The 126,034-nt window shown below is 43.5% G+C and overlaps 13 protein-coding genes and 1 non-coding gene across 23 annotated transcripts in view; 9 read left to right on the forward strand and 5 right to left on the reverse strand.

The window, feature by feature from the left end:
- The first annotated feature begins 30,222 nt into the window (after nucleotides 1-30,222).
- Nucleotides 30,223-36,388, forward strand: mbpa (myelin basic protein a). Of its 4 annotated transcripts, none has more exons than XM_053861344.1 (6): nucleotides 30,225-30,532; nucleotides 31,436-31,567; nucleotides 31,802-31,828; nucleotides 31,955-31,975; nucleotides 33,937-34,020; nucleotides 35,629-36,388. In XM_053861344.1, the coding sequence occupies exons 1-6, from the start codon at nucleotides 30,401-30,403 to the stop codon at nucleotides 35,677-35,679; spliced, it is 447 nt and encodes a 148-aa protein (XP_053717319.1). In that variant the 5' UTR covers nucleotides 30,225-30,400; the 3' UTR covers nucleotides 35,680-36,388. The 4 variants fall into 4 exon arrangements, with proteins under 4 accessions (XP_053717320.1, XP_053717319.1, XP_053717322.1 ...); XM_053861346.1 differs by having other exon boundaries at nucleotides 30,249-30,532; nucleotides 31,472-31,567; XM_053861345.1 differs by lacking the exon at nucleotides 31,955-31,975 and having other exon boundaries at nucleotides 30,223-30,532.
- Nucleotides 36,389-36,466: 78 nt separating this feature from the next.
- zbtb22a (zinc finger and BTB domain containing 22a) lies at nucleotides 36,467-42,711 on the reverse strand. Of its 3 annotated transcripts, none has more exons than XM_053861335.1 (4): nucleotides 42,669-42,711; nucleotides 40,348-40,575; nucleotides 39,515-40,244; nucleotides 36,467-38,909 (listed from the first exon to the last, which is right to left on the reverse strand). In XM_053861335.1, the coding sequence occupies exons 2-4, from the start codon at nucleotides 40,552-40,554 to the stop codon at nucleotides 37,849-37,851; spliced, it is 1,998 nt and encodes a 665-aa protein (XP_053717310.1). In that variant the 5' UTR covers nucleotides 40,555-40,575; nucleotides 42,669-42,711; the 3' UTR covers nucleotides 36,467-37,848. The 3 variants fall into 3 exon arrangements, with proteins under 3 accessions (XP_053717310.1, XP_053717309.1, XP_053717307.1); XM_053861334.1 differs by lacking the exon at nucleotides 42,669-42,711 and adding an exon at nucleotides 40,949-41,222; XM_053861332.1 differs by lacking the exon at nucleotides 42,669-42,711 and adding an exon at nucleotides 40,882-41,222.
- Nucleotides 40,791-47,841, forward strand: scn1bb (sodium channel, voltage-gated, type I, beta b). The gene is made up of 7 exons (XM_053861343.1): nucleotides 40,791-41,075; nucleotides 43,528-43,635; nucleotides 44,962-45,128; nucleotides 45,203-45,440; nucleotides 45,515-45,656; nucleotides 46,403-46,477; nucleotides 47,388-47,841. Exons 2-6 carry the CDS (start codon nucleotides 43,587-43,589, stop codon nucleotides 46,470-46,472), a joined length of 666 nt encoding a protein of 221 aa, XP_053717318.1. The 5' UTR covers nucleotides 40,791-41,075; nucleotides 43,528-43,586; the 3' UTR covers nucleotides 46,473-46,477; nucleotides 47,388-47,841.
- On the reverse strand, nucleotides 42,006-42,078 carry trnaf-gaa (transfer RNA phenylalanine (anticodon GAA)). Its single transcript has one exon. It is a non-coding gene; the product is annotated as a tRNA-Phe (tRNA).
- Nucleotides 47,827-51,388, reverse strand: naxe (NAD(P)HX epimerase). Its single transcript, XM_053861342.1, has 8 exons — nucleotides 51,291-51,388; nucleotides 51,121-51,168; nucleotides 50,325-50,505; nucleotides 50,160-50,268; nucleotides 49,981-50,091; nucleotides 49,688-49,798; nucleotides 49,483-49,630; nucleotides 47,827-48,077 (listed from the first exon to the last, which is right to left on the reverse strand). The coding sequence occupies exons 3-8, from the start codon at nucleotides 50,486-50,488 to the stop codon at nucleotides 47,878-47,880; spliced, it is 843 nt and encodes a 280-aa protein (XP_053717317.1). The 5' UTR covers nucleotides 50,489-50,505; nucleotides 51,121-51,168; nucleotides 51,291-51,388; the 3' UTR covers nucleotides 47,827-47,877.
- Nucleotides 51,389-51,975: 587 nt separating this feature from the next.
- On the reverse strand, nucleotides 51,976-58,540 carry LOC128756743 (lamin-A-like). Of its 3 annotated transcripts, none has more exons than XM_053861336.1 (13): nucleotides 58,279-58,540; nucleotides 57,281-57,623; nucleotides 55,917-56,073; nucleotides 55,360-55,485; nucleotides 55,118-55,288; nucleotides 54,767-54,892; nucleotides 53,696-53,916; nucleotides 53,364-53,625; nucleotides 53,194-53,301; nucleotides 53,009-53,128; nucleotides 52,642-52,698; nucleotides 52,377-52,574; nucleotides 51,976-52,305 (listed from the first exon to the last, which is right to left on the reverse strand). In XM_053861336.1, exons 2-13 carry the CDS (start codon nucleotides 57,616-57,618, stop codon nucleotides 52,270-52,272), a joined length of 1,920 nt encoding a protein of 639 aa, XP_053717311.1. In that variant the 5' UTR covers nucleotides 57,619-57,623; nucleotides 58,279-58,540; the 3' UTR covers nucleotides 51,976-52,269. The 3 variants fall into 3 exon arrangements, with proteins under 3 accessions (XP_053717311.1, XP_053717312.1, XP_053717313.1); XM_053861337.1 differs by lacking the exon at nucleotides 58,279-58,540 and adding an exon at nucleotides 57,794-57,844; XM_053861338.1 differs by lacking the exon at nucleotides 58,279-58,540 and having other exon boundaries at nucleotides 52,377-52,571; nucleotides 57,281-57,868.
- A 1,743-nt stretch (nucleotides 58,541-60,283) lies between these two features.
- Nucleotides 60,284-69,112, forward strand: usf2 (upstream transcription factor 2, c-fos interacting). Of its 2 annotated transcripts, XM_053861340.1 has the most exons (11): nucleotides 60,284-60,724; nucleotides 62,685-62,728; nucleotides 62,795-62,904; nucleotides 63,202-63,312; nucleotides 63,827-63,983; nucleotides 64,057-64,144; nucleotides 65,161-65,205; nucleotides 65,617-65,675; nucleotides 65,956-66,047; nucleotides 66,121-66,249; nucleotides 67,325-69,112. In XM_053861340.1, the coding sequence occupies exons 1-11, from the start codon at nucleotides 60,687-60,689 to the stop codon at nucleotides 67,409-67,411; spliced, it is 960 nt and encodes a 319-aa protein (XP_053717315.1). In that variant the 5' UTR covers nucleotides 60,284-60,686; the 3' UTR covers nucleotides 67,412-69,112. The 2 variants fall into 2 exon arrangements, with proteins under 2 accessions (XP_053717315.1, XP_053717316.1); XM_053861341.1 differs by lacking the exon at nucleotides 65,161-65,205.
- Nucleotides 69,113-69,545: 433 nt separating this feature from the next.
- On the forward strand, nucleotides 69,546-74,374 carry tekt2 (tektin 2 (testicular)). Its single transcript, XM_053862696.1, has 10 exons — nucleotides 69,546-69,777; nucleotides 70,374-70,539; nucleotides 70,606-70,731; nucleotides 70,919-71,124; nucleotides 71,194-71,337; nucleotides 71,535-71,649; nucleotides 72,281-72,388; nucleotides 72,459-72,602; nucleotides 72,675-72,754; nucleotides 73,038-74,374. Exons 2-10 carry the CDS (start codon nucleotides 70,384-70,386, stop codon nucleotides 73,240-73,242), a joined length of 1,284 nt encoding a protein of 427 aa, XP_053718671.1. The 5' UTR covers nucleotides 69,546-69,777; nucleotides 70,374-70,383; the 3' UTR covers nucleotides 73,243-74,374.
- A 370-nt stretch (nucleotides 74,375-74,744) lies between these two features.
- On the forward strand, nucleotides 74,745-78,255 carry si:dkey-211g8.9 (free fatty acid receptor 3). Its single transcript, XM_053862697.1, has one exon. It carries the CDS (start codon nucleotides 75,274-75,276, stop codon nucleotides 76,255-76,257), a length of 984 nt encoding a protein of 327 aa, XP_053718672.1. The 5' UTR covers nucleotides 74,745-75,273; the 3' UTR covers nucleotides 76,258-78,255.
- A 219-nt stretch (nucleotides 78,256-78,474) lies between these two features.
- LOC128756801 (free fatty acid receptor 3-like) lies at nucleotides 78,475-80,210 on the forward strand. The gene is made up of 2 exons (XM_053861486.1): nucleotides 78,475-78,611; nucleotides 79,287-80,210. Exon 2 carries the CDS (start codon nucleotides 79,317-79,319, stop codon nucleotides 80,208-80,210), a length of 894 nt encoding a protein of 297 aa, XP_053717461.1. The 5' UTR covers nucleotides 78,475-78,611; nucleotides 79,287-79,316.
- A 1,340-nt stretch (nucleotides 80,211-81,550) lies between these two features.
- olah (oleoyl-ACP hydrolase) lies at nucleotides 81,551-83,784 on the forward strand. The gene is made up of 6 exons (XM_053863365.1): nucleotides 81,551-81,989; nucleotides 82,238-82,376; nucleotides 82,446-82,545; nucleotides 82,673-82,842; nucleotides 82,912-82,994; nucleotides 83,501-83,784. Exons 1-6 carry the CDS (start codon nucleotides 81,860-81,862, stop codon nucleotides 83,641-83,643), a joined length of 765 nt encoding a protein of 254 aa, XP_053719340.1. The 5' UTR covers nucleotides 81,551-81,859; the 3' UTR covers nucleotides 83,644-83,784.
- Nucleotides 83,785-86,281: 2,497 nt separating this feature from the next.
- On the reverse strand, nucleotides 86,282-102,861 carry LOC128758047 (sodium/hydrogen exchanger 3-like). The gene is made up of 16 exons (XM_053863815.1): nucleotides 102,436-102,861; nucleotides 92,160-92,462; nucleotides 91,914-92,074; nucleotides 91,769-91,847; nucleotides 91,518-91,695; nucleotides 91,016-91,236; nucleotides 90,719-90,921; nucleotides 90,052-90,141; nucleotides 89,921-89,991; nucleotides 89,717-89,846; nucleotides 89,472-89,614; nucleotides 88,995-89,118; nucleotides 88,748-88,921; nucleotides 88,596-88,629; nucleotides 88,444-88,530; nucleotides 86,282-88,372 (listed from the first exon to the last, which is right to left on the reverse strand). The coding sequence occupies exons 1-16, from the start codon at nucleotides 102,764-102,766 to the stop codon at nucleotides 88,062-88,064; spliced, it is 2,640 nt and encodes an 879-aa protein (XP_053719790.1). The 5' UTR covers nucleotides 102,767-102,861; the 3' UTR covers nucleotides 86,282-88,061.
- A 7,409-nt stretch (nucleotides 102,862-110,270) lies between these two features.
- lipea (lipase, hormone-sensitive a) lies at nucleotides 110,271-118,823 on the forward strand. 2 transcript variants are annotated; one of them, XM_053862125.1, is made up of 11 exons: nucleotides 110,271-110,318; nucleotides 111,678-111,974; nucleotides 112,419-112,703; nucleotides 112,840-112,930; nucleotides 113,800-113,945; nucleotides 114,031-114,216; nucleotides 115,110-115,262; nucleotides 115,326-115,470; nucleotides 115,578-115,805; nucleotides 116,018-116,400; nucleotides 117,921-118,823. In XM_053862125.1, exons 2-11 carry the CDS (start codon nucleotides 111,732-111,734, stop codon nucleotides 118,140-118,142), a joined length of 2,082 nt encoding a protein of 693 aa, XP_053718100.1. In that variant the 5' UTR covers nucleotides 110,271-110,318; nucleotides 111,678-111,731; the 3' UTR covers nucleotides 118,143-118,823. The 2 variants fall into 2 exon arrangements, with proteins under 2 accessions (XP_053718100.1, XP_053718099.1); XM_053862124.1 differs by having other exon boundaries at nucleotides 110,300-111,974.
- Nucleotides 118,824-119,523: 700 nt separating this feature from the next.
- Nucleotides 119,524-126,034, forward strand: part of LOC128757791 (probable ATP-dependent RNA helicase ddx6) — a 9,028-nt gene continuing 2,517 nt past the window's right edge. Inside the window, exons 1-13 of the mRNA XM_053863321.1 lie at nucleotides 119,524-119,693; nucleotides 121,370-122,162; nucleotides 122,595-122,699; nucleotides 123,195-123,324; nucleotides 123,405-123,551; nucleotides 123,635-123,729; nucleotides 123,797-123,919; nucleotides 124,102-124,230; nucleotides 124,412-124,528; nucleotides 124,594-124,657; nucleotides 124,729-124,830; nucleotides 125,608-125,814; nucleotides 125,895-126,034. The exon at nucleotides 125,895-126,034 is cut by the window's right edge and continues 2,517 nt beyond it. Coding sequence (XP_053719296.1) covers nucleotides 121,935-122,162; nucleotides 122,595-122,699; nucleotides 123,195-123,324; nucleotides 123,405-123,551; nucleotides 123,635-123,729; nucleotides 123,797-123,919; nucleotides 124,102-124,230; nucleotides 124,412-124,528; nucleotides 124,594-124,657; nucleotides 124,729-124,830; nucleotides 125,608-125,814; nucleotides 125,895-125,905 — 1,458 coding nt within the window. The 5' untranslated portion in view covers nucleotides 119,524-119,693; nucleotides 121,370-121,934 and the 3' untranslated portion in view covers nucleotides 125,906-126,034. The remainder of the gene's footprint in view (nucleotides 119,694-121,369; nucleotides 122,163-122,594; nucleotides 122,700-123,194; nucleotides 123,325-123,404; nucleotides 123,552-123,634; nucleotides 123,730-123,796; nucleotides 123,920-124,101; nucleotides 124,231-124,411; nucleotides 124,529-124,593; nucleotides 124,658-124,728; nucleotides 124,831-125,607; nucleotides 125,815-125,894) is intronic.

Here is a 126,034-nt window from a genome sequence, read left to right on the forward strand (position 1 = left end):
GTGACAAAACCAGTACTTAGCAACTGAAAGCAAATACTATTTCACTTTTAAACAAAAACGAACCGTGTTTTTCTCAGAATGAAAACAAACAAAACAATATAGAAGGAGAAATACACTTAAGTTCAACTGCTATACTGCTAAAGGGTCCCTTTTGTTTGTTTGTTTTTTGTTTTTTGAGTGCTCGAAATCAAATGTCTTGACTGTTCACTGATGCAACTTCCCCTTTAGTAAATATTAACTTGTCAACTGTGGGGTAGTAGTGATCAAAATCAAAGAATAAAACTTGAACTTTACTATTTAAAGCTGTGTTTGTGACAATGGTTGTCATACATACTGTATATCCAGGAAGATACTCAAACCGATTGTCTGTTTAAAAATGACTCAAAAAAACATAACATAAAATAATTTAGAAAATAAATTGTTTTTTTATTGACATGAAAACAGATGAACATATAAATAAAATGATATAAAAAAAATCTTAAACTTTTAAAATAGCAAAGCAGTAACGTACAAGACAAAGATATCTAATGCAAGTAAATGCAAAAATAATATAACTCAAATATTGGGTAATTTTCTAGACTTGAGATCATATTTTGTTGGTTCTGAAACAACAGTTCAGTCTGCGTCTCTTGCTGTGTTCCAGTTACCTCTGAATTAAGTCACAGTGAAGATCACTGTGTTCCGGTTATCGAAGTTGGAAAAGAAGATAGTGACATCCATCAAAGATATTTTTCACACGTATATGCAACGTCTCGATGAATATGCTCCGTTTGCAGCCGGTTGAAACAAATTTATAGAATATGTTTGTTTCTGTCTGGGTGTTACAATGATTAAAAACTTCTACTTCCAGTTTGCGTTTGGGGAAGCCATCTTGTATTACGTACCCGGGGTGGTGAGAATTCTCCCACAACTGGAAGAAGTAGCGAGCTAAATGCTGCTAGCCGCAGCTAATGACTAAAAGCTAGCTAAACACAGCTAGCGCAGACAACAGCTCAACATGTTGTTACGAACTCATGTGTTTTCAGGTGGATTTGTTTCACGGGAAGCTCCAGGTTTAGCGGTTTAATGACAGAGTAATGATGTAGTGTAGCGCCCCTTCACCAGAGCTGTGACCCTCTCCTCCCCACACGGGTCCCAAAACTTGTAATTACGTGCCACTAAAAGATGCTGTGGGGGTGGAGACAAAATCAGCTGTTGATAATAGCGAGTCCACAGCTATTGATCACGGGCTCTCCTCTGCTGTGAGGAGATAAGCCGACCCCTCTGCTGCCCGAATATCATTTCTATCAGGTTTCCACACTCTTATGATGAATAGCCACCGCCGCTTATCTAGAAACACAACCCTCCTTGATGTGTTATTGATTCTTCCGAACCAGTGTCGGCTCACAGAATCAAACCAGGATCTGACTCGAAGCACCACTTGAATTTAATCATCCGTCCGTGGAGGAACTGCTGAATGAACAGGCTGGTTAATTGTGTTTTATAGACCATTGCTCTCGTCCACCTTAATAACATCTGCTACACGATATTGTTTGACATGGCTGGTCTTCAATTCTTATCAATTTCAATAACGTTTCATGATTTATGATACAAAAGTGAGCAGGATTATTTCATCATCAAGTTCTGAGTATCAATATTTCAATTTGCTATGACTCCATTTAAACCTGGTCAACTGAATGCACCTTTTTTTTTGTATTATTTTGCAACCCACGATTCAACAGGACCTTTTATCTTTGGCTCTGCTTTGTTGACATAAACCATGGGTGCGTTTACACCTCAGCTGACTGATTTATTGAAGGATCTGAAGGAGAGCAGAGTGGACACAAGTAGTTCACACTGTGATGAATCATCACAGTTTACCCCACTGTGAGGTAAATTTGTTGATGTGTTATACACACAAACTGAATCCAGAGTTAAGGCACTAAAAACAAGAGCTAGACTCTCCTTTCTGAAGTCTACCCCCCCTCTGCTTTCACATATCATCATGAGTTCAGGAGGTCAAGGAGACAGGAGAGTGAGGGATCCAAAAGATTTCCTCCTAACCCAAGCTGTCCCTTCAAAACTTCCTCTCACCTACTTTTCCTAAAAAGAGCAGGCGCAAAGACTTAAGATGCTCAGTCTACCCTCAGCAGTGGTCACTGAATTCGACACTTGCTCATGCAGTGGCTACTTGGCCGTCATGTCTATATCGTATATAAGAAAATGCATGGGAATATGTGAGTAAAGGCTCCCCAAAGCAACTTCATCCTAAAGGGTCAAGATTGGACAACGACTCTGAAGTACTTACTGAGGTCACAATGTTTTACTTTCTATATCTTTCACTGCTGTGAGAAATGTAGTTCACATGCCAAGCCAGTGCGTAGTATTGTAGTGCTCTCTAAAATGACCTAAAGTGTTCCTCCCAAGATGGATTGCGAGAGTCCAGGAACTGTGGTGCGCATGTATCAATGCATGTAAAGTTCTTGTTTGATTCTGTATTAGAAAATAATTTTCTATTGTAAACTTGTGCTTTGCGAGTCTCTCTTGTGCTTCTGAATTGGTCTCTTTCTGGTGCATGGTTGGAAACTGAGGGTATCCCAAGCGCTTTAGCAGCATGAAGATTTTGATCCCCATGACTGAGATTTTTCCAGTTTAGGGGGAGATTTCTGATGTTTTTTTTACTCCAGATGACAGTGCTATTTCGTCATCAATTCAGGAGGACTGCTGAAATATTGCGATGCACTCATCTGACGCGTTTGCAGGTTCCTTGTCGCCTGTCCTCACCTACGTCTCTGTTTGCATTTTCAGGTTGTTTAGCTAACGTAACATGGCATGCATGCCCTGTTGATGGTTAGCATGTACTGTGTACTGTGTACATGAAGCGCATGCACTGAAGTCATCATCAAAAGCGATATTTTGTGTCAACCATGTCAGCATTGAAGCGCAGAAGTAACAAACGCAGGGGGGATATCAACCCATTCTCAGGCCCATCACATAATGTATCATTGTTTGCAAGTGGATTTTTTTGTCCTATCCAACTTTCCGTGTTGCATGTTGACACAGGAGTTTCAATGTAGTTAAACCGTTTCCAGCCACCAGCGGGAGGGAAGCTCTCCTCACTAAACTGCTTTGGAAGCCACTATATAGACTCTAATATGGCTCCTTACTAAGTTAGTTACGTCACCGTGACTGCAGTCTCCTTGCTCTGTGTGTAAATTGAGAGGCTTCATAGTGACACAATAAATGATACAGAATGAAAGGAGCACCATCCCTTGGCTTGCCCGAACCCTGACTTTCTTTTATGCCACACACTGCCCATGGCATCAGAATCAGCAGTGGAAGGTAGAACTTTCGCTTCAATTGAAAGCCTAACACGCCTTCGATGTTTGGTAACATCTATGCATTACGTCATGAGAATGTGTCAGTGTTATCGGTTTGATTTTCGAGCCAGTTTAAGGAGAAAACAGGAGAGTTGTGTTTCTTTCAGTCGCTGGTCAGCTGCCTTCGCAGGTGATGCCCCCACTTTTTGTTAGCAGAGGACCAGACGGCTGGAGGGGCTGCAGAAGGGGAGGGCACTGAGAAAAAAAAGTACTGGGGAGAATTCCAGCACTGCTTTTGTAGTTGTTGTTTTTAAAAAGTTGCTAGAAGATATGAAAGCACTGTGTACCCAGTTGCTACGTTTTGTGGGGTCAGAAGGCATATCTGACGATACAACTAGCTACTGCGACTTATGGATTTGTCCAGGAGACTCATTGATCTCTGTCATGCTGTCAAGTCCTCGAGTAACCCAAGGACATGATCTGTAAACAAATCCCCCTTTGTTTGGCTATTGGGAGTCAGTTGGAGGCTGAAATACATGTGAACCTCAAATGTTCCCTCTGATCACAAGACACACTGAACACCTGACCATTTAAAAAGTGATGCCCACACCATCAGCCACGAACCAAACCAGTCCATGCAGGTGAATTTCGGACTAACTTTCTGAAGGTGTAATGCTGTGTTGCATAATGTCGGCTCTTTGATGTCGGCAGCTAGTATTGGCCCTAGGGGGGCCACACGTCTGGTCAAATCCCACGTCAAAAAAAGGCGAGTTCAGGTGTCAAAATGAACAGTGGGGGTCAACAGCCGCAGCAGTGGAAGGTTGAAAGCCACAAGATGAGAGGGAGCCTCTTCGTGTATTTGATGGATGATTCCACGGGATCATAACAGCTGAAAATATGACTCCAGCGGGGGCCTCCAGGGTGGTGGTCCGTTAGCCCCCCAGCTCTGCTACACAATAGATCTAAAAGAATTACGCTCACGCCGCTCTGTTTCCTCATATAATCACACAAAGGGATTTTCCCTGGAAATGATCGTAAATCAGAGGCCGGATCAATACTCCGGCTGCTGGCTGCGCTGGCCTGATAACACAATCGATACCTGCTATTTGGATTTTAATTAATACGTGACGACACCCCGGTCATGAAAGGGTGAAATATGTCCATGACCTCTTTTGAAATATATCTAGCAGGGCCTCACGCGCCGCCTGGGTTTTCAGCACCAGCCTGATGTTGCTGAGATTTGGAGAGCATCCGGAGATAGAGAGGCAGAATCGCTGTCAAGCCTTCGGTTTTCATTCACGACCAAGGGCTTCGTGGCTCATTGTCACATTGGTTTTTATTTCTGGGTAAAAAGGAAGACATACATGTGCTCCTGAGTTCATCCATTTGTTGTAACATTTGGTACACTTCACTTGTAGATAGTTAAAGTTGACTAGCAATACCAATATGGGAGATGGCTCTTGCTCATATTTCTGTGCTCATGTCAGTCATTCACACACACACAGTGACGGCAGTAGACTGCGATGTAGCGCGTCAGCTGAACCAAGTTAGTGTCGGGAACAAATCGACACAAACATATCGAGCGGACGACCTTTCAGTCGCAGGGCATCTGAGCTACTATTAGAAAGTTTAAACATAAATGGATTTAAAACATTAGTAGTCAAATGACAAAAAAATGGGTAAAAATAGGGAATAAAATCAGAAAAGTGACACTTTTTGTGAGGTATTTGTGATAAAATGTCGAGAAAAATATCCTTTTAAAATATACAGGAAAATGTCATACAATACATGGAATGTAACGTATCTGTGCCACAGAAAGGTCAGTGGTGCACCCACCTTAAATATGCATGAGGATCACTTCTAAACTTAGACAGCATGGAGACTGACTCATGAAGCAATGTTCTGAACTTGAATCATGAACTCCTCACATCTTTTATTGACTTTTAAGCGCTCAAAATGCGCTGTTTTCGCCTGTGTGGCCGACACCACAGCTGGTCTCAGCTGCTGCTTCTCATCTCTGGTCCTCCAGGAGAACAGAGCATTTTGATTTAAGGTGAATAAAATATGTATATATATATATATATATATATATATATATATATATATATATATATATATATATATATATATATATATATATATATATATATATATATATAAAGTTGGTTGGTTGTTCTGGAATTTCAAGTGAATCGGATGCTTCATATGGACAAAGAAACCTGAGCTACAGGTGTCCTTCATGAGGTGATGACCACTCAAATGTCTGAAGAGAGCTCAATCAAGAACACCATTATTCTTGAGTAAAAAATAAATATCTCCCACAAAGAAGTTGTTTCTATACCGAAGAGGCTGATCCCAGATGAGTATTTACAATAACCTGTGATTGGCTGAAGCTGTTCCAGTCTGTGGTTACAGCACCTGAATGGAGCCGGGCTCTTCATCCCAAAACACAAAGCCGACAGAGAATGGACCTAAAAGAAATCGAAGGGGAACAAAGCGGAGTGCGCGGGTTGATGGATGGCGTGGAGACGGGAGTGTTGGGTTATGTAGACCGGGGTGCTGAGGGGTCCTGAAATTTCTGATCGCTTTAATTCACTACACCAAACTGGCCGAGTGGCTTTTATCTCGCGCCACGTTTCTGTATTGATTTTTCTCTTTATCTTCCAGTCTGGGTAACAGAGAGTGAATGGAGAACTTTTCTCCAGATTATTACCTCACGTCCTTGAAGGGTTGGTGTCCGAGTGTCAGATTAAATCCAGGCTGGGAGTGGAGGAGGAAATGCTACACCTTGGGTCAAGATTATAGAAATATATTTGGTTAAAAAGAGAGCATGGCGGCAGACAAGCAGTGTCCTACCGAAGGAGTTGTCATTTCTGACTGGTGGCCAAACACAGCAGAGGAGATGTGACGCTTTTATACCACCACAAATCAGAGCTTTTCTACCCTGTCAGGCAGATTGACTCGTCTTCCTCCTGCTTTTGTGTGGAGGTCATCTTGTTTAGCTATTGAGTCATATTGAGATTTGTTAGTGTTCATCTGCACCACTGTGAAAACGACCGACCATAAGATTTAGGTTATTGTCATCTGACAAATTTCATGTTTTAAAAAGTATGACTCACATTACAGCAAGTATATCTGGATTAGATTGATGGATGGATGGATGGACAGATGACGGATAGATAGATGGATAGATAGATAGACGAACGGACGGACGGACGGACAGAGACAGACAGACAGACAGACAGACAGACAGACAGACAGACAGATAGATAGATAGATAGATAGATAGATAGATAGATAGATGGATAGATAGATAGATTGAAGGATGGATGGATGGATGGATGATAGATAGATAGATAGATAGATAGATAGATAGATAGATAGATAGACCTGTAGATAGATAGATAGATAGATAGATAGATAGATAGATAGACCTGTAGATAGATAGATAGATAGATAGATGGATGGATGGATGGATAGATAGATAGATTGAAGGATGGATGGATGGATGACAGATAGATAGATAGATAGCACTGTGGGACTCTGTCATCTATGACTCACTGGTTGGATAATACACACTTGCCTTCAATCTGCTAGAATTCATGTTGAAAAATGAAAACCAAAAAATGTCAAATGAAAGAAACACGTCTCATGAATGTCAACAAAAAACAAAATGGAGAGTTCCACTGGTAAAACTGAGTCTAGTTTTTATTGTTTTTCATATTGGTATGATTTGCACGTTTGATTGGAATGAAGTGATTCAAGATTTTATTTTGTCAATGCCACACGTCATGGAAATGATGTTTCCCTCTCACCTGCAGTGCAGGTTATATAATAGTGAAAGTGTAAAAATGAAGAAAAAAAATGCAGTAAAAATATGAAATGAATGAGTGAAAGTCAAAAATAACGACAGAAATGACAGAAACATTTTTTAGAAAATTATATTTGTTTTCAAATAAGGCATTTACCTCACACTAAAGATGAAAAAAAAAAAAAAAGCATTCTCATGGTATAATAAAAAAGGGACAGCTTTCTCCCACAAGCCAGTGTTTACAAAATAGTGCTTATTGGAAAGTACTATAAAAAATAGATTTGATCACTGGGTTGAAAATAATAATTATTGTTGTAATCATTTAAATTATTATGAATTATTAAAAATGAAGATACATTGTTAGAATGAAATAATGAGTATAATAAGGAGTGTTTCCTTTAAGGAACAGATGAAATAATTCTCTAAAATCGCATAAGTGCATAAATCCAATTTGGACTGAAAATAGATTATTATTATGATATTAATAACAGACACTCAGTTATGAATCTTGTGTAAATCAAAAGGCACACTGAGCAGACTGCCTGATGACGGCTGGCTGTGTCGGTCTGTGACTCAGACGAAGGGTTTACACAGCTTCCCATAAAAGTCAGTCCTTTCTCTCTTCCCCCTCATCTTTGTCGCCAGTGTTTGTGTAGCGTTGGAGATTTACGGCCGTGAAAACAACAGGTTTATTTGTGGAGGATCACTGCGAAAGCTTTAACTTTCACAAGGATCTGCAACTTCCTGCCGACATAAAAAGTCTGAGCTCAGCCATCAGATTTTACGGCCCAACTGTCTGCATCGCAACAGCGTGGCTCTGGCCTAGTTAAATAGAGGACGTTTTCTTAAGGAGGAGCCTGTTGTGGTTATTCTGTTCATATCAGAGATGAGTGACGAGTCATGGCTTGTGCTTTTCATTTTGTGTCATCTCCAGCTTCTCGCTGAACGTGGGAGGAAAAGACCTTGAACATCATCAGAAAACAGCATTTCCATGTCAGAGTTGTATCTTGAGTCAATATTATCACGTGTTTAACCAGGAAAACATTATTGACTGAGTCAATAGATGGTTCAGTTCATGGCAAAATTATTGATTTATTTTAGTGCCTCATTTGTATGTTGTGTTTTATAATGTCAAGTTTTTAGCTAGTTGTGAAGAGCGGGTCAGCAGCAGCGGTGAGAAGCCATAAAACTTAAAGAGGAATTCCTCTGTACTCCACATGGAACCAGAGAGCTCCACCAAAATCCAACAATTCATGAAATCATGAATTGTTCATGTAATCCATGAGTCATCCAGTTGACACTAATTTACTAGCAAACACTCCAAGCAAACTAGTACATTCTCTGTGGCTGCGATAAGACGTATCAATGCTTGGTTATAACGTTCTTCCTGGGTTCATGTCACTTTTCACCGATTTCCTGTCTCTATGATCCTCTCCAGTCCAGCTGGGGACAGAAAAAAAAAATGAAACCGTCACCGCAATGAAGTGTAGCTTTAGCGCCTATGACTAGCCTCATTTGCGTGAGAGTTGGCAGCCTTGTAAAAATCCGCGATACACTGACTCTGCCGAAAGTGGACCGCGAAATAGTGAGGGATCACTGTAGTACATTTTTTCCCGATTCTGTTTTCAAGCATATGACGGAAGCATGTAGGGCTCGCACATTTAACTACTGAAATGTACGCAGTACATATGCCAAGCCTGTATGTGGCGTTGCAATGCTCGCACAAAAAGAAAACTGGCGGAAGTTGGTCCATACACATAAAAGATTGTGCTGTGTACAACCCTGAGAACTACACACGAAATGATAACTACGTATGAGCACAAGGATTTTTCTGTTAATTTTGCAGTTAGTGCAGTTAGTTAACCCTATCCTCAAGGCCGCCATTTTTGTTGACAAAAGCGGGAAAACAGTTTTTTCAAATCTGTCCACTTTGGGTTCCACAAAGATTCATTTGCAGTGACTGTGACAACAATGGTGTGGACAACAGGCTAAACACGGAACTGGCGCTAAATTAAAAAAATGTAACAACAGGTCACATAGCGAGCTGTTACATTCCTCACATGAGGCCTACCAGGAATTAATGATGCAACTCAACATCGGAGCATGAGCAGAAAGTCATGCCCAATTGAAGGGTCACGGTCTGTTGACGCGCCGGGTTTATTTGATTAACCCAAGGTCCGACGCTGAGAACGTGCTGCTGAGCCATGATGACGGTTGTTGATGGCCTGGTGAAGGAAAATCAATGAGTTTGAAGCGCTCCCAGACATCGCGTGATTTCAAGGATGTGCTCTTTTGTTACCATGATCTGCACCGGTTTCCTTGTTGTCAGGTTAAAGTCCCACCTCATGAGAGGCTTTTGAGAAATCCCTGAGCAACTCAGTGTCGCTACTGAACCTGCTGATGCGTTCATGGAAAAGAAGGGCCTTTTGATAAAGAGGTTTTTGTCCATTTAACTGTCCGTATTCCAAGTTAAACCCAAGCCCAAAGGGTTTACGTTCAACACATACAGCAAAATATCACGTAGGTGTAGCTCTCGTTTGTGTTGTTTTCTGTCTGTTTTCTATTAATGTCAGTGAGCTAAAGTCGTCAAACAGATGATTATTGATCAACTGCAACCACTTGAGAAATAATCCATAGCTGCAGCCGCAGCTAAAACAGGTCCAGGACGAGCCCTGAAAGATATCAGGGTTCATCAGACCAACAAGTCTCATGAAGCGTCGCACTATCGATCGGTGACAGCCGAAAGTCCGTCAGGTCATAACTGCATCGACAAAAGAGTTAGGCGGATAATTGCCCCTTTTGTCATGTGAGATGTTGCACCTCTCAGAGTGAGGTGCCTTGAAACACTCTTTATTGGAGATGAAGCCATAAACAACAGCTACAGATCAGGTCATCGGTCCATCACAGGACACAGACGAACAAAACAGACAGATCTTTTCGAACCCATGGTTTATCACAGCAACCACGAAAAATAAAAAGCCTTCACTTCACAAGAGCAGGTGTTGAGCTTGTTAGAAATATTGACCAAAATCTTTTTTGTTTGCACCCCTCACACACTCCTCCTCCCAATGAGACTGTTCACGATGTTCCAAACACAATACGATTCTAACGTTCTAACCCTAACCCTAACCGCGAAGTTGGAAGCTAGTGAGCACGGTTACATGACGACTCAGAAACCTGAATTATTGCGTTAGTCCAGCTACGTTCGGACTTTTAAAATGCATGTAAACAGCTCAGTCAGACTATTGGAGGGAAATTAAAAATTCTCTTAGTCAGGGCACACGACTTGGATAATGCAGTTAATAGCTCGAGTAAGCTAGCTTGTAGCGGAGTAGCTTCAGATACGCAGTAGAAGTAAACTGCTTCTCAGATGTGAACATGGTCAAATAACATTATATACCCTTGAAAAGTGTAACTGTGTGTGTGCCCTCAGTCGATGCCCTCTGTGACTATAAAACAAACCTAACAACAGCTGTCTTGCAACATGTAACAATGCTGATCTCTAAATGTGCGTACTTCTTCAACATCCTTTTCGCGGGACGTTTTGACTGTCAGTTCTCATAAGGAGATTCGAAGACTTGATATATGGAGATGTGTTGGTTACCTCCATGTTAGCAACCGTTAGCATGGTTGCTAAGTTAGTCAGTGCTCACTCCGGTGATCCAAATCGCGTCTCTCTTCTTGAGATACTCGACATCCATCATTCTTGTGATTGCGTTTCAGTTAAACTAGCTGATCAGTTGGCTACTTGCTAGCAGTCAGCTTCGCGTTCTCATCCTCTGCTGTCACTGGAACCGGAATGACTCAAGAGCTTACAGCGCCACCCCTCTTCAGAGAGCTGTCATTCCTCTATCGTCGCCTTTTTCTCCACTGCATATAAACCAAGAGAACATGACGCAATTGGACTTGGCGGCTTAATCGGGCAGTCTCTGCATGTAATCGCAGTCATTGTCATGAAGCGTTACAACAAATACTGAGATTTGACTCGGGAGTCTTCAGTCAGGTCTCATGAAAAGGGAAGAGTCAATGACTGAAGCCTTTACCATTGTAAAGGCTTGAAATATCTTTAAAAATGGCTCCATGTCTACTGCTTTCTGTGTTTTCCAGAGAGATAAAAGAAAGCTAGCTCAAACCTGGCCAGATGAAACCAGGGTTGGGAGCCAACTTGAGTCCTCCATGTTCTATTCCTGACCCTTGTGCCATGTGTTCAGATTGTGTGTCAGTGTGAATGTGACCGGTTGTCTGGTAACGCTAGCATTTATCAAGGATTAGCACGCTAAGACGTAACGTGCTGTTTTATTTACTTTAAAGCTCAAGAATCCACCAATCTAGGACGCTTGCGAGAAAGTTCTGGTGCGGGTTATTAATGAGGGTCCACTCAGGAAGTGTTCCGTTGTGGTGATTCATGTGAGTCGGGGGGGTGCGGCGAGTTTGTACATCTGTGAATTTGGAAAACAAAGCTTTGTTTGTGAGTCTCCATCACTTGCGCTCATGAAAGCAGACACTTACATGAAAAAGTTTCTTTTCCTCCTCGGGGGAAGGGAGGGCGGGAGGAGGAGTGGGGGGGACAACTCTAGACCTACATCCTGGTATAAATTTGCAAAACGCAATACAGGCCTGATTGTGTGTGGAGCCGACGCAGGACGCATACAAATAGAATCCCCTCTGAAATGTCCCCTTCCTTGCATGGCTCAGTGGCTGATGGACAATATATCAACAATAGGGGTCTTTAATAGCAGCGGCGGGATACTGTCATTTTATCTTTTTACAGTATTTAATTGGAAGTTTTCCCTGAAACGCTACACCCAGCTTTCAAATGGCTTCGCTCAAATCTAAGAGGAGATTGATAAGAATTTCTCTCCCTCCCTCCGCTCCGCGCCGCTCTTTCTTAAAGTTTTTTTTTCTCCCAACCCTTCGCCTTTCAGGAGTTTTTGCCGAAGGGAGACTAAAGTTACAAGTGTGTGGCATTTTGTGGAGGGGGAATGAAATCGGAGGCGCGGAGGAACGGATAAGGACCGGCTGGGAAAAAGGGAAGTTGGCAGTGTTGGCGGGTCACTGGTGCGCCTCTGAGCTTCACCCACTGCACCAGGTGTCCACTTAATTCAAATGATACTATTATTCATAGACAGAGGAAGAGCATTGAAACGACCCCCACCACCACCGAATGATTTGCAACTGAATACAGATATAATCCTGGAAATATAAGTCTCCATTAAGGCTATCCTGTTTAGCAAACAAGGCGGCTATTGTTTGCATGTTGTTTGTATAAATCAGAGACACGGTGAGAAAAAAATAAAGACGTCCACGTTGTGCTTTGGAAAGTCACGGAGTTCAGCTCTCTGCTTGTTTTGATCTGTTTTTGTAAGCGACCACTAGTGAATTCAGTGATTACTCACTAATACAAAAACGTATTTATACATGAACTTACGTACGTTACTGTATGTGTTTCCAGTCAGTCTCCTCCACTTCACTTGGTACTTCAGATAAACACATACAAATCCAGTCGTTTTCTATTTCTAAATCACTTTATTACAGCTGACTTGTAGTATTATTGAAGTATTTAAAACCCTCCCCAGACATGTTCACCTTTCTCTTATAGACAAAGCAGCAAACTCACAATTTTACAGACAAAACATTCAACTTTCTGCATTGTTTTGCATTAAAAATAGTAGAATTCATGAAACTAATGGTCATATTGTATCATTATCTGCTATGAATATTGAGATAAATATTGTATCCATAGCTTTCAGCCAGACAGAACAGCCTGGTCTGACTGCATCTCATCCATCAGCCCGTATTAGGCCAGTACAGTATGTACATAAACTAGAGAGAAAAACGTGAGTCAGAAAAAATGCAAGTGCATAATTTGCTGAGGCAATACTGTGACTCCAATTTAATACTGTAATATACAATTTCAGAAACCACAGTTAGGCAATCTGAAGATTTGGTCTGGTTATCATTCGTGAGACACACTGTATGACATGGTTGAAGAAGTAGAAGTAGAGTACAAACGTCAGTGTCTGTGGCAGGACAGGCATTTTTGTCACTTGGTGTCCCAATTTTTTGTATTTGGTGACCATATATGGCATGTTAGTGGCCGAACGCTGAAGTTGCAAGCCCCCTAGGGGCGTATGGCGGCGTGCTCGACTGGGAAGTTATAAAATTTCAACCCCCTGAAACTCTATTTCTAACATTTTGAGGGGCAAATTTTGACAACAGCACTCTTTCATTCCATGACAAAAGCGACCAATCGCCTTCGAAATGTGGATAACTTTGAGGTCTCTCCCAAAATAAAATATGGCACGAGACCACTGAGGCATGAGAACTTCAATATAATTCAGTGAAATTACAGGGAGACACCAGTATGATGCCATTATGTTTAGGGTACTATATAGGCACAAATAAGCAGAAATTTGGGGCGTCCGGCTGAAAAATCAAGGCGTCCAATTTCTCATGTTTTTCAATTTCAGGGCATCCAAAAGGCTGAAACCCTGGTCAGGATGAATGAGATCAGTTGAAGGGGATTCATCTTTAAAAGCAATAATAAACACCCACCACACTACAAGCCCCATAACGCAACACAACAGTACAATGCTCAGAGGAAGGGTAGTTTACACTGACAACAGACGGCTGGTTGGTCAAATTGTGATGTTTATCGAGTCCCTTCCGTGAGCCTCGATCTCCTGAGATACGGCCAAAGCATCCAAACACAACTGTAACGGGGTCGTGCTTCCTGCTCGCGAGTCAGTGGAGCAGCTCGAGGAGCGAGTGGTTCAGTCATTAATTTCATATACACTCGGGGTTCCCACCCAGCGCGGGCAGCCACCCACGCACACACTTTCACTTTCCAAATTTCAACAAACGCCTCAAGTAATGATTCTTAGAAATATAAAAAAGTGTGTCCCCTGGCTCACATGCAGCAACTCCACAAACAAGTTTACCGGGTATTTATGTTGCGATGCGATACATGTTCACTCCCGTCATATTCAACAGCCACCTAAAATGCTGTTTCAACACAGCGAATCTCATCCCTTTCTCGTCTCCTGGTCGCTCCTGGACTCCTCAGGGTGGCAGTCGCCAGTTCCCATGACCCGTCACAATACAGTGATGATGTATTCAAGCAGCGATGTATGAAATTTGGGCAAATACAAACCTTTGTCCTCCCACACTGGCTAATTATTTGACAGATTGGAAGCCTGTTGTGTGTGGACACTGTGAGGAGCCCCTCCCCCTCACAATAAAGAGGCCTCCTGCGGAAGAAAAAAAAATTCCTCCGTAGCCTCCCCCTTTCTATTCTTTGTTCAAAGATTACATTTTTTTTCAGCAGATTTTGGAATGACTAAATGGGGAAGAGCAGTGTTTTTTTAAATGGTGGGGGACCCCGAGTGCTCCAGCAGTGACAGAGGGGGCCGGGACAGCAGTCAGTGGCGCTTTAAAAAGATTTTCTCATGCAGAAATATTTAATCTTCTCAGGGAAATAAAACAGAGAGGACAAAAAGAAGCTAATCATCCACAGGTCCCCCCGCCCTCTGGCTCTCCCTCGCCCCCTATACTTATCTGTAAAAAAACAAAACAGATTATATAGCGCTGATAGAATAAATCTGCATGTATAATTATGACTGTTCCCACATTTGGCTGCTGTTCCTCCATTCATGGGGCCAATCGTCTCTCTTGGGTGTGTTGAGCTCCCAAACATGCGACACCTGGTGTGATTGTCGCAGAATATACATTACAAATCTGAGCACACTCACCAGCAATATTTGTTTCACGCCACACAAACCCCTTTAAAGAATTCACTCCAAATGCTTTGGACTTCAAAATTGAGAGACGTGAAGTCAACCTTTCCCTTTAACTCCAGCGCCTCAACCAAAGTCCGCTGTACCGTGATGTGTTTTGTGGATTTGAAGGCAGCATTTGATCTTATTCAAGGAAGTCGTAGGACTCATGAAGGTATTTCACTCAGGTCCTGTAGTAAAATATAGTGAAGGCTATTGGGCCTTTACAATTATCCTGTCTCAGTCGCCCAGTTCGACGCTCAACATTAAGATGAGCGCCGACAAATCTGAGGCCATGGATGTCAGCAGGTCACAGACGCCGTAGGTGACGTGGTTTTGTGAGTGAGGAGGCATGTGACTGAGCAGAGGGGCACTTTTACAATGTAAAAAAGTGAAATCTCTCCTCTTCACTTCCAGCCTATCGCACCATTCTGGTTGGATATTTCATCAAGGGATGTGAGGTAGTATCACTTAACCAATGATTAAAGGACAATTCACACTGAATCTGAAATGTTAGATAAGCAACGTGGGAGACGGAGTCCCCTCAAAATAAGAAGGCCCCCGGTGTGACCCAGAAAAAATAGTTTTGTAGAGTTAGAATAGAATTCACACAAAGCAAAGGTGTGGAAGCACAGCTGCCCCGAGGTCACGTGACTTTATTTTATATCAAATTCCATCAAACTAAATAACTAGGCCATTTACTAATCCAAAAGGATCCTAATAAAACATATCCATTTCTCTCACGATCGGGCAAGTTAACAGCCTGCATCCTACCTTCGATACCTGGTCTTCCTCCTTCTGCCGCTGGAGCAACTTTACACGCATCGCCTGCCTTCTTGAATCCAAAGTTCTCTGATGCTTCCTTTTCATTTTGTATTAATTAAGTCAGCAAAACAACAGCTCCGTCCTGGGGAGCTCAAAGACACCACAGTTCAATGTATGAAGGGGGGATACAGCTGTTGGGAAGCACAGAAGAAGAGTGATTCCATACATTTAAAAATTAAACAAAATTCAATTCAATTAAAAAAATAAAATTTACATTTTCCCTGGAAAGGTTTGGCAGCTGCTGCACCATGCCATACTCAATTTGACCCCTATAAATGGCCCCAGTTTAACATTCATTTCATGCAGTTCATTTATGTGAAAACAGTAACATGCAATGTACGAGGGACAAATTAAGGAGATGGAATCTATGCTTTAAATAAAACACTGCTAATAAAGACCAGAGAATAAGTGGCCGTCAAGCAAACACCTACAAATTTCCCTCCTTTCAATATTTGTTTTTCACAATTCAGAGTGATCATTTTAATCATTCCATAATTTATATTTGTGTTTTACTGTGTGAGAAAATTTTCACTCCAGTGGAGCTGCTTCTGCGGAGGGTGGCAGAGTCTGATGGAGATTCGAACTCCGACAGTGTTCCCGCTCAGTTTCAGAGTCCTGGTTTAGTAGCGCAGGCAGATTGAGGGGAAGACAGGTTTCCAATACAGGTCAACGCTGTGGTTCATGACCACAACACTGGTCAAGAAGAATACTAAATGAACACAGACTTTCCATGTCAATCTATTCTCAGTGAATAGGTGATATCTGTGGTCATTCTCCCAGACCTTTTTCTGCCCGACGCAGTGGATTAAAGTTTCACTCTGCGTCCTCAGGTAAAACGGATCCTGTCCCACTAGCGCTCTTGTCCCTCCCCTCGGCCATTACCACGATCACCAGATTGAGGCTGCTGGGCTGGTTAGTTTCCTTAGAGATAGTGAGGAGTTCAGACCTCTGCCAGAGTTGGGCCCGCATTTCCCGGCACAAAAAGGGGGTCGTCAAAGGATGAGGTCATCTCTGATGTTGCCAAGTTGGCCCCATTTTCAAGTTTTGTCTTCCAAATGTCTCAATCTTTTAATTCTCTGGAAACATGCTCTAACTGCAAATCGTTGTTGTTGACCCTGCGTGTTGTCTGTTTCTGCCTCGGAGTTTGCGCCAGTGGAACCCGCACCCTCTCCATGACTGATGTCACCTGCTCCAGATTTGGACACAACCTTGGTGCTGCGCTCCCGCAGCGACCAGATTCGGTGCTACTGACATCTGGCTGTGAGGCTGAGGGGACAAGGAGAGGAGAGTAGCATCTGTGGGGTCTTGTCCCGCCTCTCTCCTGAAGGAAAGTCTTGGCAGCGTCCCAGTAATGAGGTAGCCGGAGGATTAACAGCACAACTTCCCCGCAAAGGAGGCTTGAAGCCCCTCCCCACTTTGGCAACTGCACACAAAAACAAAAAGCCTAAATAAGCACATGGTGGCTGGACACATGTATGCCACCTATTTTAGGTCAAGTCTCCAAATTGGACTGGGAAAACATCCAAAAGCAGACGGGTATCTTTCAAGCACTCGACTCCTGCGCTGTCACCAAAGGAGGCACCGATGGATTTAGAATTTAAACAAACTAAACTGAAATAATATGAGGCCTATGAGAACTGACAGTGGCAAGATGTATAAGTGTGAGCGGCTAATGTGTCACCTCCTGGTTTGTGGTGTTGGGATGTCAGCAAGCCCATAGAAATTAGGCCTATTCACCATGCTCGGAGAGAAAACCTAACCCCCCCTTATTGGCATATGGCTCGGTGTTGTCCTCGGCCACTGAGCCAGAAGTGATGCAATTTGTTGGCATGTCTTGTCATTTCACAAACTAGCCATCCCATTGAGGCCTCACCAAAACAACAACACAAGACATGAGAGGGCAGCCAAATGCACCGGGAGGGAAAATGAAAGAAAAATAACTTGGGTTCAAACGCCCCGGTGTCACCTGACTTCTCACACAGATGCAGTCGAGGTTCAAACCTTGATCGATTTAGATGCAAAGACCATTTGTCCTGTCAAAAGTCAGCAATGGTGATTCTGTTGGGAAGTCTATCATGAGATCAACTCAAGGATACCGCAAAAGTATCCATCATCAAGTGAAAACTGTGATTCAGGAGGAGAAGTGTGGTTCAGGTCCACTGTTCCCAGGTCGTTCTTCACCAGCTGATGAATCTTGGAAGGTTTGTGTGAGTTTGCTGAAAAGGTTTACAAGTGCTTTGTGGACTTGTGGAAGGGATACAACTGTGTTAGGACAAGTAGGGCTGTGTATTGGCTACGACACACATCCCATGACAGGAGTGGTGGTACAATATATTATGATACTGAAACTTCTGCAATACATTGTAATATTTGTTGTCAAGAGCCTTGACTTTAAGAGGGAAATATCATATACAAGTAACATCCGACTTACGCCCTTCTCGACTTACGTCCACCCGTACTTACGACCACGGCCAGCATATGCTTTTTTTTTTTTTATTAGTCAATGTCTGGCACTGCAGCACGTAGACAGTTACAGCAGCACAGTATCCCAGCATCTCACTCTCACACAGCCATCTACCACTACACTAACCCTTGTGTCGGCTATTTTGAATGGCATTTGACTTACGTCCAATCTGACTTACGACCGGTTGGTCGGAAGTCGGATGTTACTTTTAATGCAGTAGAATATCACATGCATGAAACATTTCAGTTACATTTTATGAAATCAACTCTTGTGTACAGCATTAAACACATGTCACAGATGCAGCAGTATTTCCGAGTGTCTATGTATGGAATATCGATATTGAAATATCCAGACAACATCACATATCATATTGCAATATTTCAGCCAAAAATCGATACCATCAAGTATTGCGATATTTGCGTATATCTGTATGCAGTCATGTCAGATGCGATGTGGCCAGCAAGCCTTGGTAGGATATCTGACCGAGTGAAAACGTCGCTTTAAGCGAGTGAGTGCGAACTACTCAAGGATATCCTCTTCCTCTAGACAAACTAGAGTACAAAAGTGCTTGTTATTGGCTTTATTTCCCTGAATTATTGTCCACAAATCATCCAGAACTGGAAACAATCTCACACCCTTTTGTGACGCTGGGACTTATTCCACTTTGAACCAAAGCCTGACCCCAAGCTGTCCAATGTTTAATTAACTCTCACAGACTCGACCGAGCGAGGAGGATAAATCTTCAAAGAATATGACCAGTGCTTTGTGACACATCAAATCCAGCTCTGGATCCTATTGAGCAGAGTTTGCTCATAGTTGACCTCACCTTCTGTTTGCATATCCTGTTGAAAGACACAGGCGATGCAGACAAAGAGGATTTCCCTGCAGGGGAACTCTGAGCCGACAGTGGGAGATGCTGCTGCTGCCGCTTCTGTCACTGCTGACCTGCAGATTATTGTGTTCCCCTGTTTGTGAGATCTGAAATGTGTTTGTTCTTGTAGCATTTCCAAGCAATTATCAAGCACTCAGACCTTATTAGTCTGTGGCAGGGAAACTAGACTGTTAAAAGCCGGAGCATCAATGTGATCTCCAGGGCCCCCTAGAGTTAATAGCAGCATATTGAGGGCTATATAGTGGAAACGGGCAAATACTAGGTTTGAACTGAGAGGTTTTTCTTCATGGATTACACTTGACTCGACAACAACCTGCAGCTTTTGATCGACGTCATGCCACTAAGTTTCTTCTGAGGACAGCCCGAGTTAACACCAAACACGACTTGGCATCTTCCACCCCACCTCTGAAGCTGTGTTAAAAAAAAGTTGGTCAGTCTGCTGCAGGCCTGAAGTGGCGGATCCGAGTTGTTGAGTTTGTTAAAAGCTAAAAAAGGTGTGCCGTGAGAGAGTGTCAGGGGTGTCGTGGGAAAATGATCCAGTTTCACCTCATGTGTCTGGAGATAGAGGTGGGCGATATGATGACATCAAATCATGACAATGAGAAGGTGTTGAGGAGCAACCAAGGTGAGGCGATCACATGGATCTGCTGACATTCTTTCTCTCCACTCTACTGTAGAGCTCCAGTGTGTTGATGCGCTGATCTGTCCGTCAGTCAGAGCAGCGCTGCTGTGGTGCGCGGTGCTCCTCTTCCCACACACTCACAGCCAAGAAGCCACTCACAAGCGCAACTTCCAGCTGTTTTTAAACCTGATGCGCCTCTAACTTGACCACACACTTTCACCACGGAACCCTGGAGGGAGGGATCCTTGTCGGTGCCGCAACGCCAAAGACTGTCTGCACCGCAGAGCTAACAGAGCTAACGTGACGTATCACTTCAAAATATTATTGATACTCATGGACTGTCAAAGTTTGCTTTGAGGTTTAAAAATTGGCAAAAAACGAAATGCACAACAAAATAAATGCGCTCCAAAATGTGAAGAACTCAAAACTACAATAAAATCTTGCAAAAGAGAAGTGATAAAATCGAAAAACAGTTATTTAAAGTAAGTAAATAAATAAATCCTGGTATGTTTTGCCATATTGCCCGCATCTTTCTGGACACATTTCAAACAAATACATTTTCTGCAATTTGTTTCTGCAAATATCCTGGCAAAATACAACCGAGGGTCAGTAGCTACAGTTTCTCACAAATGAATTGGGATTTTCTATAGGACTTTCAGCACAAGTGCACCCTGGCCGAGGTTCCTTCGGTGGTGTGCCCCGAGATTTTTTCAGTGACCCAAGGGTGCCGTGGCTACAGAAAGGTAGAAAAACACTGCTGTAAACGACCATTTGTAGCTCAGAATTGTGGCGCTGTGTCGACTGGAATCAGTTGGTTTTGTCACTGAAATCGCAATTGATGTGAATGTACAGTAAAGACCTATTTATGTGCAACGTCCCATCCAAATATGTGCGGAGCCTTCATTTCATCTTGTATTTCTGCTCCTTTTCACAAAGGGGGGCAGTGTTGCTGTTACCACCCGATACGTAGCTGAGACACAAAGAAGACATAACAATGGGGGAAATTCTCCGTCCTCCAGTTGCGATATATTTAAAAGCCTCATCGACCACCGCCTCCTGCAACACTGCCTCCGTTTTCCTCTTTTGTGCGAGAGCTACATTTTCAATACTTCTTCCACAGTCGCCATGTTTGTTATGGATTTTATCGTCATAAACTTTTGACTCTGGGCTGCTCCCCCTTGTGGATATATTGGTGAACCGCAATACCAACATAAAGAACGTACGGAAACATGTGATCAGTGCCAGTATACAGTTCATACAACACAAGGCACAGCCCTTGGACTGAAAATATGTTGTAGACCATTTTGACTACAACTATACGGTAAAATAAGGATCAAATTACTCCTAAGTTGGTCGACAGAGGGTCAAATTATCGTTCAAATGCGATGGCAACCGTACAGGGTTTCAGTGTTGATGTCGACCAGGCGCCTGAAGGTGGACCGAGGTTGACTCCATGATGGATGTGTGGGGATTAACCCGAGGTGTCAAAAGTGTAAACAATGAATTTAGACTCCGAGGCAACAAGAAGGCGGCGATGCCCGAGCCACCCGGACAGTATTTCTCCATCAATTAGGAAATGTGTTGGCATCAAAAAAGCAAACCTTGAGTAATGGTGATGATGTCATGGACGCCACCCGCCGTTTACAAATCACATCAAAAGAATAAATCACGTCCCAGCTGTCCGCCTCATTTGATCAACGCCGCGCCCATATGGTCCACCGCCGTATATCCATCAACAGAATATGGCAGCGGCTTCACCTCGACAGACGTGTTAATGAAGAAGCAGCGGGTTTCTCAGAATGTCTGTTGATACTGTCAACCTGCCAACGCTGTTCCGACTGTCATCTTTTATTTGTTTATCACGCCACACTCTCCTTGTTTTCGTCTGATATTTTATCTTTTACGAGAATCCAATTTGCAGATGCAGTCATTTGCATTTCCTGTAAAGCGGAGCCCTCTGCGAACGCATCCCATCCTCTACACTACACGCTAATGGTCGCAGGTTATGATAATTCCATACACAATACGGCTGATAAAACCTCTCTGCACTTCAAAAACGTTTGTGAGCTCTGGGTCCAAACTTTCATGTGAAGATGGTCGGCTATTACGCTTCTGAAAAAGGTCTCAGGTATCTGGCGGGAATAATGAAGGGATATCACGCCGCGAATATGAGCTCTGTGTTCTAATTATGAATGTGTTTCAAGTTCTATTTGCAGGTCGCTGCCTCTTAATAACATTTCTTTCATGTGCCTCGGTCTCATTTCCATAAGTGTATAAATGACAAAGACCTTTGATGTCAGCGGATATTCACGTTTGAGCTGAGCGTTTAGACCAGCAAGACTCGGGACCGGTCTTGCTGGTTTAAACGCAAGACCGGTCACTTGCTACAATGCTTTTTAAAATTGGTATTCGTGCTCGAAAAGTTTTGTCAACCAAGATACGGACGTGTTTTTTTTTCGTCTGCTGCAGCCAAGTACTGTTTGGTGGTTGGTGGTGGAGGTGTAATGGTTAACTCCACTGTTGGGTGATCTACCACGGGGTTTTGATCTCGTCAATATAAATGTCAGAAAATATTTTCTTTTTCATAAATAAACTCTAAAGATGAGGAGTAAAGTGTAAATGATATTTTATAATCTATTTTAATTTTGAAAACACTCCAAGGTGCTTTCATGAACCGTGTTTACTGTTTTGGGCGCCATCATTTTCTTTATCATTTTTTCTTTTCAAGAAGTTGTTAACTATCACAGATTTGCAGCTGTCAAGTCAATTCAATGCCACACTACTGCCACCATATGTGGCAAGTGTATTGAAACTGAGCATCAGAGGTATCAAAAAAAACTTTAAGGGGCCTTCTAGGGGGGCGGTCGCGGCCCAGCCATGGGCCTCGGTTAAGACTCACTGATCTACCGGTCGCAAGCTGCTACACCACCAAGCAAATCATCTCCTTCTTCTTCATCTTTCTCTTTGGGCTTCTCCCTTCAGTGGTGGCCACAGCGGATCATCTTCCTCCACGTCACCCTGTCCTCTGCTTCCTCTTCTCTCAAACCTACAAACCTCATGTCCTCCTTCACCACCTCCATCAATCTTCTCTTTGGCCTTCCTCTCCACCTTCTGCCTGGCAGTTCCAACCTCAACATCTTCATCTACCAATGTACTGTCTCTCTCTCTCTCCTCTGTACATGTCCAAACCATCTCCATCCAGCCTCTCTGACTTGGTCTCCTAAACACCTGAGCACATGTGCTGTCCCTCTGATCCTATCATCATCCTGCTGACTCCCAGAGAGAAGCTCAGCATCTTCATCTCTGCTACCTCCAGCTCTGCCTCCTGTCTTTTCCTCAGTGCCACTGTTTCCAAACCATACAACATTGCTGGCCTCACCACCCTTTTGGACACTTTCCCTTTCATCCTTGCAGACACCCTTTTGTCACACATCACACCTGACACTTTTCTCCAATGATTCCATCCTGCCTGCACCCGCTTCTTCACCTCTTTCTCACACTCTCCTTGGCCCTGGACAGTTCAGCCTCAGTACTAAGCAAATCATCTCCATTTAAAGCCAGTAAATACAACACAGCATCATCTGCAAACGTATGAAACTGTGAAGTATTAATCGAAAAATGTGCGCCGTAATTCAAAGTGCAAGGCAGAATGAGAATTCAGGAGCAGTTGGTTGACTAACTAGCGCTTCATTTCGGGCCGATTGTCGCCTGGTGTGTACTTAAAAGTGCATTAACCCACAAACTGGGCGAATAAAGCAGAGCGGTCTTGAACCAGCGAAGCCATTAGCAGGGCCTGATGGCAGCGTTTACGAGGCTCTCCACTTCATCCTAATGCAGCTTTTAGATGAAGCTCATAGATTACAGGCCAAATAGGTAATGGACCTTTGTCGCAGCTGCTGAGTGAGGCTCCAGGGCCGCGCACACACACACACACACACACTGGCCTAATTAGTAACGATCAGTCTTCCCTCAAACACTCACAAAATGGAACAATAAATAGTTTCACAAGTGAACTGAGACAATCTCAGCGAATCATTCGCAAACAGCGTCGATTCATGGTTAGTGCGCCGTGATGCGCGGACGAACCATCCAAGGTCGCTTCTTTCAGGTCACTTGTTCAGTGCCTTTAAACCCAAACTTCAATTTATCGGTTCTGTCGTAATCGCATCAGTTTTCACTGAAATATCTACTGTACCTCAAGTGCAGAGATCTATAGCTCTCTAGCGCCACCTGTGATGGTAAAATCAATACTGAACACTTGTTCTTGAAACTTTTTACTTCAGCTTTTCTTTCATTGTTTATTTTATTATCAATATATTTTTTTCAGTATCAACCTCTGCTATATTTTTCAATCAATGTTTGACTTATTCCTGCTTATTACTGAGAATCCCTGAAACCCATCACTTTTTCTTTATATCAGATTGTTTTTAAGTGTGTTATCTTTTCTTTTTATTCATTTTATATATAAGTGCATTTTAATACAATCAATTTCCCAGGCTTGTTTCCATGCAGTTTTTTTTAGGAGCCCCTATCGATATATCCATAAAATTACAAGAAGAAGAAGAACTCAAACTCAAACTCCTCAATCTCTTTGCTATATGACTTTTTAAAAATAGATTTTTTTTAAAATATATGTAGAAATATTCAGCTGGTGTTTCATAATCAGTGATGGCACAATCCCATCTAAAGTCACAGCAAGGAATCATGTCAAACTATTACAATAACAAAAGACTTTGACCTAACTTTGATTTAAATTCTATTATATTGAATTCATGAAATTATATCGAAAGCATAATTCTTGCTCACTTTGTATACATTAGAACATTTAATGTCAAAATCTTTCAACTCCTCTCACTTTTGAACTTGACTTTTTTACTTTGATTATTTCACCAAAACATATGAAGCTTTATTTCACTGTATAAATGACACCCTTCATATTTGGAGTCTGTGAACAGCAATGTTTTTTGAGCTCACATTCTACTTTCCCTGCTCAACATTTGAAATTTCTCCACTATATTTGCATAAGTCCTGGTTCTCTCTTTTGCCCCAAAGTCAGATGCATCCATTCATGTGAGCATCCACAGTCACTGAGCTGCTGGTGTGTTGCACCTGTGCCTCACTGCTCACCAACTTCATCGTAGCCTCCAAAAAAACTTGCCGTAATACATGAGAAACTAGAAGCTGGTTAGTTAGTTTCGTTTCAGTTAGTTCAAAAGTTCTTTTGTAAGTTGTCTGTGTTGCTGAGGAGTTATCTTTCAAGTTCAGATCTAGTTTTAACAGTTAAATTCTTTAATCCTTAATTTTATTTTATTTGTGTTGCATTTTATTATGGTTATTTTTAATTTGTCATATTAAAGACGAGTAAAGCACTGTTTTTTCCTTTGTTTTTTACATCTAATAATATATAGTAAATAAAACGTGAATATATATTGAAATATTCATGTGATCTTTCTTCTCCCTAATATTAATATTATAAGTGTCGTTGACATAAACAACATAGGAACATAAAAGAGTCGCCTGTGTGGCACTGTGTATTGCTCAAGAGCAGCAGCTTAACGGGGGGCTCCTGATAATGATTGGTCTCCTATGTAAATGGCGATCAAAGGACACTGAGTGCTGCAGGCGGTGACCTTCCTCTCACCAGAGCGAACACACAGCTGCTCGTTTGTCAGCGAGGAAAGATCCGGATCAATGAGGAGTGATGGAGCAGGTGATACACTCATGTGGACTGCGCTCCTGTGGCGCTGAAATCCAAGTCATTCGTTTTCATCCCTCGCGTCGCTCGAGCAGCCATTTACTAGGAAACACTGCTATCTAGTGGCGAGGCGGAAAAAAACATTATTACATTATTATTATTATAATAATAATTATTATTATTATTATTAAGAAGAAGAGGGGAAATAAAAACAGTCATTCATACTCGAACTGTTGAATCTCTTTGACGCATGACTTTTTATTTTCATTTTTTTCTTACTTGCATTTGAAAGTATTTCCGTACATATAAAACCACTTTCATTTCCATTTATAATTTCCGAATTTTGGCACTGCAAGGACTCCATATCATCCCTGCTGCAGTTCCATTTAAAGTCTTGGATTAAAAAAAGGGCAGATTCTGTCGCAATATTTTGGGTGGAGCTGACACTGTGACTCATGGACAGCAGCTTCTGACGGGAAATGATGGTTGAAGAAGAAACGTCTGACCTTTGATTCATGAAAAAAAAAAAAAAAAAAAAAACATTAAAAAGCAAGGTTTATTTGAGAAGAGACCCCCATCTACAGAGCTTGCTCATCCATTGTTTATTTTATTTTATTTTATTTTATTTTATTTTATTTTATTTTATTTTATTTTATTTTTTCTGTCAGCGCTTTATTCCAAAACACTTTCCTAGTTGGTGGGCTCCCCACTGACCATGGCAATACATTTGACTCCTCATAAGGAAGCAGTATGGTGGACCTTCTTGGTGGTCCTCAAGGAGGCAACCCAAGACAAGCAGACGTTTCTCCACTCCAGCTTGGGAACATCTCAGTCTCACTAACAAAAGCGGCTGGTGAACGTTTCCTGAGAGCGAGTGAATGAAGCTCCACTTCAACTCTGGTCTTCATCGTCATGTCATCGGGTCAAACATCTCGGTGGCACTGATGACACAGCGCTGATGTCAGCAGAACATGGGACCGAATCCCATTTCATCCTCTGATGAGATCTGAGATCTGATCCGAGGAAGACAATCACCGCTAAGTGAGCGAAGATCTCACCGCCACATGGCTGGAGTAATCTCCGCCGTGTGACTGGCACTTCATTTCGCAGATCAATATTTACAATTTACTCCTTTCAAAGTTCATTCTGGGACAGCGGCCCGGTTCTATTCCCCTCCTTAAATAAGCTGATCATATCTGAGCCGCCGTGGAATGAGCTTCTCCTCGTCTCCTGCTCTTCACTGAAATCAATGTCTGGGCTTCACTCCGATGACAGTAAATCTTTATCTGGTTCTGGGTGAACTCTGACACCATTTCCCATCGGAACAAAAGAGTCGGGCCTGAGTGGACTCAGACGTGGGGAGCGCCTCCGTGGATGGACATGGTCCTGCTGGTCATAAATCACAGCCAGTGACAGCTGGACCTTTTCATGTGGACCACAGAGATCAAACGTCAGGCTCTGCTGACGTCCACTGAGCTTTCTATTTCAACTTCACGGTGAACAGGAGTCAAAAATCCTGCGGCCCATTACTTAGAATGGAGAACAGCTCCGTTTAATTTTGATGTCATAGAATTGTGGTTTGACCTCTGACCTTTTGTGGAGACCAGAACCTTTTGACCTGCTAAAGCAGCACCTTAGTAGCTCAACAGTTTTCCTACAGAGAGACTTTGTTTGGTCTGTTTCTTTTTCAGGCCCATCCAGGGGTTGGAAACCAGAGGAGCGGTTTCGATCAGTTCAATGTGTGGTTCTGGCCGGTGATGTGACTCCACTCTCGCTCATATTATCATGATTTGAACAGTTGCTGCCTCACGATGATGAAGCGTCAGAATGCTCTGATGGCAGAGGGAGATCAGCAACATGAACTGGCAGGCACCAGTCACAGCAGTAGCTGTAGACGATGGTTGTCAGTAGCACGATGTCATGACCACAAACTTAAACATGTTTTTGATTGAGTCTTTTCATCGCTTTTTCTTCTGGACCCATTTCAAATTCTGGGCTTTTATCCTCAGAAGTGTCAAGCGTTAATTCTACACGTTTTTGTTCTCTTTTTTGTTCGTTTGTCTCTTTCTTATAATAACAATATTTTTAAAAATAGGTTTTCCTGAGTACATCCCACCGTAGTGTACCTAACTTACCCTGTGGGGGACGCTGTGGGAGCGAAGTTGAACGTCAGCTATGGTCCATGGGCCCCGACCATTTGCACCAATAAATTGAGAGGCTTTCTCAAACATAATAATTTAACACGTAATTCCAACTCTAAATGTAATAAAAATGTTTTTAATTCATGCAAAGAGAAGCTGAATTTTAAGTTAATACAGTGCCTGTCTCTGAGAGAACAAAAATACATCCTAGTGTCTCATGAACATCATTTCATGCTTAAGATATTCAGGCGCGAGCTCCGCCATCCAGGAGAGACTCAGGTGTGAACATCGGTATGACCCATAATTCACTGTCTGTCTGCCATGTAGCACCCTGGAGAGTAACTTTAGTGACACCATGTTTAGAGCATAAATGCAACGCCGTCTCAAAAGTATCCAATAGTATCTAATATTAACAGTATCTAAAACTGCAAAAGCTCTCTCCTACATTGCTGCTTCAGAGGTACAACTGAACTAGATGATACAGCTAGGGCTGTCAAATCATTTCATCCACAGTCCCTCAGGCTGATCGTGGTAAACACCTCCATGCAAATGTGTTGTAAGCTGGTGATTCCACCCTCAGTTGGCAGCAGCGCTGCCTCGCGTACCAAGACTCGGTTTGCTTTCTTTCTTCACCATATCTTACATTCTTCGCAACACTACTATGAAACCGAGTCCTACTACGTACAGTACATGAATATATATATATATATATATATATATATATATATATATATATATATATATATATATATATATATATATATATATATATATATATATATATATATAGCAGAGTCTGAGATTTTTATTGTTGCTCTTGACCCTTACTCCACACCCTTGTGCATCGGTTGCACTTGAGCAGATGTTTCCAACTGAAAAAAACATGTCTCAACAGGAAAAAAAAGTACAAGCTTCAACTGTTGACATGAGGGGGGGCATCTCCCGGCAGACCAGGGTCTGATGTGGCCCACTAAGAACAAGGAGATATTTTCTGGCAGGTTTGACAGTCAGTGAAATTCAACACTATTTTAATACACAAATACAATCTTTTTTTGTTCGATCACAACATTTGTGTTGAAGTGGCGATTTCCTGATTGAGCCGATGAAGGACTTCATTCTTTGTCCGGAGGCAGATATTCAGCTGGCGCTCTGGGTGGGTGTCATGGTTTGGACCAACATTCCTTTAAGGGTTCAAAGATATCTCCAGTGTTTGTGTCCCACAGCTCTCTTCCATGGCGGCCATTGTTCCATCGGCTCCCTGCCTTCGCCCCGCAGACTTCGGGAACAAATCCAAGACTCTTCTGGACGCGAGGACAACGGCAGTGCGGTCAGCCCACCATGCACATTCCAGCGCAGTACTTCTGTAGGACCCGTGGGTGCTGCACGAAGGCTCGACCGCTCCCGGGGAACAGAGATCTCACTGTGTGCCTATCAGTGGACAAACATCCAACACTATATATGCTGCACACTGTTTGGCTCCCTAGACCTCCGTGATGTCCCCCCACATGAAGATTCTAATCCCTCTTAGAATACATCGTCCGCCCTTCAGTAGCTGCAGGACAGAATTCACCTTTCCCCCTTTTAATCTAAAGGGATGTCACATGCACCCCACAAGCAACATGGAGCAGGCTGTGCACGCTGGGCTGAGGACCACGTCCACATGAGAATGCGTCTTTTCCTGGCTGATCTTCTTCTCTGCCGCCTTCAAAAAAAGACATTTCAGGTGTCCACTAGACCCCACAGACAACCACGGTGCACCAATGCTGGGCCACACTATGTGGCAAAACAACTGGGTGCTTGCTGCGTAGAAGAGTTGCGACAGCATGTTGCTTGTGTTGCATTAGAATGAAAAAGTAGCTGAAGATTTGGGGCGAATATTTCCAAAAAGCACAATCACTGCTGACAAATGAGAACAAATCTGGAGTCCAGCACTGTTTTTAAGTGACAATTTGTGGGAGGAAAGACTGAAGTGAGCATCTCCAAAGTGCTGCCTAAGCATCAAAGGAACATTTTAGCTTAGATGGGTCACATCCTTCTGTGGGAATCTCAACCATACGATGAGGGAGTTTATAGTACTCTTCAACCAAAGTATGGGTTGACTTTGTGGTAGGGAAGAGACAAGGTTGGACGAAGACTGTTGGAGATGACGGGTAAAGGGAGAGGAGGAAGCAAACCAATGGGATTCATGGATATGGTATATGAGTACATTAAGGTGTGACTAGAGGATGGTCAAGATTGGTGAAGGTGGAGGAGTTTTGGAGAGTTTCCCTGGGACGACTTTGCACCTACTGCGATATGAGGATGGGAGATTGCACTGGACTGGTGTGGCAGTTCGAGGGAAGGTTTAGCCTTCCAAAGAGTCCAGACACAGTCTGAGTGGAGAGCAAATGAGGCAACTTTTTAATCCCCAAAGTAAAGGAGTGGTGCTGCTACCGCGTGATGCAGTCTGACCATAAAGAGATTGCAGACCTCCTATACCCGAATACCCGAACTCAGAATGTCGCTTTTGCTCTGCATCCCTTCATGTTCATTGAGAACATCAACAGAGCAGAACCAACAATAGGCCCACAGATAACAGGGCGTGTTCGCCACTAGCTCTGAGTTCAGACTCATAGATAACCCTTGTTGTCCCGCGATCAGAGTGAGGCAGATGTGAGGAAGAACAAAGGCCGGGTCCATTTAGAGGGCGGCAGAGACTGACACAATCACGTATATGACAAAGAGCTCTTGGAGAGCAGCCAAAGACCTCAGCTACCCTCCCTCTTGACCCGGCTCGAGGCCTCTGTTGCCCTGGAGGTTGAAAACCTTCAGAGACGGCCCACAGAGGTCCAGAAGTGGTCTGAAGGAGGAGCTGAGGTCTCAGATTACATCGTGGCATGACTAGTGGCATGGCTACAGCGGGCACCTCTGGCCAGAGTAGCTCTGGGCTTGGTAGGAAAAAGAAGAACCCGGGAGTCATGGATTCTCTAACCAAGATCTTCGGAGGCGAGAAAAAGAAACGGAGTAAGGTAAGAGTCCTGGATTTTTGTACTTTTACAAAAAAAGTCATCGAGATGGTTAAGTTGAGATCTCTTAAAAATATAACATTTTAAATCAGGATCAGCTTTATTGCTATGGTCAGTGGGGATTCCACCAACTGGGAAAGTGCTTTGGAATAAAATGCTGGCATGAACAAAAAATAAAATAAAATAAAATAAAATATTCCTGACCATGTCTCTATAGGGGAATCATGGCGGCTTTCCTCCAGTCAGCAATAACAAATGAACAGAAAGTTCAAAGTGGAGTGATTTTCAATGCATTTTTAATGCTATTAGCAACAGGTGCATTTACAAGAAAACTATGCACAAAAAGTTTTGCTGTTTTAATGAAAAAAATATATTTTAAGATACCGTAAATGCTGAAGCAAAAAAAGCAGGAAAAAAGTTTGGTATTCAGGCATCAACAAGGCTGACTTTTAGCTCAAAATCATATCCAAATAGATATTAGACTTCAGGAAAGTGTCCCTGAGAAAGACCTCATCACCCCTGGAGGTTCATCCTCCGGTCATAATACACTTCATTTCGAGGCTCTCAAGCTCACATGACACACAAATTAAAAAGTGACAAAATAAAAAGCAGTGAGACACAATAAAACCAGTCAGATACAACAATAAAAATAAATAAAAAATAAATAAATTAGATTAAAAAAAGAGCTTGAAAATGTGAATTTTAACATGTGATTTAAGGATGGATATATTTTTGTTCTGATATCTGGGGGAAGTGCATTTCATTTGGGGCACTGGACAGTGAAAGAAAAAAAGAATTGTTATGAAACTGATCTTGTGTTAATGATTCTTGAGCAAGACGTCCATCTTTTCAACGTATATTTCAGTAGTAATTCTGTGTGGAAATGATGAACGTTGTTCGCTATAGTTCAAAGCCATCTCAGTCGGTGTTTCCCCCTGGCAGGGCTCCTTCCGGGGTCACCACTCCACCTCCCCCCAGCAGTCCTCCGCTCGCCGTCGTACCAATGAAAACGCTGTGGTGCAGTTCTTCAGGAGCATCGTGAGTAAACTGACTGAAGCTATGTTTCACACACAAGCGAGGCCCTTCGACTGTTCAGGGGTGGACGTCAACTCAGTGACAGAATAGGCTCCCAGTCTCAATGAACAGCTTGAAGACTGTGGAACCCATTTTAATGGTCATTTATGACGCATGTAGCAACAGCGGCAGGCGAAGAAACCTTCCATCTGTCCCTTTGGTGTTTGATAGTCACGTGATTGTCTTTCTGTTGCCTAGGTTTCGTCTCCTCCTCCAAAATCCAGGGTGAGTCCAAATGTAATGACTTTTCATCCTAATAATTCTCTTTCTAATCTTCCATTGGATTCATCGCCACCCACCATCCCTCACAACTCATCATGTTTTTTGTTTTTGTTTTTTTTCCATGTCCAGTGGAGGGAAGTCTTTGGTTTGGTACGTCACACAACATGCTCACAACTGCCTGGAGACATGCACACACGCACACTCCCGAGCCACTTCAGCACTTATTTCCTGTTTGAAACAGGTGTCCATCAAACCACAGATGGTTATCCAAAGCCTATCATGCTTCATGAGGATGCTGCGGCTTCAGGGCTTCCACCGTTGCAGTGCAATACGGGAGAAATATGAGAGGATTTTTTAATGAGAGATGCAATGTGTAATACTTCTTTTTGCGCTTAAAATGTTGACGTAGAAGTAGCAGGAAGGAAGAAGACGCTCTCACAAAATGCCAGCTTCATCTGCAGACAGGCAGGAGTACACAAGAAAGAATGAAGAGAGTTTCTGGAACATGTTGTTTAGCTAGATATGGTTTGGAATGGGTTAAATTCCTTGATGCAAAACATTATTCTAGATGGCAGATTTTCACTGTTTGCAGGGAGGTTTTGGAGCACAACCCCACAATAATACGCCGAGAAGGAAGCATTACAGAACATGGGTACGGCCTTCAGCTTGACCCATCTCTCTGCTTGGAGAAACCCCTCTTATTTTTTCATCGTGTGCCAAAGCTCATGAGAGAATCTGGATCCATGTGGAGACACGGAGTCGGAAGTGTCAGCCGAGTGGCATGTTCTCACATGAGGCTCTCAATTGAACGAAACGTTGTTGAAATTTGTTGCTCATCCAAAAGACTGGTTGGGGTTAGGACGAGGACGATCGCGAGCTCTCATTGTTACCAAGGGATGCACCGATATCAGGTATCGGGCTTGAGTACTCGTACTCATAGAATGGCCACCGATACCAGAAACTTCTGACCGTCACCAATGTTCAAGAAAAACATACTGAGGAATACATACACACATGTTCAGTTAACCAGCACTTAGTCCTGCTCGGGGTTGCGGGGAGTGCTGGGGCCTATCCCGGCGGTTGTTGGGTGAAAGGCAGGAATGTTGTTCGGACATGTATCGGTATCGGTGAGTACTCAAATGCAAGTGCACTACTCATTTTGGAGAAGAAAAATTGTATTGTTGCGTCCCAATTGTTACCTTAATGAAACGTTGCCTGGTACAGTACCTTATGTGCCGAAAACATGGCACTGTGAGTGAAACCACATGAGGTACTATGTATACCTACCAAGTGACATCGAGAGAGTTGAACTTAAAGGAGTGCCACCCCATGGTTTAGCCTTCACCCAATCTGTCCTGATGTTTTAAGATGTAACATAACATAACATTTGGTTCCATTGAAAGCCTGATGCATCTACATGCAATGTAGGAGGGCAGCTGTAGTTCAGGTGGAGCAGAAGCAGTCAGGGAGGTGGGTCAGGTCAATAGATCAGGAACAGAAACCCACAGTAAAGCAGAAGATTCAGTGGCCTTCATAGAAGAACCTGAGACTTACTGAACAGTCACTATTTGCAACACTATTTCGTAGCGTGACTTGGTGAAGTGGCTCTGGGGTGTGTAACTGCCAAACATGTTCTGTCTTTGCAACTCTCTCACTGCTGCATGTTCCTCTGAAATGTTCATGTCTCGACTCACAGGACCATTTTCTTACGTTTCTTTGCTTTAATCCAGAGCGACACTCTGCTCCTGGATGACTTTGAAACTGCTCGGCTATTTATGAGCCACACTCGGTAAACATTTTCTCTCAGGACTTTCAGTTTCGCCTCTTTGTTTCAGCTGCCCCTGCTCCTTCTTTAACAGTTTTTCTTCCTTCAAGTCAGGCCTTAGATGAAGAAGTGGGCACTGACTACATTTGCCTTCCACTACGTTCACATTCGATGTTCCTTTCAATGAAGGATTGACTATGGGCTGAAATGTCCACGGCTGCATTTGCATTCAAAATGCCCTCCTGGCTTGCCAAGTGTCACCAGTACACATCGGATATTTGGCATTGCATCGGGAGTCAGAAACCAAATTTCACGTTTGAATATTCAGACCAGGGTCTGCTCCTAGGTTTCATCGCCACGTGCCGACGGCGCCAAATCTCCGGTCAGACGACGCAGAGAGCAGAGCACGCTGTCCAGACTCTTCAACCTGGTGAGCCCCTCCCATCACGTCTTCACTGTCAACCTCACTTTCAAACGCTGACTTTGCCATCCATGTTTAACGCTACAGTGATTCCGACCTCAGATATCAGTGAGTGAAGAACCAACCTGAACAACCACGTCATTTCATCATAATTTCGTGAAGAGATTTAAATCAGTCTCTCCAGGACGGCTTCACCCAAGTACTGATATACAGCACTACAACGCTGTCTGCGGCACTTGACCACCAACTGTTCTGAATGTTCCGCCGTGTTCTGTGCGTCCAACAATCAGCAGTGCGACTGAGGGTTTGAGACAATGATGGATCTTTCAAATTAATAGCCATGAAATCTTAAAAAGTACATGACCATGAAACATACAGAGGCGTCAAGAGATCGAAACTGAGGCGGAGGTGTGAAGTATCGAGTGCTGTTAAGTTAAATGGTCGAAACACGTGAGGGACTGATTTAGACTGGACAGAAACCACAAATTTCTGTTTTGCAGACAAGAACAGAAAAACAAAATCACATAGTTTTGATTTGTTTCTACGTTTTGGCCATTGCTGCGACTGACCCGGAAAGGCGAGCCTGAATAATGCAACATTATGGCGGCCACACTGCATCTATACTATGAGCTGATAAACAATCTTTTTAAAAAGGGAAAACTCCCACTAAACACAATGTACGTTTCCATGGTAGACTGGACTAGACCACACTCCAGTTTGTTCCAATGAGAAGCTAACTGATTCCACTTAAATCACGGAACGCTGCAGGAGTTCCTGGATTGTGTTTACGGATCTATTCATGAGCAAAGTATTACCGGAAATAATTGAGCTTTTTTTCAACTTGTAAACATAATTTTTTTTGTTATGTTTACAAGTTGATTTTTGTGTGTTTTGTTTCAAAACAGAAGAAAAAAAAATGAATGAACAAAAGGTACACGGATTGTTGATGAGGTTTCATAAAACAGTGTCGTGATTTCAGAGGCCAACAGATGGTAAAATGCTTGGACCTGAACAACTAATTCAATGAAACCTCACATCATTTCTAAGAGTGCCATCTAGTGGTCTCTGACGATCAGGACACTGTTTCATGACACCTCATCTACCCATCACTGGTGTGAACTCATTTGTTGGGCTGGACCACTTGTGAAAAATCCTTCAGCAAAGTAACTTTTTTTTTGTCTCTTTTAGGCTTAAAGGGGGGAAAAAGACGAAATATAGATGATGAAAAGACTCATCAAAAGAAAGAGAAATTCATTTGCTTCAAAATAAAAGTTTGCAGAAGCACAGACCAGTTCATTAATAACTTTGATCATTAAAAAAAACTTCAACATCAAATATTTAAAAACTGGGCCAAAATATTCGAGAGGCACTGCTCAATGAAGGACGTCAGGTTCTCAGCTCAAATATTATTTTTGTTGACAGTGCAGTGAACGCACTGGAGTTCGAGACTGACTTCACAACTTCCAACAAACTAGACCAATCTTCTACATCTAGTCCTGTTGAACCAGTCACTACACCTCCTGTGTCTAGTTAGCAGTTAGAATTAGCTCACGCTGGTTTCACTACACAGAGGTGACCAACAACATTTCACCACTGACTGCGATGTCGTCTATCCAGGGAGAAACCAAGTCCCGCCCACCTCCCAAGCGCTGGAGCACCATCTTCTGAGCACCGCACCGAGGACCCTCCACCAGATACGACCCAACAGGAAGCAGCAGATTCGGACTCACAACCTCCAGAAATGTTAACCAACTAACACTTGTGAACATTTGGCCTGAAGGTGCTTGTCAGTCCGTCTTTTAATCTGTGAATCTTGTGTATCTGTGAATCTTGTGAATATCTTAATTTAAAACTTGACAGAGTCTGTTGCTCCTCCCTGTTTGGTGTTATATATTTATATATATATATATATATTTATATATGTCGGGACTCACCCAACATCCACTGAGAAATGCATGTTTGATGCCAACATACAAGTCAGATTAACTCATGTATTCAACAGATTGTTTTGACATGTGGTGAGCGAAGAGCAGAGCGCCCTTGGATTGCACTGTACCGAGATATTGAAGACTAATGTGTGAAGAGTTTTATACATATTTTAAATGAAGAGAGGAAGATGAAAGCTGTGAGAGACGAAGGAGGGATAGAAAGTAGAAGGCAGGTAAGAAAGATGGACGACGATTCGTAGTGCTGAAAGGCAGAAGGACCAGCGGGATGGACTTCTCTTCTCATCATTCCTTTAACAAGAAGCCAGAAACTTAGTGGCGTTTTCATGTGTCGTGCACTGACCAAGAGATGTCTGATCTTTAATGTGTTTTCCTGGGACAGTCTAACTGGAAATAAACTTTTTGGTAGCCAATTCTCTCTCTTCTCGCTTTAGTTTTCCTGGATTGGTTTGAAAGTCTGCCTCACTCATGGGTGATGGCAGAACCAGGTGGGTACCAGAAAAAAAGCAGTGGACGTCTGAGGTTACTGTAAACTACAATGTAAAGCAGAGCTGAATAAAGGCAGAATAAATCCATCAACCTGATCCAGCCAATCGGAAAGTGTCCGGAGACGATCCAAGATTCAGTCCATATTTAGAGAATCCCAGACTGATCTGGCTAACTGGCAACCAAAGTTTCCCACAGACGTCTGACAACAAGCCTGCACGACAGACAACGAAGCACAAAAATACACAGTTGTACACACAGATCCTTTAATATCACAAAACACTGATGTGCAAAGTGCAGGTTTATACATTCATGGCACTTCCACACCACCACTGGACCAAATCTTGGACTGGCGCAAATGAAAGTGGGATTAATCTCTTCACAAACTAAACACATGAAAATGTAAAAATAAAAAAAAGTGCCTGAAATACACAACGTGCTTGAGAGCAAAACTATAACATGACTCAACATATCAAAGGGTTAGAAGAGTGCAGCTTGCATTTTGGAATCAACTCAGTGAAACTCAAGAACGTGGAGGGATGAAACCACTCATACTGTTCAGACATATGAACTTCTTTGTGCCATATTTAGCAACGCAAAAATGACACCGGCCCGAGCCATTTTCATGGCACACAGTGCAGCCTTTTCGTCTCCAATGAGACACACCCAGTATTTTTCAACAAGAATCTTCAGTCTTATAAATGCAATCTTATTTCTCCCACGAGTACCTTTCATCTTGCTCTTTCATACAATACACCTGTGAGCTTCTGCCACTGTGCAAGCTTTTTGTTGTCACTAGCAAACAAGAGGCCTAGTCATGCTAGTCTTCTGAAAGCATTGACCCGGGACTTGAGTTGGGTGAGCGTGCGATGGAGGAAATAACAGTTTGAAATAAGTAGTCAGGTCCCAGTGTTTGGGGAAAAAAGCAGCTCTATGGAAGAACACTGTACCGTTTTTTGCTGCATCAGCGAGTGTTAGATGGCGCCCTGTGGGTCTCGCTCAGGCATTTGTTTTAGCTCTTACTCGACTGATAAACATCTGCATGATGTTCACTATTCTGTCAATGGAGGAGGCTGGTCATAACAACATATATACAGTATGTCTCCATTGAGCCACGGCCATTATGTCACCGTATGAAAGGTATAACTTGTGTCCGCCGTCTTCCTTTTTGTAACATGAGTGGATCACAAAACAACAACTCTGCCGAGAGGCGTTGTGTGACTGTTGAAAAATTGGGAAACAGTCCAGAGAGCAGCAAGGAAAGTGGCACCTGAGCCCTTAGCGTGAGCGCCTCCTAGTCCTAGAAAATGGATCAGCATCACTCATGTTTCATTCCAAACTCAATGAAAATGAAGGTGAGATCAGACTTGTAGCTTCAGACTCCTGTAACTTCTGCTGTGATGTTTCAATTTGTGCAGAAGCTCTCGTTGGCTTCCTCTTTGAAAACATGAGGCCCCACGTTCTGCGACTGAGTTCTGAGCTCGTCCACGATCCCCGACACGCCTGACAGCAGCCCGCCCATCGCCTCCTCCATCTCGCCTTGAAAGTCCACCTCTTCCACTTTCACTTGCCCCCCCATGGCGAGGAACGCTCCTTCGTCCTCGAAGCCGTAGCCGTAGCCACTCTCCTCCTCGGTGGGCGCGGAGGCCGCGTGGCTGCTGTTGGGCCCAGCGGCTTGTCGCTGGCATCTGGCCTGGTGCCTGAGGAAACTGTCCCTCCAGATGACCTTCTTTCCACACAGGCCGCACTCGTAGGGCCGCAGCCCCCCGTGTGTCTTCAGGTGCTTGGTGAGGTGGTGCTTCATCTTGAAGGACTTGGTGCACACAGGGCAGACAAACGGTCTGAGATTGAGGTGCTGCATCTTCACATGACGGTCCCGCATGCTCTTCAGGGTGTACGCCTTCCCGCAGTGGCAGAAGTGGACCTTGCCTGAGTAGGCGGGGCCGGCCAAGTTGACCGAGGATGAGGAGGATGGAGTCGGAGGTGAAGATGATGGCGGGAAGGCAGCAGAGGCGGGGGACAAATGGCGGCTGTGCGTGGGTGTGAGTGACCCTCCTGGTGTGCTGCTGTTAGAGGGCCAGTTCCCCTCTGAGCCGCCGATGACCACATCAGGTGACTCTGGCACCAGAGGCCTCTGGGAGACTTGTCCAGTTCCATCTTCTATCTCATCATATGTGTCTCCGCTAAAAGTCTCGTCCGGGAAACATTCAAAGTCCTCCTCATTGTCCTCATCATCATCATCCTTTCCTGCTTCTCCCTCCCGTGTCCTGGGGTCCTGCTGAGGCCAGGGGACACTGTGCCACTGGCCCCGTGCTGAGGCTGGACTCTGGGCTCCGTCACTTTTCTGTCCATCCACAGGAGGTTTGTTTCCAGGCAAGTTTCTCTGAAACTTCTCTTTGCCCTCCTCCACATTGCTCTTGTTTGCAGCGTGACGCTCAACATTGTTGGTCACCATGGTGTGGAGGTCTGCAGCAGACAACACACATAGATACATAACATGGTGGATCGGGGAGTCATATCAATCAGCAGAAATGGATGAAAGGAGGTAAAGAGGAGAGTGCAGGCAGGGTGAAGCAGATGGAGAACAAATGGGAAATCTGCAAAAGTGAAAGGGATGTTGTATGGGACCATGGTGGTGTCTTCTATGATGGATTGTTCAGAGACTCAGGAGACAGAGATGAAGCTACTGAGGTTCTCAATGGGAGTGAAGACAAGAAGAAGACAAGATCAAAGGTGAGTGTGAACATCAGACCCAGGTTTTCTGACGCTACTATTAGATGCTGATCTACCTTTTCAGCAACTCTGTTGAAAAGTTACGCTTGTCCTGAGGTTTTGCAAAATAATGATCATTACATTTACTCATCCATGAACAATCCAGGGAGCCTCTACCAACTGGTGCTGTCCACAGAAGGACCACATGTAGGTTACCACATGTAGCACCAGTGGTCAGTGGCGATAGATGACATGACTTCACACAACCTAAAGACAAATCTTTCTAAAACAACAATTTGATGGCCTGATGACTTCATTTGTCTATTGTGTTCTGTAAAATGAAGCTTTTGTTGACTCACCACAATGACTTGTCTGTGACAAGGCACCCTTCTTCTCGGCCACCTCCTCTCCGACGCCCTCATCAGCCTCGATCTCTCTTCTCTCATTCCTCCTCTTCTCTTCACTTCCTCTGTTCTTCTCTGTGCTCTGTGGCGCCCCCCGCTGCTGCAGCTTTAAATTCTGCTTAACTGCCTCGCTGGTATGAAAGTCACTGTGCTGCCCAGCTCCATCTAGAGGGCCATTTTTGGTGTGTTTTGGGACCCATGACTCTTCACAGCTGCTGTAGTCAGCCTCTTGGTAGCCAGGGAGCGGGTCCAACTGAGAGTCAGCCGAGTGCAGGGCTGAAGAGGGTCGCTGACGCTCCCACCGGGGAAACTGTTGTGGGCGTCTCCAAGTCGCTAATGGAGGCAACACATCCGGCTTCTTCTCCTTCTTCCGTCCCTCTCTTTCCAAGTATAAGCAGTCGGTGCTGCTGGGGGACTGTTGCCGGGAGGCGCTGCCAGTGTGGTTTGCTGCGGCAGCGGCTTCCATGGGAGCCCCTTCTGTCGAGGGCCGGGCCCTTTTCAAGATGTCGGTGCATTTGTCCACTATGTGCCACATCTGGAGGAAACTGGCCACAGTGACATAGTTCACAATGTCATCCTGCACGATGCTCAGCTGGCCAGTGTAGGCCGAGCTGAGGACGCTCTCAAAGGCCACAGGGTCCAGCACAGAGGGGAGGGAGACTGTGGTCACATTTTTTAGCAGCACCTACGTGAAAACAAGACAATAAACGGTTAGAGCAAGAGTGACACGTTAACTATGTTGTGGTGATATGATTTTGGGCAGAATTATCATGCATTTATTTACTCACCTGGTCATGAAAATAAGGAGAGGAGGCAGCGAGCACACAGCGGTGAGCCCGGAACACTTGACCTTGCACCTGAATAGACAGGTCACAGAGCTTTCCTTCTTCACGCTGTCGGTTCAGGTTGTCCAAGACGGAGGCACGAGCAGCTGGGAAACACACTTGGACGGTCAACCCAGCAGGGGTCACAGGAACACTGCAGCTTGACTCCATGACTCATGCACACCTATACACCTATGGGGAAAAAATAGACATGAAAATGGAAATGATAACGATGAAAACGAAATAAGTATGCATGATAAGACAGTGTATAATAATAGAAAAGTAATGTTCCTCATCAGAACATCTGGAACTGTACTTCACAGTTCAAAGAGAACAACAAACATGACGTGTCATTCATTGAAGTTTGCACTAACACATTACATTACATTCATATTAGCTTCCTCGGCCGGAGATTTAGAACCAGAATGTCGTTATTCGCATGAGTTATCGTCACACTAGGTAGCATTAGCTCGATAACAATTAGCTTAGCTTCGTAACCTTGATGACGTTCTGTTGCTCTTCAGTCGTGTGTAGCCACTTGTGCTCGCGGACACATGTTACCGACCTAAGTCCTTAAACAGCCCTTTTTTGTAGCCTCTAGAAAAACGAAGTTAGCGAACACGGCTAACTGCAGCTAGCTCTTCCCTCCCGACGCTGCTCCCGCGACATCTGCGTAAAGAAACAGCGTGCAGGTAATTTTACCACCATGTGTTGTTAAGGACAAAAACGGAATATCGGTCTGCGCGACCTTAATGTATTTGAGGCAACAAATAATGCATATGTTTTATTTATTTGTTTAATATGACAGGCGCTTCTTCTTTTGCAAGTTATCAGGGTGCATGCAACGCGGCACGACGGTGCATACTGCCACCTACCGTACGACACGAGGTTTTTGTTTATTTATTTTTTCTTCTGGAATTATGTGAAACTTTCTTCGCCCTTCATCAAACTCGCAAGTCGTTGGGCTTTTCTTGACCCGTGAATAACTTTATCTTATAGGCATTAAACGTCTTGGATGACGATTTCAGCTCGCAAATACGATGTAGTTCCACAAACTGTTGTTTTTCTCACAAAGCTTTGCATCTTCAAACCGCAGAAACAACTGTGGCTTTCACCACATTTCTCCCAAGCTGCAAAAAATATTCTTACAATTATTCAAAAAAATGAAAATACACTGAATAACTGATAATTGATTGCTCAATGTTTATTTTATAGCACCTTTATTATAGCTTTTTAAAAGGCCACCCAAGTCACTTCACTGTGAAAATGAAACATATAATTTATATATTTACGTAAAACAGAATTTCCGGTAAGGCAGGAATTCATCCCAAAAAACTTCCCTAAACACACTGATGGAACATAGAAATTCCTGGTACGCTGATATTTCACTCATTTTACCGATTGACTCCGGAGTAAATACGCTGATACAGAAAATACTCGCAGAAGACTCAGGCTATGCATAAACAAAGAACTAAATGGAGAGAATTAGCAGAATAAAATGCAGAACAATTATCGAAAATAGGGATCAAGTGGAGGCAAAAATAACTAGAAGAGCAGCGCGAGCCCTTTAGTAATAAGCAAACACCTAATACGGAGCGGATTCCAAAAAATACCCACGTGACTGCCGAAACCCGGGATCGAACCAGGGACCTTTAGATCTTCAGTCTAACGCTCTCCCAACTGAGCTATTTCGGCACGCGCCCTTCAGTAACCGCTCGTGAAGTTGGTGAACTACATCACTAGACCCTCCAAGTCCGCTCTAATTTACAATTGACTATTTGCTTATTTTAAATATAGCAGCTGATGTCAGGGGTGTTTCAACATCCGTTCAAGTCGACAAAGAGTCGGTTGTCGAGTTTAAATGCCTTGATTTCTGGCTTGGCACCTCTGGCTCCGGTCGGTTGCAGAGCTTGTCTCGATTCTACAAAGCTCTCGTCCAGCCAACAACTAACCCTGAAACCGGACTGGTGTTGAGTTCCACGGGGGCGAGTCAGCGTCAACACACACGCACTTGTACTTCTATCATAGTGAGGACACTCAAAAACAAAAAAAAAAACTTCTTGATCCTGAAACTGAGGCTAAAAGTGATGTCCTCACAAGTGGGCGAGTTTCCAAAATGTATCCTCGCAAGTACAGATAAACCAGGTGCACACACGCACAACAAACATAATATGACCAACAAAAACATGTGAACAGGATCAATCTGTGATCAACATGGAAGCAAATATAATACAAATAAAGACGATTAAATATATGTTTAAGTCATAAAAATAACAATAACGCACTATTGTTTGTGTGTAATGCCAGCAACTATCACATTTGGCTGTGTGACTCCAGTTCGTGATCGTCTGAAATAAACAAAAACAAAGCATCAGAGAGCATCGCTGCGTCACCACGGTTCTTAAAGGGCCCGCTCACCTTTAATATCGGTTATTTCCGTGACAAATGACCGCAAATCCCTGACATCGGAAGCAGGAAGTATCAGATGAAGCGTAGCGGAGTCTGACTCATTCTTTTTTGGGGGGTTTTGCGCCATCAACACACAGGCAGAGTCACACGCGCGCACGCTCGCTCGCGCGCGCTCACACGCGCAGGTCATTTTACCGCAGTGCAGCCGCAGCATCCCCAGCTACAGCGGCGCTGCTGTGGCGCAGCAGAAACGCGGACCTGCCTCCCACATCTGTCCTCGCTGGCGCGGATTATATGTCTCTCTGCGTCTTATGCAATGACACCGCGGCCGGATCTGGAGCCATCAAATAGCTCAGAACATTCCGGTCCAGAGGGGAAGGTTGCGGGAAGGCGGAGGCCTGTGACCGCGTCTGATGTGGTGTAGCCCGTGAACAGGTAGCCTTTGACTCCATGCTCCTATATGCAAAAGTGGGATGTAGTCAGTAGCTGTCATGTCGCAAATCATCTCGTCGAGGTGGCTGTGAAGCGCTCATCGTAGTCTCAGGGAAACCATCGTCTCAGGCTCATTCAAAACAAAGAGGCTCTTCTCGCATCAGCGCTCATTCATGGCAATAAACCACAGGAAGCTGCTGTGAAGCCAAAGACTCCAGGGTTGTTTGGAAGCAGATCTCCTTGATGTCTGCTCGGTGTGTAGCTGCCAGCTGACGGTGGAAGGCCACACCTTTGACTTTTCAGAGACATTATTGAGGAGCAACTAGAAGCATCTTCCAGCCAGGACCAACAATCTTGAAGACATGACACCGGTTCATCTGCTGCTCCTCTGCTTCAGCTGTGGCCTGCTGGGTGAGTTCTGAAGCTTCTCCTCAGTGATAAATGAATGAGTCCAAACATGAGTCAGCGTGATGGGGACCGTCGCGTGGCCCCCGGCGAGGTCAGTCTACCTCCTGCGGTTCTGGATTCATATTATATATATATCTCTCCTGTCGTTATCAGTTTATTTATTGATTTATTGCTCCGGTTTACGGCGTGTTTATATTGTTTTTGTTAGTCACAGATCAACTGTCAAGTTTCTCTAAGTCAGTTTTTACTAATGGAAAAAAAAAGACATATTACTGCATAAATTGGAGGATAAAATATATATCTGCATCATGTGAAACATTTATAAAACTGGGTGAACACCGATTGGGAAAACCACATTTAATCCAATTTTTAGTTATGATTATTAAGACATTTTGAAAAAAAAAACACTTGCCACTAACTATTCCCAGTTGTCAGGGTGTTATATCGTAGATAATTCAAATGCATTGATCAGATGTATTAATAAATAGCCAGTTGTATATTTATTAAGTTTTTTTTAAATAAAGACAAATACAGCTAGAAAAATAACTATTGTTTGAGCACACATGATTATAGATGTATTTTATCTTTTTTTTTAATTATATTAATCACAATTTTGTTATATTTTCTCTATTCATTTGTTTAGATATCACAGCAGTTTTAAATCTGGGATATTATTATTATTACTATTATAACTGGTAGTAGCATTGTATACATTTTTTATTTTTCAAAGATTAAAAACAAAAAAAAAATTAGTGGTGGAGACACTTGTTTAAATTGCTTCGTAGTTTGCAGCAGCGCTAGCCTGAAGAGACAACGGAAAACCTGGTACCATAAACCTTCACACACGACGAGAAGCACTTCAAAAGCAGAATTGTTGACCAATAGCAGAAGTTAAATACAAAAAACACGGCTATGACGTGGCGCTTTCTTTAATCACTCACACCTGAAAGTTGTGTACTTTGTTGACAGAGAAACATTTAAAATGAAGTTGTGATAGTTTTTTAGCATTAGCATGTGTTTTAGTACATGCTAATCTAGCTTTTAGCTAGCAGAAAAGCGGCCTGTCCTTTAACTGAAAATGGGACGCCCTTATTTTAGGCAGGACACTGAAGGAACAGCCTATTTTTCCTCCACTGTTTTCCATGGTAACGCTGCAGAATGGAATAATAAAAAAAAACTGCTGACTCACGGCCTGCTAGCAGTCACTTTGCCGCCCGTCGCCGTGTTGTTTTGCCGATCAAATCACAAGAGCTGCATGTTATTGGTTAGAAACCTGTCTATGAAAACTTCCGAGCTATGTCCGGTCATCTAATGGTTCCCTGTGGTCAGTGACCCGGAGCGATGGGGCGTGTGCAGAGGTGGACTCTGACACGGAGGCGGTCGCCGGGAAAGGCTTTAAGATGGGCTGCATCTCCTGCAAGAAGAGGAGCGAGGTGAAGGCAACCGCCACAGTGGAGTGGTACTTCAAGGCCAAAGGAGAAGTGGACTTTGTTCAGGTGAGGGGAACTGGGAACTTGTTTAGCCAGTCTGCTGCTAGCTAACTAGCTAACCCCTGTGCTGGTGCCGTCAGATCTACACCTACATCGAGGGCCGTCCCTCTATCGAGCACGACCAGTTCATAGACCGCCTGGACTGGAACGGCAGCAAGAGGAGCAACGACATCCAGGACGCGTCCATCTACCTAAGCAACGTCACCTTCAACGACTCAGGCACATACCGCTGCTTCTTCCACCGCAACCTGGTCTACGAAAACTACGAGTACAACACGGAGGTCAGCAAGGTGGTCCACCTCCACGTGGTGGGCAAAGGTACGAAGGATGTTCAGAGGGGAAGTGGAGCGGCGATAAATCCTGAGCTGATTCGAGTCTCTCTGTCGCCTCAGCCACCAGAGGAACGGCGTCCATCGTGTCCGAGGTGATGATGTACGTGTCCATCATCGGCCTCCAGGTCTGGCTCCTCATCGAGATGATCTACTGCTACAGGAAGATCGCAGCCGCCGGAGAAGAAGCTCTACGAGAAGCCGCGTAAATACACACACATTAGCAGCGTTCTGTGTTGACCCTCGAGGTCAGTCAGGAAGCGGTTCCTAGTCATTCATATTAGTTTAGAGTGGTCATAAAGTGACCCTGCTATTACACCAGTGTGTATGTGTTTTTGAGTTGATCTTCCTGTGCACACACTAGTGCCAGAAACCACACAACAGGTACAGGTCTAGACTCTTAAATGAAGACCAGGAGAGTTTCCAAGTGGAGCTGCTGATCTGGGATCTAGTCAGGACTATCTAAATGCCTCCCTACTGAGATGTTCTGGGCGACTAGGAGTGGACCTGGGGCTGAGCCAAGGCCAGATCTGACCTCTACTTTTTTGTCAAAATACACTTCCTAGATGAGAGAAACTCAGGGCTCATACTCCTCCTTCATTCGGGCCCCTCCATCAATCCAAAGTCCAAGGCTGTTTGGCCCCGGAACAGGAGTCAATACGGAGCAATAACATATTTCATTCAAGCGAAACCTCCACTGACGCACTTCAAACATGTCTCCTCTGTCTCTCCCTCCACCCTCCTTCCTGTCTCCATTTGTGTGTCACTTTTCATGTATCTGTGGTGATTTCACGCCGTGTGTCTTGTCATCCTTCCTTTCAGTAAAAACCAAAACCTTCCACCTGTAAGTCCAAAAACACCTATCCTGACCTCTCATCCTCAAACATCCACCTTGAGACGAGCATCCGAATGTCTCCTCGTGACCTTTGTTTTGCTCTTCTCCTCCTGCAGAAATGCTGAATATTTAGCGATCGCCTCAGAAAGTAAAGACAACTGTGCGGGAGTGCAGGTCGGCGAATAGTCAAGGTGTGTCACCATTTCCACTTTCCTTCCTGTCATTGGATTTGCTTAATTTAAAATCTGTTTTGTTTATAAAATATTTATCTATGTCATGTGAGACACTTCACAATGATAAACTGGGAGAACATGCATTGGGAAATTTTGTGTTATGATTATTTGATACTGGAACATACTTGAAACTTGAACAAGTGATCTTGCAAGAAAAAAAAATCCCAGTTGTCAGGGTGTTATGATATCGAAGCTAATTCATGTCATATATATATATTTTTTTTTTTTGGATGAAGATATTGTTTGAGATGTCTTGAGATGATTATTGTGTTTGGTCAATGTAAAAAATAAATAAATAATAAATTAATTCATTAATAAAATAAAAAAATTAAAATGTTTTGGAGGAACAAACATAAATAATATGAGCTAAAATGAGGCAATGATGTATCCTATATTTTCAATTTTATTTTTCAATATTTTCAATATTTCAATATTTATTTTCATGCACAATAAAGCTCATTTAGATTCATTGTTTGAGATGTAAAAAAAAACATTTTTTATTTAAATTACCTAAAAAATTGACATGATTTTCATTGATGCCAATTTTATTTAACAAAAATGATCTTGAATGTTGATCTTTAAAATTCATCAGTTTTTCTATGTAACATATTGAATCCCAGGGAGCATTTCACCCGTCCTTCAATCATAGGCTCAAATAATCTTCAAAACCACAATATGAGTCGGTTGTGTGACTCATGAAGGTTTCACCTGTCTGAGAAGGCAGCAGCAGCAGGAGAGTCACCAGACTGAACCCGATGAGGCTACTATTGGTTTTAACTCTCCCAGTCTGTCCAATAAATACTGCGATTTCAAGTTCAATGTCCTTAAAATTAAACCTCAAAAATCATATTTTCTGTCCATTTGCCAGGCCTTTTCTACGGAGCCCCCATTTCTCTTCGAACTGCATGAAACCAACTTTGGAGACCAACGTCTTGAAGTCAGTACTTTCCTTCCCCGCTGACGGGTGTCTCCAGTATGAACCAGTATGAAGCCAGCGCATGGAACCAGCTGTACATAGTTCCTGTGTGCAAACGATCAGCATGTTCTGCACTCACTCGATATGCATTGATGAGCCACATTGTCACGAGCACCAACTGTACATACACTCCTTGTTTTGGACGGTCAGTCATAAGCTCACCCGCAGAAGAGAGATTTTTAATAAGACATCAGCACCTCCTGTACAAATCATCACGCACAGGCACACTGTTTATACCATAGACTGTGGTGATAGAGCGGAGCAGAGGTTTCCTGTTACCCAGGTAGAGTTATGGAGAATGTGCAATTTTAAAAAATAAAAACTCAAACACTGACGGTGATGTTTGCTTTATTGGACCCAGGAGGGGCCTAGGGTTGGGTTGCTACAGCTGCAAGACGCAGTCGGTGCCGGGATACTGGGGCAGGTTGAGACTGTACTTCCTCTCTAGGCTGGGGGGAACAAAACGGCCGCCCAGGAAGTGGTACCGTCCACGGAAGAGAGAGGCTGACTTCTTGGGGGCAGTCAGAGAGATGAGCATGTCAGGCTGGAGTCCATCTGAGCTGCCTTGCTCCACATCCCAACCTTCACACACCAGTGAGAAAAGCAAAGGTTGGTAGGTAGTCAACAACATCGTCTTTGTCCTTTCAATTTCCTCCTCTACTTTTCAGATTGTGTTCAGGGTACTACAGTGAATTACCCTCTGTAGGTTTTTGGACTGTGGGAGGAAACCTGAGTAACAATGAAAAGGTTCTCAGTTGCCACAAACATGAAAAATGAACACTGCAGTTGATCATGAGCGATACTTCTGACAACCCAAATCACAATGACCTTCAGCCAGTTGCCACAAATAGAAAGAAGCCAAAACTCACTCTGACCAAATCATGGACTGAAGAGAAGTCTTTCAGTAGAGATGCACTTTTAGTGGCACACACGCGTGATGGTCCACAATTCATGAAGGAATTATGAGTATTTTAATGTTTACAACATGTAAAAGTGGAGCAAATGTTTTCAATAAAGAGTTTTTAATAAAGATTAATAGATCATTTTAATTTAAAAAAGTATATATATATATACACTAACTTTGGAATAAGTCACTTTTATACTTTAAATACTGTATTTAATATAGGGCTGTAACGACTAGTCCACAGTGGACTATCATCAGCTATCGGATTTGTCGCCAACCAGTTCATTGGTCGACGAGTCCTCATTATTCTCTTCGCACAATCCACTGAAAGAGGAGAAATGGCTGAGGCTAAGGCTAAGTGACCATCGCAACCTGAAACATGGAAGGTATGAGACCTTTTCACATTGGACACTCAACATCTTGGCAGTTAAAATCCAAATATCACATTTCAAAACAAACTGTACACCATTTATTATTTACATTTGCTGTTGCTATATATATATTATATATATATATATTTATAACAATAGAATCAGATGTGTACTGTGTAATGTACATAACACCCCACCCCACGTTGCGCCATGACATTGTATATTTGTAAATATGAGACGATGACTACCTGTTTGCACTGACCAATACTTATTTCTGTTTTTGCACTAACAACTTAAGTGCTCCTGTAACGGTAAATTTCTCCGTTGTGAGATCAATAAATCTTATCTTGCTGTAGTCGTCTGTATAAGTCTTATGCTGACTAGTCGACAAGATAAGTTAGCTGCAGACCTAATTTAATATATTGTGTATTCATGACAAAACACTTTCATATCTGTCATGTTACGAAAAAACAACAAAGCGAGACGTAAGCACAGACCTTTCGTTGACTCAACAATATTCATTCATGAAAACCAAAATGTCTTATGAAGCGACTGAATTTCATAGTCTCATCACTGTCATTTCTAACATCCCAAGTGTTAAACTTTCACATCTGTATACAGTAAGTTCATCAGCAGAAATCTACTTTCAGAGAGTACTTTCAGAGCCATGGATGTTGTAGGATGTACGTGCGTCAGCAGCGAGGCGTCTCACCTGATGGGATGTCGATGCTGGCGATGGGCACCGTGGTCTTCTTCAGGGCATCTATGATGGCACCAAATGGTTCTCGTACCGCCCCTTTGAAACTGAAGCCGAAAACGGCGTCTATTACCAGGTTGTAGGCCTCGTCGATGACTCGAGCCTGGTGAGGAAACCGGTTTTACTGAGATTGGAAGCCATGACCGTCGGGACCACTGACCTCAGGCGTCTCAGTCAGGAAGGGGATCTCCATCTTCTCACACTGTGTGGTCAGACCCTGGAACAGCGGCTTGTTGGGTCTTTTCGGGTACAGAATGGTGGGTTCGTAACCCTGGAAAATGCAATCGTGCGTGAGACTGGTTTTGAATGAATGAGTTGTATCAGTGCATGTGAATGTGTTTATCTTTACATCCACACTAACCCTAACCCGAACATGAAGGACCTCAGTGTGAATACAGAATGCAGAAATAGTGCAGAAAGTTTGTGCAGGAACCATGAAAAACAGCATCTTACGAAGAGTTTGAGGTGTCGGGCGCAGACCAGACCGTCGCCCCCGTTGTTCCCGGGTCCACAGATCACCAGCAATGTGGGTCTCTGTTTGACCAGCGAGGTCAGCGGGTACGCCTGCCCAACACAGACCACATCCACACTTGGTAGTTGATAACAGCCATGAGGGCAGCTCCGCTTCTCACCCTGGTGACCGCAGTGGCGCAGCTAAGACCAGCCAGCTCCATCAGCTGGTCCACACTGAAGCCGTACTCACTGAAGAGCTCCTCGTCGATGCGCTGGGCCTCCTCCTGCCTGTCAGAACGTGAGACACCAAACCTGCTGGAGCTCATGACTTGAAACCATCTTACCCGAGATACTTGATGGGATGAGACATGCTGGACACTGATCTGCTGCTGATACACTCTCTCTGGTGGTTGTTAGCCAGTGAAGCAGAGCATTTCCCAGCTAGGCCTAAGACTGACACGGCCCGTGAGGTCACCAGGACGCCAAACAGCGTGCGCACACTCAACATTCAGCTGGTCCGAGGTCCTGCAACAATGGAGGAATAATGTGATCGTTTGGTACTAACCACTTGCACAGGCTCAATCCAACCTCGGTTTCCATATACAGACAATAATAGATCACAATTGTCATCTGCTCAATGAATGACAGGAAATCCACGCAATGCAATTGACATTGATTGAAATTAAGTACAGCTTTGTTTTGCTTTTAAAAATGTACTTCAAAATAAGAAAAAAGAAAAATATTAAAATAATATAAAAATATAAATATAAAAATAATGGAGTTTGTAATGATAGAATAAATGTCCCAAAAGAAAAATTACAATATTTATCGGGGTGGTTCGTCAAAATCCAATGAATTCACCAGAATACCATCCATTCGCTTGAAGCAATACTAATACCGAGTCCAAACATCTACAGTGTGTAGTCTGAGACATTCATTATTTAAATTGTGAACAAATACATCTTAAGTGTCATCTACTTGGACAAATTCAAAGTTATAAGCTCATTTGTGATAACGCAAACCTGAGTCATTGTCGCGTCGAGCAGTTATAAAAGATCATTATTTTAAACGTTGCGAAAAAAAGGGGGAAATGAGCGTATATTTAGTTTCACTTGAGAATATTTACGTAAAACAACTTACAGTGGAGTAGCAGGACAGAGAAGATCGGTGACCTCACTGCTGCAACAACTTCCGGGTTTAAACAGGAAAAACAGTAGCGCAATCAGTATTTCAAAATAAATGCATTGCGCGGCGCGATTTTTCAAAACGTTTTTGCGCGTTTCCTCTAGTTTGAGAGTGCGCGAGACTACCTTATTACTCTCCTCCTTGAAAACCCAAAATATATTTGCGTAAACCGGACCTTCCTGGATTTTTTTCATGCTGTGTGTTTGAGGCAAATTATCATTCTCTTTTCATGCCGGTCGGTGAGTTTTCGTGGTGTTATTGAACGCACCATAGAAGTTCTGACGGTACTTTAATATATCATATGTGACGCGATGCAGTGAGAGACAGGTTGCCTGTTTTTCTTTCTCATGTTTTCCCCAGCCTTCACCTGATCCCTGTCCATCTATGTGTCTAAACGTCAGAAGGTGCGTTTAGAGATACTGTTCTGACGCCTAATATTGTTTAACGTGTACTGGTTTGGCTGTCTTTTATTGGTGTCTTGCTAATGCCACTACACCAGTGACATATAGTGATGATTATATACTTTAGTAGCAAAATAACTACTTATTACAATTTCTATCATTCATGGTATTTGCCATACTGATCGCTGCTATTACACACTACAGACAATAAATCCGTTCTAAACTGTTGTTTTGTTTTAACAGTAAGCATTTCCACTTCACGACACCTTGTGAGATTTACTGTCTTTTGCTCTTCCAATGTTAGTTTTTATTTTGTGTTTACGGTGATTAAGCTGTGATTATTCCATTCTATTCCATTCCGTACAAGTCAAATCAGAAGAAACAATACATGAAACACACCTCTGGAAGAAGAATTTTATTGAGATTAGGAAAAAAATAGCAATTGGTTACCAACAGTCGACTTTCTTGTGGGTACATAGTACAGGAAAAACGCTCCCTTGTCAATATGAACTTTAAAAAAACAAGTGTTTTATTTTTTAAAAATGCCTAAATGTTTTAAAAAAAACTCATACATCATAAAGAATGAACAAATGTACGTCATAAACATGCATAAATAACTGAAAAAAAATAATCATTGTTTACATCAAAATCCTTTTTGGATTAAAAAGGCTCTGACAGACTTCCAATGGCGTCACACAGATCCTCACATGATCGGACAGTTCTCCATCCGGGTCCCACTCTGTTGAAAGAGATCAAGAGTGACGATCACATCGGACATGGCAGGACACTGTTGGGGGTCCTTCGGCTCACCTTGCGTGGGGTGCTGGTGCTGAACACGTAGGAGTGTGGCAGTAGACCCTCAGAGAGCCCGCCACTACGGAAAGAGCGTGAAGCCGAAGTAACGGAGCAGTGGCCCGACTTTTCTGAGGGAAGGCCGCAAGATCCGCATGTGACGGTCCGACTCCGCAGGTTGTACTCGCCGTCTCCACAGGTGCTGTGGGCCACCTGCTATGGGGAAGACACTTGTAGAACCCATTGCATCGTTGAAGTTTGATGGACTATGCAACTGAGTTACCATGTCATCATCGTCCTCCTCAAAGTGAGTGCGAGTGACTCTTCTCATCGCCATTTCCTGATTGACAAAAAAAGGAAATTATGAGGTGTTCACAACCTAGTCCTCCTCAAAACAAGACCTAAAAAGTCCCAGTGTGACGCCGCAATGCTGCACACCTCCCTCTTTGAGCTAACCTAAGGGCATGCAACTGAAGGAACTTAAACCAATGCCCAGTTTACTTTTGCTATCACATCTGACCTCACGTTCAGATGCAAGGCTGAAAGTGATACGATTTTCTGTTTGCTGGACCCTGTTTCCTGTGTGTATTCTTCTGTCTGTTGTGACCGCCCAACTTTTCTGCTCTCAAGTGTAGACTCTGCTTCATTACCTCTCCAGCAGCGCTGACCAAGGTGGTCTGGAATTGCTCTCCAGTGCCCCAGATAGGCTGAGTTTTCCACAGCAAATCACTGGGTGGATTGTGTGTCCCACCAGATCCAGCGGCCCAGATCTGCTCACCAAGAAAACACCAAGTTAGGGGGTTTAACCGTTGTGGATTTCAAACCGCGATCTCACCGTGACTCTCTGTCCAGCCTTCAGGACAAATTTAGCCGGGAACTTGAATGAGATGGCAGCACCGGATCCCACCTGGCGCCTCAGCTGCCAGTTCCCCAGGTTCTGATCCTGCGGACGCCTGTGTTAGACAACATGTCGGACTGTTGACGGACACTTACTCCTTCACTTACTTCATCAGCTTTGTTGCTAAGTCGGACGTATTTCCCGTCCAGGTCCACCTCATCCACGGTGACCCGCCCGCTGGCGGAGGCCTGCTGGGTGATGCGAGTGCGAGCGATGGCTCCGCCTGCAAAGCTCGAGGCCTCGCTGTCAGTGTCGTTGGGACGACGCCTCTTTGTCGGAGTGCCGCAGTTAAGGGAACGAGAGTGGAGAGCAGAGGAGGAGTGGCTTCCTGACACTCTGGTCGGTGGAGGACTAGGAGAAAGACGAAGCCTGAGGGAAATCAAACCATGGTCAGTTTTGACTGAAACCTCTGTCCTGCTGGAGCACTGGTACCTCTTACCTCTGCTCCTCTCCCTCCAGCAGCTTCCTGTAGGCACCAATCTCCATATCCAGAGCCAGCTTGACATCCAGGAGCTCCTGGTATTCGTCCAGCTGCTGCTGCATCTGCTGCCGCATCTCCGCCATTTCCCTCTCCTTCTCTCCCAGAAGATGCCTGGTGGTGTCCCGCTCTCTGGAGAGTGCTTCCTCCAGCTCCCTCACCTTTGCCTCACGTGCAGCCAGCTGGTTAAAACCAGAGCGTGAAAAGTTAAAGGAGCAGTAAGCTACGGCTCAACTGTTGATGTTGTTTCAGTATCAGGAAGTTTGAGTGATTTAAGAAATGTCAATTAAAACTTAATGGTTTTGCAGTGGGATCAATGGGACAGTTGAGTTGCCTTCATAAAAGATAAATGTTAAAGGTCCTTAATGGACCACTGGCCTTTCAGTTCAATTCCAAGTTGCCACACGGAGAAGTGGTTTTTAAACTTAGGCACTTACTGACCACCGAAGATCACCTCACCTCCTCACTTGCTGTAGTCATATGTAACTATTACACTTTAATATGTTTCAGCTTGTGTGCACTTATTTGGAGTAATATATTTTATTTTAAATATTGTATAAAAACTGTGCTCCAGGACACTTTTATGGCTATTTGTCCTGGGGAGTTACGGCATTTCCCATGGGATTAATAAAGTTTTTCTGATTCTGATTTCCACAGCCAGATGGGGCCAAAATAATCAACCTAAGGGAGACCATTTCTTAGTATGCTTTGCCATGGGTCCCAAAGATTAGGCCCATACGGGGCACAGTGCCTGTGACACATCACGTCTATGTCCCTGCCACCCCAAAAGGGTGCTGCGCTTGGTGCGAATACAAGATGGTCCGAGGGAAAAGGGTCTATACTCGTGGTGTCCAAACCGGTCTTCAGAGGGCCGGACACTTTGGTGGACAAAAGGCCTTTTTATTCAGTCGGTTAGTCTCATAATGCACTGCCACAGTGAAAGCAAATTTGTTTTGATGACTTGTTGGACTTTTTCTGAGTCAGAATCAGACTCTCTGAAATGGTTTAGGGCAGACTTTGCTCTCATCTCACCTGCTTCTGCAGCTGACTCAGCTGAGCAGATGTGGACTCCAGGCGGATTCGGACCTGCTGCAGTTCCTCATGTGCCGCTCCAACCAGGTGGCTGCTCCTGTCTGCTGACTGACGTGCACTGTCCAACTGAAGCACAGCAACAGGAAGCAGTTACTGTATATGGTCCATGGATGGAAACACACTATAGTCAATCTAAAGAACAGTGGAGCCTGTCTCTACATATGTCGTAGTGATGTGCAAGCAGAACTTGTAAATGTGAAAGCAAAGGTTTAAAAAAAAAAGAACAAATTCATAATAATATATATTTTTGTTATGGAGCTGAATGTAGTGAATGCGCTGTCTCCCTCGCACCTTTGAGTTGTAAGTCTTCTCAATTTCCTCCTTGTACATTTTGACTTGCAGTTCGTGTTGGTTTCGCATGTCCGCCAGAGCCTCCGCCAGTTTGCTCTCAAAGTCCTGCTGGCTGCCGTTCTCGAGCTCAACCATGCGCGACTCGTGGCGTCGCTTTGTCTCCCGCAGCTCCTGTTAGTGGAATTTAGCTTGAGTCACCCTGAAACTCTGCAGTATATTTCAATACAGCTATAAAGTCGGACCTCAGAGTGTAGATTCCTCTGAAACTCCAGCTCCTCCTTCAGAGTCTGGATCCGATTCTCCCCATCGACTCTCCTCAGCATCTCATCTTGCAATTGCTTTTTTGCGTCGCCCAAACTTGTCTCCAGCTGGAAAATGTGAAGGGAGAAAAAAAAAGAATGATAAATTAAGAGGGTTTGTAAGTGCTGTATGATATGTTGGTTTAGTCTAAGCTAGTCAAAGGAGAGGAGATTGATGGAGGTGGTGAAGAAGGACATGAAGTTTGTAGGTTTGAGAGAAGAGGAAGCAGAGGACAGGGTGAGATGGTGGTAGATGATCTGCCCCCTGAAGGGAGAAGCCGAAATAAAAAGAAGAAGAGTCTAAGCTTGTGATGGCAGTTAAGCTTGACTCATAGCTAAAGTCGTGGCGCAGTATTTTACACAATGGTGCAGACAAGGAAGAGGAAAGTGGAAACAGAGCTGATCTATTTTTAAAAAACAGAAGGGGAATTGAGGATGTATTTTTAGCAACCGCGCCATGATTAGGCCCAGCTGTGCCTCCATGAAAAACGGGGGTTTACCTTGGCAACCTGAGACTTCAGGTCCCTGTTTTCCACCTCCAAATTCCGCTTCTCTCCCAGAGCCGTTGTCAGAGAGGCGTCTTTGGAGTTCAGCAAAGCCTCCAGATCCTTGAGCCGCTGCAAAGCCCCCGTGAGCTCCGACTCTTTCTTGGAGTTCCTGCCACAAATGACCGTCATAGGAGTATGAAACAAATACCCTTCGCAGCGACGCTATGTGCCGTGTTTGTGTCGTGCGACAAATGGTTTCCACGATTTTAACGCTAGCAGTTGCAGTCAGCGCCTTTTGTTTCTAGTCCTCTGAAGAATGAGTTTTAAATCGGCAAAATCCCCAAACAGTTGCACCAGTCATTCTGCTTTTTATCTGAATAACAAAAAGGTTATGGTGATTAGAATGTACTTTCCATCAGGTCCTAATCAGACCCTGAATCTTTCAGAAAAAGAGGAAATCCAGTGAATAGTTTCCAAACCGTGTCCACTGCGGAACGACTATTTTTTGATTCAAGATTGGCGAAACAGGGGAAAGACTTGTGTTTCCCAGCCTCTTTATGACTCACCGACCACAGTGATGTGCCTCGTGTTTTGGTAGCCACAAAGCCGCAGCTGCTGGCGTTTATCTTCCACGCTGTCATGGCAACAGCTTGACTTTTACCAAACACTCAACTCAATATTTATGGAAAGTAAAGGAAGCAAGAGTGGAAGTCTTTCTACTCTGCCACGTAGTTTATATAATGATGGAGAAGACGGAGAACCAGGGAAAGAGTTAGTCATCGCGGGTCCTGCGTTTGGGAAAGGCTGAGTGGAAGGCCAACGTTTAAGCGCAGTGAGCAATGAGGCGAGTATTTGACAGGGAGTGTCTCCTTAAAGTTTGCTGAGCGTCAGCTAAGGTTGCGCCGCATCACTCATTAAGAGCTAACGCACCAGTTATTAAAAGACCGAGGGATTGTTTTCATTTTCCATAAACCTTATATAACGGATTCCAGAGTGCTTTAGCGCAAAGATTATTGTTTGAATCTGGCGTGGACATGTACGTCACGTTACAAGGGTCATTTCCTGATAAACTATTGCGATTTTTTTGGGTAAAACTCTGTGAGGATTCGGCACATACAGCACAATGGCATGTAGATATGTGGCGTGACCAAGAAAGATTTGGAATTTGAAAGGTGGAATGAACAGTCCGGGTTAAAATATTTGTGGTGTTTAGCGCATTCTGATGTAGCCAGGAAGTTAGAAGGGGAAGTATGAATCATCAGGTTTCCCAGTGGGTGTGGCTGGTAGCTACATCCCCGGAGACTTGAGGTAAACATCGGTATACACTGATATGTTGAGCACAAGCTTGTCAACTCTTCCAATCTGCTGCCACCCACCTTGCCTTCAGCTCCTTGTGGTCCTCTCTCAGTTTCCCCAGCTCCAGCTGAAGACGAGCTCGCTCCTTGGCCACCGAGTCCAGCGTCTGCCGGGCATCGGCGAGCTCCGCCTCGTACGCGGCCTTCAGACCCGTCAGTTCCCGGCTCACCTCGGTCTCAGACTCGGTGATGCGAAGACGAAGGCCGGCGTTCTCCATCTCAAGAGAGCGGACCTTGTCGATGTAGACGGCCAGGCGGTCGTTGAGGTTGCAGAGGTCTTCTTTCTCCTGGAGACGGGTGATGCGGTTGGGGGAGAGCGGAGTGTTTCCTCCTCGGGGAGTATTTTTGGGGGTCGCCATTGTTTCTTTAGACAGAAAAGAAAGGGCACATCACATCACAATGCGAATGTTTTTCACTCAACCTGAACACACCAATCTATCGTCACAAAAAAATGTATATCACCCGAGTTTAGCATTTAAACCGCCTGAGACCGCAGTTCTTATTGAATCCGTTTAGATTTTTGCATTTCCGCACCATAAAAGCTATCTATCTAATCGAATGCTCTCAGCCACGCCATCTTGTAGTGATATAACAACGTTACAAGATGGCGGGAATGTGAGCAAGAGTTCCACGTATACAACAAAGTCTCTAGTTTCATAAAGCATCAAAGTCTTAAGACTTTTTCTAAACAAAAAAATATAATAATCGTAAGCAATAACACATATTATTCCTGCCAGGTCCAAAATGCACAGAAAAATAAACTTAAAATTTCACCTTTTCTCATCCAATGCTTGTTGTACTATAAGACCATTGCTTTAAGTAAGTTTGAAAAGAGAACCGTGTGATGTAAAGTGTGATGTAGAAGTGTAATCTTAGCGAAACGTGAATTTGTTGGTTCCTATGGTAGAGTATGGTAGTTGGTTTCATTGTCGTACCACTTTGTGGAAACTGTCCACGCGTACCGACTTTAAAAGTTAGTACATAAGTCTAAAAAAAAGCCTCCGAAAGATTTCACTTACCTGGTATGGAGGGGTTTTCTTCAGATATCTGGTGACGGTTTAGTCAATAATCTTGAGATGGAGTCTCCCAAGTCCACTGACACAGCTCACTTACTGCACCGTCTGCAAATCCATCCCAGAGCCCATGTAGGAAAGAATGAGTTGGGTGGAGGCTGGACTTGAGTCTGGCACTCAGTGTGTTCTTGTCCTCCTCCTTTTCCCTCCTGCTGTAGTGGGTTCGGATGAGTCACCATCACAGAAGTGTATCATTCCGTGCGACACACACACACACACACACACACACTTGAGGCAGCCTTATGCTCTGAGACTTTAATTTGCACTTGTTGACAGTATTTCAGAGCCTGTGGTGAACACGGCTCAGTCTTGAACACACAATGCAAAGGACAATTAATCCAGCATGTCGACGACGAGCTGCATGGAGCATGAATTCAACCTGGTCCAGATGCTTTCACAGGCTTTTAAACCAAGTGATTTCAAGCCAAGCAAAACAAATCAACATTGTTGTTCTGCAAAACTCACTGCATGCGATTGTAACAACAAGAATTATGAGTGAACCTTTGATGTTCTAAATAAAAGTGTAGATTGTTCAAGTTCATGAAGGTGGCTGGTTGTGGGGCACCGTGGGCCGCCTTCTGTCTCGTGGGACCTATCTGGAAGTGAACAAAAATATGAACGAGAGACAAAAGATACTTTCCGATTTAGCTTGAAATCTAAATCCCTAAATCCCTAAATCTCACATATGATGAAAGACAGTGTAATAGCGTGGGAGCCCTGCTTTTCAACTGGCATCAAAAGTTGCTTCAGATTTTGTGTGACGTGTTGTCACAAGCAAATAATTCATAAACTACTTAGACTGTAGCTAGGCCAGACAAAAGGCTATAAATTGGAAAGGAAAAAAAGTTTTGGAATTTGTGGTCATTGAGGAAGAAATCCCTTTAAATGCCACTTGATGTTGCCAGGGAGTGAAGGACGGACAGGCACAGACAGAGTGCGAGTTATGAGCCAGGATTTAATATGACTCATAGGGAGCGTAGAGGTAGAAAATGTAGGGAATATGTGCGGAATATGAACTTTAGCTGTGTCCAATTCATTCAAGTTGAGTTGAGCTCCATTTTCCTGCAACTTTTTGTTTACAATTTTGTAACAATTTACAACCGTAGCAATTTATTGGAGAAAAGCAAACCATGTTTTTATTGTTCAATCATCATAAAGCTTTTGATTTGTGTTTATGATGTAATCTGGTGTCACATTTGGCTGCGATTATTCTTATTATGACGGTACTCTAGCTCATGATTTGATTGACAGGAAGGCAGTCACTGGTGTTCTTGTTTTTACTTGAGGTTTTCTACCAGGAAACGTCAGTCTTTCTTTACATTTAAATATTATTTTATTAATGTATTTGCATTACATAACACAAAACAGTTTTGTTGTACAAATGTCAGTCAATAAATGAAATGTCAATAATTTCCGTTAAAATGTACAGAAAAAGCTCATACCTTTGAATAAAATATAAATCAACAACCACAACGAAATGTCTCTACCACGTATGTATATGCGTTTCAAAGGTTTTCCTTATACAAATTGAATTAGCAACGTTAGCATTCAGCTAGCCTGATCGGAGTGCAGGGGCCAAGCCTGCGCATGCGCGTCTCGTTCCTGTCATGTGGTTTGAAGGAAAACCCGTATTGGAGCTCCGCGGTCACCTGGGCGAAGATTCTGAAAAAAATGTTGTTACATGTCTGGAGGCCAATTTAAACCTGTTAACCAACGTTATTTTGCCAAATAATATATTTTAAAAACAGGATTGAATTACCAGTAGGACATTGAAGTACATATTTAATGATCGGTAGACGAAATAAAATCAGATTCGACACGTAAATCCGTTTCTACATCGTTTGTCTTCACTTTTGCAATGTGTTGCCTGGTATTAATTCTTAATGATTCAGTGTTAAATAATTCACACCGCAGAAAACACAATATAATACAACATCGTCGCGCACTAACATGAAGTCCGGTCCGTGTCTTGTAGCAGCCGGCTATTTTAGGCGGATAAAACTGTTGTAGTGGAACAAGAAGGAATCCATGACGTTTTCTAACAATCTGCTTCACTTGAAATAACCTTCACTGTTCGGTACCATCCAGTGGACCAGAACCTTCTTGTGATCCCTCGAAGAGACACGGAGCCGCGGCGTCGCCCGCGTACGGACTATTTTCTTGTGGAGCGAACTAGCTGCCGCTGCTTCCGCCGCTCTGCATCGGCCTCCATTACGTCTTCGTGTCCGCTCGCTGCCTCACGTGTCCTGGGCTGTCTTCCTCACATGACCCGAGTGTTTGTCCCCGTGATCAGCGCTTCCATCTCCGTCAATCCGAGCCTTTGAAGATCGGCGTTCCACACCCGGGAATCCTCCATGGATATACTGGAGCAGAGTCTGGACAGTTCGGCGAGGTGAGAGGCTTCCGCCCCGCTTCCTGCCCCGCAATAAAGGCTTCATCCTCGGCCTATAAACACTGTTTCTCCCAGTCACGTAGGCTTCTGTGATTCACACTTTTAGAGTCTATTCTCACACTTGTACATGCACAGATGCCGAAGGCACACTGGTTTCTGCAAAGACGCTCATTCACGCTATACACATTTTAAAAAAATAGCTATTTTCCTAGCGCCCTGTTTGCAACCTCCACCATCTGTTATGTTATTACGAGTCTCCGTTTTGTTTTACTCCTCATTCTCCAGTTTAACGACAGCGCTCCATTGATGCGCATCTTTATCAGCTTTATTGCGCTGTAACTGCACGAAGTGGTTCTCAGGCAGCGAGCGTTCTTGTCTCTGGTGAGTTTGAGCGAGGGAGCGTTTGATTTCCAATGCTCTTTCATGCAAATAGCAATAACTTTTGTGAAGCATTTCCTCTTCCACCTCATGTGGAGGCGCCCTTTCCTCGCAAAATATCAACACTTATGCACGGACTCGCTGTTACTAGCGCTATAATAACAGCCAGTGAAGCAACTTGTGGTGGAGGAGGCTCATGGTCTTCGTTGGGGTCACCTTTGACCCCCAAAGCGCTCGTCTTTCCCAGAGCCACTGACTGGATTCTTGCAGAATGGGACTTGAGAATCTGTTGTGTGGCTCGTCCTCCCATCCCGAGGTCAAACTTTCTAAGTGACCCACGAACCCCAAGGCAGTGGGGCCCCAATCCGGCCCCGCCAGATCCTTGAATGTGGCTGTAAGAAGGTGAAATGGCAAATTTAAAGTGCACCAAAAGTACGAAAACTCCAACGCATGCAGATATTGTGACGCTTGTTTGTAGCCTGCTGAGATGAGTAATGTTTCAATGAATCTGGAAGCTTCCAAGTGTCTCATGAGGAGTTGGTGGCAACAACTGTTTTGAAACACATGACACAGATGCTTTATGGTAAAATTACTCCACATAATTAAAATATTTAGAATTAAATTTCCTGTTAGGTGGAGTTCAATATTACCATTTTTTTGTTTGGCCTACATTACTGACACCCATGTGCTACACCCCGACTCCCTGCCCACTCTGGTCTAGTTTAGATTAGATTAGTTCAGATTATATTAGATTTATTAGTTCCACAGTGGGTAAATTCAACGTGCCACTGCAGCTAATGACAACAAAGACACTGACACATACTAAAGGCATCACATCCACAAAGCATCACCATTAAAAAAAATGAAGTGACACGCTGAAGACAAATAAATATATAAATGTATATCATGCCGAAATAAATAAATGGAATGTACATAAGTCAATAGTACATATATAATAATACATTATATAAATTGTATTAGTAGATGGTAAACAAATAATTGATGGTCAGATTTTATTGTTGTGCCACCTGACAGCACTGGGCAGAAAAGTGCGTTGAAATCGCTCCTTTGTGCAGCAAGGGTGGATCAGATGGTAGTTCAGATTAGACTAGTAATGAAGAAGAAGTACTGGTTACACCGGCTGATGGATAGATGCGATTAAAACAGACCATTAATTCATCTTGAAAAACCAAAAAACAATGAGTGGTGGTTGGTGTTAAAGGTCCAACTTGTTCTTCTGTAGCTAGCAGACACACCAAAAAATAAGTGACTTAATCTGCGTCTTGTCACTTGCTCCTAAATGACTAATAACATTTAAAATGCCAGCAGATGGAAAGGGAGCTCAGTATTGAGGAGGAGAATGTGAGAAAACGTATTGAGTAACTAAACCAACTGAACCATAACAGTGTGTGAAATCAGCAACTAGGCAAAACATTTGTCAAAAGTCCAGCGCTCGGCCTCAGCACATCAGACCAGTTCAATACTTTTGGTTGACTAGGGTTCATATTAAAACAAAACACATTTTCAATTCACCTTGCAGGTGAAGCATCATCATTCATTAACACTCCGACTCTCATTTCAGTCACGACAAATCGGAATCCGAGGAGGTGGTGCAGCTACAAGAAGGTAAGCATTGTTGTGAGAGTGTTGTTGTTTTTCCTCTTCATTCTTGTTAACGTGTGCGTTTTACAGGAGACTCGGTGGAGGAGCAGGCAGCAGTGACCATCGCTGGGGTTCCACAGGCAGCTTTCACAGACCACAACGTCCAGTACCAGTTTCGAACAGAGAACAATGGCGGACAGGTGACCTCAACACACGTCATTTACTTGAGAAATGCAAGGGTGGAATATGCTCCTCAATTGACACCGGCCGACATACTTCCCGCTAGCTCGTATGTTCGCCGCTAGCATGCTTTGTTGTTTATTCTTGGTGAAATAAAGATTGACCCCACCCTCTTTTATTACAATATCATCTGTCTTCAATATATATATATAGATATATATATATAGTATTTTAAATTGTGATCTTTTCATTATTTACGATGTATTCATCGTTAATAAGGAACGCATTTTTTTAATTTTTGTCCGGTTTGTCCTCAGGTGACCTACAGAGTAGTGCAGTTAACAGATGACTCGTCGGCAGACGGGGCAGGGGCGGTCAGTGTCGTCTCGACAGCAGCGTTTGCTGGGGCGCCGCAGACTGTGGCTCAGGTCAGTTGCTGTTGTTTTAAGAATTACTGTCAGTATTTGAATAGTGGTGACGAAAGTCCTTCAAAAAGCTGCAGTTTTTGCTGCAAAGTGAAGGATGAAAGACCTAGAAAAGAATGTGTCTGGCTCATCTGCCTGAACTGAATCCCACCTTATATGGGATTAGGATTGCAACTACTAGTCTGCGTAATCCATGATTAAATTTGTCACCAACAGGTTCATTAGTCGTGATGTCATCATTCTCTCTCTGCGCACAATCACCAATAAGAGGAGAAATGGCTTATGATATGATATATGACCATGTTTTATTTAGCTTTATTTATTTATATGGTATTAATAACACTGCAGTCAGACATGTTGCAGTGTTCGCCAACCACTGCACGTTCTATCCCAACTATTCGATTAGTGGTTAAGGTAGTTGGTGACAATTTGAAGATCAAAATCCTTGTTAGTTGCTGCCTTAAATTTATTTAGAACTTCAGTTCTTTTTTTAACTTTTGTATTTTTAAACATGCAGACTGTGATCCAGAACCCCTTCAGTAACGGAGGGAGTCCCGTCGCAGAGACCGTCGGTGGAGAGACACGGTTTGCGTACTTCCCTGCCGCCACCGTCGGCGACGGAGCCGCCGTGTCGGTGCAAGCCGGCGCAGATCCAGCCATCACACAAGCAGGAGGTTGGGCTCGCTCAGACCACTCGCACAAACTCACTCTATTCTGTGGAGTTGAATCTGATGTGCACTTTCACAGGTCAGTTTTATGTGATGATGACGCCTCAAGACGTGCTTCAGACGGCGACCCCTCGCTCCATCGCTCCTCGCACACACACCTACACAACGTGAGTTCGGATCTCCGCGCACTCAACCGTCATCACTCTTGCTCTGCTCCTTTTTCATTGCCTCAGTTCTGGAATGGGTAGTTCTGTTATTGTAGCAAAGCCTGTTCAAGCAAGCCAAGTTTGCTTGAGAACAAAAGGAATATTAAATACGTGCCTAGGAAAAAAACAAATATTAACATGTACATAAAAGCAAACAAAAAAACCTTCAAATTAAGTTCTAAGAATTAAGTATTTTTGTTATTATTCTATTTATTGCCACGAATAAAAGTTGCATTTAAGCAAGTCCACTTTTAATTTACCAACTATACAAATATTTTCCAATGTTTTTCTGAATTTATCACTATATTTTAAAAGGAAAATCAATCTTGTTCATACATAAGACGCACCAGTCTATAACCACAGCAGTCTCAGCTGCTCCTTCTGGTCTCTGGTCCTCCTGGAGATCGGCTGTGCTGGCGGAGCTGTGGACACGTGGGGGGGGGGGGAACGGCACATTTTGGGTGCCTTAAGGTCACTCTTTAGCCTGTAAAAATCCATATATTAGCCGCAGGGTTCAGACAGCAAAAAAAGAGCCTTATGGTCACAGTACACACAGCCCGTAGAGTGAAACAGGCTCTTCTTCAGGGCCCCAAATGAGAGCTTCCTTTTCCTCCTCTGTCATCTGCTACCTACGTCTACCTCTTCTGCTATATTTTATTTTTATGCAGAATCATGTGATTGTGGGAATGTTGGAAAACTAGAGGCCACAAAATCAAAAAATGAAATTGAGAAATCTCGTGAAATATCTTGCCTTATTGAACCACAAAATGTGTTTTTATCAAGGGGCCGAGGGCTCACCTCGTGGTGAAGCCAGAATCTGGTTGTTGCTCCTGTATTTGCTTCAGGAAAGAACTGTGTTGTTGATTTTTTTCTCAAGTGAATGGGGATGCCATAGTGAATGTGTGTAAAACTAAAAATGTAAGAAAAGAAGAAGAAAAAAAAAAACACCCTCTGTCCTACTTACCTGCCATCCCCAGAGACCTCGGTGAAAGCGAGATGCTCCAGCATGGCAGCTCCAACTGGTGAGGAGAACTTTCACATTTGACCCCACCCCGACCCCTCCATGTCTTGTTGACGTTCGTGCATTTGCTGCATCGTGTCAGTGACTGCGGTCATCAACAGTCACGTTTAGGCATGATGCATTCTAAGCGTTCCCCAACACTGGTTGCCACGGAAACAGGTAAAGCGTATAGTGACACGTGCTGGAAGGTAGAAGCTCTTAAAGCTGAGTGTTCGTTTAGACCTGCCCTCGTCTGTTACTCAGCTCCTCACGATCCAGTTGGACCAGCTTCACTGTTGCAAAACTCTTTATGATCAAGAAGCCGTTGTTAGTGTGTTGTGATGCAGTCCTTGCAATGAAATTCAGCCCAGTTTATATGATATATGTAAGGGTCCCTTAACAACGTGGTGGTCCTTCTACTCTGTCTCTGCAGGAAGGTGGACGGCACCAGGGCGCCGAGAGACGAGAGGCGGCGGGCGCAACACAATGAAGGTGTGTCTTGTTGTTGTTTAATGTGGTCACAAATTGCATTGCTTTCACCACTCTTAAAACGTGGGTGTGTATCGTCAGTCTGTTAATGATTGTGAGTGTGTGTGTGTCAAGCGTCGTACCATAAAGTGTGCAAACTAGTTGTCATCATAACTATGATACAAACACATTTGCCCGCGCGCGTTGGTCATCACTGTGTTTACTTTACACATGTGACGTAAGGTGTCAAATATTAACCAAGAAAATGCAAAAAATAGATCCACTGAATAGCGTGTTTTTTCAGTGGAGAGAAGACGGAGAGACAAAATCAACAACTGGATCGTCACGTTATCGAAAATCATTCCCGACTGCAGCATTGACAGCAGAACTGGAGCCGTAAGTGTTGCCCATGGAGGGATTTTCTGGAGGAGAAGGAGGATGAAATCTAAGCGTCTTGTTTCCACATCAGAGTAAAGGAGTCATCCTGTCGAAGGCCTGCGACTACATCCGAGAACTGCGTCAGAACAACCAGCGACTGCAGGAGGGTTTCAAAGAGGTGGAACGGGTAGAGATGGACAATGAGCTGCTAAGACAACAGGTGAACTACGTGTGGAACTGAAGGCCACCCTCTGCTCCTTAGTGCTGCGAGAGCTGCATGAAATGATGGTTTGCTCTTAGACCTTGGACGCCCAGGAACTACTTTCACATATGGATGCTTTTTAATAGTTAACCTTTGATAAACCTTGTTGCAAAACTACTCACCAATAGCTTCTAGTCACTAAAAAAAGTTTGTAGATATGAGTGTGAACCAGTCATTACTTACGCCCGAAAACACCACAGAAGTTAACATACTAACATATGGCTATATTAAATAGTAAGGTATTGGTTAACACAGCAGTCCAACATTTGAAATAGAAGAGCAACTTTTTCCATGCATTCAGAATCTCTTCAACTGCTTTAGCGATTGCCTGTGTGTGAGCCGCAACACTGCACCGCTTTTTGCAGAGTAAGAGTCGAGTCTATCTATTGTGGTATCAGGCTGAGTAACATCAACTCCAAATGTCAGTCGTTTGACTTACTGCAACTGCTTGTTCTCAACGTTACGGGATTGAGACGCTCAGCTGTTTATACTACAGGCGGATGAGCGTATCCAAGATGGTGTGCCGGTTTGGCAGCTCACAGCGTGATTCCAAATCCTCGAAAACCTGCATTTTCCACTACATAAAGCAATTGGTCGTTGAGTAAATGAGTGAATTCCACAAATTTCTCTGTCTTCATTCTGGCCTTGATGCTCTCAGGTGACACTTTCACACTCTTCTGTCGCGTTTCCTGCAGCGACGGTTGCTGTGGTACTTTGATTGCACCTGTCATATGACGTCCATATTCATGGCATGTCACAAATAAGGATAGTAGCACTGGTAGATTGGACTGGCTTCTGAAAAAAAAAGTCTGACAGCAGATCCTCTCATAGCGGCCTGAATCGGGTCCAATATCGACCGGATCGTACTGGATACCATTTTTGATACCACATATATACAATGCACTAACGTATTTATTAATATGGAAACCGAACTGCAGATAAAGCAAACATTAAATAAGAATTAAAAAAAACGTTGCTTGGATGTTGACGCCAGATTCACTGTTGACCCGCCTGCTGTGGTTTGTCTTCCCAGATTGAGGAACTAAAGAACGATAACGCGCTCCTCCGGGCTCAGCTCCAGCAGCACGGCATAGAGCTCAACGGAGAGGCCACACCATAATGATGGTGGACTGGACACTTCATACGTCGCTCCCCTTTCACCTGAACAGGAGCAGGGCCCTCATCCGTCACCAACGCTTCACGTGTTCATTTCGAGACGCGGATCCACGTGAATCCGCCGGAATGTGAAGGTTAAAGTCGAGCTGGAACGGAACCTCTTATTCTTTACACCGTCCCCACGCAACAGTTGAAGGGAGTCCGTAGTCGTTGGGGAGAGCACCAAGCGTGTCACTTTCACCTTTAAAATGAAGGACCTTGATACTAAACCCACTCTTATTTGTCAGGCACATTTGAACAGCGTTATTTTATTTTCAACAGAAAGGCTTGCACGGGTGTTTTTAAAAGACACGTGCAGCAAATATATTTGTATTTTGGGTACAAATTAGGTTTGTTTTTAATATACTTCTGTCATATTTATGTCATTGTTTTTGCACCTGACAGGATGAAACCAGGGGCTTTGTCGCTTCCTGCATATGCATCTTTGTCTTCTGTTCAAACCAGAGAATTATAATCTACACATTATAATTCACATCACAACGACGAAACAGTTTAAAAGTGTGACGCCAATCTTCCGCTCGACTTTATACACCGTGCTCATTTTTGCGGGCGTACGTGCTAGCATCTGTTAGCGCCTAGCCGAACACACAGAGGGCTAGAAAGACCTTCTCTGTACTCCCCCCAACGTTCCACCCCAAAGGCTTTACACCACCACACTCGCACAAGAGGTGGCTGCTCCGCTCTCATGACGCCGTGCCGAAGTGATCGGAACCTTTCCTCCTTTACTTTTGGTTTGTGAGTCTCCAATTCAATCTCACTAATGACCAGTCATGAACTGACTTTAACCCCTTTATATATTTTTTATTTATTAGTCTTTGAAGAATGTGGACCGAAGCTTATTGCATTCACTCAAGAGAAAAAAAAGTGTTTTCGGTCGAAATTAAATTACGGTGAATTAGTTGGTAAAAAATATGTTTGTGCTTGCAACATTTTTTTTTGAAATTATGGTATTAATTTCAAATAATAACCTTTGGTTAATTATACGAGAATCACGACAAAATGATCTATTATATTGAGATATCTCATTTCATAAATAATCTTGCTGAATAAAAATAGAGTTTAAACTCGCTCGAAAAGGAAGAGGTTTTCTTAATTCCGTATGTTTTCCGAGGGTGAGAGTCTCTCCTGCAGCAGCAATTCTTCTAGATTGTCAGCATTGCTGTTACACAGGTTTGTTATTTTCAGTCAGTAGAGGTTTGTACACAGTATTAGTTCGAAGCCTTAATAATAGAGATAGTAGGCGAAAACCAGCTCAGGTAATTGGGATCATGCACTGGAAGGTGAATCCCCTGACTAACTGAGGTCCTGCGCCATTTACGGCGCAATGTAAATAGAGAAGAAATATTGATTGTCAAGATGTGGTTCTTATTGTTTTATTTGGGGTTTGTTCACCCCGATTATTTCTAAAACTACTTAAAAAAAATACTGATAATTCAAGAGCAAATACCTGTTCTGTTTTTATTTTTTCACGAGGATCATGAGCGTTGTTAGACGTCGAATGGATTTTTAAATGATTTTAAATCCTGGTGCTGTTGATGGATGATTCGAGCAATAGGCAAGAAATGTTTGGATGATGGTGGTCGGAAACTTGTCGACACTGAAGGTCACCACAGCATGGAATTACAACCACTGGCATGACTAATAAAACAAGTGTTCACAAATGTTTTTCATCATAAGGCGTGTTCATTTATTATTATACGACTATAGACTAATTTTCTGTAGATGTAATATATACAAGTGTATTTTCTTCAGTATCACGGTAATTGGAGCAATTTTGGATCCTCATTTTAAACTGAAATATTAGTTTTAAGAATTAATAATCGCAGTTAAACTTTATGCAAATGAATAGACCTAATTCTTCTTTCACAAAAATGTTTTTGAAGCAATAAGAGAGATCAATTCACCAAGTATTTCTTTCATGCTAAGATATGGGGATTTTAACAATTATTCAAATATGCACTTCAGTGATTTCCAGTCAAAATCGTATTAGACTTAAACGTCACAAGGGAAAAATAATAAGTCAAAGCAGCAAAATGCATCGAAATAAGACTAAGATAAATCAGAATTTAAAACACATTTCCCCCAGCTTTTTTTTTTTTTTGATAATGCATTTCGATCATTAACTATTTTACTCCTTTAAGTCAGTCTATTATTAGTCACAAATTCCTGAAGTAAATAACGGCGCTATTCTATCTGAATCCGACGCCATTTTTTTTAAATAATTCACGCGTTTGCTTGTTTCCTTGGAACTGTTGCTATGGAGTAGAGAACCACGAAACACAGGCCGAAGAGAAAGTTCCGCAGCTATCGGTGAGTAGCTCGAGTGGAAAAAAATACTGTTTTTACACATCACGTTTAAGGTTTTCGTCTTCCTTTATGTTGAAGTTTGATCGTGTAGAAAAGCTAATACGTGTTAGCATGACGTCACTCGATAGCGCCTCTATTTGTCATCATTTCACAGTTATAATGTTGAAAATATAGCAAGCATATTTGTGCAAAAATACATAAAAATGTTTTTAAAAACAAACAAAAACATTGTCGTGTAGATAGAAGTCGCTAGCCGTATTTCAAAAACACAAAATTGTGTGTAAGGTGTTGCTATGCCATGACGGTCTCTTGTTTAGATTAGAACCATGTAAAGTCTAATTTCTACAAATTTGACATAACTATTATGGTGAACCGAACACTCAGAGATGTCATAACTAAGCCTGCATATTTAAACACACGGTAACTTTTAATATATACCTGTATATATACATATATATTTAATTAATAAATTAAAACTCGACACAGACTATGTGTTTTTCTAACTGTGACATAGAGGCGTTTCTCGTATTAATATCGGGACATAAACCTAAATATTTACTTAGACCAGCTGTACTTTTTTTTTGTTTTGCATGTCTCAGCGGCAGCACAATGTCAGCTCTTCCTGCAAAGCCTGGGCTGCGCCACAGTGTGTTGGACTGGTCCAGTAACAACTACCAGCTTTCTGCTGTGGCACAACATGGGCGTCACGTATCTTCGTCACTCCGACAAGAAGGTCGGTCCCTGCGCAACGAGACGAACTGCACGGTAGGTTCCTGAAGTCTGGTTCCTTGTGAAGGTGCCCGTCATGCCACCCTCCTGGTTTTCTTGCAGACAACTTGGGAGGAGGGCGACACCTCTCGGAGGTTGAGTGACCGCATCTGGGATGTGTCCCGATGGAAGGAAACGCTGGAAAGCTGTGCACAGAAGTTAGATGTGGAGATGGAAGCCCTGACTCTGGTATGTTGTGCTTTCCAAGCAAATGCCGTTTGTTTTGGAATCTTCTTCACCCTATCCTTGGGGTTGAGTTCATAATTTGCAACTTCTCAAATATGCATTTCAATGCTCCCTCTGTCGGTTAGAAATAAAGTTTATTAATCTGAGCACAAATGAGATTTGTCTCGTCTCACCCTGACTCCTGTGGAAGTCCAAAGCTCAGACGGAGCAGGCTCTGGCCGCCGCTGCCGTCCCCCTGGAGGTCAGCACTGAGTGCCTGTCGCTGAGGGACGGACGTCGGGGGCTGGAGCTGGTCGCAGACCCTGTGGATGAAGAGCTGAAGAAAGAAGCCGAGCTGATTGAAAGAGTTCAACAAACCCTGCAGCAGCACATCGACCAAGCCTTTGAGCAGCTATGGTGAGTGGAGTGTTTGCCGCCAACATCAGTTCTGTGGGTTTATTTATTCAGGGATTCCTTTTTTTTCAGTATTCTGCAAGAGGTCAGACACCAGCTGACCGCCGACCTGCAGAACAAGATGGAGGCCTTGGACATCGATATGTTGTGTTTGTCGCTCACCAATGAGTCGCCGCAGATCTCACTGAAGACCAACCCGACTCGCATCCCGTCTGGGTAATAATGTCAATATGTACACAACAGCTTGTGAAAGCTCGGCGCAACACTAATCATGTGCACACATGCTGTAGAAATGTCTCACCTACATTCTTAAATACACCACCATGTACTATAAATAATCTTTGCAGAACCACTCAGATCTGTCTGAAGATGCTGCTGCTGATCGGTTATAACTTCCACATTTGTCTTTGAAGATCGACTACGCCTGAAGAGTGGCTCCAGTTCAGCCAGTTTAATGTGGCTCGGGCCGAGGAGGCGATGCAGGTGTCCCAGCAGATGAGAGAGGACACCAGTCTCAGCCGTGCCCAGGTAGAGCTCTTCTAGCTTGTCGGAGTGTAAGTTTTGGTTGTGAGAGGGAAGCGTGAAGCTCAGTACCGGTTCTACGAGCGTAGAGATTAAAAGATAACATGCTCCACTGAAATGCAAAATCGTTTAAAAAGCATGCTAAATATGAATATAAAACCCAACTTTATTTGTTTCCACAGTCATTCAAACAGTTTTATATTGATGAAATATTTAACAAATTCCAGTCCAAGTTGAAATACTAGTGTTTGATATTCATAAAACTAATATCCCTCAGCTGACTGTTCACAGTCTGGTAGCTTATAATAACAATTCATAAACAATAAATCCCTATGTTTGTGACAATAATAGGCAATGTTTCATGTGTTGATCCATCTAAACACCCACAACCGATTCAGGCATTAATATCTCAGAGTGATGTCTGATCTGTTTAAAACTGCTGGCAAAGATCTAAAATGCAGGCAGGCAACTTTGAACATTAGTAAGCGGTTGCCGGGACAGAGTAGCACCTGCTGGGTGAATTGCCTGAATGGTGAAATGGTGAGAGGTACATGACATCACATTAATGATTAGCTTTTTTAAAGTCTGACAAATGACAGGAAAAATGCATTTACTGATGATTTTGGACGAACACCAGCTGCAGAATGAGCTTGATGCTCAGCACAGAGCCACTGCGTTCGCTCTGCGGAAAAGGAACCACCATGAAGCACAAGCCCGCGACGAGCTCCAGTGGCAGCTGAGAAACGTGAGCTGACAGAGAGGAAGTTTAGTCGCGCTTGAGTCCGCAATGTTTTCACTGCCATGTTCGTTCATAGACTGAGGCTGAGATATCAGAAATGGACTGTGACATCCAGCGACTGGACGCAGACCTGCAGGCGAAGACGGACTCCCTGAAGCTGGCTCACACCAGGCTGGAAAACCGTACCGGCAGACCCGGTATGGACCTGTGCAGAGACGAGGTGAGTACATCAGGCATTACGAAGGCCTTAAAGTTTTATTATGCTGAGACGATGGACTCTGTTCGTGTTCAGGTGCAGCTTGGGCTGGTGGGTGAAGTCCAGCAGCTGGAGGCTTCAATCGCGGCCCTGAGGCTGAAGCTGTCCGAGGCGCAGTGAGTACTGGTTTGAACTCCATCAATTGATATGCATGAGGTGACTGTCAAACAGGACAATCGAAAATCAATATTGTAATATTGATGTGATCTAGATAATAGTTTCCTGGACACACCTTTGCCCTGATGTGCTGTTAAAACTAAACTTGCTACAGTAACTGTCACTGGGGAGCACCAATGACTATATATGTTTTGGGTTTGAATCCTGGTGAGGCATGGACTCTAGGCGTCAGTGAGAAGATGCCGACCCTAATAGCCTGTTCGTCTTTTCTTGTTTGCTCAGACTTGCACTTCAGAAAATGTCACTCCATCACGCCCGCATGTCAGAGGACCTTTCTCGAAAACAGGAAGCTCTTTTTCTGGAGCAGCGCACCATGAACACCCGCGCCCGTCTCACACCTGCACCCCCAGGGGACAAGAACCTGGTTCCACTGGTGCCACTCATGAACTCTAGTGGGAGACGAAACCTACAGCTCTTGACTCAGTAGGAACACTGTCAGCTGTTACAACGCTTTATTGAAAAACATTTTATAATGTTGAAGTGTGAAATAGTATGAGTTTACTATGTAACACACACTTAAAGAACAGCCCAGATTCTGGTTCAAAGTTATTAAATATTTTCGCCTTCCAGCGATTCTTTATTTTTATTTAAATCTGTTCGGTCAACTTGTCCAGTCATACGAGATCTTTCATGTTTTTCTCGGCCATTAGCTTTAACGACAGGTCTTCATGTTTGTTCAGATGTTTTGGAGCGTGGGGGTTGCAATAAAGTTGTGAACTTTGACCTGTCCACCACATTTAGAGAGGGGTTTCGCTCCAAAAAACCCACAAACTTTTGATCCTTCTGGTTTGACTTTTGACATTCTTTGTCCCGGTCATTACATCACTGTGACAAAGAAGCGTAAACACGAGTATAGTTGGAGAATTGAGGCACACAACCAAGGGTGGAAAACGTATTTTAGAAACAAGAATGGGAATAAGTACATACAGATAAAAGAAGCATAACTGTATGACAAATAAAGCATTAGGTGGTCAACACGTTTGTGGAGAAATACAGGGATCAATCAACAGAAAAGAGACAGTAACACTAGAACACAGTAGAACAAATGATCTGAAAGGAAATAAAGCAAGATCTAACACAGATCTATAACAGAGAGAAATGAGCAAGAGGAAGAACCAGTTACCTTCCCGAGCATGTTCTGGCAAACAGCGCCGGAAACATTGAGGTTTTATCCAGGTGATGCAGCCTAGTTTTCTGAGGTCTGTGCCATGACGGACGGACGGACGGATGGATGGATTTACAGACAAAATGGTGAAGAATGTTTTCACTCGACTACAAAGGTGGACAGCTAGGCCTTCAGTGAGCGAGAACTGAGAAAATGTTAGGAGGATATTACATCGTATAGTTTTTTGCGGGGATTTACTGGTGGCGGTACATGTTCTATTCAGATCACCTCTGGCAGATTTAAGTCTAGACAACTAGCAGAGGCTCACCTGAGGATCTAAGGGTCCTACCTGGCTCTTTAGGGGTCAGCAGTTGATTCTAAAGTGAACAGGCAGCCAGTGCAGAGAGGCTAATACTGGCGTGATGTGCTCAACCCCTGCTGTCTGTTGGAGCTGGTTAGAAACCTTGAGAACGATAGATAGAACGATAGATAGATAGATAGATGACAGATAGATAGACAGACAGACAGACAGACAGACAGATAGATAGATAGATGGATTGATCCATGTCCTCTGCAGTAACAGTGTTAATACTGTCACTTACAATATGAAAACCTAAAGTGTGATGGTGTTGCCTTTAATAACACTCTTAAATAAAGTAATAACAGTGAGCAAACAGTGTTATCGGCCTGTCTTTGGTTCACGTTTGCTCAGAGGCCGGCAGCTTGTTTTTGAGCGGCTTTAAAAACATTTCTTGGTACCTCCCTGGGTGATTTTCTGCTCCATTTTTTCCTGCGGCGTTACACTGCGCCTGTCTTGCCGGACAGTCACATCAGGTAAACCCACTCTCCACCATAAAAGCGTTCATGTGACAAACAAGCCTATGCTGCCCAAAGCTAAACACTTCCCGATCCATCATCTTCAGCGCTTTTATGGCTTTCCAGTTTGGCCTGTAAGCATCTTTGGGCCTCAGTTCTGAGTGGGTGTGCATGTGCGTCTTTACGGCCTGGATCTTTCTGAATCATTTCACTTAAGGGTCCAGATGCTACCTGTCTGATGCCCTCCGTTGAGAGGGCAATTAAGGCAGATTGGTGCCGGCTAAATGCCTGCCGCTTCCACTTGAGTGCTTCGCTCTCCCTATCGCTGTTGTGATGTCGTGAGGACCGCGCCCCCTTTGTGCCCACTTGTTGCCAACGCCTCCTTTTTTTCACCGTGGGAGACGTTTGAGAGAAGCTGCCTGCTGGGATGCTTCTTCACTGTTGTTTCGCAGATGGAGAGAAAACACGTCACGTGCTTGATGCCATCTGAGACCAGAGGATGCCTGACCTTTACTGCTGACATCTTCAACTGAAGCGATGCAGGTGGAGGTCAAGGATTGTGTAGCGCTTGCTGTCTACTGCTTCACCTTTCTGTTGGGACTTCCTGCCAACCTGCTGGTGCTTTTCGTGTATGTACGCAAAGCCCGCAAACGTGGAGCGACGCCTAATGTGGTCTACGCCCTCAACCTCTGCATGGCTAACCTGGCGCTGGTAGCCTGGCTCCCCGTCAAGGCCATGGAGACCCTGCTTCAGAACTGGACGCTGCCGGCGTTGGTGTGTCCCATCTACAGTTTCTTCCTCTTCACTTCACTTTACGGCAGCTGCTTGTTCATCACGGCGGTCACTGTCGGACGCTACCTGAGCATCGCGTTTCCGATCATCTACAAGCGGTACAGACGGGCCCGCCTCTCCTGCTGCATCAGTGCTTCCTTGTGGGTTTTGGTATTCATTCACATGGGCATTGGACTGGCTGCAGAAGGAGGCGCCAACTTTGTCTCCGTCCAGAACGATGCTTCCGTTTGCTATGACAATTTCAACACGTCCCAGCTGGCTGTCCTGCTTCCACTGCGCCTAGAGATGGCCATCTCCTTGTTTCTTCTGCCTCTATTCGTGACGTCTTTTTGCACACTGAGATGCGTTACCCTTGTTTGGCGGTCCAACCTACGACCCATGGGTAAGAGACGAGTTCTGACTGTAGCACTCTCCACGCTGGCCGTGTACGTGATCTGCTACGCCCCCTACAATATCTCGCACATTGTCGGCTACGCCCTGAAGACAAATGTGGAGTGGAGAGTCTACGCAATGTTGACAAGCTCCTGCAACGTGTTCCTGGAGCCCATGGTGATGCTGATGTTGTCTCCAGCCATGTCCAGGGGACTCTTGGGAAAAATGTGCGGACGACAGAGTCATTTCAGTCGGACCGATGGCATGCGTCATCGCTGCACGTCACCCAATACGGAGGCAGTTTGTCAGAGCGCAAACAATGCAGGGGGAGACGAGCAAAGCAGCTGTAAAAGGTGACCCTGACTTCCGGGAGATTCTGCCAATGACGGATTGATAACTGAAACAAGAAATGATTCTTCGCAATATGAGGGTCAATGACAAACTTTCCCTTTATGATTTAACCATTTGAGTTTCTTGAGTTGGGGAGATGGCTGCGTCTGACTACAATGGACATTTTGTTTCAGCTCAGAGTGGAATTTCCATCTGGTCACATGGATGATAGAAGGAAGTGTTGAGCCATTCAAGCTGAGATTGTCTGTAAGAGATTCACGGGTGTGAATGCACAGCGTAGATTAGGCAATTGCATTTCAAGAGCTCGGTTGATCATTGCAGCATGATAGCAGCCAACATTGAAACGCTTCATTTTAATGATTCCAGTCATGTGCCATATCGTCCTCTGCATCCAATCCTGTGGATTTTTATGACACCTGCTGTCATATAAAAGCTGTCATCGGAGTTAGAATGGAATTCTCATCAGGATCTCCACAACCCAATTCAATTGAATTAAAAAAAAAGAAAAATCAGGATTGAAGGAACTTCATTGATAACAGTGGTACTCTTTGCTTATCTGACTAGAATATCTCAGAACTACATACATATGGAGCCAGAACAGGGTCAGTGTTGCTTGGCATTAAAAAATGAGCCATTGAAAAAATAAAAAAGGTGTTTTAGTCAAACGTCTCTTCTTAATTTATTAGGTTATTCCTCTCTATATTTTATTTCTATGTCACGTAATACTGACCCTGTTCATAATACAGTATTCTGGATGGTTATTAAACAGGTCATAGGGAGATAAACCATCGGTCATGCTGAATACAAAATGCTGAGTCAAACAGATTCATTTAACATCCGTGGTCAGTTTCCACAGTCACCTATTTAGTTTATAAGATTAATACACGCTTCTTGTGTGTGTTACTTGAACTCTGTTGATTCTTTAAAAGATGATTATCAGTAAGACAAAAAACTATAGCATCACGTTGTAGCCCGCTTCTCTAGTCCAATGGAAACCCCATGCTATGTGAGTGAAGCCACCCCTGCATGACTTAGGCCCACTCTGTATACATTCAATAATAGCAGGTAACCAAACAAGACATTTGCCATTTTGCCATTCATCCCTGGGAGATTATCCTGCTGAGGTCAAGTCTTAACTTCTAAACCCCCATATGTGAGGTAGTCCAGTCGTCCTCCATTTTGACCATTAATGAAATGAATGAAAACAAATAGAATCATGAATACACATGTCCACATGTTTTACAATACATAGCAACCCCTATTTAAACTCACACAGATTTGCAATTGTTGGAAATACACCTTCCGTTTACTCCAAGAAACCAACAAGTGACATCCCAGAAATGTATTCCCTGACAGAGGAGTCTAACACACATGCAGAATTCTGGCTCAGCAGCTACTCTTGACTCAGCCTTAGCAGTAGTCCGGTAGAGTAACAAAAAACTATGAGGTCTTGACCCTTTATACACAAAAGTTCTCCACGTGGGCTACGACCTCATCTGATTGGTCCTCAGAAGTTGATGCCAGTGCCAGTTGCTGGCTCCCTCGTAACCATGGCAACGATCGCAAGACACGCCCCCCCTTCTTCTGATCCAGGTGTCTCTTATCGGGACCAGCTCCATCCAGCCCTGGAGAAGATAATACTTTCCAGCCTCCTCCGTCTGATCTTGGACCCGCCAACAAGTTCCATGTCTGCTCGGGCCTCCTTCACTTCTCTCTTTCTCACGCGCACTCAACCAACTCTCCTCACTCATTCAGCATTCCTCCGTCTGTGAATAACTTCTTTATTAATAGCACAAGCAATTCCAACATTAATATTACATAATAAATGCACAATTCCCATTACAGTATGGCAACTCAAAGAGAGTCAGAATTTCAATGATGATAAATATTCATCACGTCTGTGTTTGTGATGGCTTGCACTCTAACAGTTCAAGTTAAGTTGCACTCGCTCCCCTCTGTCAGATGACGGCGGATGATTTTTAAATTCGGTTTGTTTCCTGCGTATGTGTGTTTTGTGTTGCAAGAATGTCAATTTTATTGGGTCGAGATGTGAGCAATGCTTAATAAAAACCAGTCAGAGTGAAGCACTGATCTTCTGTGTCTCATTCACCTTGAAGTTTCCCACAGTTGCGTATTACTGCACTCTCGCTGGTAAAGCCGTTCAGCAGTTGCCGGGTGACGATGTTTGGAGAGTTGAAGGCAAAGAGGATTATTAAATTTCCTCAGTTGACGGAAAGATAGTGGATATGGACACGAGGTGTCACGACGCGGTTGGATCAGAGACGATTTTTGAGCGGTGTGTGGAGAAGAAGCCATGGCAGAGTCCTGATGGAGAAATTGTGTTTTAACGCTTGAGACAGGTAAGATATTTTATACCACGCTAGTCATAAATAAGGTAAACTTTAAAACATATGTATATATAAATTGCTCAAGTTAAACATTGAATTTGCCTTGACAAACATAAAAATAATAACTTATCCTACTCCAAATCTCTCTCAGATGATGAAAGCATGAGTTTGGCTTTTTAAGATCATCAGAATAATCTTATATATTACATTTATATTGTACCTTTTTACTCCTGTTATTTCAACCCAACACAGAAAAATATCACAAAATTAACATGAAAGAATTGCTTTTTCAGTGAACGCTTTCCCTACAAGTCCTATTTATTTTAGTACTGTTCAAGCTGAACTCTACCTCTGACTGTGGAGTTGGACTCTACTTTTTTTTAGGATTTATGGAGCGTTCTTCGAAAAGAAACCTTCGAAAATACACCACTCTACACCCAGTAGTGCTGTAATAGCCTCTGAAATTAGTGTAATATAGGGCCTTTAAAAGGACTGTTGTATGCTGAACTCTGTGCTCTACAAACAGAGGCGCGCATAAGCAAGCAATGCATCAGCATTCATGCCTCTGATGCCTCGGTCAGTGGCCATAACTAGGTCTTTGCTTTGATCGCCTGCCTCTTGCCTTTCAAGTGTTTCAAAAACGAAATACCCGCAGGTTTAACACTCCGTTTTTGCTTTGTCGCTAAGCTTCTGCAAGAGTGAGTCGGCACAGTGGCCATGCGGCAGCTTCTGCTTTCGGTCTACATCTTCACTTTCCTCACTGGACTCCCCACAAACATGCTGGCTTTCTGGACGTTCTTCTGGAAACTGCGACGGCGGGCGGCTCCCATCGACGTGCTGCTGCTCAACCTCACCATCTCCGACCTCATCTTCCTGGCTTTTCTCCCGTTCCAAATGAAGGTGGCGTACGACAACATGACCTGGACGCTGGGCTTCCCGCTGTGTCCCATCACCAGTTTCATCTTCTACGTCCCTATCTACAATAGCACCTTGCTGCTCACTGCTGTCAGCGTGGAGCGCTATCTGGGCGTGGCCTATCCACTCAGGTACTCCCTGTGCCGCCGCCCTCTCTATGCCACGTTGGCTTGTGTCATGTTCTGGGCGATGACCTCTCTGAACCTCAGCATTGTCTACATCATACCCTACATCCAGTGGCTCAACTCCACTACAACTCCTCTGACCTGCTACCAGGACTTCACAGAGGACCAGTATGCAATCGTGGGGCGGGTCCGCTTCGAGCTCTTCTTTGTCCTCTTCTGCATCCCTTTGGTCATCTGCAGTTTCTGCTATATCAATTTCATCGTCATCCTGTCACGCCTTCCGAACATCAGCCGACGGCGAAGACTGCGTGCCATCGGTCTGGCTGTTGGCACCCTCTTCACCTTCGTGGTCTGCTTCGGCCCTTACAACGTCTCTCACGTGGTTGGATTTGTGCAAGACGAGAGTCAGAGCTGGAGAATCGTGGTGCTTCTCTTGAGCACCTTGAATGCCTGTCTGGACCCGTTTATCTTCTACGTCTCCTCTGCTGCAGTCCGACGCATGATACATCGCTGCTTCAACAGCATCGCTGCAAAGTTGCACATCCTGAAATGCGGAGGCACTGCCAGCTGAGGAAGCATTACATGACTGAACATGACGTCGGTGTAGTGTGTTGGTGTAGTATGATCCTTGAGCTCAATTCTATTTGCAGTTACTGTTTTATTTATGCTCTGAAGCCCAACACAACTCACAGCCCAGGGGTCTGCCATGTTTTTTATTGAGGACCGCAAGAGCTTGATGGTTAAATTTAATACTGGTTTAATGTGCACTGATGGGTTTCAATATCATGAGAACCCAGGAAATCACTGGTAAAGATGGAAAGTTCCTGTTCAAGGGGAGCCAAACTTTTCAATGAATTTTGTTCTGCAACTTTTTAACTTATTTAACATGACACGAACCCCTGAGCAATCCTCAACTGAGTGAGTGATGTGTTTCAGTTATGCGTCTGAGATTAGAAACTTAAGTACAATGACTTTTTCTTCTTTAGACAACATGAAACTGTGAAGTTGGGCCGTTGAAAATGTCAGTAGCAGTAACTGTTTTCATGTCGATGATTGATCATTCATGCATGACTTAATGTGTACTGAGACATTATAAATAATTAATGTAGCGTAACTGACTATGACCAAAAGTGATTATATATATATATATATATATATATATATATATATATATATATATATATATATATATATATATATATATATATATATATATATATATATATATATATATATATATATATATGTGTGTGTGTGTGTGTGTGTGTGTGTGTGTGTGTGTGTGTGTGTGTGTGTGTGTGTGAGAGAGATATTTTGGGGCAATAAACACGTTCCTAAACGGTGAAAATCTTTTTTTTTTTTTTTTTTAACTTGAATGTCGTCTCCTGTTGGTGACGGATGGCAATACAATGTGAAATTTCCGGACCGGATGGCTATGAAAATGGTCTCTTGTATGTATGGAGGGACTTCAGCACATTGGCTGATAAGAATTTCCTCTTATACGGGGGATCTACAGGGGGGAGTAAACAATGATAACGTGGAGGCTGATTGTACTCGTGCTGTCCACCGTGCGTCCTCTCTGAGGAACAGTTTGTTCATCACACCATATGACCTTCAAAACTGAGTTCAAATTGATCAGTGACGTAAATTTAACCAAAAATCCACACTTGGAATAATAATTGAAAAAAAAAACCTCATCACTGTACATCATATCTAAGTATGTAATTGTGTTATTTTATTTGTCATTGTATTTAAACGTATCTGCATTGTTTCCTGTTGCAAGGCGTCAATTTTCCGATGTGGGATCGATAACCAATATCTCTTTTCTGATCGTATGATGCAGTTTTCGATTTCACCACAACAACATAGATGGCGCTGTATTACATGACGGCTCCTTTTGTGAAACAGAAGAAGAGAGGCGGACTTTCCACCGGTCTTTCAAATACGCCTGTTACCGGCTTTATCTCTTTAACTATATTTTATGTTTTTCGGCGTGATTACGTCATTAGCTAGGAGACACTGACCGCATTTGTTAAGACTAAAAAAATGTTAGCCAGGTGTCAATGGAATACCGAACGTGAGCTGAGAGCATGTGCGCATGCGTACTTTCTGTTGCCTAGCAAGCGAATGTTTCATTATTTACAGCTTTAAAAACATCGTCATACCGCCGAAAGAAACCAAAACGTTGAGTTCGAAGGCTTAATAGGAAGCCGGAGCAGGATGGAGAAGGTCATTAACTGTTTTAGGAAACATCCAGAAGCAGCAGTTCGGCTCGTCTGCTTCCCCTGGGCTGGTGGAGGGTCCGTGCATTACGCTCGCTGGGGACAAACGCTCGACAGCTCCGTAGAAGGTACATCATAGAAGTCACATACACGCTATATGTTTGGCTTTGTAAATGTTTGTTGTAGTGTTTTCAGTTTGTTTCTGTGATACTAAACATTCACTCATTATTTGCACTATTTAAGAGTTATTGAAATGTTCTCCTGCATATGTGACGACTTAATTCAGTTTGTTCCATAATATTATACTTATAAATCACATTCTTTTGTTGTGATTTATCAATTACTTTTGTGCTTAAGTTCTTTTTTTCCCCCTCAGTGTTGGCTGTCAAACTTCCAGGCCGGGAGAGTCGAGCCAAAGAGACGTTCTTTGAAAACATGCAGCAGATCGTGGACGAGGTTGTCACCGTTCTGCTGCCGCTGCTGAGAGAGAAGCCGTTCGCTCTGTTCGGCCACAGGTGACATCAGCGTTCGAGATGTCTCGTTGTTTAATGTGATCATTTAACACCTGTTTGGGATTCACACAGTTTCGGTGCCTTCACCAGTTTAGCAGTGGCAGACGCTCTGAAGAGGAGTCACAACCTTGAGCCTGTTCACCTCTTCCTGTCTGGAGCCTCAGCGCCTTATGTGAGTCAGACGTTGCTCAATGATCCCTGCATAGTAACCTTTAACCTTCAACATCTTCCATCATCCCTTGCAAGCATCTTTCACTTGCCAACATTTGCAACACGATGATCTAGTTTTCCTTCCTCAGTCCGAGACTCGTCTCAGAGCTCCAAAGAGAAGCCAGTTATCGGACGACGATTTTCTCAAATGGCTCATTTCCATTGGAGGAACGCCTCCAGAACTTCTCGCCAAGCCTGACGTTCTGAAGCTCTTTCTCCCAGCGCTGAAGGCTGACCTCCACGTGGTGGAGAGCTTCCGGTGAGCACCCACGCTTTCCATGTATTTTAAGAATTCAGAAAACATCAGTTGGATTTGTTTCCATGGCAGATATGAGAAACCTGACCGACCGTTTCTCTCCTGTCCTGTCTCCTGTTTGGACGGAAAGGATGATGTTCCTCATGAGCTGCAGGGTAGGTACATGATCAGTAGGTGGCACTATGAATTTAAAACACAGATCCTCTTTTTATAAACGCTTTATTCATCTGAGAAGTTGTGAATGCAAGTCACTTTTCTATTCACCGTTCCCTGTCAGCCCCCTGTCAGATTTTAAATATAATGTGGGCTGTACAAGTCTCTCAAATTGTTGTTGCCTTAATCAATCACTTAAAAAATACAGAATCATATTTTTTTTACTGCTTTGGTCCGGATTTTTGACTGAGACTGGTTAATAAGATGTTCATTAACCCACAATGAATGAGTCCCTGCAGTAATGTTTCTGCTACGCCAGGGGGCAGCGATGTGAAATACATGTGCTGTGAATCCAGCTTTACTTCAAACAAAGAAAAGTAGCCACAAAATCAGATTTTCGACAAGTACAATGAGCAAATATGCAATAGTGGAAAATGCAGATTATATTAATCAACTTGCTTCTGCTGCGATAAACTGTCACGGCGCTAAAATGGGTTTCCATCTCCAGCCTGGAAAGACATCACATCTGGAGACTTCACCATCCGAATGTTTGAAGGGTCACACTTTTATCTGAAGGATCCCCAAAATGAGAAAAGTATATTGCACTACGTCAGACAGCAGCTGGAGACGTCGGACATGGACTACCTTTGATAACTAGTATAAGCTTAAACCAAGCCTCTTGGAAAGTGAAATATATACGGAAATTGAAAAAAAAATACTTGTTGTTGTCCCTTAACGTGTGGATGTGGTTTCACCAGTGATTTGCTGTGATGTCCTGGTGTAAACACTAGAAAAAATGTTTGGTTTTTATTTGTACATTTGTAATTAAAAGTATTAACTACATTCATTAATACTTGACATCATTTTTTTCCCTCACTCAGATCTCTTCATTTCATATTTGTTCCACCCGACTGCGCTGCATACAGTGTTGTACATGATGGTATTTCAGATAGTTCTTGTCGTCAGGTACTGGCAGAAGCCAGCTAGAGCTACACTGAACTGTGTGATTGGACACGCACTTGTGACAGCCAGAGATCAATCTGTCAGGATAGCAACTTCCGTTCAACCCGTATGGCTGAAAACAAAAGAGATTTTTGCATTTTATTTTCAAAGAAGCACATGCAGTGGAGCAGATCCATGTTGGTAAGTGCTAACATTTCATTTGATCTAGAATGTAAATTCCGTGGCACATTGACCCACACTGTTTTTTTCAGTATTGTATATCATTGTTCTGTGAACAGCTTACTTTCATTTTGAGTTAGTTACTTGTCTTTGAAATGGCGACAGTCCATAGTTTATTAGAAAAAACATTTCCTAAGTGTACTTTCATTGGACCAACTTGTTGTTCATTCTCTTTAAAGTTGTTGAGCTTCCAGCGGAAATGTAGCCTCTAAGTCCCAGAGAACAGCACAGAAGCCTTCAGTCAGCGTAAAGATGAAGCCAACGGTGATCACTGAGTGGAAGACTGAAAGAAAAAGACCCAATAGAAGCAGTCGGAAAGAGGTAATGTGGAGGAGTTTACGAGTTCTCTGTGGGGGAAACTTAATAAAGCCCTCAAAGTGGACAGGCTTCTGGTAAAAAGGAGGATTTCTAGCCAATAGGACTGTCCTGCATTTGTTATATCGTATGGTGAGACGCCAATTGTTCCACTGGGGCTGCAGGTGGCAGTAGTGTTCTGGCTCAAACACACATTGGGACTTGAAGCTGAGGGTTGTTGGAGCACTGCCACTCTCTCTGTCTCGCTAGTGACGGATCTAAAAGATCCCAGGATCCAGATATAACATGAGAGCATCCGTCCCGTGATCAACACCTCCTAAAATGTTCATTGATTCCTTGATCAGTTATCGTGCTGGTAAAGTCACGCAGACGACCACAAGAACTCTGTGGTGGAGGTACAGTAATAGTAAAAACATTTCACGGTAAGGGTGTTTTTCTTGTCATATGGGTGGATACAAATCTCAATAGTGGCAATTCAAGTCATTTGAACAGAGAAAATCTATCAGTCTGATGAGGAGAGTTGCAACCGTCGAACTCACAAACGGAGAAGTCGAGGGCCTGAATCATTGTAGAAACCTTTTGTCATGATTTGATAATAATGATCATATAAGCGGTTGATTTTGGACACCTGGTATTCTCAGTTGTGGTTTTGTAATCATTTTGCCTGTTTTTTTTTTCATATCTGAATCAAAGGAACATGCTGCCATATGGTTGATATTTAACTTGTGCCACGGTGGCAGAGACGCACATCCATGTTTGGAGCACTGTTTTTGTGAGGTGCTTTCATTGCCATAATGCGTTGCCCAGCCTCTCCCCCTAAACCAAACCACCCAGAACAAATGGCTAAACTTGACCTTTACTCTTAGCGAAACTGAAACCCAGTAGTAATGACTTTGCTATTTTGAAGCCCTCATTCTCAAAATGAGGTTTAACCTTGTGGGGTTCGGCAAAAGGGGCCCCACAAGGGGTGTTTCCCCCAAAATTGGACCGCACCAGGATGGATATGCTTAAACACTCATACACATGTTTGCATTGCTGTCCCTGTTGGGACATTGTGAGGTTTCTCATTGACCTTTCACCCTTTCCCCAGCCTCTCACCCTTAACTTTACCCCTCCGAAACACAGGGCTCACCTTACTCAGGACTCTGAACTAAACTGTAGCCTACCTAAAATGACCAAGTCTTCATTCTCAAATTGAGGCTTAACCTCATGGGGATGGGATTGTCACACAGTCCTCACAAGGATAGTGTTTTGTCAAGAATTGGACCAGCCTCTTTCCCTAAACCTAACCATCCAAAAGAAATGGCTAACCTTAAGTAGGACTTTGAACCAAACTTACACCCAATTCTAATAAACTACTTTTACTGACGGTTTAACCTCCTAAACCATTTGAGGACCGGACAAAATGTTCTCACAAAGTAAAATGTCCTCACAAGAAAGTGGCGTGTAATGAGTTGATACTCACAAGTTTGGCAAAACATGCCCACACTCACGTGCAGGTTTTTCACACCATCTTTGTTGGGACCTCCCATTGCCATAACCCTTTCCCCAGCCTCTAACCCTCAACCATCCTAAATAAATGGCTAACATTAACCAGGACTAAAACCAAATTATAATGACCCAGTTATTTTTGACATTTGTCACCCTCAAAACTCTATCTGGACCACCAAAATGTCCTCATAAAGCCAAATGTCCCCATAAGATCCGTGTCTTGTCAAAGATTGGTCCACACAAGAATATGAATACTTGTACCTACTGTGCACATACACACACAGAGAGCGCTTTCTTTTGACATTTTTATTCAGACACAACAAATGGGGAAACACTGTCCAGCCCGTCGCTTCCTGACACATGAATCAACACAACAGTTTTGTTCAGAGATTTTAAATTAGCGGACACGTTTCAAACACAGTCACAAAGTAATAAAATAAATACACAGAAGTTGTAACATCCACAGAGCCGCTTGTCCCAGTTGACAGAGAGAAACAAAATTTCACTCAGATGATGACAATCAGGTTCATCGAAGTCTTGATAGCAGTCAAGAGTTTATCAGTATTGTTACATTTCTACAGCAATATTTATCAATCACAACTGTGCACCAACTCCTTCTCAGCCTGGAGCACAGCAAGTGAGCGGGTCATCAATGATTATCACCAAGTCATTTCATAATTTCTTCAGTAACTAGTGAGTAGAGCTCCGGTGTTCAGTTTCACTCGTTATTGTGGCTAACATGGCTAACACAGCTTATGCTCATGTTGGCGGATCTGCAGCTATGGTAGCAAGTATGCTAGCACTTGTACTGTGTCTTTTCAGAAAAGTCATTTCACTCGGGCTGCGAGAGCTGGTTGGTTGTCAATAAAGATTCAGTCCAGAAATGACACTGTTTTGACGTTCGTGACTACAATGTTTGAGCCTTGTAGTTCGAATTTTCTATTTGCTATTTTCTAGCAAGTGGAGATCTGAAACAATAACTTATCTGGAAAGGAAGGTGAATCAATAAAGGATATATTAGTGTATTGTGTATATTTGCATATATTTGTGTGTGTGTGTGTCAGAGGATGTTATGCTAAATGCTAAAGTGAGCCCCCAAAATTGAAAATTAAAGACTGATATCACATTCAAGTACAGTAACTCCTGTTTTAGAACTACCAGCTATGGACTCTTCAATAAATATACATTTTGTTGGGCCTGTCGCTGGTTTGAGCTTCAAATGTAAGCATTAGCATGAGCAATATTGTAGCAATTGCACAATAGTTTCGATGAACTACTACATGAGCACTTGCTGAATTCGCTAAACTACGTTAGTTGGAAAAATTCACTTTTCCGCTTGGTTAGATTTGCAGCTAAGCAGTATCCTGTTATTGCTAGGCTGTTGTTTATATGTGAACCTCTTTAGCATTCACATTTAGGAGGGATTTTACCAGCGGCTTTAGTGACAATGTTAGCTCTTCAATTTGAATAAAGTGTGTTACTGTACCATCAGGTTTACTACTGCTGTGTTGGAGTGTTCTGGCTGTTTATTCTCTTTGATGACAGTTCAGCAGGTGCATCTAAATGAAATGAAATCTCCAATGACGCTTCGTTTAATCATTGTTAGCCTTTTAGCAATGTTACCGGAGCATCATATTTATACTAGAATGATTAAATAGTTAGAAAAAGAAAGATTGGATTATATATGTTAGCATTTTATCTGTTTATCTACCCGCTATTTTAAACTTAAGTTGAAAAAGTTAAAGTGCAATGTTATCAATGAGTGTGTCCACAATTTACAGATCCACCTACAATGACATCTGTGAACAGTTAAAGAGGTAAAGAAATCAATTTAGCAAGATTCAAGCAAATTTTGGATCATGTTACTGATCTAGTGCGGCCCGTGTGTGGTTCTGAGATTCCTCACTGGGATCGTTCTGAATGTGTGACCTGTCGAAAACAGAATGTTAAACCAGTTCTGGCCAATAAAACTTGAGCTTGTGGCGTCAAAGACAGCTCAAAGGTTAGTGGATTGTGAATGTTTAGACTGGATTAAGATTCAGCAAACACAAAAAGAAAAACAGCCTTCAGGTCAAGGTGGACTATAAGTGGTCGGGCGGAGGTGGTGGATACGTAGGAGCTGGAGGCAGTGGGAACTCCTCCTCCTCTTCCTCCTCGTCTTGCTCGCCTCTTGCCTGCATCGCATGCCTGTCCGCTATCGCGAAGGAGTCCGTCGAGCGAGTGCTGATCCGAAGCGGGGCCAGGCGTCGCAGGTTGCTCGGAGTCAATGGCAAACCCACCTGAGCTCTTTGAGATGGTGCCACCATACTACTGTCCGGCTCCCCCTCCGCCAACCATGGTGGGATCTGTAACGTGTCGATCTCGGGCAAAAAGGCTGGATTCTCAATGCCGTCTGCAGGAAAGTCCAAACGGGTTGATTCAGTCAACACTTATGGAAGAACCACAACTGGATCTGAATCTTACCTCCTGCTCTGTAGGTGACCCTCATGGGGAATGACCCTCCTGATGCTTGGTAGCCCATGGCTGCAGCCCTCTCTGTCGGGTCCAAATCTAATGAGAGAAAGTGTTAGATTCCAGATACAACGCTAACATGGCCTCTGCAACCTGATACAAACCTGCTTCACCCAAGTAGTAACTTTTAGTTTTGTCCTGTGGTTTGCCGTTTGGTGTCATCAGGAGAGAGAAAACAGCTTTGTTAAAGACTTTGCTGGCCATCAAGGTTGCTCTCTTTAGTGAAGTTTGTCCAGAATCGCAATAAAGAATCTACCTTTGGCAGCTGGTCTTTCTTGGAATGTTTGGAGATGGTCTTTGGTGGGGCGACCCCCATCTTTGCAGACTTGAAGGACTCTAACCGGTTCCTCATGGTTCTTTGGAAGATCTCTTGCACCTCGTTCTCGTCCTTGTTGAGGTCAAAGTGGCTGCGACTGTATCGGTGACGGTGCTGCGGTGGGGTTGGAGAGGTCACGTGACGCAGTGGATATGATACAGATCAAGGGGTGGTTTAGGTGTCTCACCTGCTTCCTGCTCTTGTACAGATGTGTCTGCAACAAGTGGTGGCTGTTAATGTCCTCGCTCTCTCTCATGCCGTTCATCGTCGGCTCGTGCATTTCTAAGCTGATCGACGGTACGGGGTCTCGCCTGTGAGAGAGGAAGAGTCAGTTGAATAACGGCTGATATCACATCAGACCAAGGGTCTATATACATGAAGCAACTTCAAAGGAACATTTATCCCTGGAAAGACATCCTGACCTGGTCTCACTAGTGAACAAATTCCCCCTCACTCAGAGGTGACAGGCCCCATGAGAGTTTCGTAAAACTCACGTTATCACCCTGAAAACCCCCCGGGCTGCACCCCTACTTTAGTCTTCAAAATGGAATGCAAAGATTGCATAAGCCCAATAGACTGATGGTGTTATGAACAGGGGACAAGGTGAAGTCATGTCCATAGTGAAGTGAAGTGTTGGAGACGAATGGACAGTGGCTGATTTTACCTTGGGTTGGCTGGGCTGTAATAGTCGGATGTGTCTGCCATGATGTCGGGAATGACTTCGGAAAATTCATCCCCAAACTTCTTCTTGAAGTTGACAAATGCTGACTCATTCCGAATAAACTCCAGGGATCCTCTTCGTTCGCCCTGCAACATCAGAAGCAGAAGAAACAATGACTCTAACTCTCTAACTTTCAAATCAATATACAAGCATAAGATGCATTGTAACCAACAACTACACAATTGTACCTCAGCCACGTAGTTCATGGCGTCCTTGAGGTTCAGCTTGTGGAAGACATTGAAGACAAGGTCACGGTTCTTCCTGGCAGACGGTTTCATGAAAACCCTCGACATCCACTTCTCCTCAAAATGTTTCCATCTTTGTAGCAGTACATTGAAACATATTCAGTACAGCATCATGTTGAAATGAAGAAATCAAGGAAAGACACCCACTTGTCCCTCATGTAGTTGTGTCCAATCTGTCCAGAGATATCTTCAACGGCCACCAACATGTGGTCAAACATCTGAAGGAAAATGAGGCGTTTTTATCTCAGTTTCAATGTGGTCGCTTACGTGGTTTGTACCTTATTCTGCACTTTTTCAATAAGTGTAACTTCGGAGACAGCGGCCGTCTTCACCTTCAGCCATTTGACCAGAGGTTTCATGGTAACTCCCTGCGAGCCACAACAGTGTTGATGTGAGATCATGGTAGTTCATCCAGCATCCATTCTCTAGATTTCTGTTGTTTAATGTTAGGTAAAGTAAAGACAAAGCTGTACGCAAGTGGATCATTCACCCACTGACCATCCATCCATTCACTGTCATCCATCCATCCATCCATCATCCACCTACCTACGCATCCATCCATCCATCCATCCACCCACCTACCCATCCATCTATCATCCATCCATCCACCTACCCATCCATCCACCCACCCACCTACCCATCCATCCATCCTCCATCCACCCACCTACCCATCCATCTATCATCCACCCATCCACCTACCCATCCATCATCATCCACCTACCTACGCATCCATCCATCCATCCACCCACCCATCCATCCATCCATCCACCCACCCACCTACCCATCCACCCATCCTCCATCCACCCACCTACCCATCCATCCATCATACATCCAACCACCCACCCATCCATCCATCTATCCATGCACCAACCAATCCCAAACAGGAAGCTGTGGTTCAGTGGGTACTGTTCCCAGCAGTCACTTCCAACAAAAGAGTGCCTCTACCTGAAGGATGACCGTGAAGTAGACAACGATCAGCGTGGTGCTGACCATCAGATTCTTCTCCTTGATCTTGTTCTCATCCAGCATCACTGCCAGGCCGTAAGCCACTGCACCTCGGAGCCCACCGTAGCTCATGATAATCTGGTCAATGACCTCCAAGGGGACCAACCGGAACTTGTTTAGGATAAAGGTGAGGAAGAACACGCCTGCCGTTCACATAGACAAACATGCAGACATTTCAACTATTAGATTCATAGAATAGAAACATTTCAAATCAAGGCTCCAGTACAAGACTCTCACCAATGATTCTGTAGACCAGGATGAAGAGGAGGGTGAGGAGGACGAAGCCTGTGTTCCACACCCACAAAGCCTTGTCCACAGCCGAGATTCCCAGAAATACGAAAATAATGGTTTCTGAGCCGTTTGCCAGAACCTTCATGAAGTATCGAACTGTTATGACGGACTTCTCATCCATGTTGGCATTGATGTACTTCTGGCAGGCCACGCCACAGAAGACAATCCTGGAAAAAGGCAAAGGATCATGTTACTAAAATAAAAAGAAAAACTTATGTTGTCTGAATAAATTATAAATAATATAAATAATAGTAATTATTATTATTATTAGAATAACAAATAACTGAGTTAAATAGTCATTTAAAAAACAAACAAAAGTCTAAAAATATGGAATAAAGGCTTAAGTAAAAATCATAAACTGATGGAGGAAGTGAATACTTCAACAGAAAAGTAAGACTTGTTTGAAGCTGAACGTGTCATCAAATCACTGGATGAATTAACAACTCACGACAAGATGGCGGACAAGGACAGCATCTCGGCAGTCAGGTAGGCAAGATAGCCCACCACGAAGATGAAACCTGGCTCAATAATTTGGATGTTTTTAGTGCATCTGGTCAGCAGAGAGAGCAGCATCCCGAACACCATCCCCAGGAGAGATCCACCAAATGCCACCACGAAGAAGGAGACTGAACAATAAACAAACAGTTAAGTATGAGGAGATCTCGAGAGGATCTTCCTCAGTCGAGGATGTCTAGTTACCTATCCCTTTGACAATCTCTGCTGCATTGATTTGGGATCCTCCCAGAGAAACGAAGGCATCAAACACGTTGAAGAGCACCTGGAGAAGAAGAGAAGAGATGGTTGATGAATATGACAAAAATTCTCATATTTGATGGTTACATACCACAGTGACGCCGTCGTTGAGCAGAGACTCTCCAAACACCAGGATGAAGAGAACCTCATTGACGTGGACCTGCTCAAACACAGCCAGGACCGCTACAGGGTCCACCGCAGCAATGAGACTGCCAAAGAGAAGATACTGAAGGAGACCAATGTCCAGGTCGCCTGCATCACAAGGGTATTTACATGAGAAGATGGTTTGCTTGAAGTAGTTTGAAAATGAGATTTTTTTTTTGGTGACGGTGCTCACCCATGGCTCCCCCCTGGTGGCACCCCCACAGCGACAGCCCGACGGTGGCAGCATTCCAGCAGGTCCCAATGATGGCGTACACCATGATGGCCCCCATGTTACTGAAGAAGAGCTTGTTGGGCATGAAGTAGCCCGCGTCCAGGATGATTTGCGGCAGCAGGTAGAAGAAGAAGACCGTAGGGGTCAGCGTGAAGGTCTGAACTTTATCTGCACCCCAAATCATCCCGCCCAAGACGAATCCAAAGCAGATGAGCAGGGCGCTCTCCGGGATGATTTCAGTCACATGATGGTTGGCTTCGATCACTGCGGGAGAAAAGTTAGACGTAAGTCACGCCATCTTAACCTGTCTAGATCACCCTTTTGACCACTTATCCTCTTCATGTTTTCTATATCCACCAGCCTCAGTGGATGCAGGAGTCCAGACCACCATATTTCGGACTTCGATTTTGAAATGCTGAGCCGATTCTTTGCCCAAAGGAGGTATAGCCAGGAACACCTGGTCACACTCCAAATCTTAAACGGTTGAAGATTTCATTTACTCCAAACTTTGGCAGGTGTGAGTCACTCATTGCAGAGGAGAATCTGAATCTCACAGAAGCTGGCAATATTTGTAAATGATTAACAGCCTCACTCCAAGTGTCTCACTCAGGTCTTGGCGTATGATTAACTCCTCCGCTGGAGGAAGATTTGTGTGGATGAGGGTGTCGCGTACAAGTCTTCAGGTTAGGAGTTGAGAGTGAGGGGTTTTTAGGTTGCTCATTGTCTCATATAATACACACATATATGTGTGTTTGTGTGCACATGCTGCTCATGTGTGGAAAAAGTCAACAGTAAAGTTGCACGTGTTTACTGATTGGCCAAAATGTGCTCAAACTAAATCGTCTGTGAACTGAAATTTGGTCCCTGGAGACGACCCTGTGATGACCTCTCACTGTTTGACATTGATTCACCAAGTTCAACTCTCCGACGCTCCCTAGCATTGCAGTTGTTACCTTAAGAATCCCAGGACTGAACGAAAAATCTTTACATTTTTCGCCTGGTTTCTAGTTGAGCGTCTACACCAGTGGTAACCCACCTGCTCAGGATAGGGCCACAGTGGTGCGGGTTTTTGTTCCCACCAATCTCACTGCCAGCTGAAACAAGCAAAAGGTGACTGAAAACCAAGTGAGTACAGTCTTCAGACACCTGACTGGTGAAGCTGTGTGTGGTAGGTTGGACCCAAAAATGCATCCTGCTGTAGCCCACTCTGGAACAGTTTGGTGACCCCTAGTCGACTTGGTAGGCAACAACATGTTCCCCTTTAACACTGCTGTTAGGTTCCCCGCCTCTTTCTCTGGATCAAATCTGTGCATTGTAATGGTGCAAAATCAAAATAGATAATAAAATGTGAATCATAAAGCGACGCCTTAATTTGGCAACATCCGAGTCACTGATAAAGAGTGTTCGGTGATTAAGAAAAAATTTATGTTATCCTCATGAGGAAGTAGCCAAAGGGCATGGACCAACTGCAGTAATGCCAAAATATAGCCATTTTACTAGCAGAAGCTAGTGGACTATGTTCACTACCGACTCACACCTGAACATCAACATAGGTGGGAGGGACACTAAAACGTTTATTACAAATCAAAATGAAGCTTATTGTGCGCTCAAAACAAACCAAACCTTCATTGGAGGCGGCCACCTTGTTTCGGAATGACAAATAATTCCGACGCCTTGTTCGGTTCTTCTGAGAGTTCCTGCTCTAAAGCAGTTTATGAAACGCGGGAGGAATGCAAGCAGAGCATACAAGCGTCACCCACAAATTCCTGCGAGAAACACTACTCCACCATTTTCACTGGAGACATTTCTCTGCCTTTTCACGCACAATCAACCCAGACAACACGTTGATTTCACTTCGACTAGACCTGACGCAACAGAGTCTTCTTGATAAGGTTGGCGACACAGTCTGTCAGCAACTATTTGGGATATGAGCGAAGGCCAGACGACTGACACATGAGTCGGGGAAAAGATGCTCCTACAAGCAGCTTACTGAGGCATGACTCATAAAGCAGTTATGATAAACGTCCATCATTTTTTAAGCAACTTAGCTCTATCCGTGTTTGACCAAATGCATTATAGACTCCTCACCGGCAGTTAGTTGTTAAGTACAGTAGCTTGAGCCACAGTAGCAATGGAATACTACAATTGCTTTAACATTGCATGCACAGGAAACAAGCTATAATAAAACAATATTCCACTGAATTCACTCTGTTTTTGGTAGCATTTCTGATTCTTACAAACATGTCCTCTGATATAGAAACATTGTATGAATACGACCAAACAAATATTGTTGAAAAACAAGCAAGTACAAAATGAATTTCTTCAATTAAAAGGTCTGAATTTCAACTCTTTCATTCCTTGAAAAGCACCTATCACCCCAAAAAGTAATGTATTGTTATTTTTAATGAATTCATATGTTCGCTGTCGGAAATAAGTGAATATGATGTGTGTAATAAACAGAATCCAATGTAGCTAAGAGCTGTAGTAATAATTACTTTATTTCTTCACAGCTTCTCAGTATGTCAGTATCAGCTCATACTGATACTGACATACTGATATTTAAACAATTTAACACCATTATGACTACAATAAAAACAAAACAAAAATGTTCTACACGTCACTTTTTTCAGGAAAAAAAACGAGACTGAATAAATATGAGTCATTTTCATTGACAACTGATTCATCATATCATCTTCCGCGCCTGCGTCACGTGTCCAACTGCAGCATCTCTCCCAGTAACTTTGTCTCATACACCACTCTGCAACTTAAACTTTTTTTAACTTCAGTCATTGTTTTGATCGTGTGATCTCCATTTTTGTCCAAGTTAGTTTACTCACAAATAACTGATAATATCTCCCAAGTCAACTGCCTTCAGCACCCATTTTATTAGTGAACCTGTTTCCAGGCCATTAACCTGAAACTGTGTTTTTTTTTTCCTCCCAAAAAATGTAGTTTTTTTGTCAGTACCTACCCAACTTTGCCAAAAATGCCACCAGAACCCACAGCGCAATCAGGTAGGCCTCCTCCACGTGATGCCATCTGAACGTCACGATGGGGATCCCGTCGAGTTGCTCGGGTTCGCGTCCCGTTTTGTTGGGCCTGGAGTGGCTTAGTTCACTCTCATTGGCTGTGACCCCTGAGATGGAGAGAGTCAGGACCCCTAGAAGCAATGCCTGCCGCAGCATTCTGACCCGCAGACTCTGGATCTTCCTTAGTGTTCTGAAGGCTGCTGCGCTGTTACACCTGTCGTCCTGCCTGCAATGACTTCAGCCTTGTTTACTTATCTGCCAACTGCTTCCCGCTACTTCTCATCTTCCTGACTATGGCTTTCCTCGTTCCTCCCTGGTCCAGACAGAAGCCTGGGCTCAGCTTTTATAGAGCTGCGCTATGAGTAAGGTTGCGCACGGGTGCGTTAACGCCCCCTGGTTCATCCTTATTTATTAAAACTGAGGACAAAGTGCTCCAACGTGAAGGGTGTGACTCACGGAGCTGCTGCAGAATGATGTTAATATCAAGGCATCAGATTCATCCGTGGCTCTGGTTTGACATACATGCAGGTTATTCAGTCACATTTTAAGTGCAACATTCAGTGTGTTTAGCTCCAATTCCTCCGGATCTGAGCCCAGCAATAATTGACACGGTCCAAGTCCTCTTACTCAATCTTTAGTTAAAGTTTCCGGACAAAATCCTCACTCAGTTTGAGACCTTCAACTCAAAGGTTGTGTGAATTTCCACTTGCCACTCGTCTGTCTTTTTGGGAGGTTTTTTTTTCCAACCTCTGATTCCTCGACAAAGTGTTTAGAATAAAACTCTTTTCCAGCTGAAACCGCTCTAGCACTAAACTACTAACAGTCCCTCACAGAGGACGGTTCATGGAGGTTCTCATTCTCTTCGCAGTTTGGACATGAAAATAAGGGAATGTATCTCAGTTTTTGCCCTCTGGCTTTTTTTTCAGCCACAATGTTCTTTTAAATCATGGGTTCTTAATCTTTTTGATCTCGGGGCCCAGAACTTTCCCAGAACAAATGGAGCCGGGGCCCATTCAAGTAATGAAACTGATTCACTACTCTTGATTTCATATGTGAACAACAACCATATTTGATCTACTTACACGTAAACAAACCAAAACCTTGTGAAATTACATGAATCCATGTGATCATTGCAAAGATATTGTCATCAAAAAGTCCAAGCAGCAGCAGATCTAGGAGCAAGTCATATTCATCAAATTTACTAAAGAAAAAAAATGGAAAAAAATAGATGCAAACTGTTGAGACAATTGGACAAACTGAATAAAATTCTGAGTAAAATAAATGTGATAAAATCATGTCTAAATATCACAAAATAAAAAAAAATAATAAAATAAAATAATAAAACAATTCAAATACAATAATAATTGTATTTAAACTCCAAAGAAGATATAAGTAAAGTGTAAATTAAACAGTGGACAGTTTTTACTGTTGGGGGGTAAAAACCCAACAGTTGTAAACTATCACAGATTTGCAGCTGTCAAGTCAGTTCAGTGACACACTGCTGCCACCATACGTGGCTAATGTCTGAAAACTGAACATCTCGTGGCCAGTAAAACAAAACACCTTTTAGCAGCCATCAAGGAGGTGCTCGCGGCCCAACCATGGGCCCCAGCCCTATGGTTAAGAATCACTGTTTCAAGACACGGAAAATACACTGTGGTTTGCCTTTGTGTGAGAAGGTTTGTGCCTGTCCCTTCTGTTTTCGGGGCCATCTGTTTCATGGGCAGATAGATCTTCTAACTGTCGTGAAAATTCTTGGTCGTGATGGACTGCAGTCACAGAAGTGAGATGAGGATAGGGCCAAGGATGGAACCATGAGGGCCCCCACCCAAGAGAGTGGCAATCCTTTTTAAAAGGATAAAAATAGCTGGGTTATTATCATTGGGTTTTAGTTTGGTTAAGAGTAAAGGTTAAGTTTAGGGGTAGGGTTGAGTCAATGTATGTCGACAACGGTACTCACTAAGATAGGAAGACAAACATGCGTGCGTGTGTGCGCAGTCCTTACAAATGACGGGAGATACTGTAGATCAGAGAAGCCAGTACTAAAAGTAGAAAACAGAATCAACACACAATGACAATTCTTTGTCAATTCACGGCAAAAGGAAAATCCCTGTGCTAACTAGCGCAGTCTCCTTTAGCGGGTCATGTTTGCTTGCTAATTCTGAACCGTAGTTTACCAGGAATGACAAATCCTTGAAAACCTAACCATGGCCTGATATTTTCTTTGACATAGCGTCACAATAGTCATCTATGCAGACGATCACATAACCTCCGTGGCAAAGATGAATTGAATCCATCTCTCGGATCAAACATTACATTACCATTAACAGACTTTTCTGAAATAAAATAAAAACTTACAGTATGATGTGTACTGCGATAAGAGCCTTAACAGTTGAACTGCATGATGGGACTTGTGGGAGTGCTTCCACTCCCTTTAATAATGGACATCTGACGGCATATCACAGTGGGACGTCGCCCGCAGGCCTTGACAAATGAGCTACCTCTGTTAGCATGTGGCTATTTGATACACAACCTGTACGTAGACCTAGGGAAACGCTCTCATTCTACGGAAATTCCACCTGTGGTCAATGAAGCGGCCACACCGGGCGTCACATTAGTCTCAGCTTCAGAGCTGTAAATCATCTCTATGGGAACATTTAGATGCAACAAGTCACGCATGAACTCCTCCGTCTGGGCTTATTAACTTTGACCTTACGTCTGTAAGAGACTTTGCCGTGGCGGACAAACATGAAAAAACTCCAATATTAAGCAACCAGTCGCCTGTTTGTTGCAACATTCATTTTTATTCAACATTTTCTGGTCGATGAATGATCGTAAACCGACCCCCGGCCAGACCTTGGTCACACCTTGTGCAATAAATTGACACCTCGATTTTCATATAAGAAGCATTTGCGCGATGGTTCCCGCTCATTTTTCATCTCCTCGTGTGCTCGCGAGTGACTTCCCGTCAGGTTATCAAACCTGAACTGAGCTTTTGAACGCATCTCCAACACAGGCAGACTTTGTTTGATATTACCATCGAAGATGACCCCAAGTTTATGGTGTTATGCAAGGTGCAATGGCATCTGAATCTTGATGTAGCTATCACGCTACGCCGTCGTAAAACAAAGTCTCTATAAGGAATTATTCAATTATCGAAGGGCTTTCACTGATAAAGGAGTGGCGGTTGGGCAATGACAGCTTATGGGAAAACTCATTTCTAATTCACATCCTGATGTGTTTTTTATTGAACCATCTGATCCGTCTTACGAAAGAATGACATTCATTATGACCTCTTACGTGACTTCTCGGAAGGATATGCGCAATGTGGCGACAGTGTTACAATTTAGCGAAACACAAGGTTTAGTTTAATGTACTTTATAAGTTTCAACAGAAAAGATGGAAGGCAACACAGAACCTCTAAATCCAATTCCATCTTTTTCCATTGTCTCTACTTTGTCCTTCAATCTGAGGTTCGTTGCTCCACAGAAGCCATCTGCAGCTGGTGTGGGATAAAACCGAGGTCTTCTGAAGTCCATCTTCGTGTCCTGGGTCGTCATGGCCCGATACCACTTTTTCCCATCCGATACCGATACTGCAGCTTTGAGGATTGGTTGGTACCAATCTGATCTGACACCTTCTACTTGTCGCTCAAGAAGTTGCTTGAAATGTTTATAGATTTATAGATATAGTCAACTGCTTAGTAACAGGGCCTTAAATACCACGCCACAGGAGTCGTGCACAACTGCTTTGGCATCAAAAAAAGCTTTCAACGCCATAAATGAAAGTCAAAATGACAAAAATATTGAAACAATTCAACAAACAAAAGAAAATACTAGGCTTCACACCTTGTTTGACGCGCCCTCTGCATTGCACAGCAATTGAAATCAAGGATGTTTGGTCTTATGGACTGACTCGGGTTCTTGAAATAAAGCTGATACCAGATCCATTCGTGATCTGTATCTGAGTCTTGGGGGCCTCCTCCCACTAAGACAGTCCGTAGTAACATTCTGGATTCAGCCAAAGAAGATTTCAAGCCTCTGACTTTTCTTGAAGTTCAAGTCTGAATCTCCCCCTGGATGACTGAGCTCCTCAACAGTCCCACTGGAAGAGTCCCGCGCCCTTAATGTAAGCTGTTTTACTCGCTTTAGAATGATGCCAAAATCACGACTGAAATGATCGGCTATTATCAGCGGCTTCAGTGGAAGTGCTTTAGTGACCTACTGTCATAAAAAGGCAAGGCCAGTCTAGGATTCCTGCCATTAACAGACACAACAATCGCTCCTCAGATGAACTGAAGATTAAAAGGGGGCTCTCTAAATAAAAGTGCAATAAGGAAGTGGCACCTCTATTACATAAAGCCAAGATTGTAAATGAAAAAAAGAGCGTTTGTCAGCAACAATCCTCAGGAGAGAGTGTACTTTTCTTTTTTTTGTTTTGTTTCTTTTCTGAGGAAAAAATATGATTTATGAAAATAAAAAAATATTTACATTTATTTATTTTTTACAAACAGTTTCATAATTTCATTCCAATCATTTTATAGATTTTTTTTAATTCAATATTTTAACACTGCTTCGTTCAATATTTTTGATAAATAATTTTAATACTTTAATATTACACCAAAATGACAAATTAAAATGAGGTCATCAAGGCCAAAACTGAAACCGCAACTATTATGCCGCTGCATTTATGACTATAACAGAGTCCTTCAGTCATGAGAACAGTGCATTGCATTTACGTGAGGTGGTGATCATGCTGTGAATAACAAGTCAATGACAAAATTATGAACATGTTCCTGTGGCTCTGACATTTTAACAATATGCAATAAAAAAAAATGAAATTCAAAACAAAACGTTTCACTTGTCAACCCTCGCACCCATGAATGATCTACAGGGTTCTAACCAAAGATTGTACAACTAAACTTGTTCACTCATAAAAACACAAGTGCATTGAAGTCACATGCATTTTTACATTTACTTCTACTATTACGACTATTACGCCAAAGACCCGAATGGATTGAAGTGAAATGTGTCAGTTGGTGAAGGAGGGACAGCGTCTGATAGAGTTTGCGCTTCCTTCCAGCCTGAAATAGCAAATGAACACATGAATATGAGTACGTGAATGAGTGAGCTTTTAATGTCATATTTCATTGTTCAACATTTTTCCCTTTTTTATTATAATTTGATGCATTATTTAATTTGCGTTCCTTTTGGCACTCTGATTTCCTCCCACAGTTCAAAAACAATTGATTTTCCGTTCATGTATCCTTCTGTCCAGGGTGTCCCTTTATGTGTATAGTTGCACTTCTAGCATAAAAACAAACCTCTCTCACGCACAACAAGCATCAGTCTATATGAGTTTGGAGGTCTTTATTGTCACATGGCCTGTTTCATGGCCAAATTCTTCCTGAATCCTTCCTGTAAAGTCAAAGCAAATGAAATATTTTACTATCTAGCGGCAGCACTACCGCTTCCTGCAAGTCGTGGATGATATGGCTCTGCCCACCTTTATTAAATCTGAATTATTGCGGCAAGCAGGAGCGAGTGGGTGAAAGATAATGATCTCAATGAAGTTGTAGCAGTGTTTTGGGCATTCAGTTATTTGTTTATTTTTAGCATCAAACCTGTTTGCTGAAGTTTCTGAAGTTTATATCTGCCACAGCACCTCATTCTCACAACCAATTCAACATCCTCGTCCTCTAGTCGAAGGCCAAAACGCTTGCCACAGCATCAAGGTAACCAATCCTTGTCTTCCTAAGATCCATGCTGGTTTCATGTTTCAGCATAATCCCCTGAAACTTCCACCTTCAAACAGGCGATGACAGTCCTGTATTTACCTGTGTGTGATGATGTACACAAACACACACGCTCATTCATTTTCATTGTCCACACCGCTGTAGTCCATTGACATCTGTTGTGTACACACGGAGGCCAAGCGGCCGGCGATCATAAGATGCAAGCCTGACCTGCAGGATGTCCTCGAGTCGTGCTGAGCAGAGGTCAAATGGAATTGAACCTTCCATTTGGCTCTCTGATTTGTTAACGTCTCATATATATATATATATGTATATATATATATATATATATATATATATATATATATATATATATATATATATATATATATATAAATGAAGTCAAACTTCTTTGAAGAATCTGATTCGCTCTTTGCTAGTGATCCTAATAGGCGTCTATGGAGACGCAAGAGCGATGGCGCAACACGCTCGTAGTGCGTCAGGCAATGACAAGCCACATTTCTAATAGCAGTCATGGCCACGTTTTTGGGTTGTCACCCTAAAATTTTCCCTCAGAAAGAGTCTTTGTGCCAGTCTTACCCTTTTGACCGTCAAGAATTCTGTTCGATTTGGTCATTTTACTTCCTGTTTTCTCATGAGAGTCTCTCTTTGTCTTGACTGAGGCAGAGTGCGGACGGTCAAACCCGCGTTATCACCAGCTGCCGTCTCCTATTCTTTCGAAGCCACTTGTCCTTGACCGTGTCACTGCCTTTATCAGGAGTCACGTTTTGGATTTGGACCATTGAACCTTCGGTATAATAAAGACGAAAACCAAGATTCTGGTTTGGTTTTCCGATGATGCCGGAACATTACGCTCACCTCCTAACCAGCCTCGTAACATCAACCCTATGAGCGACTGAATTCTTTGCACTCTGCCTCAAAATTGGCACGAGGACCATCGAGTCTCCTCACTTTTAAACAATCTCTTTTGGTTATTCTTTTCTCTTCAAGGTGAAGGTGTCGGATCGATCCAAATATCGATTGCATTGAAACAAAGCTTGGGAACAGAACAGTTGATTGTGGTGACATGAGAGCGATGTTTGTTTTCTGTCTGCAAACTACTGGTGAAAGTTGTGGACTGATAAGAAAACAAGGTGCAAATAGAGGGGAGTGGAGGGGCACCCCCAAACTGGGGTCGCTCATAGTGGCTGCTGACCTTTGGGTGATTTCTTGTTCAAGCTAGCTTCCAGTTTACAGCCTTAAATAAACAGGTTTTTCTGAAACTCCAAACTATATAGACCATCAATCTCAAACCTGAAGTTTGAGTGTTACGGATTACCATTCTGCAAATGTAGTAATCCTATTTACTGACACACAGATATTGGTATCAGCAATGCTAGGCCCATGTTGACTTGGTATCGGATCGGAACCAACTTCTGTAGTGTCGCCCAGCCCTACTTCACGATGTACTCACCAAGTTTACAGAGCCAGCACACCAGAATCCACACGGTCACCAGGTAGGGGTCTGTCACGTGGTGCCACTTCCAGGTCACGATGGGAAGCGTCGTGATGGGCTCCCCTCCATGATGCTCGCCGTGACCACTGTCGCTGTGGCAAGTTTGAGCCGCGCTGTCATGGTGACCCGTTCCGTTGTCTGGGTGAGGGTTTGCGGTGCCGGCGTGATGGGGGCTCTCCGTCGTATCGTGTCCTCCTGGACTCCCGGAGCGGATCTTCTCGGCGTGGCATAGACTAAGGGAGATCACCAACAGAAGGCAGAGGAGTGGGGTCAGCTGCACACCTGCCATGACCGAGGAGACGTTTGAGATACTGGATCAGTCCCTTGCTTTGTCTCTGGTGTGAGTCCTCATCCTTCGCCTGAGCATCAAGACCCCTCAGTGCAAGCCTCTCGGCTGAAGATGAAGCCACATGGGAAACTCAGCCCATTCTGATGCTCACCTGCCTCCTCCCACTGGGAACCTGGACCAGCAAGTCCAACCACTTTGCTGAATGGCTGCTTTGATTTGCATCAGTTCGATCTAGACTGTTACCAGATACAAGTGCTTCGCTGAGACCTCAATTCAGATCAGTTCACGGAATATTCATCCAGAAATTGGTTTCTGGCAGCCCTTAGGAACAAGTGGCGCTGGGCAGGTGCCGTTTTAAAGCTACGACTTGTTAGCTTTCATGCCTAGATAAAGCTTGCTCAACAGCGCCACACATTTTATTGATGAGCAAAAATGTGAGCTAAAATCAATGAGATGTTTCGGAGTGATTCGAGGACGCCCAGTGGAGCGAGACACCTTCACCTTATTCACACAGAGAGTTGGTTTTGACCTCTGCCTTCCCTTGACTAAAATAAGAACCTGCATCCCCTCCTTCGTCGCGCAACAGTGTTGCGTTGCGCCGTCATTGCCACCATTTCTCCGTGTTTAGACGACAGAGCTTTGTAAATGAACCCTAGTTTGGACGTCCTGTAACTGGCCAATAAATCAAGGGGGGGGCCTCCGAGCCAGCTGCAAGCCCTCTGTTATAAATTAAACTTGTTTTAATGTGGCGAAACGGAAGATAGAATCGCTGTACAATCAGTAACAAATAAGGAAATTTGTTGCCAGTCCTTTTACCAAATAAAGGGGATTTATTATTTCCTCATTCGCAGGACCATAGGGAGAGCCCTGTTCCAAACACACCCCAACTTCTGAAGACCGTAGCTTGGCCTATGCTATTTGAAGAGTTCTCAGGAAGGTCGTGGTTTGTGAGCCCACATTGTTCTACATTTATACAGAATTAACTGCTGCAGAAAGTCCAGACAGTAGTCGACATGTGGTGTTTGTATTAGAAACAACAGTGTTTGACCTCCAGCAGGCATGTCCAACCCAAGACCTGCGGGCCTTTTCCATCCCATGACACTATATGTGAGCTATTTATTAGTCATTATTCTGTACTCCCACAGAAGAAATTCCATGATGCAAAGCAACAGTTGAGTATTAATGATACTGCACTGTATTTCACATGCTCCCAGCACACAAGTTAAAGAGCATGTTTCTCACCTGTTCCTCAGATTCATCTGAGGGTTTGTACTGACTTTTTCAGGGTTGTTCATCTGGGCACAGTTTGGACAGACAGAGCATATTCATGCTGAGACAGTGGGAACCTCCTTTACAATTGCAGCGACAAGGCAGAAAATGTATGAAAATATGCACAGAAACACTTACATTTCTGGTCCCAAAAAACGGTCATTGACATAACCCTTTCCCCAGCCTCTCACCCCAAACCTAACCCTCCAAAACACATGGCTAACCTGAACCAGAAGTAAACTGAAACCCAAGTATAATGACCCAGTTATTTCAAAGTCTTCATCCCCATATTGTGGCTTAGACTTTGTGGGGACCAGCACAAAACCATACGGTCCCCACAAGTAGGTGTGCTTCCAAGAATTGGTACCCGCAATTATATCTATACAAGGACACAGACACACCACACTCTTTCTACCTTAGTGAGGACCGTCATTGACAGAAACCTTTCCCCAGCCTCTCACCCCAAAACAAATGGCTAAACTTAACTTTTATTCTTAACCAAAATAAAAATTGAGGCTTAAACTTGTGGAGACCCATAAAACGCATAAGGTCCTCAAAAGGAGGTGTGTTTCCAAGATTTGGCCCCCACAACCATGGCTAAACCATCTCTACACACAGTGTCAGACAAGTGCTATATAAATAAGGCTTTATTCGTATTATTATCATGGCATATTGAGTAAGTGTTCAGTACTGACATCTTCAGCAGAACTACTGTTTCCTGATTTACCAAAAGCTTGTGTCATTTATCGGAAGCAAGGAGACGGAGGTAATAAATGAAACCATAAAAAATTATTCTCATTGAGATTCGAACACGACTCTGAACAGGAAATATTACGAAAGTAATATCTGGCACAGTAGATACTGTTATTATCAACAACCTTTAAAAATCCCAATGGCAACTACTGTGTCTGACAAACAATGGTACAGTATTGACTGAAGAATAGTTTGTCACCGTGATGTCAGCGAGCTGCCGGAGAACTGTTTTCACCAGAGCTCCATGAGTCACGCAGAGACTCTGCTGGAAGGCAAACAATTCCGCGTTCCTGTAGTAGTTTCCTCCACAGAATTTCCTCAAGGGTCAATATTGGTCTGGCAGAAAGTGAGGCTGTTAAACGTGACAGGCTATATCTGTCGACACACTAACACAATTACCTTCAGATTAAATGAAATGTTTCTCTTTCCTCTTATTAATCCTTCTCACTTCCTCCTCGAGAAAAGGCCTCCTGTCCCTGTTTACAGTGTCGGATTGCAGAGATGTTCGCTAAATACTATCCTGCACCAACAAGCGCAGGAACACGTTTGGAGAGATGCCCAAGGTCACTCATTTTTTTAAACCCAACATTATTGCCCTACATTTATTCTGTCTTTGTGAAGCCAATAACTGCTGTGTGGACGACAGGTGGCGGTAGCATTAAGGAGCCTGTACAACACACAGAGGAAACATGAGCCGTAGATGGTCACCACAGATGGAAACCAAATGAACACCATCCTTTTCAAAGAAAGTCCGTCCAACACTGAACATTTTTCTGAAATACCTTCATTTTGAAGTCTACAAATGCCTGATGCCAACCCATCCTCACTCCCATGATGCTAGACATTGACATTGGGAATGTGGACTTTTGCACACTATACTGACGACAAAGGACTCATAGAAGTCTCAATGGAGTAAAGCGTGTTATGCTCCCCATGTAGCATTTTGAGGCGGGGGGTGTCAATCACACGTTGCATGAGGAGGTTTCAGAATGGCCGGGGAGTGCCAGTAAATAGCAATTGACACGTTGCTTACCTAACCCAAACCTCCGTCTTATTTTGTTAGTGTCGCGTTGCCCACGGAGTCAGGATAGGCAGCAAAAGGCGGAACAGGTGCTTCAATTGAAAAACTAATGGCTCAACATGCATTGCAGAAGGCTGAAAGTCCACTCTCCCAACGTCAATGCAGTGGTGCCTGGTTCTCGACCACAATCCGTTCTAGACGGCTGTTCGAGAAGCCATTTGTTCGAAATCCGAATCGATTTTTTCCATTAGAATGAATGGAAAAAGAAGTAATGCGTTCCAAGCCTTAAAATAGTCTTTTGTAGGAGTGAATGTAGAGTGTCTGCTGCAGGTGGCTGTTCCTCTATGTGTGTGGCCGCTGCATGTGGGAGGGGTTGCCGAGTGAGTGACGTCTCTCCAGAAGTGAAGAGGTGCCCGGTGCGTGTCCAGCTCTGAATGTGCGCTTCTGTGCAGTTTGGCTGTGACAAAGTCATAAACCAAGTCACGCTCTGTCCCAGACTCGCCTCATCCCTGTCCCTGCTCCAGCCCACAACAGGACATCAAACCCTGGAGTGAGCGCTCCAGCACCTCCCCTGTGACACTCTACCACGGTCCAGTGCGGAGACAGGAAAGGTTTTACACCTCAGTATGAAGAAAAAACAGTCAGTAAATGTAGCTAACGGGACACGTCTGCATACAGAGGCTGCGTTATACACAATAACAAAGCGCATCGTGGGTCAGCTTATCGGCAATGTGGGAGCGGGGGATGCGACATAGTAGCTTCAACGTGTTACAAGCAACATTTATTGTATTAAATGCTGAAGTTGAAAAATCGCAGAAAACAAGTCGGCAACCAATCAGAGCCCCATTTTCCAGTGACGTATGCAGTGTGTTCACCCCACTCTGATGATATTCACTTGCACAGTATAACATATAACATTTGTCAAAACTTTTGTCAGCGCTCACTGACCCATGAGAACAAACACACAGCAAGCGTTTAAATGTTTTATCACACCCAGGTGAACAAACAGGTGGGCATGACACTTGGCATAGCAGGAAAGGAATTCTGCCAGTGTGTCACGAGTGTAGTTATGGTTTATGACTGGTTTGGCTTGGAGGATTTACGAGCAAGTGCCAAAGTCGGAAGATTGTGTTGCACGCAGTGCAGCAAGGCTGTCATCATTTTATGTATTGAACAGAGAGGTGCGTGATCTTGTTCAGTCGTTGTTCTAGGCAAATGGAGACCCCTGACTATGAAGGTTTCATGGTTTTCTTTGAGCTGCTAGAAAGCCTCTCCACTTCCTATTTTGTCAAACAAAATCCAGATCTGATACAATGTATATGCATTGAGTCAAACCATACTCACTGCAATGGCATGATGTATTAACGTTTTGAAAGTGAGCAGGGGAAGGCGAGGGACAGGGAGACGTGCAGAAGCTCTCTTGACCATATTGCATGTCCGTTGCTATTTAGAACCCCTTATGTGGCTCACCTCTTTAGTGACGGTCACGCAGTTGTCACAGTGTTACATGTAGAGTGAATGGAGCGACTTAAGCCGTAGCTTACCTAACCCCAAGCTCTGCCTTTTTTTGTATGTACTGCACTCCTGCAGAAGGCGCAAACCTAACGCATCAACATGCAACACGGTAGGCTGCCTTTGGCGTCACTATAGGACGCAAAAGTCCACTTTCCCAATTTAATATATTACGGCATGGGAGGCAGGATGGGTTGCAACGTGGTTATCTTCAACAGGAAATAAGCCTCCACATGAATGACTGGCGGCTCTGCCTCATTATACACAATGCTGTTTTTAAATCATCTTTGCCATCATCCCGCTCTTCCTTATGTGCGCAGATTCATCATCGTTGAATTATGCTTTTCGTCATTTTCGATACGTATTTAAGGCCCTCTTGGCCCTCTCATTAGGCCAGGTTTGGTCCCCAGGCCTTGTGTTTGAAACATGAAGAATGAAAATCTTGGTATGAATAGTAAGGACACAATGTGTTTTTGTTGTCATTGTCTACGCAATTTACAACAACATCGTTCACTGTACTACACATTTGGACAAAATATTCCACTGACTGAAAGTTGTGGCTTTACTTCTGACACAGAATTTGTTATTGTCAATTTCGCCATGTCTGAGGTGCGCAATGTTCCAACTTTCTTTCCATTTACAACAAAGCGTAGTAAAGATTTGGAGAGTTTTTTACTGTGGGACAGAGACGCACACACCTGAGGATGTTTACTGCAGGTCATTTGATATGAAACGGTGCAATGCCGTGTAAAGCTTCACTCAAGATGTTACTGAGGAAGCAGGATGCTGTAAACATGTGCGCAATAAGGATCTTAAACAGGGAAATTGAATTTGTTTGCTTCCGAATGTTGTAAATGCAGCAGGCAACAATAAATGTAATCGCTATGAAGTGAGCGTTATCTTCATCATCAGGTCAAATATTCGACAGTTCCTTACTACCCCGAGTCACCAGATCCCGCGTCCTCCCCTCTGGCTTGTGTTTAGGTCAATAAAGGAATAAACGCTTTTCTACGTTTCTTGTACTGCAGTGTTTATTTTGGCTTCCTGGCTTCCCATAATCGTCTTTTATGAGATCTTCCTTGACTTTTATTCCCAATTCCCACTTAGCGCTCACATGTTAAAGGTGCTAAGCTCTTGCCTCTGTTTGACCCGGTTCTCTTGAAGGGCTTGGAAGACACGTGCCCCCTTTTCAGGCAATAAATATATTAAAATCATATTCAAATTAATGTAAGGCAAAAAAGCAATGCAGGGATTATAGGGAACTCGATGAGTTTCAAGGGTCTTTTTGATGTTTTTGTTGAGTGTTGTTGTCGGTTTCCACACTCAGGTTACGAGAGCCTTGCGACGCCACCCAGAGGCCTGGCATGTCTTCTACATCATGGTTGTGGAGTCTGTGCTTCCATTCTGGGACCAAGATGGCCAACGTCCACCAACCCTCTCATGACTTGAAGATGGGAAGTACTGGTACTAGTACCTTTCACCCTGACCGGCTACTTCCTGATCAGAAAGGTGACATTTCATGTTGGTTTTGACAGAATGAACCACCAAATCGTCTGTATTTGGTGACACTTCATCTGTGTTGAGTTTCACACAGTGCAGCCCTGGTGAGTTCAACCTCTGTACATATAATCTGTGAAAGTTCAGGCAGCTTTTACGTACTGGACAAGTACACAATGCAGTGAGAATATAAAATATTTCATTTTCTTGCTACACTTCTGGTTAACAATGAAGATAACTTGTGGACATCTCTGTAGTCCAGGAGACCCTCTGAGAGTCACAACATCTCATGGTTTAGAACCTTCTAGTGAGCTTCATGTTGCATTACACACTGTGTCGAATACTTTATATAGATATTTAGAAAACGTCTTATTGTTTATTGAATTGTTCCTTGAACATACTTGTTTGAGGTTGGCAGGTCAGAAAGTCTTGAGGGACACCTGGTGTTTGTACTGTTGATGGTCGCACCTGTAAAATCTGGGTCCATCTAGTGGAGAGAGGCAGTAAACACTGTATTAATATACTGTAGACAGCGGGGCCGCTTGACTTTATCAATATGCATGAACCTAATTATCTGCAATAGTTGCTCCACCTGTTTTTCATCTACTTTCTGCTCCTTTCAGCAGCCGCGTCGCTAAATATACAACGATTCTGAATCGTGTACACAACTTTCACAGGTCGTCTTCAAGGTCGGTGAACCTTCCTCTGGTGAGGAAGTTCTTCGGATCTCGTTCATGAGTGATGGTTGGATAGACTGCTCGTAGCAGCACTGGTCTATAGCGGTGAGAAAAGAGCTGAAAATTTTAAATTTGAACAAGAATCTGTTTGTTTCGTTCCTTTGTTTGTTGTCTGTTTCATAGCAGAGCGTTTGTCTGTTTATTGTTTCAAAACAGAAAATACATTTATATATATATATATATATATATATATATATATATATATATATATATATATATATATATATATATAAAATCCTATTTATTCAAATTATTCAATTTTTTTTTTTAATTAAACAGATTCATTCCGTGCGCCGTGTTTTTTAAAACATATTTTTAAGCATAAAACAAAGCAAAATCGAAACGTAGACTGATTATACACGGCACAGATTAATTTTGTGATTTGCGTTTCATTCCATTTTATTCAATTCTAGGTAAGCCCTGTTTTCCATTTTCCTTCCCTTTTTCAAAATTTAAATAATTATATAAATTATTATTCTTATTAATACTAAGAATAATAACACAAATAAAAGATCGTAATAATAACAATAATAATAATAATAACAATAATAATGATAATGATAATAATACGATTTTGGGTGATGTTGTTTCTTGTCATATATTTTTAAATAACTGTGTTTAGTATTTGCGTGACGACTGGGAAAGTTAGCAGGGAAATAACTGGCTGCGCTACCTGTTGAACGCTCACTGGCTCAGGTCACATGACGTTACCCAACATTCTGCGCGCTTCACTTGCGGAGCTCGGCGAGGAGGATGTGGCTCGGTGAGGGAAGCTGGTTTGATATCTAACTAAACATCTATGTATCAGGAAAACAAACGGCCGTGTCCGTGCGGGACTCGACGTGTAGTTGACACTCGGCGGTGAGTCGCGTTCGCAGCCAGCGACAAGACGCGACGTGCTATTTCCGCGTCTGACGACTGACTGGATGATCAAATGTTAAAACTCTGGAGGGAAGTTTTGATCCAGCGACGACTGTTTCTGAGGTTCTGCCGCGGAACGTGAGGTTAAAAGTACCCGTTAAAAGGCGGTTTTGCTTCAGAAGCGTGAGAGGTGATACGCGCGGCGAAACTGATACATGGTCCACTTCAGCTGAGTGTAGCGTTGTCTTCCTGCTGCCGCGATATATAACTCTAAATTACAACGATTCTATCCATTAATGAATGAGTTGTTTATCCTGCCATTTATGTTTATGATCTAAACCTCGAGAATTTATGTTCCACGATAAGAACGTCGGCAATTTTACAAATACTTCAAATACCACCTATGTCATGATGATGAAATAGATCATATTTTCCATAAATCATGTGAAGACAAAGAGTAATACTGCCGTAGAGCAGCAGGTGAGTGGACACAAAGAGGCAAAGGTAAACATGGCAAACCATATACAACAATTGCATCATGTTCTAATGTTATTTTTAGGTCACTGGAGTCCAAAAACTGGAACATATTCTGTCGTCATCACAAGGAGTTTGAGACAAGTCTGCGATTCATTGAAGCACTGACAAAAAACCCCCACTAGTCATGTGTATTCACAATGAACCCTGTGTTCTCCAGTGTAACCATAACAAATCATTCAACACTGTCGGGTGTTAGCAGATAGAACTTGATGTTTCACTTTGTACTGCCTTCTTCCATTCATCCAGCCCAGAAATGGCTTGTAAAGTCTATCTCTATTAATACACTGAACCAGCCAGATATCAAAAGTGCACGCCCTGGGATTGGTCTGCTGTTTATCTTACAAGTCAACACCTTCATTTGACAATACAACACGAAAGATGGCAGTGATCTGTGTGTTGACACTGAATTGAATTATGTCAAAGATGTTGAAAACACTTTATTTTATAAGAAGAAATACATATATTAAGACAGGATTAAATAATGTTTTCACACCGAAATAAGGTAATAAAATAAGATAAGGAACCTTCAAGAAATGAAATTTGCCTTCTGAACTAGTCACAATAATCTGCACCTTAGTAAGTTTATATTACTAAGAAAACAACCATCTGCATTTCTACTATTCTCTACTCCCGCGAGTTGACCTTTGACCCCTCAGATAAGACATTGTCAAAGCTGAGATCATCATGTTGATGTGCTTTTCTCATGACTGAGTTGTGTTCGCAGAGGTTAAAGTACTCTGAAGACAGCAGGCGAGAGCGTCGACCTGGTCTGTCCAACATGGATCACAAGCTGGTGTTCACCACACTAGAGTCTGTCTGCGAGGCCAACATTTCAGCTCTAAGTGGAGCCGCCGGCGATTTGCCGTCCGGGGCTGTCGCCAAGCGCTTGGTCACTTGTCTGAAAGAGATTCAGCAGCACGGCAGGGCGCTGGAGCCGGTGGTGGCCGGCCTCTCCCTGGTGTTTCATCACTATGACTTCGACGAACAAACGCCGGGGAATGGTTACCGCACTCTGGTCAAGGTAGGGAAGCTGCTCTCTGCTGCTTATTGTCCGACTGTCTCCAATCCTCATTCAATGTAGCTCATAAAATCCAGATTTTGTGTTGTTTTGCAACTGATACTCCAATAAACGTGTTCTAAAACTCACTATTACACAATTGTTACTTCTACGACTGGTACTCATGGACATGCCTTTACCAGAATTGCAGCAAATTTTGCCACTAAAACTGCCACAAACGTCACTTATTCTCCTTCATTCTATAGTTCAAAACTCTTCAAACTAACTACTCTTCAAAACTAGCATGAAGTTGGTTTCAATAGCCTCTACTTCTCATCCTACTCCCACCACCAGTGGTACCGCAACCATGGCGAAACTGCCATTGCGACCTCCACTTGTTGGTGGAATCTCCACTTTTTGTCATCCCGCCCTCACAATGAACCATCTCTACTCTCTTTGGATTTTCAGGTGCTGCTGTCTTGCCTTCTCCACATCATCCAGAAGGGGCGCTACATTGCGTCCAATCACACTGGTGCCTTCTTCCGGGGCGACCATAATGCGTGCGAGCTGGAGGCGTACTGCAGCGCCCTCTGCCAGCTGCGTGCGCTGCTCTACCTGGCGCAGCGACTCATCAACGACAACGCCTGCGGCCAGCTCTACTCCCTAGAAGACGGCGAGCTGAGTCGCAAGTTGGTGCAGGAGTACAGCTCCATGCACAAGGGATGTTTCTACGGCAGATGCTTGGGCTTTCAGGTCAGCGAACCGTGAACTTAAACTGTAAAGTATTCTGGCGATACTATAGTTAATAAAAACACATTCCAATTTTGCTGTTTTTAATGTTAATACTTACTTTAATACTGCTTTTTGACATGGATTCTTGCCTCTGCAGTTCTCTCCATCGCTTCGGCCGTTTCTCCAAACTGTAGTTATCAGCATGATATCGTACGGCGAGACGTACGGTAAACAACAGTCGGGCCTCGGTGAGTCTTAACCCCACAACCCTCCCTGACTTCAGGGTTGTATTCATTGCTCCCCAACATTAAGGCCAACAGCAGACAACAATTTTGTTGGTTGGATAATTCGTACAGCACATTATTTGGTACTGTTTGTTTTGGTACTAACAATGTACTACCAGTAAATGTGAAGAAATGGGGATGAACTTTGCTGGTCAACTACTTCTTCTTCTACGTCTTGTATTTGTCTTGTGTCGCTGCTGGCTCTACTTCACTCTTCAATTGATTTATGTTCATTTTTATACGCATGTTTTAACAATGTCTTTTCTTGTGACATTTAAACAGAGCTGCGTACTATGTGCTATGTTTAAGGATCATGATGCCTGGAGCTTGCTTAACTTGAGTGTGTGTCGAGTCTGATGACATGGCCGACATTTTCATTATAAATGACACTTTCGATCAACGTTTTTAAAACAGACTTTACCGACCTTGTGAGTTCAATCTGACCTTGAAAATATGCCGAGTGACAGACTCATGGTGGGAGTCTTTTATACACCGGTTGTTGATGACATCACGGCAGTGGTGGTTTACAGTTGTCAACATAGAAGAGCTCCACGCCTGTGCACTAGCAGTATAGCCGATTCATTGTTTGCAAGTTCCTGGACTCGGCTGAAAGGATTCATGCCAAAAGCAAAACAGTAGGGTGGTTGAGTTCAGTTCTCCTGTCACCATGGAGAAAGAGGAACCTCAGAGGTTTCCGCTCAGCTGGGTTCAGGATGTAGGCAGCTGTTTCAGAGCGCAGGGGTGAAGGTCAGAAGTGGTTTCTGGGGTCATTTATTTGTAACGCTACTCATTTTCTTTGCTTCTGATTTCAACTTCCGCCCCTTCCCCTCCAGGTCTGGCTGCTCTCTCTCTCCTCACGTCGGGAAAATACCTCATTGACCCGGAGCTGCGTGGCACAGAGTTCGAACGCATCACGCAGAACTTGGACATGCAATTCTGGAAGTCCTTCTGGAACCTCACCGAGTCTGGGCTAATGACAGTAGGCAGGGTCACGTGTTCTCTCTTCACTGTTGTTTGTTTGGTCACCTGTGTCTTTGACTGCTGGCCCGTGTGTTTGCTTCCAGGGCTTCAGCAGAATTACCTCAAACCCAGTGGAAGTCAACCTGACCCTGACCATCCCTCCGGTCACCCTGTCCCTCCCTCTGGCCTCAGACCCCAGCGTGTCTGCTGCTGTGTCTCCCCCTGTCGCTCACTGGGGCCCGGGGCCGGTCCATGTTCGTCTCATCTCGTGTCGGGTTCGGGAAGGACAGGTGAGGCCGGTGTTGACACTCAGCAACTGTGCCGGCTATTGATCTGTGGTGTTTTTGGCTGTGCTTGAGTGGGACTGTTTTAATCTGTGTACAGTGACAGTCCATGAATTTAAGACACCATTACAATCTTACCTTACAATTTCCTTCTATTATCCATAGTAAAGAGGACAAAAAATTGAAAAGTCAAAAAACATCCACCTTTGTTTTGAGTTTTAATGTTTGTTTTAGGTTCAAGCTGAGGATGAAAGGTCTTAAATTACCGATTGTCCCACAGTCTTTCAGCACACACACAAGCTGTGAGGCCCCTGGATCTGACTCAATCTTATATGAGGTCTTCTGCTTTGAATTAACCAGTCAGTATAGTGGCCTCACCGACCTGAGGATGAGGGTTTTGGAGAAGAAGGCCCAGCTACCTGGTTGAGTTGTTACAGTAGTGTGTGCTCGCCTCAGAGATAAAGCCGTGCAAGTCTGACACACTCGAGAAACCGGCTGTTCTTCATGTGAGAGAGCTTCTTCTGCCTCCTCCCTGCCCAACTCACCTTTATTTACGGTAATACTGATAAAAATGGTGTCCCTCTGTCGAGTAAAATATCTTGTGTTTTGGGGAAAAAAATAGGTGAAACCAAAATAGGTGTCCAGAATTTAAGATATAAACAGACAGAATGGTGCTGAGCGAAATTTGCCTGAAAATAAATGTGTATATGGTCTCGCTCTGGTCTAGAACCAGGTCTCTGAAATTGACTTGAAATGACTCTACGATCTGGAGGTAGAGCAGCTGTTGAAGGGATCAACTGAGAACTTGTACTGGATCAAACAAATTGTCTGCATTGTGTTTTTAGATCTTTTAGATTTCTTTTCAGATTTTCTAAAATACCTCTCTGTCCCTTTCCCAGGACAGCGAGGAGCTGTTGTCCTTCTCTCGCACTGACCCTCCGTCTATATCCTCCTCTCAACTCCCCTGGGTGCACAAGCAAGCTCGCTCGCCGTGGCTGCTCATCCACTTCCACGGAGGAGGATTCGTGGCTCAGACATCCAAGTCTCACGAGGTTGGGTTCGCCGTGGGTCTGTGCTTCGAACTGAAATCTCACCAGAAGCGTCTTGTGGTGCAGAACTACCTGAGGAGCTGGTCGAAGGAACTGGACGTCCCTGTTCTCTCCGTGGACTATTCTCTGTCGCCGGAAGCTCCGTTTCCCAGAGCTCTGGAGGAGTGTTTCTACGCCTACTGCTGGGCTCTTAGCAACTGCCACATGCTGGGTGAGTGTTCCCGCCTGACTACTTCATCACGGAAAGTATCTGAAGTTATCTAGAAATATGAGCAAATGTATTTATTTATTCAATATCTACTCCTGTCTCTGGCCCAGGTTCCACTGCGGAGCGGGTGTGTTTGGCGGGCGACAGCGCCGGAGGAAACCTCTGCATCACAGTCTCCATGAAGGCCCTCTGTAACGGCATCAGGGTTCCTGACGGCATCATGGCCGCCTATCCCGCAACCTTGCTCACCACTGATGCCTCGCCCTCCCGGCTCCTCACACTCATCGACCCGCTGTTGCCGTTGGGTGTTCTCACAAAGTGTATTAACGCCTATGCTGGTGAGTGTGTTTTCTTCATCGCACTTGTCCGACCAGTTTCTAGTTCCAGTGCTTTAGCGCTTCAAAAGAAGCTGAAAGAACTTCTATCCCAGTCTCAAACATCAAGCCAGACTTTTTGTCTTCTGTTTGCCAAGTGAAAATCACACTGTAATAATTCTCAGCGAGGCATGCAAATGAGCGTTTTCCTAAGCTTCTACCTTGGTGTACTCCAGGTACGGAGTCACAGCGGGACCAGCCGGTCCTCAGCACCAGCACCCTGCGCTCCATGGGCCGAGACACGGCCATGCTGCTCAGCGACCTCACCCAGGGAGCCTCCAACTGGATCCACTCCTTCCTGGACCCGACGCGAGCCAGCGGAGCGGCGCGTCCTCTCTCGTCGACGCGGAGATGGACCGAAGCGTCGCAGAATTCCAGCGTCACCTCGGCTGAAAATGAGGAAGACTTCGTGGATTACCCGGAGGACTTCAAGCCTTTGCGATCAGAGTGTTGGGCGTCGGTTAACCCCACAGCCTGCCCCATCATCAAGAACCCATTTGTGTCGCCGCTGCTGGCTCCCAACAACCTGCTGAAGGGTCTGCCGCCTGTGCACATCGTGGTAAGAGGTTGATTCAATTCAGTGCAGTTCTGACAGTATCTGCAGGACATCAGTCTTCAAGGGTGATGTTTCACAAGACAGAAATGCAGCTTTAGTTTTGGTGGTTTTTCAGTTTATCTCTGACACAGTTGCCACAGTTACTTTGAAAAGTAATCCGACTACTGATTACCGATTACTCCCTCAAAAAGTAACTTAGTTACTTTACTGATTACATGAATTTAAAAGTAACTAAGTTAGATTAAAAGTTACTTGTCAAGTTACATTTGGCAGCCGACTACAGCTCTCATTGGCTGAACAATATCTTTTATGTCAATTTTGAGGTTGGAGTGGGGATCCAGCATTTTTCCATGTTTGGGGTAAAAAAAATTCTGCACGATCTCAGTTATACAAATGTACAGTCAATGTTTTACTTTGACACACTCCAACACGTTGGAACAAGCAACATATATGAAAAGCAAAACAAAGTGACATATTGCCATTTATATAATAAAATGTAGGGAATGCCCCATTATTTGTATTATTATTTTACTTTTTTGCTTTTTTTTTTAACTACAGGGAAAAAGTTAAGTAAGTCTCAGTGTGTCACGTCTCCTGTTGGCCATTTGGAGGCAGTAGTTACACTTAAGTGGCTGCTGTTACTGGCCTCCACACTCCGTCGTGCCGGATGATCATTTTATTTCCGACTTTTGAGAGAAAGTGCAACATCAATACATCACACCAGTACCGTTTCTTCTTGCACCAAAGAAAAATAATCGATAAAAGTCTAAAAAACTATCATAAGCGTGGTTTAACTTGACCTATCAAGAGGACTTTTAAAAACAGTCTGCACTTTCGACACATTTGCAAGGTGATTTCTGCGCGTTGGTGGACCCTGCAGGGTGAATACTGTCATCTATAGCAGACACTAATTCAAAGTAGTGGCTGTATTTTCAGCTGGAAACGTGCATCTCTCTCCTTACGCCTGTGTTATTTACTGCCGTGTAGCCAGCAGCTTGACGGGTGAGCTGCCCACGTGTTGAAACTGTGACTGGTGTGTCCTGCACATGATGTCATGCCCAAATACGCGGTTGTAGAAAGCAAATGTTAACATTTTGCTTCCGGACAACGGCAACAATTGTAACTGACGGTGACTTAGATAAGTAACTTTAATTTGATTATTTTGTTTTACCCGTTACTGAGAAAGGTTGTGATATACAAGTAACACGTTACTAAGTAACTAAAGTACTACAGTAAGTAAGCACTAAGTACTAAAGTACTGGCATCACTGATCTCTGAATGCAGGTACCCCACTCGGAAATAAACACTCATCTGAAACTTGCCACTTCCCATTTAATTCTTAACATTCTTGTTTTAGGTGGAAAAAAGATTCTTTTGTACTTGAAATAAGATAAAAATGTTTGTTGTTCAGACATGATTTATATTCCTTCTGGTGTCCCGACTTATTTATTTCAGTTGTCGCTTGTATTTCATTGTCAGCGAGGAGCGTCCATTGATTGTCGGTGGCTTCCGTGTTCACACAGGCCTCAGCGCTGGACGCGCTACTGGACGACTCGGTGATGTTTGCCAAGAAGCTGAGGAGCATGGGTCAGCCTGTGAGTCTGACGGTGGTGGAGGGCCTGCCGCACGGATTCCTCAGCCTGTCGCAGCTCTCCAGGGAGACGGAGTTCGCTACGGAGGTCTGCCTGGAGCGGATGAGGGACATCTTCAGGAACCCACCAGCCTCGCGACAGAAACACACCTAAGTTGTCGTTGTTTCTTCAGGTGGTCGAAGAAAGGAAGGACAGTTAAGGTTTACTCATCCGGGTGAGGTGCTTTGCGTTCGAGGTAGCTTTGTCGCTGTTGTTTACAAGATACTGTATTGAGTCTAGCAAACACGTTTAGATCCATTGTTTTGGAGAGATGGCTTTTGTCAGTTTGAACACCCCAAATGATTTGGCATCATAAAACTAGAAGGACATAGAGAGTGCAGACCTCTGCCAAGCCGCTCGCTCTCTCCTAACAACATGCTTTGACATTCCTTTTATCTATATAATTAGATACCTTTCCGGCATTTGAAATCGTATTGATGTCACATACAGTATATATAGACTGAGTGGAAAAGTTTTGTATTACTTATACGGAATTTGCGGGAAATTTTATGTGCAATAACAGATCCAATGCTATTTTCCCGTCTATCTTGTCTGCTATTTTAAACAGAAAGGTTTCATAAATCTGCTTGTATTCTCGGTTGCAGACAACTTTTCTGACTTTATCTAAATCCAACATGTGTGAGGTTGTGTGCCTTGAAACTGCACTGTTATTGTCGTCATGTTCTTCAGGGTGGTCAAATGTTTACACCAAGAGGCCTTCATTTCATATCTGTTGATGTGGATGTCACTGTGCAACAAAAGGATTCTGCAAATATTCTGACATTTTAAAGTTAATGGGACTGAAAGAAGTCTTCTCCTCTTGTCTCTTTATTGTCCTCTGGTTATTGCCAAGTTAGAGAGGAAGACGCTGAGGTTATTATTAGGAATAGCTCGAGACAACGGCCGTAAGTTATGGAGGCGGGTGGTTTGGACATGTGGAGAGGAGAGACAGTGTTGGACCAAGAATGTTGGAGATGACAAAGAGAAGGTCCGTGGATGAATCAGGACCTGAAGGTGTGATCAGAGGGTGGATAAAACAGGTGAAGGCGCTGTGGCGACACATACTGGCATGGCCTCGGGTGATACTACAAGATCCAGCACTGACCTCAGTTGTTCACGAATAACGGACCTGCCTTTCGCCTCAAACCTGGGCTGATCGAATGAAATCGAACTGACTGTGTGTCAGTGACTGTGAAAGACAGCGATGCATCAGCTCTTTTAGCAATATACCGCCAGTACACTGCGCATTTCACAAAGATGGGTCACTAAATGAGTGTAATAACGTTATTTTCCCCTTCTCTGCGATATGTGACCATCAGACTCAAAAGATATATAGCTAGTTTTACTTAAGTTTCAAATGAAAACAAGTATTACATTTTCCATTGAAGTGGATCCGTCGTCACCTCAACGCTTGGGACTTGAAAGTTGGTAAATGTTTTTGTGATGCGCCAGCCGGCCAGCAGGGGGCTCTACAACACTCTACAATGAACTGGCACTTGAGCCCAGAAGCCACAAAGAAGACGAGACGCAGAAGAAGGCGACCATGTCGATGTAAAAACCAAACACATAAGAGACGTTTTATTTTATGCGGAATCATCTAACAACACGGAGTACAACGCGTTCAAACCACACCCAACAAGCCAGGTTGCGTAACACCATTGTTAGGTGAGTCGCGGCTTCTTCTAGTGACACCTGCAGTCCGAGCTAATGCTGCTAAGCTATTGTTGTCGTTACGCTTGTTTTGCTGTCGCCTCCAAACACGGCGAGCTTGTGTGCTACTGGCGTAAACTTCCAAAACAACGGTTCCAGCTGATTCTGAAGTGCAGCTTGCTCGCATTAGTTTAGCTTCAGGCCGGTGTTTTTGTTGACAAACACGGAGTCTGCGCCGTATAGCTTCACTGGATTGTCAAGTAATCCAGTGCGTATTATTGTGTTCGAAACATCATCTGAGCAAGTGAAGCGAATTGACCGAGCATATAGAATGTAAAGTTGAAATTAAAATCACCGTTAAGTCGACGTTATTATTTCTTTTCAATCGTTTTATGTTTCTATTATTGTTATTAATTGAATAACAACGGCAGGAAAACAAAACCAACGACCTGCTAATCTCACTCGTGATATGATTCATGAACAGCTTAATAAGCAAATACAATATTGAATTGGAAATGTAAGGGAAATTACAAACATATATATAAAAAAAATTATTGAAGTAATTAATACTGTCGATGTTTTTATATCGTGCTTTTGACGTCGTAACGTCGATGGCAAGGAGCATGTTGAAAGATTGGCCCTAGTAAAACTGTAAATAAATAAGAAGAGACAACATAACTGTTAAAGCGATAAGGGCTTGACCATATAGTGGATAAATGGAGGTGGCTTGTGTTAATCCACTTTTGCCAAAGTTTAGTCTCCGACTGCTGGCTAACAGTTGCATTGCACGCGGTGTGATTCTGTTGCTCAAGACTGCATGAAGTGAAACCTATAAATGCTCATCAACAGTACCAATCCTGCTGCAAGCAGAACAGGTGTCGCCATGTTTTTTCTGTCTGTGGTACAAGGAACTCCTTTAACAGGAAGTGAGAGTCTGAACAGAGTGAGAAAACATCTCTGTGGTTCGTATCAGAATATATGTCGTGGGCATCCTTCATCACAGTCTTTTCCCTTCTTGCTATTGGAAAACTTGTTGAAAGTGTTAATCTGTGTGAGCCTTGTTTGACATGCTTTACATGCTGATCCATTTAAACCTTTAAAAATCCATACTGTGAATTACAGATGATTTTGCACCTGCGCTTCAATACATTTCTGAATTCATTTGAGCCACGCTGGGTGTGTTCAGCTGGATTCAAGGCATGTGAACAAAGTGGTAGAACAGCCAAGTCGACTATAACTAGGTTATTGAATTTTTCGGTTCTGGCATGTTAGGTTCATGTAAATGAAAGGAGACGATCCTGGGAAATCAAGGTTAGTTTCCGACGATCGGCTTAACACACTCCAAAGGTAGGTGACCTCTCAAAATCCAGGACCAACCTAAAAATAAAGGATTTATATAGATTGATCTATTGATTTAAAACCAAGGAAGTCCTGAATCTCAAATCCAGTCGTGGTGGAGTGAAACTAGAAGCGATGACATCCGACTTCCTATTTAGTGCTAATATATTTGTGTTCACAGTTTATCATGAGTCCGACAGGAATTGTTTTCCATGATTTCTGATGAGGAAAATGGTTATAGTGCTCAAACGTTTTGTAATGAGAATTTTGGTACAGTTAAATTTGAGTTTTCGAGGTCCTCCAGTTTGACACACCTAAATCAATTAACTCAAAATATTTTTGTCATCTTCCAGTTTGCTGTGTAAATCGCAGCGACACCGACTCAACAGGAAGAGGAGGTCCACTCGCTGGATGAGAGAGCAAATACAGACCAGTACGGAGTGGAACGAGTTTTTCAGTTTTGGATTAAATACCCCTGTTTTTTGCCGAGGACCAAAGGTTTTTGAAGAAGACTATTTCATGACGGAAATATTGATCCACGCCACTAAGTTAAAACTGAGATCGCATTCAAGTTATAGTTCAGCTTCAGACAGCTGAAGTTCTATTTCAGGACTGGACTGCTTTAGTTCTTGGTCACGTATAATTTTCTATATCGTGATCGAGGAAATAATTGTAAATATATTCAGCTTCCTCTTCTTTTTGAAGAGTTGTGTATAGAGACTTTTTTTGGGAGGGGTTTATGTCAGGCAATCGATCTGCACTTACATGTGTATATGTAAATAATTTAATAGTTTCTTCTGATCTTGAAGGACTCCTAACAAAAATATTCTTTATCAGAGGCTTCTAACCTTTTATGTTTAAAGGGAGATTTTGACAGGGCAAAAACAGTAGAAAAATAAAAAAGTAACTGTTTTTGAAATGGCAACAACGCGGAACGAAACCACGGGCCCGGCTGTGATGGCGCTGAGCAAACAGAACGGGCAGCTCAGGGGACTAACCAAACCAGCATCAGTCCAGCCAGCCCCTCCGACGCAAGGCAACGATCTCAAAGAGGCTGGCTCTTCTCAAGAAGTCGGGGTCAAGTTTGTGGAAGACTGGAAGAAGAGCCTGCAGCTGCCGCCCAAAGACAACCGGATCAAAACCTCTGTGAGTCCGGGACAGGGTTATAGTCTCCTGTCTATTCATTTATTTCATTTGTTTATTACAAGAAATTTCATGCAACCTCATATTAATTCATTTATCTCTCTTTTATCTAAAAATGTGTGTGTACACAATAATAAAATCAAACATGGAATATTCAAGAACAGAAACATGTATAGGAAGACCTGCCTTTTATTATGAGTCGATGTATTTCTCATTGCATACTTTAGTTTTTCTCATTGATATTTCTGCTGTTATTGAGTGACAATCATTATCATATTGTTACATCTGTTGTCCTCTGCTGCTCCAAGAAGACTGTATACTTGATGACCAACCTCTCCACAGTATAAAGTTCATAAATTGATGTTAAGAGTATGTAAAATATTTCTCTTTTATGTTCCACTCTTCGTAATGGCTTGAACCGACTGTGCTCTCCAGGATGTGACGGCCACAAAGGGGAATGAATTTGAAGATTACTGTCTTAAACGAGAGCTCCTGATGGGCATTTTTGAGATGGGCTGGGAGAAACCGTCGCCCATCCAGGTATGGCTTCCATCTTTCCTGGCCATTTGACTTACTCTCCTTAAGTGGGGTCTCCTGAATAAGCACTTTCAACTCGGTAACGTTGGGTTTGTGGTAGCATCTCCCCAGTACTGGCACCATGGAGACCATAAGACTCTGGTCACGACGCTGGCGTAAGCATGATCACAATGTAATGATCTATTGCGTTATTCTGAACTAGTTTCAGTTTCAATTTCTCATTATTACAAGCACAAATTGGCAACGTCAAAACTATTTGATTGAAAACAACTTCCTTAACTTCCAACTATAACCTTCTGAGTGTTGGAGTGCACCTCACACTGTTGTGAAAAAAATGAGGAGCTAAGTGTTGGAGTCTGCGTCCGACTCTGTGAGAACATGTTTTTTTTTTGCTGACACCATTACAGCAAAAATGTCATTTTTTTAATCAGTTTCAGCCTTATTGTGAAGTTTGCTCCTCATACTTGGCTCAATAATCAAATGCTCCTCCTTTGACAGGAGGAAAGCATTCCAATCGCCCTGTCTGGGCGAGACATCCTGGCGAGGGCCAAGAACGGAACAGGGAAGAGTGGCGCCTATCTCATCCCCATGCTGGAGCGGATTGACCTGAAAAAAGACCACATACAAGGTGAGGTCATCTCGAGGACGTCAGAAGATCTGGCCTCCAAATGTGACGCTAAACAGATATCATTTGATGTTCTGGATTAGCCATGGTCATGGTGCCCACCCGGGAGTTGGCTCTGCAGGTGAGCCAGATATGCATCCAGCTCAGCAAACATCTGGGAGGAGTCAAAGTCATGGCCACCACTGGAGGCACCAATCTGAGGGACGACATCATGCGCTTGGACGACATTGGTATGAGTCGGTTTCCACAGCAGTGTTCGATGACCCGTCCTCCACCTGACACGACTAATTCTGCGTCCTGTTTCGCACCTCAGTGCACGTGGTCATCGCCACACCAGGCAGGATCTTGGACTTGATCCGAAAAGGCGTGGCAGTGGTTGATAAAGTCCAGGTGATCGTGATGGACGAGGTACAGTGCCCCTGAAATATTACAGGGAACATTCTCAGTGAATAATACGTTGATGGTTCCCTCTCAGGCCGACAAGCTGCTGTCTCAGGACTTTCTTGTCCTCATCGAGGACATCATCAGCTACCTGGCCAAGAACAGACAGATCCTGCTCTACTCTGCAACCTTCCCCATCAGCGTGCAGAAGTTCATGGTGAGCGGACTCTTTCGTTTCTCCACAACTCAGCCGAAAGCGCTGGCCGGGCGCCACTTGGCACGCCCCGCCACGCAATGCAGCTCAAGCTGTTCTCCTTCTTTGGCCAGTTTCTGTTCTGTGGTTTTGGCCTGCAGCTCCTGGTCTGACTGGAGTTCTGCTCTCTCTGTGTCCCACTGTAGACCAAGCATCTCGAGAAGCCCTACGAGATCAACCTGATGGAGGAGCTGACTCTCAAAGGCATCTCGCAGTTTTACGCTTACGTCCCCGAAAAACAGAAGGTTCACTGCCTCAACACACTGTTCTCCAAGGTAACTGCAGGTGTTTCCAAGGGCAGTTTAACACCCAAAAAGAATCTGTGTTCTGTTTCTGGATTTTTAAAATACTGTATTTAAGCCACAGGGGATGACCTTTAAACTTTGCTAGTTAGAATCTAGTGTGTCTTTGTATAGAGATTGTAACAATGTTTAACTCCCATTCTGTGTGCTGCAGCTCCAAATCAACCAGTCCATCATCTTCTGTAACTCCACCCAGAGAGTAGAACTGCTGGCCAAGAAGATCTCTCAGCTGGGCTACTCCTGCTTCTACATCCATGCCAAGATGATGCAGGTCGGCTCAAAGCTTGCAGCCAAACACCTCTGTGGCATGATGGATGACTGATGCATCTCTTACAGGAATATAGAAACCGCGTGTTCCACGACTTCAGGAACGGACTCTGCAGGAACTTGGTCTGCACTGGTGAGTTCCTCGTCCTCTTCTGTTGAGTTGCTCCTCTCTTTGTTCTGCTCAACTCTTCTGTGGTGGAACAGATCTCTTCACCCGAGGCATCGACATCCAGGCGGTCAACGTGGTCATCAACTTCGATTTCCCAAAGAATGCTGAAACGTACCTCCATCGCATCGGAAGGTCAGGTATGTCATCGGCCCAGACTTGAGCTCAACAGGAAGTGGCCTGATCTCTGAGGCCCGGCAAGGTGTCTGTTGTCCTCCGCAGAGTACAAAAGCGTCCTGACGGAGAGGTTTCTGAGAATATATTATGTATCTATATATATACAGCAGATGATGTACAGCTGAAAATGATGTAGTACACATTCTTTGCCTGTAGGTGACGTAGTAATAGACCTAGAACAGGGGTCACCAACCTTTCAGCAACAGCGAGCGGCTCCAAATGCACTGAGTGAAGGGGCTGCCGTCGGTTCAGTACACACTTCAGTACACATGATATATGATGGATGATAAATGATATTCCTCACAAGTGCTCATTGCTGAGTTTTCACAATGAACAGTCACATAAACCTAATAAAATGGTTATTAAATGCAATTTTATTATTATTATTATTATTATTATAAAAAATATGACCTGACCTAGAAAAGAGGCCTAAGACATAAGCTTAAAAGAAGACATGCTGTATACACACACCACAACAACAGCTACACAAACAATTGAAAGTGTGCCACTATTTCCAATAATCTCAACATCTGTGGCGGAACACGCTCCGCTCTATAGTCAGCCATTGTTGTTGCAAAGGGATGACTTTCGGGGTGAAAGGTTGGAGAGGGGTGGGGCTATGACATTGTTTTTAAAACCATTGAGGTGCGTGGCTGTTTGTAAACCAAATGTGCTCTGACTCGAGCACCGTCACCACGTGGACGGCCCCTCACTCTGCTCCCCTTCCCTGCTCTGCTCAGGGCGGTTCGGTCACCTGGGCTTGGCCATCAACCTGATCACGTCGGAGGACCGCTTCAACCTGAAGGTGGTCCAGGACCAGCTGGTCACCGACATCAAGCCCATTCCCAGCAGCATCGACAAGAGTCTCTACGTGGCCGAGTTCTGCCAGAGCAGCAGCGAGTGGCAGGAGGAGGAGAAGCAGCAGGACGGAACAGCGACACCATCTGGTGAGCCTGAGTGTCTTTCACTCACTGGTTTGAGCGTCAACAAGAAGCAAAACACTGATGTGTTTCTTTGTTCCTTCCAGCCACACAGTAGGACTTCTGCAGCATCAGCAGTTTTTAGAGCTCCACTTGGTCCCTCTCCATTACTCAGCGTCTGTCATTGTCCGTGTTGTGAGGTAACTGTTTTGCACCACACTCACTCTGTCGGGATGAAGTCCAACTC

This window comes from Synchiropus splendidus, chromosome 4, assembly GCF_027744825.2.
Source record: "Synchiropus splendidus isolate RoL2022-P1 chromosome 4, RoL_Sspl_1.0, whole genome shotgun sequence".
Classification (NCBI taxonomy): Eukaryota; Metazoa; Chordata; class Actinopteri; order Syngnathiformes; family Callionymidae; genus Synchiropus; species Synchiropus splendidus.

What these genes read in the sequence shown, in the direction of transcription:
- mbpa (XM_053861344.1), top strand. Translation starts at nt 30,401, where the DNA reads ATGACTAGTGGCATGGCTACAGCGGGCACCTCTGGCCAGAGTAGCTCT. An exon ending in AGAAAAAGAAACGGAGTAAG is followed by an intron (nt 30,533 to 31,435) that starts GTAAGAGTCCTG and finishes TGTTCGCTATAG; the next exon opens with TTCAAAGCCATCTCAGTCGG. An exon ending in TGCAGTTCTTCAGGAGCATC is followed by an intron (nt 31,568 to 31,801) that starts GTGAGTAAACTG and finishes TCTGTTGCCTAG; the next exon opens with GTTTCGTCTCCTCCTCCAAA.
- zbtb22a (XM_053861335.1), bottom strand. Translation starts at nt 40,554, where the DNA reads ATGGAGTCAAGCTGCAGTGTTCCTGTGACCCCTGCTGGGTTGACCGTC. An exon ending in CTCCTTATTTTCATGACCAG is followed by an intron (nt 40,245 to 40,347) that starts GTGAGTAAATAA and finishes GTTTTCACGTAG; the next exon opens with GTGCTGCTAAAAAATGTGAC. An exon ending in GTCACAGACAAGTCATTGTG is followed by an intron (nt 38,910 to 39,514) that starts GTGAGTCAACAA and finishes TGTCTGCTGCAG; the next exon opens with ACCTCCACACCATGGTGACC.
- scn1bb (XM_053861343.1), top strand. Translation starts at nt 43,587, where the DNA reads ATGACACCGGTTCATCTGCTGCTCCTCTGCTTCAGCTGTGGCCTGCTG. An exon ending in GAGAAGTGGACTTTGTTCAG is followed by an intron (nt 45,129 to 45,202) that starts GTGAGGGGAACT and finishes TGGTGCCGTCAG; the next exon opens with ATCTACACCTACATCGAGGG. An exon ending in CCTCCACGTGGTGGGCAAAG is followed by an intron (nt 45,441 to 45,514) that starts GTACGAAGGATG and finishes CTGTCGCCTCAG; the next exon opens with CCACCAGAGGAACGGCGTCC.
- naxe (XM_053861342.1), bottom strand. Translation starts at nt 50,488, where the DNA reads ATGTTGAGTGTGCGCACGCTGTTTGGCGTCCTGGTGACCTCACGGGCC. An exon ending in CATCCCATCAAGTATCTCGG is followed by an intron (nt 50,269 to 50,324) that starts GTAAGATGGTTT and finishes ACGTTCTGACAG; the next exon opens with GCAGGAGGAGGCCCAGCGCA. An exon ending in TCCTGACTGAGACGCCTGAG is followed by an intron (nt 49,631 to 49,687) that starts GTCAGTGGTCCC and finishes TTTCCTCACCAG; the next exon opens with GCTCGAGTCATCGACGAGGC.
- LOC128756743 (XM_053861336.1), bottom strand. Translation starts at nt 57,618, where the DNA reads ATGGCGACCCCCAAAAATACTCCCCGAGGAGGAAACACTCCGCTCTCC. An exon ending in AGAAGACTTACAACTCAAAG is followed by an intron (nt 54,893 to 55,117) that starts GTGCGAGGGAGA and finishes GCTGTGCTTCAG; the next exon opens with TTGGACAGTGCACGTCAGTC. An exon ending in CTGGAGGGAGAGGAGCAGAG is followed by an intron (nt 53,626 to 53,695) that starts GTAAGAGGTACC and finishes GATTTCCCTCAG; the next exon opens with GCTTCGTCTTTCTCCTAGTC.
- usf2 (XM_053861340.1), top strand. Translation starts at nt 60,687, where the DNA reads ATGGATATACTGGAGCAGAGTCTGGACAGTTCGGCGAG. An exon ending in AGCCATCACACAAGCAGGAG is followed by an intron (nt 63,984 to 64,056) that starts GTTGGGCTCGCT and finishes GCACTTTCACAG; the next exon opens with GTCAGTTTTATGTGATGATG. An exon ending in TTGACAGCAGAACTGGAGCC is followed by an intron (nt 66,048 to 66,120) that starts GTAAGTGTTGCC and finishes TTTCCACATCAG; the next exon opens with AGTAAAGGAGTCATCCTGTC.
- tekt2 (XM_053862696.1), top strand. Translation starts at nt 70,384, where the DNA reads ATGTCAGCTCTTCCTGCAAAGCCTGGGCTGCGCCACAGTGTGTTGGAC. An exon ending in GCAACGAGACGAACTGCACG is followed by an intron (nt 70,540 to 70,605) that starts GTAGGTTCCTGA and finishes GTTTTCTTGCAG; the next exon opens with ACAACTTGGGAGGAGGGCGA. An exon ending in CTGAAGCTGTCCGAGGCGCA is followed by an intron (nt 72,755 to 73,037) that starts GTGAGTACTGGT and finishes TTGTTTGCTCAG; the next exon opens with ACTTGCACTTCAGAAAATGT.
- si:dkey-211g8.9 (XM_053862697.1), top strand. Translation starts at nt 75,274, where the DNA reads ATGCAGGTGGAGGTCAAGGATTGTGTAGCGCTTGCTGTCTACTGCTTC.
- LOC128756801 (XM_053861486.1), top strand. Translation starts at nt 79,317, where the DNA reads ATGCGGCAGCTTCTGCTTTCGGTCTACATCTTCACTTTCCTCACTGGA.
- olah (XM_053863365.1), top strand. Translation starts at nt 81,860, where the DNA reads ATGGAGAAGGTCATTAACTGTTTTAGGAAACATCCAGAAGCAGCAGTT. An exon ending in GCTCGACAGCTCCGTAGAAG is followed by an intron (nt 81,990 to 82,237) that starts GTACATCATAGA and finishes TTTCCCCCTCAG; the next exon opens with TGTTGGCTGTCAAACTTCCA. An exon ending in TTCGCTCTGTTCGGCCACAG is followed by an intron (nt 82,377 to 82,445) that starts GTGACATCAGCG and finishes GGATTCACACAG; the next exon opens with TTTCGGTGCCTTCACCAGTT.
- LOC128758047 (XM_053863815.1), bottom strand. Translation starts at nt 102,766, where the DNA reads ATGGCAGGTGTGCAGCTGACCCCACTCCTCTGCCTTCTGTTGGTGATC. An exon ending in CCACCAGGGGGGAGCCATGG is followed by an intron (nt 92,075 to 92,159) that starts GTGAGCACCGTC and finishes CTTGTGATGCAG; the next exon opens with GCGACCTGGACATTGGTCTC. An exon ending in CCATGAACTACGTGGCTGAG is followed by an intron (nt 89,615 to 89,716) that starts GTACAATTGTGT and finishes CTGATGTTGCAG; the next exon opens with GGCGAACGAAGAGGATCCCT.
- lipea (XM_053862124.1), top strand. Translation starts at nt 111,657, where the DNA reads ATGACTGAGTTGTGTTCGCAGAGGTTAAAGTACTCTGAAGACAGCAGG. An exon ending in TAAACAACAGTCGGGCCTCG is followed by an intron (nt 112,931 to 113,799) that starts GTGAGTCTTAAC and finishes CTTCCCCTCCAG; the next exon opens with GTCTGGCTGCTCTCTCTCTC. An exon ending in CCGAGTCTGGGCTAATGACA is followed by an intron (nt 113,946 to 114,030) that starts GTAGGCAGGGTC and finishes GTTTGCTTCCAG; the next exon opens with GGCTTCAGCAGAATTACCTC.